Source organism: Candoia aspera, chromosome 1 (assembly GCF_035149785.1).
Source record: "Candoia aspera isolate rCanAsp1 chromosome 1, rCanAsp1.hap2, whole genome shotgun sequence".
NCBI lineage: Eukaryota > Metazoa > Chordata > Lepidosauria > Squamata > Boidae > Candoia > Candoia aspera.
The window spans coordinates 294,449,117-294,562,049 of NC_086153.1; the positions used below are offsets into that span (position 1 = coordinate 294,449,117).

General features: G+C 39.5%; 5 protein-coding genes and 2 non-coding genes across 8 annotated transcripts; 4 read left to right on the forward strand and 3 right to left on the reverse strand.

Annotated features, from left to right (window-relative positions):
- Window positions 1–4,264: 4,264 nt before the first annotated feature.
- On the reverse strand, window positions 4,265–42,053 carry SEC23A (SEC23 homolog A, COPII coat complex component). Its single transcript, XM_063290066.1, has 20 exons — window positions 41,940–42,053; window positions 30,224–30,460; window positions 28,546–28,603; window positions 27,306–27,392; window positions 25,763–25,999; window positions 22,627–22,706; window positions 20,552–20,696; window positions 20,094–20,252; window positions 19,485–19,600; window positions 18,736–18,859; window positions 17,497–17,577; window positions 14,858–14,947; window positions 13,585–13,691; window positions 12,012–12,165; window positions 10,199–10,276; window positions 9,290–9,451; window positions 8,165–8,251; window positions 7,090–7,245; window positions 6,355–6,420; window positions 4,265–5,090 (listed from the first exon to the last, which is right to left on the reverse strand). Exons 2-20 carry the CDS (start codon window positions 30,442–30,444, stop codon window positions 5,001–5,003), a joined length of 2,298 nt encoding a protein of 765 aa, XP_063146136.1. The 5' UTR covers window positions 30,445–30,460; window positions 41,940–42,053; the 3' UTR covers window positions 4,265–5,000.
- Window positions 42,054–44,784: 2,731 nt separating this feature from the next.
- Window positions 44,785–44,948, forward strand: LOC134488721 (U1 spliceosomal RNA). The gene has a single exon (XR_010067037.1). It is a non-coding gene; the product is annotated as a U1 spliceosomal RNA (small nuclear RNA).
- Window positions 44,949–45,759: 811 nt separating this feature from the next.
- LOC134488725 (U1 spliceosomal RNA) lies at window positions 45,760–45,922 on the reverse strand. The gene has a single exon (XR_010067041.1). It is a non-coding gene; the product is annotated as a U1 spliceosomal RNA (small nuclear RNA).
- A 10,036-nt stretch (window positions 45,923–55,958) lies between these two features.
- Window positions 55,959–75,767, forward strand: PROSER1 (proline and serine rich 1). Of its 2 annotated transcripts, XM_063290067.1 has the most exons (14): window positions 55,959–56,049; window positions 56,880–56,981; window positions 57,277–57,342; window positions 57,901–57,969; window positions 58,229–58,323; window positions 58,638–58,731; window positions 60,499–60,609; window positions 61,611–61,694; window positions 62,680–62,758; window positions 66,858–66,962; window positions 67,549–67,593; window positions 70,556–72,257; window positions 72,724–72,871; window positions 73,920–75,767. In XM_063290067.1, exons 2-14 carry the CDS (start codon window positions 56,937–56,939, stop codon window positions 74,049–74,051), a joined length of 2,775 nt encoding a protein of 924 aa, XP_063146137.1. In that variant the 5' UTR covers window positions 55,959–56,049; window positions 56,880–56,936; the 3' UTR covers window positions 74,052–75,767. The 2 variants fall into 2 exon arrangements, with proteins under 2 accessions (XP_063146137.1, XP_063146138.1); XM_063290068.1 differs by lacking the exon at window positions 55,959–56,049 and having other exon boundaries at window positions 56,835–56,981.
- A 1,384-nt stretch (window positions 75,768–77,151) lies between these two features.
- Window positions 77,152–88,619, forward strand: GEMIN2 (gem nuclear organelle associated protein 2). The gene is made up of 10 exons (XM_063290069.1): window positions 77,152–77,315; window positions 78,228–78,312; window positions 79,192–79,281; window positions 82,335–82,394; window positions 82,643–82,756; window positions 83,615–83,659; window positions 85,627–85,695; window positions 86,694–86,804; window positions 87,209–87,267; window positions 87,897–88,619. The coding sequence occupies exons 1-10, from the start codon at window positions 77,194–77,196 to the stop codon at window positions 87,934–87,936; spliced, it is 795 nt and encodes a 264-aa protein (XP_063146139.1). The 5' UTR covers window positions 77,152–77,193; the 3' UTR covers window positions 87,937–88,619.
- A 1,031-nt stretch (window positions 88,620–89,650) lies between these two features.
- Window positions 89,651–97,355, reverse strand: TRAPPC6B (trafficking protein particle complex subunit 6B). Its single transcript, XM_063290070.1, has 6 exons — window positions 97,106–97,355; window positions 95,989–96,056; window positions 94,522–94,639; window positions 93,208–93,291; window positions 90,853–90,946; window positions 89,651–89,936 (listed from the first exon to the last, which is right to left on the reverse strand). Exons 1-6 carry the CDS (start codon window positions 97,199–97,201, stop codon window positions 89,905–89,907), a joined length of 492 nt encoding a protein of 163 aa, XP_063146140.1. The 5' UTR covers window positions 97,202–97,355; the 3' UTR covers window positions 89,651–89,904.
- A 3,523-nt stretch (window positions 97,356–100,878) lies between these two features.
- PNN (pinin, desmosome associated protein) lies at window positions 100,879–110,083 on the forward strand. The gene is made up of 9 exons (XM_063290071.1): window positions 100,879–101,101; window positions 101,573–101,644; window positions 102,570–102,638; window positions 104,445–104,517; window positions 104,607–104,701; window positions 105,947–106,022; window positions 106,874–107,029; window positions 107,104–107,242; window positions 107,786–110,083. The coding sequence occupies exons 1-9, from the start codon at window positions 100,989–100,991 to the stop codon at window positions 109,057–109,059; spliced, it is 2,067 nt and encodes a 688-aa protein (XP_063146141.1). The 5' UTR covers window positions 100,879–100,988; the 3' UTR covers window positions 109,060–110,083.
- The last annotated feature ends 2,850 nt before the right edge of the window (window positions 110,084–112,933 follow it).

The window sequence follows — 112,933 nt, forward strand, 5'->3', positions numbered from 1 at the left end:
AAAAGTGCATGGTGGATGCCAGGATGGCTCCTTTGTTTGTTGAACAAGCCCTAATGCACGTATGACACTAAACTAGAAACCAAACAAATCGTATTAACGCCATGTGCAACATCCAGTCGTTGAACTTAAGCCTTGATTGGCTGCTGGTGATAGCAAGCAAAAGTGTTGGGCCTTGGTAACAAATTAACAAATAATAAATTTGGCTGATATCAAGTTATTTAAAAATTTGCTGATCTCCTAACAAAATAAATATATCACCCCAAAATCAGCCTCTATTCCAAAGATCTGAAGAATATCCAACAGGATAGATATGGGAAACTAGTCAGTGCACTAAATGTCAACTCTAAATAAGTTAGTGGAAAGGGTTATAAAAGGTAATTTTTCAAGTATATAGAAATTCTGCTGAAATTTGTAAAAGTAAGTCCTATTTACTATTTTTTTTAATTATTCTTTGAGCAAGAAGAAACATGTAGAATGGGTGATCTGGTAACAGACAGCATTTGCACATTATACTAAGCTACAGTTGATTTGTTGGGGCTAAGTATGTGGTGTGTAAATAATGGTATATATCGTATTGTGTTATGTGAATCTAGTGTTTGTGGATTGTTCAATAAAATGTGATTAAATAAACCAAACTGTCAAATGATATAAGACATACAAAAAATATTGACTGTCCCTCACTAATTCTTCCTGAATTAATGGGATAAGAGAACAATCTCTTTCTATAAAACTGTCATAGAATAGGAAGCAAAGAATTGGAATAAATGTGTAGTGTGGTTGTGGAAAGCATCCAGAAGATATTCCTTGAAAAAACATGTTACTGTGAGCAAAGTACTCCTCCTCAAAATATTAAAGCAGCTGCATCTTTTGGAAAGTTCATGAAGCAGCTTCAGAAGTCCTCAACTCTCTACATGTGTCTGTTAGACAGACAAAACTTTTAGTGGGCCACAAGCAGAATAAAGCACCTCTTTCAAATGTTTTGTGCAACCCTAATGGACAGAAAAAGTGACATAAGCAATAAAACAACCCACAGTTATGCATTTCATTTTCATTGATTTGGACTCAGGGAAGGAGAGTTCACCAAACTTTAATCAATTCATGAGCTGCCTCAGTCAGTGAAACAACACTAGGCAGCATACAACAATTTAACAGAAATGTATTAAAGTCCATTTAACAAACAAATCCAACAAAAACAAAAACAATCCAGTAGGAAGGAGATAATAAACAACTCAAGTGGGGGAAACCAATAAAAATTATACAGCACACAAACAACTATCACAAGTTGAGTCACAAAATCCTGCTTCAGGACTAGGTGAAAAAGCCAGGCCTTCAAGGGTCTAAAGGGCAACCAAGTCAGAGCCATGCAGACTTCAAAAGGAGGCAGGAGCAGCCATGTCTCTGGGGATCCATAAGATGGCATGGCTTTGCCCATGGGACGTGGAGCAGGCTGACCCTGCCAGATCTTATCAGATGGGCAGAAACAGAGAAAGGTGATCTCATAAGTGTGTCAGGCCCAAGCTATGAAGAGCTTTATGAATGACAACCAGCACCTTGAAGTGCATCTGGAAGCCAATCATTAGCCAGTGCGGCTTGCAAAGTAGAGATGTTACGTAGCAAAATGCAACGTTCCCATTACTCATTATGCTGCTTCACTTTAGACCAGCTGTAGCTCCCAGATGATCTTCAAGAATACATTATTATAATAGCCCAAACAAAAGATGACTGAGGCATGAGCGGGCTTCTCAAACCAGAAGGCATAATTGGGGCACCAAACGCTACTGAGCACAGCTGCTATTTGCTTAACTAAGGAAAAGCCAGAAGAGTAGAATACCAAAATTATATACAAATTCTGGCTGAGATAGTGCAATCCCATCAGTAATTAATTTTGGAAAATCCCTGGAAAGAGGTTATTAAATCTATAGACACTCAGTCTTGCAAGGTTTGAGTCCGGGCCTGTTCCTCCCCATCCAGACCACAAAAGCCTCCAGGCACTAGAATAGAGCATTGTCTGTTCAACCACAGGTTGAGATATACAACAGTGTGTCATCTGCGTATTGATGATACCTAACCCCAGTTTGCCAAATGATCTTTCCAACAGCTTCATGTAGATGTTAAATACAGTGGGGAGGATATTGAGCTCTATGGGACTCTGCATAGCATTGGGACAGCTGCAGGACTTGGACCAGAATTTAGCTTGCTGCTACCCAAGGTCAGCACACCACAGCCTCTTTTGCCAGCACTCCCAGTCCAGCTGTGACAATTCACCGTATCAATCCACAGAAGCCTTGCTGGTTTGGAGATGGCACCAAATTATTCAGTGTCTAAAATTAAAAGGGATAGTAAAGTACTAGAAAAGAGTCCTAGAACATGAGAAGTGAGCATTAAAATAGCAGATACATTAAAAGTAAAATAACACATTGGCTATATACGCACATAACATTACACCAAAAGTTATTTTAAATATGCTTTATTGAACAAACCAGAATTACCCTTCCATATCAGCAAAATGACTGTGGTTTGGCATGCTTGCTACCAATCACTCTCACCAGTGATGGAATCTCAAAGATCCTAACCAAAGAAACACAGATTTGCATGCACGTTCAGAGTATTTTCTGTTTATCACAGGAAGTCTTTTGCCTATGTTTTATGGATAGACTGTTTACTATATACCTCTGTGGATTAACAAGGGGCATGGTTAGGGATAGAAAACCAGGAACAGGAGAGGATTCTGGATTCAGACATAAGCCATGGTTAAAATGTGCCAATATTCATAACCCAACTGCAAAACTTGTAGGTTGTTTCCATAAAATAGATGGGGTGGTTTCTGACATTCAACCAAACTACATATAAAACAAAACTTAGTCTAGTTTTCACATAGTTTAAAACTATGCAAAAACTAGACTAAGAAAAAAAAAGTAACCACACATCCCAACTATACATAGTTCTAAACTGGCATAAAGTGATCAAGAAAGTATATTGGATTGTGGTGGATAACTCAGTAAAAATGTGTCTCCTTCTTGTGATATTGGAATCTGGGGTAAGATTCAGAAAAAAACTCTGTAATCAAACCACAGAAGTTGTTACTAAGAACCATGTGTTCATGCTCAAGTTCTTATGGGCTTCACATAGACAGTACTTTGGGAAACAAGATGCTGAGCTAGGCAGACTTTTTGGCTGATTTACTAAGATTCTTCTTATGCTCATTAAGGACCTGACAATACATTAACTTGGGTATGTTTTTTAATTGTATGGCATAGCAGTTCGGTGTTCATGCTGCTTTTTCTTGCTGGGAAATCCTTGTGAGGTCCAGCAGCCAGATGTGTAGACTATTTAGCCATGACAAGTCATGTTGCCCGGGGTGCACCACGAGGAGGCTAGTCTACATTGCACTGAGAGAAAGTGACTGGCCCAAGGTCACCCAGCCGGCTTTCATGCCTAAGGCGGACTAGAACTCACAGACTCCTGGTTTCTAGCCCAGAACCTTAACCACTAGACCAAACTGGCTCTCAATACTTGGGTATTGATATTCACTTACTTATCTCAACCTACATGCACGAAGCACAGCCTGCTTCATCTATTCATTTGAAAAATTTTACCCTACTCTTCAGTAGGGTAAAAAGCATAGCTCCTGCCTCAGGCTTAGAGTCTGAAAAACAAAGCTCACAGGTACCAATCTCGAACTTAAATAACAGTTCTTATAAGGACCAACTGAAATGAGGAACAGTCAAGCACTGCTGTCCTTTCACAGTCAAGCTACAAAATGCCATCTCTCTTTCTGCTAGAGTCAGAATGAAGGATGCTTGGGTCAAGGTTGCTAAGAAGATTGTTTCTTAAAATTTACTGTCAAACTCCTTCCTAGGCTCAATTTATGTTTGTTTTGGAGGCCAAGAAGCTCACACATTATAATATATAGCCTGCAAGGCCACAGGATATGTCTTGGTGTCTATATTTAAGAATACCTTATTATTTTATCAAGAATTTGGTTAACAGTAATTTACTGAGTATAGAAATAGCTACAACAAGCCAATCTGTATTCATACAGAAAAACTTTTTTTATTAAAGATATGTATATGTGTAAATATATATTTTCCCAAGAAAACAAAGCTAAATATTATCAGATTTGTAGTAATTATGGCATGTAGTATATAACACTGGTTTGAGAAGAATTGCTACCTATATAATTTAATAACAAAACAGAAGCAGAACATAGCACAAGACCACACAATGTCACAGCATCATATTGTTATAATAAAAAAAAAGTATGTCTGGGAAACAGACAACAATGTGTTTTTATTTATGATACAATTCTTTGTTTTCCCCTCCAAGACATTTGTGACAGGCATAGGGTATTAAGTTGTCTCCTTTCTTGAACCCACTCAAATTTTATAGACTTTGAACTAATTGTAGCAGTTACAAGATTGATAGAGAACACCAGAGGACTGTCAAAATATAAACTTTGGATAACTGGGCATTCTTTTTCAATCTCTACTTGCTTGGTTTCTTCACTTAGAAACAATTTATCTACCGAACAGTGAAAAAGGAAATAAAAACTACTAAAACATTCATGTATAGCTAAACAGAAAAAATAAATATTTTTAGATATCATCAAGTTGGATTTGTAGTATTTTATCATCAGTTTCTTTGTTCTGCTAGTGAAAAGAAATAAGCATGAATATGCCATATTTTTGCAGTGCAAACCAGAATGGTACTTTCCACCATTAGAATATATATTAAAAAAAAGCTAATATCAATGGACTAAGGCAAATTACAGTATAATCATGGCAACCTAAAAGACTTCTCCCAATATCCCTATTTCATTTATTTTTCAAAACTATGTTTGTACTTAGGCCTTTGATCGTGAGGCCTTCACTCTCACTTGAAAACTACATTGTTTTAAGACGTAGTTAGGCAGCTCAGGCATTCATTTTTACAATTACATACAAAGAACAATAAAGCTATAATGTTTCAACTGGTCAGCATGTTTAAAATTCCACACTTTTTCAAGCAGCACTTGATACAGCTAGTTTCTTCAAATGATCCATGAAGACTTGCAGACTGACATCATCTGTAAGAATTGGTGCTCCAGATTCCTGTAACAGAATGGAAGATGTCAGAAGCCTTCTCTGTCATGGGGCCTGCCTTATAGCACAGCCTCTGCCCAGAAGTACGGAGAGCCTCAACCCTGCTGGCCCTCAGGAAAACCGTGCAGGCCTGGCTTTTCCCCCAAGCAGTGGGGCCAGGATGTCAATGGAGCTGGCATGGGGTGGTTGGTAGATGGATGTAAGTTTTTACTGGAGCCTCAACCAGTTTGTTTTAAATTATTGTTTTTAATGTAATGTATTTTTATTTTGTTCACCTCCTGGTGTTCCTTTTGGTAGATGGGCAGCTATATACATTTGTTTAATAAATAATAAAGGCATTATGTCACATTAATTTATTATAAGGAGTCAAAAGATGCTGTGAAAAATTGGGGTCCCCAGTTGGACCGCCCATGTACAACCACTTTTCCTGCAGACATGTGGCACTGTCAGGGTTGCTGCTCCTCCTGGTCATTTTTTATAGATTTAAAAATACTGTGAGGTAAGCATAGTGTAAAACAAACAATGATCTACAGCAACACCCTTATTTCCAAGAATGTCTCTGTGCCCCAAGGGTGTTTTCTTTTAAACTTAACTAGTTTGCCATCAATGAATGGATATCTGTTTTGCTGTGAGGTAGAGACATGTGTCATTGGAGGTTCTAGTTTTATTTCTGCTTTACACTTAGTTTCTCCATCAAAATAACTGCCTTCAAACATAATCAGTTTGCCTTTTGCAAAATAGGTGTAAGAATAGAAAACTAAGTTAAAAATGGAAGCTGTGTATCTTGGAGTCAGACATATTTGCTTTGCAATTTGGTTCCTGAGCACATTATATTTTCATTTCACCAATCTGCCTTCTAGAAAAGCAGGGCAAGTTTTTGACTGTCTGTATCTACTAGAATATTTATCTTTAGTATTACTTTATTTTTTTCAGTAGATATACACAGTATTAAATACACCCAATATAGTTTTATCAAATTCTGAAAATGGAGACAAAGAAAAGTATGTATAAAAAAAATTTACACTTGCTTATTTAAGAACTTTGAAAATTTGCCTTATTTAAAAAGTCTTGAACAAGACTCTCCATCAGAAATATATTTCTGATTCTAGCAAAAAGCAATAAAATGTTTTCTTAATTTGATAATAAGTGGTTAATTTACTACTTCATTTTAGTATCTTCCTTTAGTCCTTAATTTGAAGATGGTCAGAAAGTTAACACAGAAAATAATATAATTTTAATTCTATGCAGTTTGATTAAACTTACTAAAACTTACCTGTCCCCAAGCATACATATTATTATGTGTTTGAGAAGGATTTACTTTAGAAAGTAGAAAACGGGCCTTTAAAGAAATAAACAAAAATATTATTTTACTAAATAACAGTTAAAATTGTTTCAGTCACATAAGGTACACCTGTCAGATTCCTATAACAAGGTCAGTTTTCATAGCATCTGCATTTGCATGCTGCTTTGTGACAGTCTGTGAGTCTTTATGATACACTACAGCCTCACCTATATATCTGCTTAAGCATCAAAGAACAAGATCAATGCATACTAGTACTAAAAGTTTTCTGTTACACACACACACACACACACACTACTCTTTAAGTATTAATGTGTATCAAAAGAGTAGCACAGCCCTAAACACTGATGTTGTTCTTTAACAGCCAAATACCACATCCTTGAGTAGCAATGTGCTAATTCAATACATTAGAGGTTTCAAGTCATTCATATACTGCACTGGAGAAAGCATGACAGGATTTAAGGCACTTACCGAGGTCCACAACTGGCCCCCGACTGGCAATCAGGCTGTTGTGTGTATATTTTGATTATACCAGAAAATACATTTGAGAGCTAGACTGTCCCTCCCAAGTTCAACATGCAGGATAATTCATACTGAATGATGCTCCTTTTAATTAGATGAAATAAAAGCTTACCAAAGAACTCCACCAAATAATCTGTTTTTTTATTTATCAGTGTAATCCCCCAAATAGGAATCAAAGTAACTTACTTGACTACCCCCATGTTCAGTATCAATGTATCGTGGCATCGGAAATCTTGAATGAAGAATTTCCTGCGCATCATCAACCGGAGCTTGGAGCAAATGACGAAAGTTTTCATATTCTGGCATATCCTGATAGCCTGATTTGCGCCACTGAGCTATAGTCTAGAGGCAATAATTCAACATTGTTTTAGTCAAAATTTAATATAAACCAGTTTTAATAGTAAGATTGCTAGATCAAGACAAAACAATTAAATTATTATTGTTGTTGTTATTCAATATGTATGCTGCCTCAATTACAGGGTGACTCTAAGGGGATTTGTGCAATAGGATTAAAGCAAGTAAATAACAACTAAAACAAAAACACTGAAAGAGTACATGGAAGATAATACCACAGTAGACCATCTAATGATTAGTTATACTAGTGATTAGTTATACCATTGCAATCATTTTTTTATTAAAAACAACTCATCAATTATGGCACTTCATTAAATCCTTAACAACAAATAGACAATACATTCACATTTTCAAGAAATATGTTTATGAGTATTTAATATTCAAGTATCTTAATTATATTTATGTCATATTTGACACAAAATTGCCTACTTAATTCCATGCATGCTATATGATAATTCAAATTGATCAAAACTTTAAAAAGTATATGATTTATTGGTAGTAGCAGATTCTTTAATGGCTACACTAGATAGCACTATATCAGCTGTCAGAATCTCATATTGTAACCATTTATGGGAAATATAAAGAATATTATATTGTAGAATATGCATATCAGCCTGTCTCTTCCATACTGGGCAAAGAAGAAGATACAGAAATGAACACAGATAGAAATGGATATAGCAGAGAGAAGAAAAGAAAAACATTATGAAAAAGAAAGAAGGGTTGTTATGCCCACTTCTGGCTCTGGACCTGCCCACTGCTGATTTGAGAGCTCTCTTTTCCCCAAATTAAATGATAAGCTACCTCAGAGATTGAGTGCCATTTCAAAAATAGTAAAATTTGTACATGTATTGGCTGACGTTACTACTCAAAGTCTTTTCCAAAGAAAGCAAAAGTGATTTCCTCTTACCTCTCCATGATAAATAAGAATTTGGAAAAAGGTGTCCATGAGAAGTATGCGATCAGGCAGAATACTGCTGCTGTCTAGAAGAACAGGCTAATATAAAGAGGAAATACGATTTATTAAATATACTGGAAAAAAATTGAAAAGGTTTAAAGACAGTTTTGTGCCAATTAGTTAGGAAATCAAATAACATTTAGAATGTATTACTATCTTGACTCAATTATAGCTTAAGCATGAATCTTAAAAGCAAGTTTCAAAAGTATATGATAAAAACATAATAATAATAATAATAATAAACAAAGGAGTGTATAATTTCATTATTTGACATGTCCTGATAGCTTGATTCATTAAGCAATACATTTTAGAGTAAGATACATTTAACCCTCACCCATGTTCTGTTCAGCATTAAATCATTATATAAGAGGACTGGAAGTTTCCTTACCTCTGATAGATATAAATATAGTACAAAAGGCCTTTTTTTAAAAAGGAGAGAGACTGGAAAAGTGCCTGGAAAAAGCAGTGAACCATCATCCTGTATCTTATTTATTTATGTATGTATTTTATTACATTTAGGTGCCACCCAACTCCAAGGAGACTCCGGGCAGCTTCAGTTATTGCCAAGCAATATGCCCAGCTAGCAACCTCCTGGTCCTCCCTTCAGAAAACACTGAGCAGTATTCAGATATGCTCCTCTAGGCACTTTTGGGAAGCAGCATCCAAAAGCAATGCCAAAATGCCAGGCCAGGGCAAGTATTGAATACCAATCTGATGGCATTTAGCACCATTGATTGATTAAAAAGCAGTCCTCAATAATGGATGTTCCCACTTCTGCCTTGGGCAAAATTAAATTTTGGAAGGGGAAGATAATCATTAGAAATCCCTATCCCAACAAAAAGGATTCCTCTTTCCATAGCCATCAATCAATGTTGGGTCTAGCATTTTGTGACAAATTAAGACATATTCAATTGTTTTAGTTCGTACATTTTTGATGTTATACTTATTTTATCTGCTTAACATACATTTCAAGCTAAAAAGTGATCTGAGCACTTGTAGCAAAATAGGATATGCGTAGAAAAAAACAGGACAAAGCAAAATCTGTCCCTTGGATTTTTTTTTTCCTATGTGCTATACCTCTGGAGGTCCACTGAAAGAATAGGCATAAAGAATTGGTTGAATCATTATAAGTGACTGAGTCAGATCCTGACGCATGAAATGATGGCGATAATAAGAACTTTCATCGGGACTGTTATTGAAAACTTGCAAGAAAGGAGATCTTCTTAAATGGAACATAAACTGCAAAAGAAAACAAGTCCAACGTAACTCTTTTGTAGCAAATGTAAAAGCTAATTGTGCATCAAATTCAGATCAGTGCACTAATATTATCTAAATAATATGGATCCCCTCTTGAAACAGCTACATTATAGATTAATGCGTACAATGCTGTCTCAGTATGTAGATCTTATAATCAAACTTTTAAACATAATGAATATTTTAGTGGATGATGAAATCAAGCAGTTTCTCAAAATGTCAGACCATCATTTTAATCTTGAAAAGTTGCAAGTAATATTTTCTAAGAGAAAAAATCAGCCTGGCTTTTCCAGTCTGATTATTAAGACCCTGTTTTCTACTATAACACCTGCAACTTCTCTGCAGAGGTCTAGATCCTGTCACCAATGGACCCCATGCACAAAATACGGTGCATCCAGTTTACTGAAATTCCACAAAGCAGAGGGTAACCTACTGTTTTTGCCCCTTCTCAGGCAGCCTCTCTAGAACTGCTGATGGTTGTCTCTATCACATTTTCATAGGTCCTTGCCTTCCTCATCTCTAACACTTTTACAGAGGACCGGAGACAGGCAATTCTGCTTCCATCGGCCAGGTGCTTGCCTCAAAATCTCCAAGATAGAGGTCACATTTATTTTTTTTCCTGATAAATCCACTGAATCTACTGTACTTCACTCCTAATCTTTCATAAGACACATTACTCTGCATTCACAACATGATTTTGTCAAACTTTAATCATACTTTCTTCTTACTCACCTGTGGGTAAAGGGAGAAAGTTTCTGAAAATCTGAAGGAATTTGGGTCATCCTTATGATACTCTCCAAATTTCTGGCACTAGGAGGTAAAAAAAAAAGTCAGTGTGTTCAGTATGGCATTTTTAATATATTTTGATGTTGTAAAATATTATATAATATCTTCCTCTGAAAGACTACAAACCAGGCTCCAGAAAAGTACTAATGAGAGGCTTGAGTCACTATACCAAAAACATGTCCCATAAATATTAGGGACAACAGTTCCATCAACTTTAACAGTTGGGAATGATCTATAGGTAATAGTTTCTCTATTTTGTACACTTGTCTTTTGCTCTCAACTATGCTCACAACTACGATTTCCAGACAATAAAGTTCTACTTGAATAACACAGCTACTGAGAAAAACTAGTCCAACTTACAAATGTGGAGAGAAACTCTGTTAACACAAAAACTATATGAATAGCAATCACCTACAAATAAATATTTTTGTTTCTTACATTAATACTTCATTACACAAAATACATCAGGTTAGAAACCCAATCTCCATTTTCCTAATATTTTTCATCATCCAGTGAGAAGGTGTTGCTAGTGTTTATCATTCCCACCTATGGATTTATGTATTTTTAAAGTATTGGATTTGCATCAGACCTAGAAGAGGGACATGTTCAGTCCTAAAAGAAATCAAAAAGCACGGCTTTAGGAAACAGTGTATCAGGTGGCAGCTACATGAGTGAGCATATTTCTTATAAATAAGCAACAGATGCTAACCGAAGATCCAGTTCAGGATCTACTTCACATTGGAAGGAAACTTGCACTGAGACATGTGGGAACTTTCTGCAGGCAAATAACGAACATGAGAGCTCTGGTTTGGACATTACCTAGGTTAAAGACACCTACTCCTTTACTAGGATCATAATCCACTGGGCTCACAACAGCTATTTAAAGTAATTGTAATGCAACTGCTATTTTATAAATAGCATGACACTAATTTGGATTGTTCGTATGTGCAGAACTTACTTGTTCTTAGCAAGATGTTTTACTACTTTAGTTGAGAACTATTTTATGTTTAGATACAAATGGGGATTAACAACAACAAAATACCACCCTTTTTTCCTTTCATGTCATTAAATATAGACCTATTTACTAGCATATACACTACCCGAATCTCAATAGACTGAATTCAAAGAAACCACTCTGCTCATAGCCTGAGAAAAGCTCTAGGCAGAAATTTCTGATTCAGCAGTCAGAGAAGAGGAGGGAAGTGATTTTTGTTAATTCTCCAGTAATGTTTCATAGTGTTCTAGAGGAGCTCCATGTCCTGAAATAGATAGTGGGAAGGAAGGAATAATAAAAACTACCTCCTATCCAATTATTCAGCAGCAGAAATGCTCTGTCTGAAGCCAGGCCCTGCTTATGGAAGATTTGGATCCAGCTCAGTATGTACTGTACCTCTGAGAACCCGTAACACAGGAATTGTTTAATCAACAAAAAGTGGGTTAATAATGTCTACTATACATAAATACTCAAAAAGGCTTTCCTAATTGTTACTCTGCCCAAAACAAGCTCCACCAATCCTCTGATTTCCATAGAAATTTTTGAAGGAGTTACAATAATTAATCATACAAGATCACTGTCATGGTGCATATATTTAAACATAGTATCTCAATTGTTCTTTTCTATCTATAATAATGGAAACGAACAGTTGAGGAACAAATATGGAACAAGTAAGTCTTCCTAAGTGTAAACTCAAGATAAACATCACTGAAGAAACCTCACCCTTGAAAGGAAACAGATTTTAAAACATTTTGAATGCCTTACCAATCTGATAAGCTGCCTGTCCAGCCATCTAAGCACGTCAGGTCCCTCTTCTGTCTCAGCCCTGTACACTGCTAATCTTGCCATAAGAATGGCAGCTGCTTCCTGGTCAAAAGAAGCAGCGATGTTTTGAATCTGTGTCTGAGCATCTGCCCAGCTGCAAAAAAAAAAAAAAAGCGACTATGTTATCACATATTTAGCCAAAGAACAGCAGAGACAGCAATTTATAATGTTGCCTTGAACATCAAGTTTTAACATTTTTTCATATTCACTTTCAACACCACAGCAAAACATTATTTGCAGAACAAGCAATTAATGTTTCCCTGAAAAAAGTAGTATCACTGCATACTAGCAATAAACTGATCTATTGAAAATTCTCCCAATCCCAGCAAAACTTGATGGTTGTTATCTAGAGTGACTTCATGTTAGCATAAAGTACTTCTGTTTGCACAAAGCAAGACATCGGTTTTTTCTGCTTCCTTAACCAACTTCATTTTCTACATCATACCCAGTATTTATTGTATATGTCTATCATATGATCAATAATGACTGTATTACCCTCCAAAATAAGACAAAATAAAATCCACAGTAGGAAAAAGCCTTCCTAATCCACATGGGCAGCTCTGCAGGATTCTAAATGCATATCAGATCTGCACTGCAGGCAAAATGTTTTATTTTAAATAAAATGTTTAGTGATTATCAAGACTTACAATTTGAGCAGAAATATTATTTTATGAAATAAATACAATATATTTATTTTATGAAATTTGCATTCTACTTTTACATAATTAAAAACAATACCCAAATGAATATTGGAGGAGAAAATATGGCATTAGTGTAAATAAATACATTAACACACACACCCTTCCCAAATACACTTTTCCAGGGAAGAATAAACTGTCAGCTCAACCACAAAATACTCAGAAAGCCATTTTTTCCAATAGCCTGGAAAAAGATACCAGGAGGTAAACTTAGACTTTTGGAACTAGGGACAGTTTGATAAACCCCATAACAAAACCTCTCTAGAAAGAAACTATATTTATGAAATACTCTCTCTTTATTCTCTCAAAACTACTAGTGCTTTGTCGTCCTAGCCTGATTATCTCACAGTTACACTCTATCTCATTGACCTCACTATCCAACCAAATGGTTTGCAGCTACATCCAGTCACATGTACATTCTAATTTATATATCTCCAAATATACAAATATTTGTATATATGTGCATAGAGAGGTTGTACGCCCCAGCCTCACAGGCCTGTCTTTTGCCTCCAATATCCTAACAAACCAGTTTGTACTTCAGTGGAATTGTGTATAGGTCTCTGATTTAAAATGAATATTGACAAATTATCCTACAATATGTTTGATCTTTCCCTCTTTCTTTTGATACAACAAACTCAAATTGAAACAACAACTAAAACTATAACTTTTCAAGCATATAAACTTGGTTCCATATTGCAACCCAAGATGTAAGGTTTCAACTTGCCTACCAAAACATCAGTTCCCTATTAGATACCATTAACTAATGTATATATCATATAGATGTCTAGAATGCTACATCAAAAACTGATGCTTACTTTCTAGCAATAGTGGTTACTCTAATTCGTTTTTGTCCACTTGAATGCTGATATTGAGTCACAAACTGGATTGCACCCCGTCCACCTTGAGGAATTGGAGCGTTGTGCTGTTTTGACAAGAGAAAGGTAGAAAGAATCACAACAACAATGAGATAATGACAGGGAACTTAAGGTGGTAACTGTATTACACAATCCGTTCTAAAAATAAAAATTACCTGTCTAAAGCTAGCTAAATTAACAAATCAGTAAATTTGTTCTCCATCTTTAGCTACAAATAAAACTAAAACTGGAGCAACTTTGAAATACACATAGATTTCTCAAAACAAAAATGGCTCTTAACACTGAAAACACATCCTGTTCTACATTAAATAGGGCATGCTAAAAATTCTTAACACAGAAAAATGTTCAAGTGCTACACATAACATTGTAACTATAACAGTTTTTTTTAAAGATAAACAATACTATTTTCCTCATATTATAGATGTTGGTGCTGGGATGATATTTGTGTACAGCTATCTATTGAGTTTATGGCACAGATAAGATAAACTGGAACCTTCCTGTTTCCTCTCTCTATCATAAAGCACTACTGTTTACAATATCTCATCAAATTGACACAATTCAAGTGAAGAATTCACTTCACTTTTCTTCATTCCTTAATGGTCAAACAAAGCAACTTCATCCCATATTTTCTTCACACTCTAATTTTATGTTGTGATTCTCTTCTGATTAAAATAATTTTAATCTATTACTTCAGAGGTATACTGTATAAATAGGAAACTATAATTGATGGAAGAAGTAGTGTAAGACAGAGGCAGAGAATAGAAAGTAATTGCTGCTTTCCTTCTCTGCAGTCATAATTGCCAGTTTGATCAGCCTTATTTGAAGATGCAAATATAAGGAAACTACATTTAGTTAATGATTAGCATTAATTACTCAGTTTTTCTATCAACTGGGGATATGTTGATTCTTCTTTTAAAAACAAGTTATCAATAAAGTAGGATTTTTTTTAAAAAAGCACTGAAATATGTGTGTTAGAAAACTCAACTGATAGATTATTACATGACTTCTTCTGTAGTGTTTTGCTAGTTTTAATTTCTATTAATAGCCATATTTAAATAATATTCCCTAAAGCCAGTCAAGGCATTATAACTAGCCATTAGTCTATCTTCATAAAAAATAGTAACAGAACTTTTGAAGGAACACTTAATTAATTGTAAAACTACCAAATTTTCAGTTATTCTCAATAAAGCATGTTCAGTTATTTTTCTCTTACCTGATTAACCACCTCAAAGTACAAAGCTAAAGTTGTAGTAGGATTAAGTCCACAAATCTTCCATTGACAAGTACCTCCTGTTCCTATTTCCTATAAGGATATTGCAAATGAATTTGTAGTAATAATGCAACCTGCTACATACTAATAAAACTTATTGCATTAAAAATGTATTGCATTAGAACACTTCTTCCTTGTTTATTTAGATACAGCAACCTTATGAGACTTTTTTTCATGATACCTGAGATAATACAAATCAACAACTGATAACTAGTAATTTAGAAGGAAGAAAGCAAAAAGCAATTTCAGACACATTTGCAAAATTTCCTCCCTACAGATTCCATATCCAGTGCATGCTTCCTCTGAAGTAAACTCCACATAATCATTATTCCTAAAACTCCAATATTGCCCTCTCACAAAAAGAATAAAAGACTTCAAAGACTTAACTCATTCTATATTAAAAAAAAACACTTTGAGAGACTAAAGACTACTTCATCAGATGCATCATGTAGTATCTTAAAATGGAAGCAACAAAATGCCATCTTATGGCCAAAGAGAAAACAACAGAGTATCTGTACTGATATTAAGTAACATGTTCCTTACACAGATCCAAAGAACAAACAAAACTAGGAGGTTTTTTAATAATTAAGTTACAAATACTCTGAACGGTAATACAACATCTACTTCAGTGGTAGTAACCAGAAAGACAGCACAAGGGGTAAAATAAGCTCAAACTTTTTTATCTACTTACCTCTAGCAGCTTCACAAAAGAGTTGCCAGTGTAACTGTATGATACAAAAGTCTGTGTCTGTGTGTGTGCCTTGGAGTCGGTTTTGACTCTTGGCGACTGCCTGGACTAGTCCCTGCAGTTTAATTTCTATGATGCACATGAATCCTTAATCAAAGAATAAATCTAGTGTTTCACCAAACAGCTTCTACTCAAGCAACATGAGTTTCTCTTCCTTCTTCCCACTGTTGGTTCACCAAATCTGCTCCAGAGGATTCCATAATCCTCCACAGTAGATTTGGAGGACACGTGGAGGTCTGCAGAAGAACAGAAAATTTGAACTAGACCTTTGGATACCACTTAGGCTAACCTACAAGAAAAGGCTCTAGTGGATGATGGTGATGATGATGAATGAATATGCCACCTGACTCCCAGTGACTTTGAATGTTAAGTGAGAGAAAGCAGGAGACAATTAAAAGGATATCCGTTTTGAAATTAGGAGTCATTGATGCCTAAAAATTAAGACTAGTCAAGATTTTGTTTTAAAAGTGTATATCGAAAATGACAATAGATAATAGCTGACAGAAATAACAGCAAATGGCATCCAAAGTTACATGGGCAGACCATTTGTTTTTTTCTTACTCACAGCTCACCGGATACCTCAGAATTTGCTCTAGATGGTTGGAGTTCCCCCCCATTTCTGAGCAGATTTTGAGGGTCTGGAAGCTGCAGCAGGAAAAAGGAAAGTGAAAGGAAAGTCAATAGTATTTTATATAGACGATTAAGAGACTATCCCAGAACATCTCATTGTCCTCATGTAAAATCTATACACAGGTCAGGAAGCAACAGTACTGTGCAGACAGAACATCATAAAAAGACTGAAAGAAGAACTCACAGTCTTCTGGTTCTAGGCCAGCACCTTTACCACTTCCCCAAACTGGCTGTCATATTTATCCTATATGTGGAATATAAACTGGGGGAAGCTGGATTGGAAGATGACCGTAGTTTTAAAATTGAAGGAAGAAACATCAATAGCCTGTGACACTACTCTGATAGTTGAAAATGCAATACAAGAACTAGTAATGACAGCAGCACAGTGGAAAAACCAGAATAAGATTAAAGAAGACCAAAATAATGACAACAGGTACAGCAACCAGCCCTAGAACTGACAGTGAAGATACTGAAATCCTGGATAGCTTCTACCTTTTAGGATCAACTATCAACAGTAAAGGAACCAGCAATCAAGAAATACATCACAGACTAGCACTTGGTAAAGTAGCAGTGAGGGAAAAGATATTCAGATGCCATAATCTGTCCATACCTACAAAGATCAGAATCTTGCAGGCCAATGGTTTTCCCTGTGACACTATGGAAACAAAAACTGGAGTTTGAACAAGCCAAACAGAAAGAGAATTGATGCTTTGAAACTTTGGTGTTAGAGAGGACTCCTGAGAATACCATGAATAGCCAAGAAAATGAACAAATGGATCATCAGACAAATAAGCCCAGAGTTCTCATTCAAGATACAAATGCCAGTTCAAATTATCCTAATTCAGACACATTATGCGAAGACCTAGCTCTCTGGAGAAGTCTATAATGCTGGGAAAAGTGGAAAGAAAGAGAGGAAGAGGATGACCAGGAGCAAGGTGGATGGACTCAGTTACTGTGGCAATGAGTGCATCATTGGAAGAGATGAAGGACCAGGTTGGAAACAGATGCTCCTGGAGAAAATCTATGTGATTGCTAACAGTTGACACTGACTTGATGCCACATAATCATTTAAGAAAGTAATGAAATAATTTTAGGGTATTTGACCAAGAATAAAATTTCTATTGTACTTCATATATTAAAAAGAGCAATGGTACACATTGTATAATCAAGCAATAATATCTGATTTTCATGTTAGATAACTTACATTTTCTGATACACAAGGGCTCTTAGAATTGAGAGATACACAGGGTCCAATTGCTCCAGATACCTTTATTTCTCTTGAAGTCTATATAGATTCCAGTGTAAAACAGAATAATATATAGAAGGTAGGTTAAAAATTCACTTTACTAGTAACTAGAGTAGCCTGTAAAAGTGAAACTGAGTAGCTGTTCTATCTAGAATAGATTTGGAGCAGAACCAGTCAACCTTTGAAAAACAGCATCTACAATTTTGTTGAACTAATGGTTGTCATGCTTCTTTCCCAAAACTCTATTTTTTGCATTAGAAGTACTTCTGGCATTTATGCACTACTTCGTCATATTATTTATAGCAGATCAGTTTTCTTTAAATTTAAAATATTTATTTTCTTTTACAAAAGTGATGGGTTACAGATGCTGGGTGATCTCTAGAAGGAATCTGAATTAGTATATTTCTATTGTCCTTTGAAACCTTATAATTGCCCAACTCAACAGTATATCAAATTATACTAGTGACCTATATATCACCCAGTAGGGTATAGAATTCTGACTGATACTGGCTCACCAGGGTGAGACACTTTTAAACTGAGATTCCAGAGCTTAGACTGCAGTCCTCAGCATGAAAACTGTGCATCTACCATTAAGCTATTGCCTCTTTTCAATATTATTTTGTTTCTCAAGCAGCATTTCATTACTCCAACAAGATATGGATAAACCATATATATTCTCTTGATTTCATGCACTGCTGCTCAACTGTTGAGATGGCAGAGGAAAAAAATGCACACAGCAACAAAGGTTTCTATTAAATATTCAGTGCATCATGTGAGTGGAATCTAAATATCATACTTATGAGTATACTCCCATGCACTAGAGTTTGCTGTAGCTGTACAGGAACATAAAATACATTCAGCAATCTGTTTTGTCGGTTAGTAAGAATGGAAATTAATATAGTTTAGCCAAACAATGAGTACAGAATCACAGCTGCACAGTTAAAATTTTAGTTTGCACCTTTAATCCTAGGTTCTCAGTGTTTTACTTCACTGTGAAGAGAAGCTGTTCAATTTAAACTGTTTATTTTCACAGTAAAATAAAGAACTTTGATCCTAGGATTAAAAATTTAAACCGAATGTTACTGCTGGCAATACTCCCTTTCCACAAAAGTCTGTTTAGTTCCGAGCTGCACAATAAGATATGACAGGATAAAAACACCAGAACTTTAAATATTGATAGTAAATTTCATTTCTTACCTTGATTTCTAAGGTGCCTCCAAATCCCATCTTGAATTGCCCTTGCACATCTTTTGTAAACACCCGCTGAAATGTTTGTTTGAACAAAGATGTATTGAAAGAGTCTCCCATTACCATGTAACCTCTACATGAAAACCAAAAAAAAAAGACACACAAATAGAAAGCCCTGAATAAAGTTATATTGTAATTTAAGATTGCTGTTAAATTAGCAGAACCTGGTCTCCTACCACAACTGCACACATCTGCATCTGGGAAAACTTCTGCCCTTCTATATTTCTTTACAGTTCTTCATATTTGTGAATATAATGTTTATAAGTGGCCACCAGAAATAAACAAATCTTATGGCATCTGTCGTGTTACTAGATATATTCTTTTTTTCCCTTGAATTGTTCATTCAAGAACATACATAAAGAAGAAATAAAATTCAGCAAGAGGGCTGAACCACTATTTTATATAATTTGAAGAACAGCTAGATGTTGTTCAGCAATGTGAGCTCAGGAATTCTTTAACAGTATAAGTATCCTGAAATTATGCTGGAACTTACTTCTGAGTAAATGAAAAATGGATCTTATTTATAATGTCTATTCACAAACATCAAAAATGTTGGCTTGCATACCAACTACATATGCTCATATATGCAAGTCCAGTTGGCACACAGAGTAAATGATTTTTCCTTAACAGTTTATTGAAACGTTATTTCTCCAGTAGATTATATTATTCCTACGTATATCCTCTCATATATTACATACCCTGTGTAGTTAGGACAGCACTTCATCTCCAAAAGACCAGTCTGATCTAATGCACAGGCATAGATGTCAATAACATGACCTGTTGTAGCAGCACGGTTTGCAAGAGCTTCAAAATGCTACACACAAAATATAAAGTTTTTTCCAATTACCTGAGTTTCTATGGTCATACATTAACACAAGACATTCAGGTCTATGACAAAAAGATGCAGACTAAATGCTTCACATCCTTTTAACCCTTCTCAATATATTTTTCACAGTATTGACTTAACTATATTTCTTTCCATGGTTATATAAGATGAACAAAAAATGTCAACAAAATGCTTCAAAATTGTATCTATTAAGCATGTTATACAAACACAGCTCCTGAATCATATTTTTATTATAAATTGATATACTATCCATCAGTATTAGTTCAATTTGTTTAGTATGCCATCTGAAGCCTAGAATTGTAGCTTGCTCTCCCTCAGAATGCTTTTAGGAAGACTCTAAACATTTTTAAGACTTTTTCAAAATTCTGGAAAATATGTAGTCTAAAGCCCAGGTCATTTTGAAATGTATCACACTTCTTAGATAACATAAATGAAAAGTAACATTTATCAAGCCTCTTACCTTGGTCCCTTTTTTAACGTATTTGGCATTATCTTTCTCAATGTCATGCCAAGATCTTATAGGGAGCTTAAGTTCATCTCCCACAACCATCCCAGGTCCTTGAGTAGCTGGCCCACCAATAAACATCATTATACGAGCACCAGTATTAGGGAAAGTACACTGCAAGATAATAAATACAAGTCAAGTCAAGGAACAAATGAGCCTCCTGAAATCATTCCTTTGATATTTAGGACCGTTTATTCATGTTCTAATAGAGAGTGCATTGTTAATTAGGTAAGTAAAGTCAAAAAAATAATTATTGCTCAAATTTTAATATATTTGATACTTGTGATAAAAGAATATATTTAAGAAAAATATTTATCATCTTTGCAAATAGTTATCTTAGAACTTTCTAATTTGAATCAAATTCACATTAACGTAATTCTTCTCCCAAGCCATTATCAGAGATAACTCGTTACCTCTAGCAGTCCTACAGCTATGGAAAGAGCCACTCCAGAAGACCGCAAAGGTCTTTTCCCTTGGGGAACAGGCCAAGGATCTCGTTGCAGTTCACCCAAGAGGTCTGTGAGATTCATGTCAATTTTCTGTACTGGCTGTAAGAATCTAGAAAGAATAAAAAGAGTTTACTTTCAGGGAAACTATTTAAAGATTTCTTTTTCCAAGCGGGAGGTGAAATCCAGCCTCCCACAAGCAGAAACCCATTCTATGGGCTCTTCACTTCTACCTACTCATGTCTCCCACCCAAAATCTGCTCTAAAGAACATTTTGACAATGCATAAGAGGGCCAAAGGAGGAGAAAAGAATAATGCCAATGAAAGCAGTTCTAGCAGAAAAAAGTTATGTATTGGATTTCATTTTGGAAAATACGTACAACGTTCTATAGTTTCAATTTCTCAAACATGGTTTAACATTCATTCAGCAGTTATCAAGCTTGTAAAGCTGTGATCCAAAGAATGCTTAATTGAAAGAATTTATAGCCTATGACTGGGTGAAATTCTCAATCTGTATTTATTTTGTTTTTATTTAACATGCTAATCATTTGGAAGAAGACAATGACTGAAAGTTGTTCAGTCAATATGCAGAAAACAACACAGCCAACATCTACTCAAACACACTTATAATCTTACCAACATATTCTTTTAAAAAGTTATTCTACAGTACTACGTACAGTATATACTATAAAAGAGGGAGATATGGAGAGAAGCTAAGGATGGGTCGCTTGCAGGGATGGTAGAGTCAGTGACTGAGATTTGTCCTGCTCTCCAGGTATCAGTATTCATCCCTGAGGCCACACCATCAGATCCTTGGGGTCCTGGGCTCTGGCTGCTGTTAATGAATGCCAGGTTGGTATGCAATAAGACCACACTCATCCACAATCTGATTGTGGATGAGCAGCTGACCTGGCATGTATAACCAAGACCTGGATGGGTTGGGAGGGAGGCATTCCCCTCTGAAAGATATGACCACCTGGGTTTCAAGTTTGGCAACAGCCACGAGCCCAGGCAGGGTGCCGTGGGTTGGGGTGGCAGTTGGTCATCCATGAGACCCCAAAGACCTTCAGAGGCCCTGCCCTATAGATAAACAGGTGTGAGACACTCTGGTTGAAGCTGGGCTCTAGGGAACAATTGGCTTGTTGCTGCTATACCAGCCTCCCTGCTCCACAGCAAAATCCCTATCTGAGTTGCTAAATTCCATCACCAGATTGGTAGTGAAATCTCCAAGGTTTATAGTTTTTGGGGATTTCAACCAGCTCCCAGGTGGCATGAAATCTGGGTCAGCTCAGGAGTTCATAGCCACCGTGATAATAATGGACACAACCCAAGTTACTCAAGAGACCAACACAGACCAACACAAACCAGACCAAAATAAACCAGCTTCTTTTTCTTATTGTTTTTAGTTATTTTAAATGCCACTCAGAATCACAGTCAAGCAGCCTATACATTTAACTAAATAAATACACACTGAATCTAGATAATGTTTATGAAATTTTAGCCTATGGAAAGTTAATTAATAGAAATGCATTTATCTTTAGTATGGCCCAAACATTATTAAATCTGTTGTCAGTAGCCTACCCTGATCCTTTTGGTTTCTTAGCCAAAAAAAAAGAAAAGAAAAGAAAAGAAATTGATGCTGGTTCTTAAGGCTTCAGCACTGATAAAATAGAGAGCTGGTTTGAAAGTAGTTTTGGACACATTATGTGAAGACCTAGCTTTCTGGAGAAGGTTCAAATGCTAGGAAAAGTGGAAGGAAAGAGGATGACCAGCAGCAAGGTGGATGGACTTGGTTACAGTAGCGATGAGTGCTCCATTGGAAGAGTCCACAACAATTTGATGGCACATGATCAATCAGTTGAAAGTAGTAAATAGATCAGCAATACTACAAATTACTACTATCTAGGTATCAGTAAAAGAACCAACAAACAGGACACTGATACAAGGAATAATTACAAAATTAAGCAATTATAGAGATACATAAGAAAGCACAGCTTACTGTAAAGCAATTGAGTACACTTTTTAAAAATAAAAATGAATACCTGTTAGATGGTGGTGGCTGCTGTACCTGAGGACCACGACCCACTTGTGATACATTGATTTTTGTAAGTCCTAGCATTTCCTGTGAACAGTGTGTAACAGAACAGTTACATATTTGGCAAATCACCCAGAACACCAACAACTGTCCAGATGTAATGGGCAGAAGGAATAACCTTGAGGAACAGGAGGAAGAGCAATGACAATGGTCTTTGACCATGGTCAAGACAATGGTCAGATAAAAGAAATCTGAGACCAGGACAGAAACATAATTTGAGAAAGGGGGGGAAGCACACTGAGTCTTGCAAGATTGATGTCAGCCCTCCAAGGCAGACCAAACTTGGAAACCAAAGACATGCAAGCTAATATAGTACTAGAGTTTTAGTATAGGGTTATACTTACAGAATCTTGCAAGTCTGAATGCGCTTCCCTGCTCCCTCCCTTTTTCTTCATGAGAACTAGCGATGGTCATGTCTGAGACACTTCCTCAAATTACATTTCTGCCCTGGACTCAGATTTCTTTTATCTGACCGTTGTTCTGGCTGTGGCTTTTCCTCCTATTCCTCAAGGTTATTCCTTCTGCCCATTATACCAACAGTGCTCATTAAAAAAAAAAAACCTACAAACATTGTTGACTAAGAGAGCTGCCATCCATAACCTAACTTGGAATATCTTCAATTTCCTGATTCTCAAAACAGGAAGACTTTTGGTATATCAAATCTCCCAAAGGGACCAAAACCCTGTTTTAAATCAAAAGCTCAATATACCATTCCCTTAAATTAAAAAAAAGAACTTCCGGTGGGAACATGGCGGTCTGAACAGCTGGGCTGCGGGCTCTGCGGGCAGAACTGACAACATGGCAATTTTTTCAGGCTCAGGCAGGTTTTTCCTGAAGCCCAGGAGCGTTTTTCTGGAGAAAGGAAAATACTCAGAATCATCCCACCTGTTCTTTGGAGGGCTGCTCACAGCCAGAAGACTGAAAACAGCGTTCATGTTCGACTGGTAAGAACAGCCGGAAGGCTGGGGTGTCATCATTTCCAAGTCACACTGTAGCTTTAAATGGACATTAAGACCAGCCACCCCATTTCTAAATCACCCAATTTATTTTTCTTTTAAGTATGCATACCCAAAGAGAGGCTTTCTACGGCAAGGAGAAACCAGTTATTTTTGTGATTAATTTAAAAAAAATTAAGTTTTGGACTTCGCTTTCCATCCAAATACTAAGGAGGGTTGAGAGTACATAATCATCTCCCTGCTATTATTTTTGTATTAAATTTAAAGATATTAGCATTTCCCCACATGTTGAATCTGCTGTTTTGAACTTTCAGCTTTCTGCTGCTACTTTCCCTGGGGAACTGTCTGTTATCTTATTCTCACTTGTGTAAACACATTCCAAATTTTTTCTATTCTCTTCCACTTTCACTGGTTAAGTACCTAGGGGGTGCCATAATCTACTGTGTGAGACATGGAGGATTTCGATCAGACTTTTTCTGACTTCCATTGAAACTTTAAACAGATGCTTTCTGATTCCTGCCAAGCTCTTATGCAAGGTATTCAAGATATTGTGGAAAACATGTGGTTTAAAACGTGTCATCTGGTTGGGGATGTCGTGGATGAAACTGAAGAATTTAACAGTGATAGAAATGCTTCTTCTAACAATGAGATCGGGGCTATTGTTGAAATGCTGGATGAAGATTGGACAGTCGAGTTGAAGAAATTTAAGGGAGAGATCGAGTTGCAAGCCACAAGTGAAACTAACCTTTTGATGGAATGCTATGGAAAAGAAGGGGTTATTGCGTATGGGAGGTTTTTTGAAGAGAAGTCGGAGTTTTTGAGGGGGGCAGTTGGGCTGTTTGATTTTTTTATGAAAAAAGCTCTGTGTACATTGTGGGGATATGTAAAAGCTCTGGTTTATTTTGAAGTCCGATAAGTGTTTAAGAACATTTATCTGGATTCCTTTTACAGTCTGGTTGATTTCATTTATCTTTAATGATTTGGATTAAGATTATTAAGGTATAAAAAAGAAATAATAATAAATGTTTGGTTTTGAATTTAGTATGATTAAGATTATTATAATTGTATTATTAATTATAATGGCAGACAATTCATATATATTTTTAGTTTGATCTTTATTATAGTAGGCAGGAATGTATAAATTAGTTGTAGGAAGGAAATAATTAAATAAATGTTATCCTTGGGGGGAAGTTGATTAGGAGATGTGTGTGTGTGTGTGCATGTGTGTGTGTGTAATTATATATACACACTTTTTTTTAAAATTTTTAACATCAGGGGAGGGTTTTTGTTTTTCTGTAGTTTTTATCTTTGTCTGAAATCTAATAAAATTCTTATTAAAAAAAAAGAAAAGTATATTTTACTGGCTCCCAACTGATCTTTAGTCTAAACTTGTTTAAGCAGGATGCTTAGCTCTCTGTCTAAGCAGTTCATTTCTATGCTAATATCTCTATTTATCTTGCTACCTCAAAGTTTATTATATATTAGTAGGATTACTACTACTACTTTTTGTTTTCATTTTCAAGCAGTTATCTGGTTTCCTTTTCTGTCTCCTATTATTTCCCTTAGGATTTAAGTCTGAGCATGAGTTTCTGACATACTTGTCCAAAGCTCTATTCCCATCTGCTTATACACTTCACTCACATTACTGAGCTTTCAAGTCACAAGCAAGGAAAAAGAAAAGGAACCTAAAGCTTGACCAGATGGACACCGGGGTCCAGCTAGTACTCCCCCTTACTTCAGAGTTAGACTGCATGTATGCCTGTGTGTATAAAGTGCACTCACTGTCATTTATTAATTAGATTTTTAATAAATGTACTGTATATCACAACTTTTCACTATTTTTAATAATCTTTAAGTGGAAGACTATGAGTACTAATAGCAACTTTAAAATTGAGCATGGTATATTGGCAGTACTGGACAGGTAGTTCAATCTTTATAATATTCCCATTGAGATTTAAGAATGTTATATAAACATTTTTTTAAAATTAAGAATAAATAAAATCAAAAAATGGACTTTAAATTCCTGAACTATAAAACTTTGTTCAGTACAGCAGAGATTTTCTACTCATATTTTCCAAGACACAACAATCACAGAGTAAGTGATCAAATTAAATATCTGATATCTACCTGAAGTTGTTTTGCAGATAGATCTTTTGTCCCTCTGAACACGTAACTTTTGGAAATTCCTTCACAGCCAAGCTCATGAACTTGCACCATTCTCCCAAAAGTAATAAGTCCTACCAAAGCAGTAGGAGGTAGGAGACTTAATGACATTTGCATAGATTCTTTCAAAGCTTGCAAATCTTCATCTTCCATACAAGTGTCAACAACATAAAGAAATATCAAAGGCATCTGAGGTCCACGCTTTAAATAAAATGAAAAACATTGTAATATTAGTATTACCAATTCACAAAAGAACCATGGCAAATTAGCATGTGATAACTGACCAAGTCAATAGTATTATTTGAGTAATAATGGCAAAACCAATTTTTGAGTGCTTGTATCCCTTTTACTGATGAAAACACATAAATGTTTGATATTGCACAAAGCGTATAATTCATTCTCTAAAAATTGTTATAAATATAATAATCAAGTAACATCACTTCTTTCATATTTGGTAGGAATGCTACAAAGCCCAATAATTCTAGAAAATAATTTATAACAAAATGAAACAAATTCTAAAGATTAAATTATCTTTCCAACTTGTTATTTTTCCATTAATTACCAAATGTCAGGTTCCCACAAAGTATACTAAACTGATTACCATTCTAGGATAATATATGCTTCTCAGTGGAAATTATGTATAATCCCTTCTGTAGAAGAATGGCAAATTAAATTTAGAGTGGGAATATGCATCAATGTTAAAAACAAATCTGATAGAAAATTCAGTTCAGCATGGAAACCATTCCTGGATTATAATTCCACATGGGATTGTACTGCATCCAGTGTTTGGATTTCTTCTAACATAAGATTTTAACGTGTTAGTTTTCCATGACTTGCTAAATAAGGATAGAATTTTAGACTAGACAGAAATTATCACTTTCTCATCTTGATTTAAAAATTATACCATATTGTTTATTGCCATTAATTATTGCATATTATCTTGATTTTAATAATATATGAAATTTTAAATTGACATATCTTAATATATAGAACCAGACTAAGATTACTTTGAAAATGTTATTCAGTTTTATAATATTTGTAAATCTCTTTATTGATTTTTTGCTTTTGTATTTTATGTTATTTTCATGGTTATGTTTTTTTTAAAAAAATAAAAAGATATTGCACAAAGTGTTATGCATTGAGTTCTGCAAATGTAGAATATGGGCATATTTCTGTGCAATTCAAGTTTGTATTGTTAGGCTGCCTACAGTTCAATGTACTAAGAAAAAATGTGATGGGTAACATCTATAGTGCTGAGCAACATCTTTATGCTATCATCTGAGAAATAGCCATGCTGTTCTCACAAAATAAGTTATACAATTCTATGACATATCACATCAAATTATGCCAAACAGTGAAAAGCATAATTCTGACCTACACCATTGCATTAACAAATGATAATGCATATTGTGATAATATGCTGCCATAATGGTCATCACACCTTCTCCCTCTACTATAGTTCACTAACTCAACACCCACCCCTTAATTTTTTAATCATAGTTTTTACCTGTACAACATACTCAATACTAGAAAACTGTGGTAGAAGTTCTGCAGGCTGGTTCATCTCAGATATGCCAGCATATGTTGGAGGAAACTGAAAGAAAAAATATGGAAATGTTCATATAAACCAACCACATCACACTTTGAAACGTAATTAATTTTATTACTATCTTTATTTCTATATGTGCATCTTAATATCAATACCATAACCCTACATCTGAAATCTCTCGGATTTACCATTGATCATTTTAGCCTGGGGTGCGTATCAGAATATAGAAGGTCAGTCCTCAATTCATTTTGAGACTTAATTTGATATTAATTACAAACTGCTATTTGTACTGTTTGGTTCAAATGCTATTGCTGTCTCTAAAATTCTGTATTTGTTCAAGGTCTTGGAAGTATAAAATTTTAAGTCAGTAACTTATCTTTATAAGAAACTAAAGGAAGGAAGGAAGTGAAATTACTATTAATTATTCAAATAAACTTTGGAATAACAAGCTTGAATTTCTTGTTTTTGCAAACTAGTGGCAGGTTCTTTTAAAAACTATTGAACTAGCCTCTCTGATCCTAATATGTGCTTATTACATTAGGTTTTTTTCATGTATCCTGGACATTCTCAGAAAATGTTGCTGTTGAAAATAGAATTCAGGGGTTGGACCATTAATGTACATGATTTGAGTTTCTCCTAATATTATTAATATTATTATACTACCAAAGGGCAGTGATAGTGGGGGGAGAGGCAGGTGAGAGGGAATGAAGCAGAGGAAAGTGGGACAGAGAAGAAGCCTGAGGTCCTTGCCTAACAACCGCAACTGGGACTACTGGAACTGCTGTCACTAAGCAGTGCAGTCACATGATGTTTCATCTAATGACCACTTCACTTTAGATGGAAATTCCGGTCCCAATTAGGGTCGTTAAGTGAGGACTACCCGTATACATAATCAGAAAGATAAATCTACACCTGACATACAGGCGATTACTGATAAAATGAAAATTAGTCCTTTTCAACAAAGAAAACAGGAAAAGGACACTTCTGTTTCAGGATTTTCAATTTCTTTTTCTTTAAACAATGTTTGCTCTGTTAACTGTTATTTCAGCCCATAACATTGATTCATTTCTACATAATGTCAAACTTGATTTTTGCATCTTTTTCTTTTCACCATGCTATCACTGTAATATCTGTATGTTTAATAAAGCAAAAATAAAATACCTGAAAATAGCTGGAACAAATATAAATTTTAACTCACCTGATTTCTCTGATAACAAAAATTGCAAGCCCATAGTTTTGCTCGATAATCAACCTGGCTACAAATATAAAGTTTTAAATGTTTCAGTAAATTATGAATACAACTCAGATACACTAATGAAGTTTCAAGCTCTAATCTGAACACAGATTACATACCTTTAATCACTACATTTTATTTAACAAATTAAATTTAACTTTTTGGATGCTTTATTTTAGCTCCTCTTTAATGTTTTTGCTGTGCTGGCTCAGTTCACTGGACAGTCAGTTCTCAAATAGCATATGTTTATGTAATGACAGAGTCCCGCTGATGTTACCTAGTTGGGTAATGAAACATCTGCAAGCAAACAACCAAGCTCAGAGAGCACCAAGGACTCCACAGTTATTGCTGTGTTCGTACATTATTATATAAGGTGCACATTTAAGATGTCAGTTACAGTCACTGAGAATAAAAATGCACAAACAGTTCTTGAATTTTTGAAGCAATTCAAAATAAAGAATCCAATTTGTATTAATATGGAATCCTCAACTGAGGTTAAAAAAAACCATTGGCATGGTGCTTGCTGGCCCTTCTATCTGATTTTATTCATGATTTGAAAGGCACTGATCACATAAAAGAGCTTCCCAAAATAAAAGCAAATTGCATTGCTCTCACAAAGCAGTCTGGGTTTGACAAAGTAGAGGAAGAGGGCTTCCAATCCCATGCAAAGGAATTTGCAACCAAAGAACTGCAACAACATTGATGAGGGGCAAGCAGAAAGCAATGGCCAGCAAGCCACCATAAAAAAGCTTTCTACTTCAGAGTTATCTTCAGTTTTTACTGCATTTGGCAGTCCATGGAATTCAATCTTATTTGGAGCCATATAAGCAGTTTATTTACAAGAGAAGGATGATGGCAAAACAACAGGCACTAGGTGAGTTTTTTTAAGCAAAAACCCAAGAAAAAGACAGAAGACTTGTAGCCCTGTAATTTTGGTGTAAGCACATTTCATCCAAAACCTGCATCTGCTCCACCTCCTAATCCCAATAATCTTCTCCTCCTTCTTCTTCTTCCATTGTCTCCATAATTCTGCAGCCTCAACCCCTCGTCATGTCCTATCGCTCAAGCTGTTTTCACTTATTTTCAAGGTAAGTTTGGTTTAGTGGTTAAGGCAATGGGCTAGAAACCAGGAGACCGTGAGTTCTAGTCCCGCCTTAGGCATGAAAGCCGGCTGGGTGACCTTGGGCCACTCAGTGTCTCTCAGCCCAACTCACCTCACACGGTTGTTGTTGTGGGGAAAACAGGAGGAGGAAGGAGTAATAGGTATGTTCCCCACCTTGAGTTATTTACAATAATAATAAAGGCAGGATCGAAAATAAATAAATAAAGAGTCTACATTTGCATTTCAAAATTAACATTATTCAGCTATGTAACAACTTTATTATGATTACTTGTGTCTGGTAATACTTTGGTTATGAATGTGTTGTCATTCTTGAGTGATCTGCCCCAACCCCATTTCTTCCATAAGCCCTGTTATTCATATTGCACAATTTTGCATAGCACATGGGTTTCTAAGAACACAGCTATCATGCTATACAAAGACTGTACATAATTGGTAAAATTATGAGACAAAGCAATATTTTAATCACAAGAGTAATAGTAATAATATGTCAGCAAAACCTGCAATATTTATTGGAATTACCATAACGGATTTAGAACAGCACGGCAGGTAGTTCGACTGCAGAGAACTGGCTCATATTGAATGGGAGGCAAATCAGGACGCTCTTTCAGTGGTGTGAACAGAGAGGCCACTGGAACCACCATTCTTGTGGCTTCAAGACGACTGGAAGGCCACACATTCCAGCTGAATCTAACACCATCTCTATCTTCATTTTGCTGAATGAACTCCAAGAAGGTTGTCATTATGAAGTTCTTGTATCTATAGCAAAAATATACATTGAATTTAACCTTGCAAGTTCTTGAGGATAAATTCAAAGCAATGCAACACTTTTAGGTAATTCATGTATTTGCACTACCAGCCACCTGGAAACCATGAGAATACCTGTCTGTCTATAAAACCATGGAAGGAAGAATTTTTTACCAATTAGGAGTCTCTGTTCTGTTTAGTGAGTGCTGGCATTGTATTATTTCCAAATACAGATTTGGAAATTTCCAAATGCACAAGCACATGTATCTTAAGCAACAGTTTCACTTCTAAACATTACAGCAATTCTGAAAGCTGTTACCCTGCAAAGCAGCTTTATTTTGAAGAATCTTACTTGGCAAATTATAATGGTGATCACCTGCATCCATTTCAAAACAGCTTGCCTAAGAGAACTGCTGTTTTTGAGTAAGTTTGGGCTAGTTTGCAACGCATTAGACATCACACATTCATATCTGCTAACCAAGGACAACTGTTATACTATGCAAAACTTGGAAACTATTTAGTGCAAGTAGCAGTATGCACTTCAGCAAAGGATCGTTACCTTGTTGTGGTGCTGGAGCTTGAGCACCTCAATGATGCCATGAGCTAAACCGTAAAGGGCCACCCAAGACGGGAAGGTCATGACAGAGAGGTCAGACTAAATGCTATCCCTGGGGAAGGTAATGGCAACCCACCCCAGTATTCTTGCCGTGAAAACTAAATGGATCAGTACAACCACAGATATGTTGGTATACCATCGGAAGATGAGACCCCCAGGTGGGAAGATGGTCAAAATGCTACTGGGGAGGAACAGAGGATGAGTTCAACTAGCCCCAGACGTGATGACGCAGCTAGCTCAAAGCTGAAAGGACGGCTAGCGGCCGACGGTGCTGGTGGTGAACGGCGAATCTGATGTTCTAAGATCAACACACCATTGGAACCTGGAATGTAAGATCTATGAGCCAGGGCAAATTGGATGTGGTTATTGGTGAGATGTCAAGATTAAAGATAGACATTTTGGCCGTCAGTGAACTGAAATGGACTGGAATGAGCCACTTCACATCAAATGACCACCAGATCTACTACTGTGGGCAAGAGGACCACAGAAGAAATGGAGTAGCCTTCATAATTAATCATAAAGTGGCTAAAGCAGTGCTTGGATACAATCCAAAAAACGATAGAATGATCTCAATTCGAATTCAGGGCAAGCCAGCTAACATCACAGTGATCCAAACATACGCCCCAAACACAGATGCTGAAGAAGCTGAAGTAGAGCAGTTCTATGAGGATCTGCAGCACCTACTGGACAACACGCCTAAAAGAGATGTTATTTTCATCATGGGAGACTGGAATGCTAAGGTGGGCAGTCAAATGACACCTGGAATTACAGGTAAGCAAAACGAAGCAGGACATAGGCTGATAGAATTTTGCCAAGACAACTCAATGTGCATAACAAACACTCTCTTCCAGCAACCTAAGAGATGGCTTTATACATAGACTTCCCCAGATGGACAACACTGAAATCAGATTGACTACATCCTTTGCAGCCAAAGGTGGCGCACATCTATACAGTCGGAAAAAACAAGACCTGGAGCTGACTGTAGTTCCGATCACGAACTTCTTCTTGCACAATTTAGGATCAGACTAAAGAGATTAGGGAAGACCCACAGATCAGCTAGATATGAGCTCACTAATATTCCTAAGGAATATGCAGTGGAGGTGAAGAATAGATTTAAGGGACTGGACTTAGTAGATAGGGTCCCAGAAGAACTATGGACAGAAGTCCACAACATTGCCAAGAGGCGGCAACAAAATACATCCCAAAGAAAGAGAAAACCAAGAAGGCAAAGTGGCTGTCTGCTGAGACACTAGAAGTAGCCCAAGAAAGAAGGAAAGCAAAAGGCAACAGTGATAGGGGGAGATATGCCCAATTAAATGCAAAATTCCAGAGGTTAGCCAGAAGAGATAAGGAATTATTTTTAAACAAGCAATGCGCGGAAGTGGAAGAAGACAATAGAATAGGAAGGACAAGAGACCTCTTCCAGAAAATTAGAAACATCGGAGGTAAATTCCAGGCCAAAATGGGTATGATCAAAAACAAAGATGGCAAGGACCTAACAGAAGAAGAAGAGATCAAGAAAAGGTGGCAAGAATATACAGAAGACCTGTATAGGAAGGATAACAATATCGGGGATAGCTTTGACAGTGTGGTCAGTGAGCTAGAGCCAGACATTCTGAAGAGTGAGGTTGAATGGGCCTTAAGAAGCATTGCTAATAACAAGGCAGCAGGAGACGATGGCATCCCAGCTGAACTGTTCAAAATCTTGCAAGATGATGCTGTCAAGGTAATGCATGCTATATGCCAGCAAATTTGGAAAACACAAGAATGGCCATCCGATTGGAAAAAATCAACTTATATCCCCATACCAAAAAAGCGAAACACTAAAGAATGTTCAAACCATCGAACAGTGGCACTCATTTCACATGCCAGTAAGGTAATGCTCAAGATCCTGCAAGGTAGACTTCAGCAATACATGGAGCGAAAATTGCCAGAGGTACAAGCTGAGTTTAGAAAAGGCAGAGGAACTAGGGACCAAATTGCCAATATCCGCTGGATAATGGAAAAAAGCCAGAGAGTTTCAGAAAAAGATCTATTTCTGTTTTATTGACTATTCTAAAGCCTTTGACTGTGTGGACCATAACAAATTGTGGCAAGTTCTTAGTGGTATGGGGATACCAAGTCATCTTGTCTGCCTCCTGAAGAATCCGTATAACAACCAAGTAGCAACAGTAAGAACAGACCACGGAACAACAGACTGGTTTAAGATTGGGAAAGGAGTACGGCAGGGCTGTATACTCTCACCCTACCTATTCAACTTGTACGCAGAACACATCATGCGACATGCTGGGCTTGAGGAATCCAAGGCTGGAATTAAAATCGCTGGAAGAAACATTAACAATCTCAGATATGCAGATGGCTGAAAGCGAAGAGGAACTGAAGAGCCTTATGATGAAGGTGAAAGAAGAAAGTGCAAAAGCTGGCTTGCAGCTAAACCTCAAAAAAACCAAGATTATGGCAACCAGCTTGATTGATAACTGGCAAATAGAGGGAGAAAACGTAGAAGCAGTGAAAGACTTTGTATTCCTAGGTGCAAAGATTACTGCAGATGCTGACTGCAGTCAGGAAATCAGAAGACGCTTAATCCTTGGAAGAAGAGCAATGACAAATCTCGATAAAATAGTTAAGAGCAGAGACATCACACTGACAACAAAGGCCCGCATAGTTAAAGCAATGGTGTTCCCTGTAGTAACATATGGCTGCGAGAGCTGGACCATAAGGAAGGCTGAGCGAAGGAAGATCGATGCTTTTGAACTGTGGTGTTGGAGGAAAATTCTGAGAGTGCCTTGGACTGCAAGAAGATCAAACCAGTCCATCCTCCAGGAAATAAAGCCAGACTGCTCACTTGAGGGAATGATATTAAAGGCCAAACTGAAATACTTTGGCCACATCATGAGAAGACAGGACACCCTGGAGAAGATGCTGATGCTAGGGAGAGTGAAAGGCAAAAGGAAGAGGGGCCGACCAAGGGCAAGATGGATGGATGATATTCTAGAGGTGACGGACTCGTCCCTGGGGGAGCTGGGGGTGTTGACGACCGACAGGAAGCTCTGGCGTGGGCTGGTCCATGAAGTCACGAAGAGTCGGAAGCGACTAAACGAATAAACAACAAGTATGCAACCTAGCAGTTCAAAAACATGCAAATGTGAGTAGATGAATAGGTACCGCTTTGGCGGGCAGGTAACAGCGTTCCGTTTAGTCATGCCGACCACATGACCACGGAAGTGTCTATGGACAAATGCCGGCTCTTCAGCTTTGAAACAGAGATGAGCACCGCCCCCTCAAGTCAGACACGACTGGACTTAATGTCAAGAGAAACCTTTACCTTTACCCTCTAGCAGTATGCAATGGTAGGACAAACCGCAGCCCACCTAATTTATCAGACAAAATGAATTAAATAGAAGTAACTCGCTAACTACAACAGCACTTATATGATAAATTAGAACTCCTTATTGAAAGAGCAACTTGCAGAGCAAGTAGAAAAAAGGCAGGATATAATACCAATCATATTTAAGACTCACTGGGCTTGATGACAGTTGGTTGCGTCTAAAATTCCCTAGACCGAGGTAGGCAACTATTCTGTGTCTCATGGCTACTCTTTGAGGAGCTACTTAGGGACAAATGGAACATGTACCAATGTCTGCAGTGGAGGCATGGCTGTTGTTTCATCCTCTTAATTTTTTTAGTAAAATAGCTGTGCTAAGGCGGTCAGAAGTTTATCTATTTCCTGCCTTTTAAGTAGAAAATGGTGCCATTATAATGCAGCACATTATCATCAAATTTCAGATTCTTGGATAGCTGAGCATCACATGTAATGTGCAGATTACATATTCCTACTCTAAATTTGTCCATGCACAATACAACCTGAGATTTAGTCAATACCAGTTTCACCCATCAGTTTCTAGTAATAACTGCATACTTTCTTTACATAAACACATTTCTATTTGTAATTTTAATGACAAAAGCTTATCACTAAAATGTAAAAACCAGAATTCAGAGTCCTATCTTTCTCGTGAGAATATTTATCTTGAGAATATCGACAAAGTGCAAGCCTCTGCGTTGCTTGTATAATCATTACAGATAAATTATTCCATTTAGTTTTTTCTATATTAAGCTAACCAGGTATCTAAAACTACCTTTGAATTCTATCAGATGCTTGTAAATTTATTATAAAATTGTGATTTTGTTATAAATTGTTCTGCAGTTCTTATGAGGCAAATAAAAAAGTAAAAGCAATGCACTCGGTTGCAAGAAAAGGATGACTGAAATAGGAAATCTTGCTGAATCCACTATCTACTTAAACAATAGATTTGTTTTAGTCAATATTTTATTCTAGATTACAGACTGTAAAACCATTTAATTTAGTATTTATGCATTTACATTTATACATAATATAAACCACAGACTTATGGACTTCTTCCTCCCATTTCTTCACACAGGTGAAAGAACAGAATCACAGTTTCCAGGTTAGAAAAATGGAGATGATTATTAATTTATCTCACAAAATATGCTGACTTCAAATGGTTGTCAGTGCTCCTAGCTTTCTTACCTAGGGTGTGACATGAAAAGTAACTACAGTCAATTGAAAAAAAGCAAACCAAGGCTTCCAGTTTTCTCTCAATGCTGTTCTGGAATAAGAGCAAGAAGAAAGGCACACAAGCCTGAGGCTTACTTATTTAACTCAAAACTACAATTTATTATTACATGCAAATTAAACCACTCCAGGGACACCCCATCTCCTTGCCCTGTTGTAGACAGGATGGACCAATTTTCATTGCTTCACTTAGAAAGATTATAGTTGCACTGCCACCTGGCTTTCACAGGAATGTCAGCTACTTCCAAGACAAGAAATATACATCTCCCTGTCTCAAGCAGAATCTTCCCAAGGAGAAATGCTTACAGTATTTTTAGTCCATAGCAAAAGAAGAGATCCCCCACAATCCCTCTCTGTCCAAGTATGAAATCTTTTGTTATTTTGAAAACTGCAGGCAATTCTCCAGCAAGCAAGAGAGAAGCAAGAAATTGGCATGCCAAAGTGGGGAAGGGGGGGTGGGGGTGGCAAAAGAAAGTTATAATTTGCAGGAAAAATAATTTTCCAGAAAACACATTGACATAGACATAATATCTGTTCTAGGGGTTGTCTATGCCCTTGAGGAATACGAAACAGTTAGCTAAGAACTGCACAAATTTCAACTTTGTGTCTGTGTGTGTTTTTAAATCCAATCCTTTGGTCATTATTCCTCTATACAAGTTCAGTCCTTATATGTTGTACGCAAATTGGCACTTCTTTACATCACATCTGCTCCTGATATCTGCTCTGAACCCTATATTGGAGATTGTTCTAAAGATGCTGTCTGAGATTTGATAAAAATATAGATTTTTTATCTCCTTTACCACTAAATATTCCGGATAATATTCAAAGTTAAAAAGGAATGTTTAAGCATTGTCTTTTCCTTTTAAAAAAAAAACACAACTTGTTTTCTATTTATTACTTGTGAGATTGATCTCCCCACAAAGGAGGAGAGGGAAAGGGGGCTAATTTCTGTCGCACTACTATACACCACAATGCTATAGGCCCAGGAGGTAGTGCTATGGAATATATATATATATATATATATATATTCACTCACCAGTGAGGCACACAGGCGGTAGAGCCCCTGTTTCTTACACACACTTGGATTGGATTAGGAGAAGGATGCCAGATTAGGCACTCCCTAGAAGACAGGTGATAGAAGCAAGAACTACCAAGCCACACACTAAGGCCAAAGGTGGAGCTAGGTTCTGTAAACACACATAGTTTCTGGGAGAAAAGGGTTGAAATCTCCAACCTTTCACTGTATGAGCTTAGCATACAGACATCATCAACACTCCAAGCTGCTAATGGGACCACAGTACAAGTCATTAATATCCTCACAAAAAACATCTTCCATAGATGGTGGATTTTGAAATCTGTACATCCATATCCTCCACAAAGATGGACTACAAGCTACCAGGAATACTATTCCTAATGGGGTTCCAGCAGATCTAGATATTAACCTCATCACATCAAGCTCACCCAGAAATGTTCCTCTTTTTTGGAAACTTTTATTTCCAAGTCAGTGGCACAACATGCAGCCCACCAAGCAGCCTTGTGTATCCTGGTGTTTTTTGAAAAATAATCAATCCACTGCCATGAAATATCACCACCACCAAGAAGGATCCACAGCCGCCACCTAGAGTTTCACAGCCACTTCCAGCCCAAAAGACACATTGCCAAGTGCCTGCAGGCCTCATGGACACTGCCAGTTCTATTGCTGCACTGCTAGCTGCCAAACAACTGATCAGCACGCCAGCCATTCCTTTGTGGCCAGCTATTATTTTTAAGTATTAATCTGGCCCTTTCCCTTCTACAACTAGTGCAGGCCTGCTTATGGGCATTAGTATGGCAGTACAGCATGCTAACATCTTTGCAACTGACTTAAAGCAATGCTTCCTCTGCTGTTAAACCCAGAAATCTCTTCACTATCTAGTTTCATAATGGCTTGTTTATTAACTAGAACCCCGGTCAGGAGGCTCTGACATAGTTCTATTAGGACTTCAGTCAAATTTACCTCACCGTCAAGCTGATCTAAGACCAATCCATGTAATTTTTGGAACATGAGTATGAAATTAAATAACCAGCATATAAAAACACCGACATTAATAAGAAACCAACTGACTGCTGCAGCTAATACCCAATGAAGTTATAAAACAAAACAAGGCCATACTGGTTCTCATAATAATTATAATCTATTACAAAATAGACCTGAAGAGAAAACAGAAGTTATTGCCTATAGCTGTCAGCAAAAACACTTAAAAGCATCATCTATAATCTACAATCGATTCTTGACAAAGATCCTTCCCTTTCAAATGCCATAAACTGGTAGGCTGTACAAGCCTAATCTAAAACAGCTACTAGCCAATAACAGCAGACTATATCACAATGATATAAAGAACCAAACTCCGTGGCAGACTCAGATTCCATCATTGTCTCTTTATCTATTTCAAGCCCTAATAATATTACCCACAAAACTAGGGAGCATACATTTATGCAACTTCCAAAGTGGTATACGCATCATCTATCAGCAGTTCCCAAGGCCCTTAACATTAGATAAAAGAGCTAAACTCTATGCAGAAGAATAAATGGACATAAATCTGATATCAGAAATTCCAAAAACCAGAGGAAGAACGTTCTAGGACACTCCATGACTTCAAAATACCAGTCTTTGAGAAAAAGGATTAAAAAGACTAATTCAATGCAAGAATGTATTTGTCATGTCTAAATGCTACTTTAGGTTCAATCATTTCCTTCTTTCACCTTTCTTTCCACAATTCCTCTCTTTCCTTTCTCTTCCTTCCCAAAAATGCATACTTCAAAACACTTCTCTCACAGGACTGTACTTGATGTGACTGAAGAAGTAGACTATGATCTATGAAAGCTTATGTGATAATAAATAAACTTTATAATCTTTGCATTAATATGGTATTAGAGGAGTCTATGTAATAGTATTATATGATTTGTCTTTTAGTATAATGCTGTATTCATTTGTTTTACTCTGTTATTGTTCTTTTAAATTTGCTGATCACTGAATAAATACATACTACTATTACTTTTCCTTTACCAAAAAAAAAACCACCACTGGAAACTTTTTATTTATCTTCTAATATGTAAATACACTTGAAATTTTTAAATAATGGGCTTTGTCATTCTACAAGTCAAGATTAAATGTTTATTGCTTTGGCATGATGGTTCATGAGTAATTAGCAGAGGCTTCACTACCAGATTCTTTACCACAGATAAAGCTGATCTGGAAAGAAATATGCTTTTGTAAAATGCAAATAATAATAGTATTCCCTGCCCATTCTGAGAGATGGCAAAGTTCAAAAGGCTTAAATGAAATTTAAACAGCTTTATCAAGTTCAGCAAGGTTCTTATCTTTGAATAAAGCATTTTAAACTCACTATTCACAAATAACTGGTTCCCATATTCATATGGATCCAGTTTAATCAGGATTTAAATCAATAAATCATAGCATACCTACAGTCCAGACATTTCTTAAAAGGAGAAAGGAATGTCGAAGAAATGAAAAAAATATGTATCATACCTCAGAAAATGTTCCTTGGGATAATGAGGCCAGAAACACATGTAGACTGTGGAGTTTACAAAAAGATACAAAATGCACACAAGATCCTTCATGCCACTGGGATAAGAAGTAAAGTGTCAGCTAGCAATAATTTTTAAAGTTTCTTATTAGCCAGCTGGAAAGGACCCTTGTAGACTCAAAGAGGAAAAGGTGGGGATATTTACTAAATCCTGCAAAAATGCTGCTTTACAGCTGGAGATGCAAAACTTGTTTTTATGTAGAAGGGGCCTACATACAGTCTTGGGGAAATAATTATCTCTTAGGCATAACTGTTACATCAAAATAACAGTAACCTAGCCTTGATAAGTGGAATACAAAGATAATCCTACACATCTCTACTTCAAAGATGCACAGAATCTAATTTCAGAAATCTCCATTTAGGACTCTAGTCTAAGAATTACAAACCATCTTACAAATCCACACAACTGCGTATTACATTCAAAATAACACTACTAATTTCTTTGTTCCTATTTTGTTGTTTATTCGTTTAGTCGCTTCCGACTCTTCGTGACTTCATGGACCAGCCCATGCCAGAGCTTCCTGTCAGTCGTCAACACCCCCAGGGACGAGTCCGTCACCTCTAGAATATCATCCATCCACCTTGCCCTTGGTCGGCCCCTCTTCCTTTTGCCCTCCACTCTCCCCAGCATCAGCATCTTCTCCAGGGTGTCCTGTCTTCTCATGATGTGGCCAAAGTATTTCAGTTTTGCCTTTAATATCATTCCCTCAAGTGAGCAGTCTGGCTTTATTTCCTGGAGGATGGACTGGTTTGATCTTCTTGCAGTCCAAGGCACTCTCAGAATTTTCCTCCAACACCACAGTTCAAAAGCATCTATCTTCCTTTGCTCAGCCTTCCTTATGGTCCAGCTCTCACAGCAAAACTATACAAACACTGGCTTAGTGTACTACAAAGTGTCCAAAAACAATAGGTTATAGTCCAGAATTTTAAGCTTATTTATTCAGAAGTAAATTCTAATGGATACCATGGGATTCACTTTTCAGTAAATCAGTTCACTGTAGCCTTGTATCCTTAAACAATATGTTATCTTACTACTCTGACTTTGTTGGATTCTAACCAGAGCCTTCTTGACTTACAAAATTCAAGAAATTTCAGGAAAATTAACACTCCTATAAAATTTTCTCCTCCTTCCTCCCAACTCCTTCGTGTCTATGGTAAAAGCTTTTTTTGACAGTAGTTCATGCTCTGGTTTAAAATGCAAACTGGTTTATTCTAGACAAATAATTAAGGATTTTTCAAGTCTGCATTCCTAGGAAAAAAGTTCCTTTGAATTTAGTTCAAAGTCCAGGAAACTAGCTCCTGCATATATTCATCTATCCCTTTGAAAATAATACTTAATTCTATTTCAATATGCCTAGTCAAGCTGGAAAACAGATGGCTACATATTAATCCCTTAAGATACAGCTTGTTTTTTTCTGCAAATCCCCATGGAATATGTTACACAAGTTTATGTTAATGTCTTTCAATCCCTAAAATTTAATTAAAATACATAAAATCTTAATTTAATTGCCAGATTTTCAAATCTGATAGTTACTGTGTTTTGTCAAAGAAAATATATCATTAATATAGCATAACATTGCTTCTTGACTTTTTTTCCTCCTTTAAAAATGTAAGTTCCCCTTCATTCATCTGACATCTTGGCTGTAGTCCACAAAAGCTCAGGCCATAATATATGTTATTGTCTAATTCAGAACTATATTGGTTTTTGAGCAACATATATGTATTCTCTTGTACAACTGGCAGTATTTGGCACTAACAGCAGAAGAATGTGAGTTTATAAAAAGTATTCAAGTTTACAAAAATCTACTAACCTCTCAGTTTCTTCCCATAAGAAACCTCTATATCTAGTATATTCTGGTCCTCTCTCCTCCCTTTCCCATTTAATGTTTTGATTTTAAGAACCACTTTAGACTACTCTACTCCCTTTGAAACTGACACACCTTTTTCCACAGCCACTTCCATTAATAAAAAGACACTGATCTCTCTCTGTCTTGTGACCCATAAATAGGCTTATTAATACATAATGTCATCAAGGGATGTTGTCCTGAGTTAGGTTGCTCAGACGCAACTCAATACAACCAGGAGGAGCAGACTTTAGACACACTTCCAGAGAAGGTGGGATGGTCAGAGGGAGAACAAACGAGGTCCAGCTTGGCATGACAGTTCCACATTTCCTAATGCTCTAACATTCAAACACACCCACTTCAAAAGGGAAGCAGCATTCATTGATCTGCCCAACGCACACCCACAACACCTCCCTTCCCACGTTGAGAAATCCTCTCTCGGAATGTCTGAAACCAGTTTGGGTTTTAAAACTATATTGGGGGAAGTGAATGGAAGAAGAGGAAGGGAGAAGAATGGATATTCACGGCAAGGGTGGGCAGGATAGAGGACTCTGAAGCTGAAACCCCTTCACCGCTGGCTAAAACGATTTCAAAGGGAGGGAACCCTTCCAGGCCACGAGGGCACCTCAGGTTATTGGGCAAGGGGGCGCGACGGCATCCCCCGGTAAACACCAAGAGAGCCGACGGAGTCGGAGTAAGTCGAAAGAGACCACCTACTCTCCCGCTTCCTACACCGGACCAGCGGGTCTCTCCCCGGCGGTGCGCCCCGCTCCGCTTCCCCGGCCAAGACGGCGAGGACCGACCCTCCCGGGCTGCCCACTCCAGCCTTCCTTCCGTCCGCGCGACTCACCTCAGCTCCGGGATCCTCCGCCCGCCTTGCTCACTTCGCTCTCGCGCACACTGAACCCAGCAGGCTGAGCGCCGCCGACGCAACCAACATGGATGGCTGAGGGGGGAAACCGGTGCCACGTCAAAGGGCAGAGAGCGCGCTGGAAGGGGCGGGGCCGGGAGCGACGGGCGTCTGGCCCGGGCCCTGGGCGGCGAAAAAAGAGACGCCGAAACCGGCAGAGGGGCGTGGCCGGCCGCGAAGATCCGAGCTGGACTCTGTCACTACATAAATTCGGAGGGAGGGTATTTTCGCTTCCTACCCCGGTTGGGGCTCCACCTCCTTCAGCGCCAGGCAGTCGCAGTCTAAGAGCGACCGAGAGTCTTCTTCCTCGCCTCCGCTTTAAATGCCCGGTCACTACTGGAGCTTCAACACCGGCGGCCGTTTCCTTCCCTGCATCTCCTGGCTGGGCGTTGTTACAGACTGTTGAAACTCTGCACTGTAGAAGCTAAAGACAACGTATAAGTTGCATTTAGAGCAGTGTTTTTCAATTTGGTGACTTTAAAATGTGTGGACTTCAACTCCCAGAATTTCCCAGCCAGCATGCTTGAAGTCCACGGTCTAAATGTCGCCAACTTTAAAAAGCACTGCATGAGAGAGTACAAAAAGCTGCTGTGATGATCAGGTGGATCTACACACAGTACCATGGTGTTGTGGAATCATCAGACCCAATGCTGGTGATCATTACTTATGGCAGTATCACTGCCTTCTGTAACTTGGTATCTTCTAGATGTTTTCAACAATGAGGCCTTCCCTGCTGGCACAAACTCTCAGTGCCACCATCCCAACACTTGTACTTGCCCTGCTAGGATGTTGTCTTCATTTTATAGCCCTGCCCATGAGAGAGTCAGGCTTAACATATCCTTAGTTGTACATTACATTCAAGTAGCATTTTGCCCAGTATTACAACAACACGCAGGGCAGCCAGAACGCGCAGAGAATCTCTTAAGCTGATCACTTATTATTTTGGAGGAAAGTAAGTTGACTACAGTGGCAACAGAGGCAGGATCTTGATCAGCAATGGGACAGTAAATATAACGCTCATATGGACTTAACCCTAAGTTTTCTGAAACTCAAGGACAGGGAGAGCACCAACTCAGCACCTGGAAAAGGCCTTATAATTTGCATCCTTGTCTGTCATGCAATTTTGTTGGCTGCTGCTGATGGAAATAGTAGTCTGGGAGACACCAACATGCAGAAAGCTAAGTTAGTGTATCCTCAAACCATGGCTATCTTCACAGGATGCACTGAACCACAAACTAGCCAACCACATTTTAGCGGTGTGTTGTACAATCCCACCAATGTGATAAATTTATGTCCCAGTATATCATGCAAGCCCAGAGAACTGGATTGCATTATCCCAGTACAGTTATCCTGCTAGTACAGCCAGCATTTCCGATTATCATCAGTGGGAAACCAATACTGGCAACACTGCTCACTTGTTCTGCAATGTGTGGCATTTACTCATGTTAAGTCATATACCAAAGTAATTCAGAAAATCTATGCCAACTTCCCCCAATACAGTGCTCTCAAAATGTAGAACTTCTATTGCTATCCTGGGATTGTAGTCCAATCTGTTATCCAAAGAAGCATAGGATGCACAACATAATTTTTCATGATTAGTCATATTTAGTTTTAACAGTGATTTTAACTGTTTCTGTAAGGCTTTAATTGTTTTTCATTGTTAACTAGCATGAGTCCCCAATGGGCAGTTAATTATATTACATTACATTATACTATGTGTCTGTGTGTACACAAAGAGATGCACAACACTGGCAGCTGAGAAATTAACAACTGTACTATTCTCATTCAAAATTCATTTTTTTTTAAAAAGCATAAAAATAAATGTGGCTATTGTACTAAATTACTTTAACAGGCAGAATGTAATAACTTAAATATGTTTACTAAAAATTAAATACCACTCTGGTTAGTGAATGTGCTCTCACATAAGTGCACAGGAGTCACAACCCCTTATTTTCAATGCACCTGTGTAATAGTAGAGGCAAATTATACGAAGTCTGAATCTTTAGGAAAAATAATAATAATTCTCCCAAAAGGCCAGCCAGGAGGCCAGGGGAACAGAGTATTTCCTTCTGCGAGTCCTGAATCTGTCTGCATTTAGCCTGGATACACGATCTCCAGCGTGAGATCCCCGGCGTGGAAGAGAAAAACTTCTCGGTAGCTTCCTCCTCTAGGCGATGCATAATCTTACACATTCCTCTAGCACGTCTCCGTCTCCTTTCCCTTTCCTCCTTCCTGGCCGAAGAGCCCAACCTGCTGTGGTACTTCTTGGGAAGGGAGCACCCCACATCGTGTCAGCTGCCTTTGATCTACTCCTGTAACTCCATCCGTCGAAAACGATGCTGTCCCGGAGTCCTGGGAGCAACGGATTTAGTCATCTTCAGCAGACGGGTAAGCGCCGAGCCGCAAGCGATGCACAGGCAGCCGGGAGCACCGGATGCCTTTTCCGCCCAGTAGGGGTATCGCGACGGACCGGAGCAAAACCGAGAAATCGTCAGCGGCCCCGCTCCCGCTTCGTCCACCTCGCTCCTCAGAAGGACGAGCAAGAGCCAATCGGCAAGCAGGAGGAGGAGGTTTCCGGCATATGCAAATAAGGCATCGCCGCCGAGCACTGTGGGAAGAGCACGAACCGGAGCTCAGCTCCGCTCGCGATACGGCGATGCCTCTGATCCGTGAGGAACAAGTGTTTGCAAGGGTGGGCAGGAAGAGTCCGGCGGAGCAGTGCCGGCCACTATGTCCTTGAGTGGGTGGAGCAGAGGTGGGAGTGCCTGTCGGGGAAGATGAAAGCATACTTACCTGGCAGGGGAGATACCTTGATCACGAAGGAGGTTTTCCCAGGGTGAGGCTCATCCATTGCACTCCGGGTGTGCTGACCCCTGCGATTTCCCCAAATGCGGGAAACTCGACTGCATAATTTGTGGTAGTGGGGGACTGCGTTCGCGCTTTCCCCTGATTATTTGGTTCAAAGAAAGATGTAAGAGTGGAGTGGACTGTCTATCACAGTAACGCTTCAGAAGAGAATACGTGGTGACAAATAAAGCCTCTGACTTCCCAATAGTTTTCATAAAAAATATAGTTTAGGTTCGTGGTAGGTACTGGACCGAAGTAGATGTACAAAAGCAGAGCACAACATAATTTGCAATTTTTCACCACATGAGTGGTGAACGGGGTGCATTGAACAGGAAAGGCAGAGGACATTACAAAATCTAGCCCAGGGTTTCTCAACCAGCGCTCTCTGGAACCCTAGGGTTCTGCGAGAGGTCACAAGGGGTTCCCTAGGAGAGTACAGGCTTACACACGAAACGAATATAATGGTTTTGTAACTTCTGGCCTATATTTGAGCCCGAATGTGCAGGGGTTCCCTGAGGCCTGAAAAATATTTCAAGCATTCCAAGAGTCAAGAAGTTGAAAAAGGCTGGTCTAGATGAATACCAGATGAAGATCCTTTTAATAGAGATTAGTATATGAAAAAAAGGTGCTACTAGACTCATTTTCATGCTAACCATAGCCTAACACAACTCTCCAAATACACAAGGGACAGATTTCTTTTACTAATAGTAAAGCAGTTTGGTCCTTACTTACGTAGGTTCACTTAGACTTTTTCAAGCACTAACCCATAACGCATTCAATTCACTGGCTTAACAGAACAGAAAACCTTCTAGCAAGCTTTCTACATTGTTTCCTATTGCAGTAGCTGAATTGTTCGTAACCGCAAGCAATCAGCCGCTAAGCTTTGGATGTTTATTTCACCGACCCAGAAAATCAGAGGAAAGCGTGAACAGTGTCCCCCACTTCCACGAATCATACAGGCAAGTTCTCCCCACTTGGGAACACCGCAAAAATCAGTACACCCGGAATACAATAGATAAAACTCCACATAAGAAAACCTCTTTCATAATGAAGGTACCTCCCTGCCAAGTAAATATGTTTTTATTCGTGCCGACAGGCACTCCCACCTCTGTTCCACCCACTCAAGGACATAGTGGCCGGCACTGCTCCGCCGGACTCTTCCTGCCCACCCTTGCAAACACTTGTTCCTCACGGACCAGAGGCACCGCCATATCGCGAGCGGAGCTGAGCTCCGGTTCGCGCTCTTCCCACAGTGCTCGGCGGCGATGCCTTATTTGCATATGCCGGGAAACCTCTTCCTTCTGCTTGCCGATTGGCTCTTGCTCGTCCTTCTGAGGAGCGAGGTGGACGAAGCGGGAGCGGGGCCTCTGAAGGGTAGGGCTGCAATTGGGCGGGGTGGGGCGGGGTGGGGCGGGGCGGGGCGGGGCGGGGCGGTGGGGGGCAACCGGCGCATGTGCCCTGGGCGCCGCGCTGGGGGGGGCGCCAAAATGGGCACGGAATCTACGTTTGTCCTGGGTGACACAGACCCTAGTTGCGGACCTGTCCCAGAAAGGCGGGAAGGTTTGGGTGCATGGAAGAAATAATTCTGCCTGGATGTTGATGGAGATTCTCAGTCATCCAGGTGGAATTGTCTGTAGGTTGAGTCATGGCAACCGGATTTTCTTTCTTTTTGGTAGAAACGTTTTGCTGCTTGTCCAAGCAACTTCTTCAGTCTGTGCAAAGGTTGGTGAGGGGGCCCCCATATATGTCTTCCAGGGTGGCTGCATTGTCCCTACACCTGAATGGCAGTAATTGTGCCAAGGAGATGTGGATTGTCTTTGGGATGCCTTACTCCTAGATCCTTTGTTCATCCCCAGGTGGATCATTAAGAGTGGCCTTCCTGGTGGTCTTAATCTTCCTGGGGACTGATGAAAGAGCAGCATGAAAAATGGGTGACAAGTTGTGTTTGAGGCCTCCGCCTCTGTTGAGGGAAGGATTTTCCACTTTGGCATAAATGGATTCCTTAACCCCTCTCTCAAACCACCTATCTTCTCTGTCCAAAATGTGGACATTGTTGTCCTCAGATGAGGACCCTTTTTCTTTTAGGTGAAGGTAGACTGCTGATTCTGGTCCTGTGGTGTTCCTCCTCCTGTGTTGGGCCATCCTTTTGTGTAAGGGCTGTTTGGTTTCCCAATGTAGAGCTCAGAACACTCCTCACTGCACTGGATTGCAGTATTTTCCAAAGAGTGCCTGCGTGTTTGGCAGTACAATGCCGTCTTTAGCTTTTTTGTCATAAAAATTAAAGGGAAAAGTGGCTTTTGCTGTAAGTTCAGAACCTGAATAAGGGAGCTCAGAAAGACACCCATCTTTTTATGCCAGGAGTGGACAATTTGTGGGCCTCAGGTTGTTGCTGAGCTTCCCCTCACCACCTCTCAGCACCATGGGCTGCCGAGCGTGAGACTTGACCCCACGTCCATCCTTGTAGATTTCTCTCTGAAATACTGCCAAGAGTCATTTCATTTTGCATTAATAGAACCAGAACTTTAGTATGTAGCCTTTCAAGAGCATGCATGCTTTCTCTTGAGGGCCCCAATTCCCTTTAGGGTGATGCAGGAGGTTTGAGCCAGCCTCTCCATTCTCCTTGGGGAACCCAGGCGCAACGGCTCCTCCTGGGCACCAATGGCTCCGTCCTCCCCCCTCCCCCCTCCATAGTCATCCTATAGACCATGACCATGGATGACCTGTAGGATGAACAGAGAGTGCTAAGCAGACCCCTGCTGTTCATGGGCCCCATCCTCCTGCCTCCCCCATTCCTTTATTTCCACCCACAGAAATTCAGACTCCCCCATCTGTCTGTGCACATTGGAAGAGAGGTGAAGAAAATTGTACTGTTCTGATGAAGCTTTGGGGGAAAAGCTGGACATAGCAACCGCTGAGTCTGGTTTTTCAATGAAGCCCCTGATGATGAGGGTGGCCACATTTGTGGGTGCAGTTGTGACCTCACACTGGCTCATCACCAGGGTCCTGCCCCCACTGCTATAAGAGCCACTTGTTGGGCTCCCTCATACACCTTGGCCTTTGGGAGCAGAACAAGCACTTTTCCCCACACACCGGACCCAGAGAGCTTCTGCTCAATGCTTGTGGTAGGTAAGGGAAAAAAGAAAAAGTGTGCTTGGATCTCAAGACTCCTCAGGAGTGTGAGCATCTTACAGAATGCTACATGCTGAACTGAATCAAACTCTTATTACTATAATGGTGCTGACCTTGATACCAAAGCAGCTGATCCAGTCCCTTGAGCCTATGGGCCAGAGGAACAAGGAGAGAGAGCAGAGAGAGGGGAGATGGTGAATTGAGAGGAGGCCGAGGGACCCACTGAGTCCCTCCAACCTTTGACAGGGATGGTCAAGAGATCATCATTGGCGCCCTGCCTTGTGGCAGCAGTTCCACTCCACTCCATTCCTCCCCTCGCAGTTCTTTAGCAGTTGGAGGCCATTTTCTGTGCTCAATTGTCACTGGACTGTTTGAGAGACTTCCCTGCGTCTCCCCTTCTCCTCCAATATGCATGGCCAAATCATCTGGAATGCAGGAGGTCCAGGGTTGAATCTCCTGCCAGGACTCGGATATCCACGGACCACGGACCCCTGCTCCCCCTCGGCCCTCTATTTCCACCCGCACGGACTCAGACTCCCCCATCTGCCTGTGCGCATTGGAAGAGAACTGATGAAAATTGTACTCCTTGGTGAAGCTTTGGGGGAAAAGCCGGGCATAGCAACGGCTGAGTCTGATTTTCCAATGAAGACCCTGATGATGAGGGTGGCCAAGTTTGTGGGTGCAGTTGTGACCTCACACTGCCTCGCCAGCAGGGTCCTGCCTCAACCCCTCCAAAAGCCACTTGTGGGGTCCCTCTGCACTCTGGCCTTTGGGAACAGAGCGAGCACTTTCCCCCTACGCCACATCCAGAAAACTTTTGGAAATTGCTGTGATTTCATTTTGCACCTCTTGTGGTATGTACCGTAGAGAAAAAAAGAAAAAGGTGTTTAGATATGAAGATTCCTGGGTGGTGTTAATATATTGTGTAATTTGTTTATCGTATGGCAGGACATCATACATATTACAAATGCATTATATTAAAAATTGGGAATATAAAAAGGTATATAGAAAATATGCATTGGTCATAGGGCAATTATAACTAAAAACGAACATTAAGATTACAAATATAGGCTTTTGCAGCATCCGTTGCCATCAGGAAACCTCATGTAATTTATGTAATGGGATATTTTGTAACGCTAAATGCTGAAGTGAAAATCATTGACTTGTACTTCAAGAATCAAACTCTTAAATCAATACAAGGGTTAGGGTTACCCAACGAAATCATTAAAGGATTGGTTCCCGTCATAAAGATCGCCAGCTGTTGTAATAGAAATAGCAACGTAGAAATAATTGAAATGTACAGATATATTCTAAGTGACTTTATAGAGTTTAATACGTTTTGTATTTTGATTGCCATGTTTAACAATCCAAATACGAAGTATTTTTAATTTAAAAAAAAGTTTTGAGGATTCAAGTAAAAAAAAAACCGAAGGGGCCTAATTTCGGTCTGCTCTTAATCTTTTACAGAGAGATGGGCAATTCTCATTCTGGAGAATCGGTGGAAGAACTACACAAGGAGAACTCCTTCTTCTGTAGGGAAAACCAGATGGTGAAGGAGGACCTGAGGAGGTGAGGAATGTTCAGACAGCAACCCTGATTTTCCCTTTCAGAATTCCATATAAAATTCTCTGTAGCTCCCTCCCCTGGATATACATTGTGCAATGTTCTGGGTTTAATTACATTGCTTGGAAAAAAGCTGGGAAGCTCCTTTCAGACAGTTCAAAACAATTCTGCTGCCCAACCATCTCCAGCACCCTTCATCTCCTGGAAACGTCTTTGTTAGGTCTCCCTCCCTTAAAGACTTTCAGAGATGTTGCGTTCAATTGAAGCAGCAGCCAGGGAAAAGAAGTGGGCACCAGGTCCCAGATGGGCATCGGGCATCACAGATCTCTTCACGGGGAATGCTCATAGCCAAATCATCTGGAATGCAGGAGATCCAGGGTTGTATCTCCTGCGAGTCCTTGGCTATTCATTGACCCCCAGCTCCCCACTTCCCCTTGGTCCTCTATTTCAACCCACACAAATTCAGACTCCTCCGTCTGTTCACATCAGAAGAGAGGTGACAAAATTGTACTGTTCTGGTAAAGGTTTGGGGGAAAAGCTGGGCATAGCAACGGCTAAGTTTGTTTTTTTCAAGGGGGCCCCTGATGAGGGTGGCCAAGTTTGTGGGTGCAGTTGTGACCTCAAACTGGCTCACCAGCAGGGTTCTGCCTCAACCCCTCCAAAAGCCACTTGTGGGGTCCCTCTGCACTTTGGCCTTTGGGAGCAAAGCAAGCGCTTTCCCCACACACCGCATCCAAAACGCTTCAGCTTGCTTCTGGGAATTGTTGTAGATTGGTTTTGCACCTGTTACGGTATGCAGGAGAAAAAAAGAAAAAGGGTGTTTAGATTTAAAGACTCCCCGGTGGTGTGAATATCTTACGCAATGCTACATGCTGAAGTGAATCAAACGCTTATCAATATAATGACGCTGACCCTGATATTGAAGCAGCTAATCCAGTCCCTTAAGAATAGAATGGAGGTACAGCTGAAGTCTGGGAAGACTTACTGATTGGTCAGTTTTACTCAGCATTTCTAAAGTACCCAATGAAATCATGAAAGCATCGGTTCCCACCATAAGAGACTGCTACCTGTTGTAATAGAAATAGCAACACAGAATTAATTAAAATGTACGGATATATTAAGTGAATTTATAGAGTTTAATACATTTTGTATTTTGATTGCCTTGTATAGCAATCAAAATACAAAGTATTTTTAATTTTTTTTTAATTTAAAAAAAGTTTTGATGATTCAAGTAAAAAAAACTAAGGCTGTTTTCACTCTGCTCTTGATATTTTACAGAAAGGAGATGCTGTTTTTAGAGTTGTATCAGTCAAGTCAGGAACTCCACAGGGAAAACCAAATGTGGAAAGAGAGCCTGAGGAGGTGAAAAAAATTTTAATTACATCGCCTACAAAAAAGTTGGGGGAAATTACATTTTTTTAATGTAATTAAAATTATGGGCATTGGGCATCACAAATCCCTTTTCAGGGAACGTTCATGGCCAAGTCATCACTCATTCAGAGACCCAGGGTTGGGTCTCCTCCTCAGTGAAGCGATCCACCCAGGGTCCTGCACTGAGAAGGGCTGCTGCCTCTTCTCCTCAGCCCCAGGCCAGATCACCACCTCCTCCTTGCAGCTGGATCCAGTCGCATCCAGTAGGGTTTTAGAATCCGGTGAATTCGGTAAGGATTAGCTCTGCTGTTGTTGCAATGGCGAACGGAGGTAGCAGCTTCCAGAGACAGTTCAGTTGATGGAAGTAACGTGGGGAAGCAGCAGTGTCTCCCACGTGGAAAAGCAGGCTCACCCCACTGCTCTCATCCGAAGGACCCTCATCTGCCGGAGCCGCCCCTTTGGAGAGGCCCGGCTTCCTGAGACGGACCCGCTGGGCAGAGAGAAGACGGCCGTCCCCTGCATTGCTCCCAGACAATGGAGGGCCCTCCCTCGGCGGCTGCGTTTGGCCACTGCGCTCTCTGCACAAAAATGGAAAATGCAGTTCAGGTAAGCATACAGGTAGTCCTTGACTTACAGAGGCAATGTAAGGGTGCTGGGATGGCCAGAACTCAAGGAACCACTGTTCATTCAGCACCATCGTAGATTAACTGTTTGTCTTCTTTCATATTACTACACACTCGTCAGCATCCCCAAGGGGATTATTGCACTAGGCTAAACATGAGTTCCCATCACCCAGAGCCTTAACATTCATCACTTCTGGAGGCCACATTTGAACAGACAGTTACTACTAAATGTTATTATACTATAAACATCCATAATTCTGTAAAAATGTTCCAAAAGAGCAAAAAGAATCTTAGTTTCTAAAACGATATTGTTACTATTATTGTTCCTAGACACAAAGATATAAGTATTACTAAATATAAATACCATCTTATAAATATTTAGATAAATTGCAATGGATGTTTAAGGACAGTGCAACTAATTATTATCATTAGGTGAATGCTACATATAACACTCTTCAATAATTGACCAAATATTGAAAGTAATATCCCCCCACCAAAAGGGAAAGAAACTAATGTATTATGGCTGATTGCACTTGCATTCATACATATGCAAATCTAGGAGTAAGTCTCGGAGTCAATGGGACTTTTCAATAGGGATGCATAGGATAGGTCTTTGGAACTCCCTCTGCCAAACAAACATACATTTATATGCTTTTGAGAGTTTCCTAACATCACAGCAGTTATCATTATAGTTAACTAAACGTATTTTGTTACTGTCCCTGATACATTTCTAACCTTCTGATTTTTATAGACATGAGTTGAGGAAGGACGGTTACAGGTCACAGATGGACGAAGGAGAAAAAGGCCATTTAGGATCATATATGAATAGAGAAGACGAAAGAAGCCTTGCATGTGTATGGCAAACAAGTGCAGATGCTAAAAAACCAGAAGACAAGGGAGAAGGTCTTGAGAATATGAAACCTTAGTTGCTGGTCAGTGGCCCACACAAGGGGTGCGGTAAAGCTTCTGCAGACTGTCTCAGAGCCAAAAATTCCGAAGAATCCAAACAAAACATACTGGGATGGCTTCAGGAATCTCTGAAATGCCTGAAAGAGGATTCTTCCAAAGCATCCAGACACACCCTGGCAGAATGTCTTAAAGGATCTAAGATAAATCTTCAAAGGGACGGTCTTGAAGCTTCCAGGCAGGATGTGAATGAGTGGCTGGATGTACCCATCAACCACCTCCAGGAGGAAGGGCTTGGAACATCCCATCCCATTGTGGAGGAGAGGCTGAAAGTATCTACTGAAGGCGTCCAGGAACTACAGAAGTCTGAGGCAGAGCTTCGAAATAGCCTAAGAGACGGGTGGCTTGAAGAATCCATAGATAACCTCAAGAAGCAAGGTTCTGAAGCCTCTGTGGAGAAGACATCGCAGTGGCTTCGAGGATCCCTGGAAGGCCTCTCATCTTCTAAAGCACCCAGACCAGTTCTGGGAAAATGGCTTAAAGACACCCTTAGAAAACTTGAAGAGGAGAGTCCTGAAGCATCCAACCAGGATGCCAAAGCGTGGCTTGAAATCGGTATAAAGTACCTCCAAGAGGATGGACCAGGGGCACCCCCTCTGGGGACTCAGGGATGGCTGGAGGATTCCATGACTTCAAAGACCGGCATGCTCAGCCATCCAACTCAGGCACAGGGAGGAGCAGGGAGGGAGAGACCTGCGTGGATCAAACTGCTTTTGATCTTTGGTCTTTTCACTTTAACTGATAAATAAAATGAAAATACAATAAAAGCTGGCCTTGGCATTTTTGATACAATGTGAGCTGATGTCCGGTTAGCAAGTGAAGACTCAGCTGTTGTGTGTTTCAGACATAACCTATGTGCCATAAAAAGATACGCTGAGATGGGAATTCATGTAGTGATGATGACTATGGTGATAATGTCCATGCTAGGGCACTGGAGCTTTTGAAAGGATGGAAAACGGCATAGCTGAGCATCAGAATACTGGGTTGGGGTTAGGGTTGGGTCAGCATACCTTTTTTAAGGAATCACATTTTTTTTTATCTAAGGAAAGACCCTTCTACAAAAACCCGTGCCCCCCTGCCATGCAGGAGGCTGGGCATCGGCTGGACTCGTGGTCGGAGCGCGGGTTACTCCCTGCGGTTTTCTGGGCAACGGTTTGGAAGCGGCTCCCCATCGCCCCTCCCGGGATACTTTTTCCATTTCTCAGCCTCGTCTGCGATCCTGGGACGGCCTGATCCTGCCCAGCAAAGTAAATTAAATCCAGAGTTCTGTGTATCTTCAACGTGCTTTTTGTCATTTTCTGAAAGATCTGTCTACAAACGGGGGCGCAACCGGGGCATGTGCCCCAGGCGCCGCGCTGGGGGGGGGCGCCAAAATGGGCGCGAAATCCATGTTTGCCCCGGGTGACACAGACCCTAGCTGCAGGCCTGCTGAGGAGTCCTCGGTTTTGCTCGCGATGCCCCCACTGGGCGGAAAAAGCATCCAGTGCTCCCGGCTGCCTGTGCATCGCTTGCGGCTCGGCGCTTACCCGTCTGCTGAAGATGACTAAATCCGTTGCTCCCAGGACTCCGGGACAGCATCGTTTTCGACGGATGGAGTTACAGGAGTAGATCAAAGGCAGCTGACATGATGTGGGGTGCTCCCTTCCCAAGAAGTACCACAGCAGGTTGGGCTCTTCGGCCAGGAAGGAGGAAAGGGAAAGGAGACGGAGACGTGCTAGAGGAATGTGTAAGATTATGCATCGCCTAGAGGAGGAAGCTACCGAGAAGTTTTTCTCTTCCACGCCGGGGATCTCACGCTGGAGATCGTGTATCCAGGCTAAATGCAGACAGATTCAGGACTCGCAGAAGGAAATACTTTCATATACCACATAGTGGAATTTGCTGCCCAGAAATGGTAATGGCAGCCAATCTGGACAGTCTTGAAACAAGGAATGGGGTGGTTTGTGAAGGCTCAGTCTATCGATGGCTACTAATATTGATGGCTGTTCACAATTCCTTGAATCAGAGGCACCATGCTGTAAACCTGGTTGCTGGGAAACAACAGGGTTAGAAACCAGTCCAGGTTTGTAAGTTTTTAAATGCATCCAGATGAAGAGTGTGATGGTGCTGCACTAAATGAACCTATGCCTGATCCAGCTGGGCTTTTTTATAGTCCTCAGTTGCCAATGAAGAGGAATGTCACCAAATACACGCAGTGCACAGTAAATGACTTCCACTTGTCTTCTGCTGCCTAATGCTGTCCAGATGAGTTTATTAATCCATTATTCCCAGACTTGGATCAGCATTCCAATATACTAATTTATATAAACCTGGCCAACTATCACAGTATTAAGAACATGGAAGAGAAACATACTCATAATAGATCTTCAGTAAAGCCAAATGTTAAACCAAACAAATCTCCATCTATTGTCCCAGTATATCTACACATATTACCTTTAAAACTTCAGGAGCTCCATAAGATGGTTACTGTATTTTAAAACTATTGCCTCTAGAAAAGAGGCTAATGAACGAAAACAAAGTAATCTTAGGAGAAGCCTTATGCAAAACCACCTGCTATCAAATTAAATAATTTTTTTAACATTTTCATTTTTTTTAAAGTGCAAGTGACTCAGAGCATAGAAGAAGCAAAATGTAGTTTATTTTTGTATGAATCCAGCCAACGTGGTCTGTAAATTATGGCATACAGCTTAATGTGTTGCGTGATACCAGGAATTACAACTTAACTGTTCTGTGAACCCTGCAATAAATATTGGCTAAGCTGGGTTGATGAGAGCCAGTTTGGACTAGTGGTTAAGGCATCAGGCTAGAAACCAAGAGACTGTGAGTTCTAGTCCTGCCTTAGGCATGAAGCCACCTGGGTGACCTTGGGCCAGTCATTCTCAGCCCTAGGAAGAAGGCAAGGGCAAACCACTTCCAGAATATTGCCAAGAAAACTGCAGGGACTAGCCCAGGCAGTTGCCTGAAGTCAACACTGACATGGCACCAAAAAAAAAAAGTGGGTTGATAACAAGATTCTACGCCAAGGTGTAACCGGCTAGTCTCTGGCTCGATGACCTTCTCCAACCTGGTGCCCTCCATACAGAGTTTCAACCCGTCACCTCTAGTCAATAGATGGGGGCGATGAGATCTGAAGCCGACCACTTGTAGAGAAGGGCAAACTGAGCCAGCCTGGCCTAGTTCTGAAAACGCACGGCCGCTGAATACAGCTCGTTACTCTCAAGTAACCTTACTTCCAACCGTTTGTGACCAGCGGGAGTACTAAGCCCCTCCTATATAGTCGTGGGCCTTGTTTTCTCCCCGTGGAGCCCGACTTAGCCCGGTCCGGGCCTCAGGCACCGCAGTAACCCTCCTTCTCTCTCCCTTCCCGGCATCCCCTGTGAACTGAATGACGGAGAGCGAGATCCTTATTGGAGGCGCCTGTCTGATGACATCACTGACGCGCGGCGAAAGGCGAAGTTTATTGCGAGCGGAGGGGGCCGGGGGAGTTGCGCGGGCGGTTCAGTCGCCGGCCAGTGGCTATTTTCCTCCTGCTTTCTGGTCCGCCTCTGATGGTAAGTAGAGCCGAGCGCGGGCTTGGAAGGATCGGCGACAGGAGTAACGAGGACGGAGCCTCGAGCATTCCCCCTTTTGCGTGCAGGGTTTCGGGCCGGCCTGCCTGCCTTGCTCGTTTCGAGGTTGCCGTCTTAAGCGGTGCTTTCCGAGCAATGCAAGAATTCTTGGAGACCGCTTTCCTAGCTGATGCTGTTCCTTAAAGCCACAATCCACCCAGGAGGACCTGACCTGCAAGTAAACTATTTAATCCCGGGGTCTTACTTCCGAGTAGCATGCCGAGCCTGACGCTGCAGGAATTCAATCCGGAACATGAGCGCCGCTCATTTACTATAAAAAGAAAATGTCCATGACGTTCGCATGTCGCGTTTGGCTATGGTTTCTTTATGTAGTTTACTGAATAAAAACCAAGTGACTGAGTCCATAGAGTGTGCTAAAACATGGTTTACAAGCACAGTAGTTGGGTCCATAAAACACTACCTAAGAAGATCATGTTATGGGTTAGCACAATAGCTAGTTTACCAGTTCGGTTCAGTTTTTCTAGAAGGTGAGTCCTGTTGTATTTGGAGAGATTACCCATCTAAAGTGCATTGGATTGCATTCTTAATATAAGGCATCTTTCACAAGAGAATTGTATGTGGTTTTATTTTCTTGCCTCTGCTTAAGACGATAATATACAAGATGCTCATACCAGGCTGGTTATGAATGTATGTTTATTTCTGTCTTGGGAAGTTTCTGTTATTCTAAACAGAGATAACTGTATTGTTTGACAGTTCTATGAAGTGGATCTCCCTCAAAACTTCTCCCACCAACAATTTTACTATTCCTTCAGTAGGAGACAATTCTGCAATAAGGGGTCACTGGAACAGACAAAAGGCTGGAAAACAAGATGGATAAAAAAGCATTTGAGACCGTTCTTGACGAAATTAGAAAGGTAATTAGTGTTTGTACAGTAAAGATATACAGAAGATTAGAGCTTCACTGAGTTTGGGAGACAGGCTGGAATGACTATATTGATTCTTGTGGCCTAATTATTTAAAGAATTTATACCCTTGCTTTCCACCAAATAATTGTACTCAGGGTAGCTAACAATAGAAAGAAATAAAATAATTTATGAAATGTGTAGTCTTCATATCTTACATGCTGTTTTCTGATAGCCCAACAGACTTGTCAGAAACTGCATTTTAACTTCCAGTAACACTGACAAATACTATTTCTGTGTTTTATAGGCTGTGTTGATGGAATACAAATTAAAAGCAATTGAGTATGTACATGGATACTTTTCTAGTGAACAGGTAATAGAGATGAACTATTTTATAAACCATTACAATATATGACTAAGGGAAGTTTACTGCAGCATGAAACTGGCACTTAAAGGTGCTTTGTTTTCCTTTCAGCATTTGACAGTGGATTGTGCAAAGAGCTCATGAGATTAACCTTGATTAATCCAACATTGTAAGAAATGTACTGTATGAAAGAACAACATAAGATGTTTATACCTTATACATTCTAATTTGTGCTTTGCTGCAAGTGAGAACTGATGCAGACTTAACACTGAATGCTCATCATCAATGTTATAACACCAACATTCAGATTTCAAGTTATAGAAATAAATTATTTACTCATCAACCAAATCTGGATTAAAATTTTACATTTTAATTATTCAAAATATTTGTTTTGTAGAGATAGTCAATATTCAAATCTTGATAAATTTGTTATTGCGTATTAAAGATTCAGTTAAAAGCCTCAAAAATGGGAGAAAATATTTTTATTTCAAGAGAAGGCAGTAGTTCCAAATAAATAAATTCTCTTGCATAAATACTTAGTGAATTATAGAATGGCTTCTGTTGCAGATTGTTGAGCTGCTGAGATATTTCTCCTGGGCTGAACCACAGTTAAAAGCGATGAAGGCATTACAGCATGTAAGTTTCTGTGGAAACAATGGCTTGTTATAATAATATATATAATAATAAATATTATCCAACTGGATATTCTTTTTAGTTGCCTTTCCTGCATTTATTTAGTTTATAGCTTGGTCTCTTTTCTGAAGATAGCATGCTTTAGTAGCTAATGAAGCATTAATATGTATTCTGATCTAAATTTCTGCTACCAGAAGCTGAAATGTTTGTACTTTGAGCCTAAAGCAAGAATGTAATGTAAAAACTTTGCTTTTGTTTCTAGAAAATGGTAGCTGTTTCTGCAGCAAAAGTGGTTAACATCCTCAACTGTTTCACTTTTAGCAAAGACAAGCTTATTGCACTAGAATTGTTGGCTTCGTAAGTATTTGCTGTTGATTTCCCATCATGCGTGCTCTTACTAATACCAGTTTAAGTCTTACTGATACTTAGTTGGATGAAGACTTGATTGAGACACTTTTTCTAAATAGTTGTAACTATCTGATATTATCTGTACAACCAGTTTTGTATATAAGCAATAAATATAAAAATAACCATACAGTACACTGCTCTATATTCAGATTAGCTTTTTGTTTATTAGTCCTCTTCTGAAAAATAGAATTAAGCAATATTACAATATCATGGATTGTGGATATAAGGATTATAAATGGTTTCTAAAACTGTTTATTTTATAGCAATATAATTGATGCTCAGAATTACCGTCTTATCGAAGACCTCTTCAGGGTTAGCATGTCTGAGAAGAAGAGATGCAGAAGAATTCTTGAGCAGGTATTAATGCAAGGCTCATGCATGATTTACAGTTCTTTATAAAACTGTAGTCAAAAAGATCCATGAGCTCTTCTCAGAAGAAATATAGCAGATGTATGTTGGTAGAATGTCAAAGGTATGGAAATGTTCCAATTATTTAGAGAAGGAAAATAATTTTCTGAGCTTTAGAAAATTGTTAACTTAATTTTTAAAATATATAAATCATCATGTTCACAAAGGGACTGTGGAAAAATGTTTGTAAATATGTCTTCTACAACCTGATGCCCCTCCTTCTATGTTGGAATTTCAGCCTCCTTGCTAGCTAGGAATTCTGGGAATTGCATTCTTATATCTGGAAGTTGCCAAGAAAAGAAAGAGAATGTGGCTAGAAGAAATTGGGAGATGTCTACTAGAGATTGAAGTTAAGAAAAGGCTTTTTGAAAGATTGCTGAAGGATATAGGTAGTTTGAGTTCTTAAAACATCAAAATGTGGGAGGCACATTCACTCAGTAAGTAAGAAGTATCCTATTTAAACAGAGTCAAAGGAAAAAATCAGTTGGGAACTTCCATAAAAAGAGTATAACTTAAAAAATAAATCTGTTCAAATTAAAGTTGATAGAATCCAGAAGCATCTTACTTGTAACCCAAATAGCCCAGCTGAACACACAGAGGTTTAAGCAATTGTTTCAAATGTTTGAGGGTTCTGTCAGTGCTTGTAAGATGTGAAAGCTATTTCTCACACAGTGAATGAAAAATAAATGATACCAGATGTGACTATGCAAAAACAAAGGACAAATGAAACAGGCCATTCCACTCAAATGAAGAGACCAGGCAGCCCATTACATAAGTTGGGAAAAAGAAAGATCACAAGATTTTTTAAAATCAGTTTCTATATATAGGGTTTCTATATATACAGCCCCCTTCGCTGTGGCTTCCTTACTTTTCTTCAACAGCTATTACTTAGCAGGGTTTTATTGTAAACTGCCAAGAGTCGCTCTTTGAGTGAGATTGGTGGTGACAAACTTCAAAATATAAATAAATAAATAGCCAGTTTGGTCTAGTGGTTAAGGCAAAGGGCCAGAAACCAGGAGACTGACAGTTCTAGTCCAGCCTTAGGCATGAAAGCTGGCTGGGTGACCTTGGGCCAGTCACACTCTCTCAGCCCAATCCACCTCACAGGGTTGCTGTTGTTGGGAAAATAGGAGGAGGAAGGAATATTAGGTATGTTTGCTGCCTTGAGTTATTTATAAAAATAATAAAGGGATAGAAAATTAAATTAAATTAAATAATCATGGATTTCTTCTGAACTTGCCTAATTGGTACTGGTACTGCCTTGCCCTGCCGCAAATTTCAGAACTACCTTCAGGTAGGGCAAAAAAGGGGGGGTGCTATGCTGCACCTAGGGAACACCATTCCCAGAGAGAATGTTTATGCAAAATATAAACTTCCCTAGGATCTAAAAAGGGCGATCCCAGTCTCTGGATAAAAGTAAAGAAAAGCCTTGCTGTGCTTTGTCCACTGCTGCCCTCTTTCCCTTGACTGCTGATGTCTAAGTTGAAGGCCTTTGAAAAAAGCAGTGCCGTGCAAAAGCAAGATATGCATGGCCCCACAATAGAGGCTAAGCTTGTCTTGATCCTGCTGCAGTAACCATTATATGTCTGGAGTCTGGAAATAGGGATATTATGTTAATGTTCCCTTTCATGTATCTTATAAAACAGGCTGGCTTATCTCAGTAGTGAAATACTCATTCTGAGTTTCTGTGTGGTTTTTTTTTCCTTTGTATTCCAGGCTTCCAAAGCAGGGTGCAAAGCACCTCATGCTATGATCTCTTCCTGTGGCATGATTCCTGGGAACCCTTATCCAAAAGGGAAGCCTAGCCGTATCAATGGAATTTTTCCTGTACGTACGGTCTTACTGACCTTTCAATTTGGTTGGATTTCATATTGTATTTAAATCTCTAGGGAAATAGCATTACTGCTTTTGAAAAATGCATTTTACCAAAACAATCTAATACAATTTTTTCTCTTTAATTTTGTAAAGCAATTTACTAAATAGGAAGAAGTGAATCCTATTGCAAATTATTTTCCAATTCCTACAAAAACAAAACCGTAGCATAAACCATAAAAAAATTAAATGGTGAATTTGTACTATTTGTTACCTATAGTACAGGGTGAAGTATGAGCTTCTTGATTAGTGATATTGGTATGTTGAGAGAGAACATTTTTCAGAATTATAGAACACAGCATACGCTTGACAAGGAGACCAGTTGCAATAAGGCAATTTAATTAAAACCACATATTAATACATTGAAAAGAAGGGCAACTTTGTGATCATATCAAATGCTGTAGCAGAAGTTTTCTATGTCTTTTAACATATCATGGTAGTTTGTGGAACCCTGTACCCTCTCTCTGTGAAGTTCTATCCTGCTCAAATTATCTCAGATTTGTCGTGTTACTTAACTTCTAGCTAATGCTCATAGAATTGTACCCATGCTGATCAAATGTAGGAGGAAGGTCTCTTGTCATGCTGTTCTTCATTATAAATATTTTCCTTTACCTGCTAATGGAAAATATACTATTCTCAGGTTTCGGACTTTGTATATATTAATAGTAATAATCTCCATGAATACTTCTGTACAAACTGCGATTGGGTTCACATATTGTACCAAGATTGGGTTGGGTTGGGTTGGGTTGGGTTGGGTTGGATTGTGTGGTATGAACCCAACCATTGCAGTTTGTAAACGTATTTTATGGTTGATCCATTAATGAGCTAACTTATGTCATGTGCCATGATTAAGCAAATCATGACTTAGTGTATTGCTTGAACCAGATCTGTATCTTTGCTTCTGACACATAGAGTTATATGTTATATGCTCACTAATGGATGCTCTTTATTTATAGGGTTCCCCTGTTAAGAAGGAGAATGACGACTGTACCAGTGAAGGCAAGGGAATAGCTGCTCGCATTCTTGGGCCATCAAAACCAGTAAGTCACAGTCACGCAGCTCCAAAAAGTCTCATTGACCTTGCTATTGAAAACTGAATAGGTTTAGTAGGGAAAAGAATTAACTGAGGGTGAAAATGAGACAAATACAACACTAATTTGTTACAGTTATACAACAGATAGTGGCTGATGTATAAATCTAAGATTTTGTTCTTTGAAAAACCCTGCCAGGATGTTAGAAAGAAAGAAAGAAAGAAGAAAGAAAGTTCTTCTTTCTCAATATTAGCTATTGAGAAAGAAGAACTTTCATAAAAGGAATGAGAAGAAAGTATTTCAAGTACATTTTGAATGCAAGAAAGCCGAAGTTTGATCATTAAGGACAGACTTCCCAACCTGGCATCTTCCAACTATTTAGGATTATAATTTTTGTAATTTGTGCCCAGCATTGAGCAGGCCTGAGTGGGAAGTCTGGGAATTACAGTCCGACACAGCTGCAGGTTGGGAAAGGCTGCTTAGGCAGGCAGTGGCCCCTTTTAGACATTGCTACCGCAGGATGAACCAAAGGTTCATCACCACCCTGCAGGTGTATGGCATGCTTCCTCAGGGCTTAGATGGTGCTGGGCAAGAGGTACCGCCGTGCTTCCTCTCTCCATGCAATTATTAAAGTTACTGAGCTGCAAGGAAAGGGACAGGAGTGAAAAGACAGGCAGAGTAAGCCACGATTTAGACTAGCATATCACAGAGATGGAATCAGACAGAGAAAGAAAAGGAAAGCTATAGAAAAAGGAACCAAGGAGTGAAAAGATTTAACAACAAAGGGGTTGTGAAGAGAGTCTAAGAAAGAAGAACCTTTGTCAATGCCTAATGTGACATGGTTGCACTATTGTGCCTTGGGTAGCACTATGTTCATGATAGCTTTGTGTATAATCTTTGCCCTTCTTTTTTCTTAAAGAAACTTTATTAAATTTCAAAAGACATATGATTTATAAAGACAGAAAAAGATTAAATCTTTGCCCTTCTTGTTTAGGCTCCAGCAACATACAATCCACACAAGCCCGTTCCTTACCCTATTCCTCCTTGTCGACCACACGCAACAATTGCACCAAGTAAGCATTGCTCCTGTTATTTGACATTGGTTGATGGGACCTAATTGGTGCATCTGTTAGACAGCTAGTAGCCTCATATATATTTATTTATTATGTGGATGAATTCATTTCGTCTGAGATAGCTTGCTTTCCGGATGTTTATTTTATAGTCTTCTCTAACCTTTTCTGATAAGTTAATGGCCTCTAATAATGAGTGGTGCTCATAGCTGAAAATTTTTCTCCCTGGAGTTTTATTGGCATTAAGCAAAATACCTGTTATTTGTTAGGAATTGAGGCTTCTGCATTCTCTGCTCCTTCTCCTCTCTCCAGGTCAGCAGGGGGTAGTGGATGTAGTGACCCCTGCTGACCAGTGAGAGAGGCCGGGGGGCACAGTGAGTGTGTGGGCAATAGCTGGGCTCTGACAGCAATGAGAGTGTGAGCTGGTGCACTGGGGGAGGCCACCATTGCCCTGTGGTTGATTGAGTGAGTGCAAGGTTGTACAGTACGAGTGGATGGAGGGATCCCTACTTCTAACCAGGGATTCCAGAGGTCCAGGATTGGGGGCAAATGGACTTGAAAACTCTGGAATTGTAGGACGGGTCATGTTATTGAGGTGGTAACAGGCCGGAGGGTGGGCCATCTTCAGAGAAGACACCCCTGGTGTTTGTTACCATTGGCGTGTTCCGGCCCTCCATGCTCAGACCTAGGCACTGGACAGCAGACTTGTGGGGCCCTGGTCTCTGGCTGCTGCTTCTTAACGTCAGGTCAGTCAACAACAAGGCCCCCCTCATAAGTGATTTGATCACAGAGGAGGGGGCAGACCTGGCGTGCATCACCGAGACCTGGCTGGGCCTGGAAGGAGGGGTGCCCCTTTCGGAGATGTGCCCAACCGGGTTTCAGGTATGGCACCAGCCGTGACACCAGGGCAGTGGGGGAGGGGTGGCAGTTGTCATCTGGAGTCTCTGGTGGCCTTCAGGGGCGCTGCTCCGCAAGTGGCCAGCTGTGAGACCCTGTTTTTCAAGTTGGGCTCCCGAGAACAGTTGGGAGTGTTGCTACTGTACCAGCCTCCCTGCTGTGTAGCAACTTCCCTGCCTGAGCTGCTGGAGGCCATCTTGGGGTTGGCGGTGGAGTTCCCCAGACTTATGGTTCTAGGGGACTTCAACCTGCTGTCCCTGGGGTGTGCCTCAGAGGCGGCTCAGGAGTTCATGGCCACCATGGCAGCCATGGGCCTGTCTCAGATTATTCGGGACCCGACTCGAGACAGTGGCCTCACACTGGATTTAGTTTTCTTGTTGGAGGAGTGGCAATGTGATCTGAGGGGAGAGTTACATTTGTCTTCTTTGTCATGATCAGATCATGCCCTGGTGACCTTGAGATTCTATTATGCCTCCCTTCTCTGCAGGGAGGCAGGACCCATTCGATTGGTCCACCCCCGGCGACTGATGGACCCAGTAGGGTTTCAGAGGGAGCTGGGGGTTATACCCAAGGATCTGCTGCACAGTCCAGCAGAGGCCCTGGCTGCTGCCTGGAATAGGAAGGCGGCCGGAGCCTTGGACAGGATCGCACCTGTGCGGCCTCTCTTGTCCCATCAAACCCGACACTCCCCATGGTTTACAGAGGAGCTGAGGGTTTTGGAGGTGATTAAGGGATGTCTAGAGCGCCACTGGAGGAAGACAAAGACCAAACCCAACTGAACACAAGCTACAGCCGCTGTTAAGGCCTACCTTGTGACGGTAAGAGCAGTGAAACATCAGTATTTCTCTGCTCTTATTGCATCAGCAGAATGCTGCCTGGCGGCCCTGTTTAAGATCACCCGATCCCTTTTGGGGAAAGGGGGTTCAGAAATCCACCTACAGGGCCACGCTGAGGAGTTTTCTGGGCATCTGCAGGATAAAATCACTCAGATCCATTCCAAGTTGGACTCCAAGCTTGAAGCAGGGTCTGTGGAGATGCTGAGGGAACGTTCTTGCTCTGTCATTTGGGAACAGTTTGATCCTGTTGGACCTGAGGAAGTGGACAGGATCCTCCAGACTGTAAATGCCACCACTTGCCAACTAGATCCATGTCCCTCCTGGCTGGTGAAGGCAGCTTGGGAGGTGACGTGCGGTTGGGTCCAGACAATGGTAAATACATCCTTGGGAGAGGGGGTGTTCCCGGCTGCCTTTAAGGAAGCACTGGTGCACCCCCTCCTCAAGAAACCATCGCTGGACCCTATTATACTGGACAATTTCCATCCAGTCTCCCACCTCCCCTTTTTGGGGAAGGTGGTTGAGAAAGTGGTGGCATTGCAGCTCCAGGGGGTTCTAGATGAAATGGATTATCTAGACCCCTTTCAGTCAGGTTTCAGGCCCAGATATGGGACAGAAACAGCATGGTCACACTTATGGATGATCTTTGGCAGGAGCGGGAGGGGGGCAGTACATCCATCCTTGCTCTTCTTGACCTCTCAGCGGCTTTCGATACCCTCGACCATGGTATCCTTTTGGGGCAACTCAGGGAGTGGGGGTGGGCAGCGTGGTTCTGCGCTTGTTCACCTCCTTCCTCCAGGGCCAGTCCCAACTGGTGGTGATAGGGAGTGAGAGGTCCAACCCACAGCCCCTCCTTTGTGGGGTGCCATGGGGTTCGGTACTCTCTCCACTCCTCTTCAACATCTACATGAAACCACTGGGTGAGATCATCTGTCACCACAGGATGAGGTATCATCAATATGCTTATGATATCCAATTATACATCTCCGTTCCGGGTGATGTAAGTGATGCTATGACCACCCTCTCTTGGTGCCTGGGGGCTGTGGGGCCTGGATGGGGAACAACAGATTTCAGCTGAACCCTGGTAAGACGGAGTGGCTATGGATTAATGGCTCCTCTGTATCCGGGAATTTGCCATCTTTAGTTCTGGACGGGGTTGCACTGCCCCATTCAGACCCAGTGTGGAATCTGGGGATCCTTCTGGACTCCTGCTTGAAGAGCAGGTGGCCGTCGTGGCCAGGAGGGCCTTAGCTCAACTTTATGTTGTGTGCCACTTACGCCCTTTCCTGGATCGAGAGGCCCTTCAAACGGTCACTCATGCCCTGGTCATCTCCCATATAGGCTATTGTAATGTGCTCTACGTGGGGCTACCCTTGATGAGTATCGGGAAGCTACAGCTGGTCCAGAATGCTGCTGCATGGGCAATTTTAGGTGTCTCAAGATCGGCACATGTAACACCTTTGCTGTGCGAGCTGCACTGGGTGCCAGTCTGCTTCCAGGTCCAGTTCAAGGTGTTGGTTATTACCTTTAAAGCCCTACATGGCATGGGTCCAGGCTACCTGAGGGACCGTCTCATCCCCATAACATCGACCCGCCCCACCTGGTCATGCAGAGAGGGCATGTTACAGACCCCATCTGTAAGAGAATTCCATCTGGCGGGGTCCAGGAAGTGGGCCTTCTCTGCAGCAGCTCCCGCCCTCTGGAACATTCTTCCCCCGGAGGTGAGGCAAGCCCCCTCTCTCCTAGACTTCCATAAAAAACTGAAGACCTGGTTTTGCCATCTCACCTGGGGTGGGAAGGGGAATAGTCATTCTTGGGGTTGGCTGGCACCCTAGAATGGCCCCTTACATATTCACGGACTGAAGTAGAACCTCACTGCCATCTGGATTTTATTGCACTTTATTTTTTTATTTTCTATTTATTTATATCTATATTTAATGGATTATTTATAGTTTGTACTGAATTTCAAATTTTACTTCTGTTGTAAACTGCCCAGAGTCCCTTCTTAGGAGAGAGATGGGCGGTGGTAAATTTGACAAATAAATGAATAAAATAAATAAATCTATTGGATGCCAAGTGACTGTTTCTGTTTTTCTTCCAGGCCCAGTCAGCAGCATTGTTTTATAGGTAGCATGCAGTATAATACAAATTAAGCTTTTTTTTTTCAGGTAGCACACAGGTAATGTACAATGTTGCTGAATAGCTTTATATAAATAAATAATGTTAAAATATTTTTAAAGCCTTCTGGAAGAGCCATGTCTTTCATGTGGGCAGATCACACATGCTATTTAGGATGAGACAATGAACAGAGCAACCCAATAGGAATACAGGCTTATTATTTCCTCATCCTTTGTCTTTTGTTTCCTTACCAGGTGCTTACAACAATGCAGGTCTTGTTCCACTGGCTAATGTCATAGCTCCTGGTTTGCCAGGTCCACCACCATATACTTCTAGTAATGTAGGAACAGGTAAAACAGGTATCCTTGGAAAGCCCAGGGTGACTGGTTTATGCTTCAGCCAAGCCAAGAAATGAGAAAGAACATGTAGGGGACTGAGATAGCTATCCTGCTCTTGGCTCCAGCAAGCCACTGCCAGGCTCCCTCAGCCCATCCCCACTGCAGCTGTTCTGAAAGGGGAACATAAGTGAGATGCATCTACCAAGATTTTTCTTTGTCGCTTCACCAAGAGATGCTTCTGCTGTTGATGCAGAAATGTGAGAAGAATCACAGTGGGGGGATTTAGCCCATCAGAGCATTAGTAAAAGGGAAGCTTGAGCCAGGAGGATGGCCTTTCTTAACTAGAAGGAGCCTAGACATTATTTGAGCCAATTACTCAAATTATAGCAGAAGTAAATTGTTATTCTCCCTAACATTGTTGAACCCAGATTTTACCGGCACGACATTTTACTGGACTTGAGCAAAAATGTTTTGGTTCTCCCTTCAAATCAATTATACTAATGAGTGTTAATCAAAGCAGCATAGAGAACGTCTTAGATTTTTGTTTGCATTTGATGGGTAATCTGATGGGTATTCCCTTTTCCTTAATTCGTTAAACTCTATATAGAAAATGAAGAACTTTCTAATCAAGCCAAACCTTCCCAAAGCCAAGGTAAGCTATCTATTTACAAGGGCAAGCTATTGTAATTTAATATACATAAATCTGAAAAATATGTTTGCAGATTTAAAAAATAGTAATTTTAAGATAAGGTATTAAAATGCCAAATTTACTAACTCATTAGAGTTTCTTTTTCTAATAGCTGATTCATATTGTACAATACTGGATATATATCATATTGGGAATTATTGTGACAGATTCACTATGTTTGTTCCTATATTTGATTAGATAATAAGATTTGGATGGACTCTGAAGCTACGTACTGTTAATGCTGAGTGTTATTTCTGCAAGTGAGATAACTTGATACTTTATTAGCGGAAAGCTTTTGTTTAGCACAAGTGGGTAAAAACTGTATTTGCTGTCATTAGTGAATAGCTGAACTTCTTCTTAAAGAATAAGGTTCAAGTTCCCCTCTGTCTAAATATTTTTTAAAAAGTTTATGCTTTGAAAGTAAGTCCCACTGAGCTTATATCTGAGTAAACATGCACTGGCTTGTACTTTTTTTTTTTAATAAAAAATCCTTTCTTTAACCATTTACAATAATGTAACCTTATTTTTTTATTAAAGTATCAAGGAACAATTAAAGTATCAAGTAAACAATCATTAAGCTTTTGTTTAATGATTAAGATTAAACCATTAAAATACTCACTGTGAACCAGAAATAAATTGGGAGACTGAAAATGTGTATAAAAGTTATTCTGCCTTTCATATGCTTTTGCATACTGCTCTGTGCAGGATGTCTCACATGTGAATGGTACAACATGTATGGCACTGTATTATACTGGGGTCAAGTTACAGATGAGGGTTGAATTATTTCCCACCACTTGCTGGAAAAGTGAATGGCTGTCCTTTTCTTTGAAAGGAAAAACAAGGTGCATTACACACAACTTAACTCTTTAAAGTCTCCATTGACAGACATTCCACAAGAGAATACAGTATCCAACTCTATCCAGCTATAATGGATTTCCTGGATAATTGCAATTTTGTCCCTTTGTATTCATTTACCCTTCCCAGGGTGAAAAGAACTTCTGAACAGACTTGCTATTTGAAAATTCATAACACTGTCTCACAAGAAAATTAGAAAGCAGTGGTAACAGTCATGGATCCAATTACTGTACTTAATAAGATTGCTCTAAAGTCAGAAAGGTTTCCTTTTTCTCCCTGTTTAGCAGAATTAGTCAGAGGTATGTTCTGTAATGCAGCTGCTTAATAACTACCATTTTTATTTTTATTATAAGACTTCATTAAAATTCCAAAATACAGATAAAATACAAAATATAGAAAAGATTGAAGAAAGACTAAAAGAAAAAAGATAAACTAAAAAGTGCAGAAATAATTAGGAAGAAATGCAAAAGAAGTGATTTCTGACCTTCTCCAGCACAGACAGAAATACAAAGTAATACGTTAATCTCTTACTCTAAATCAAAACCTAGTAAACATTATTTCTACAAGCTATAACAACTTAATCATCAAAACCCAAAATCAAAACTTCATTTTTCTCAGGTACAAGCAAAAAATCCAAAAACAGTTTCCACCTGGAAACAAATCCAGCCAAGTTATTTTCTCTTATCAATGCTGTCAGTTTTGCCATTTCTACCAGTTCCATTAATTTCACCATCCATTCCTCCTTGGGAATAATAACTACCATTTTTATCTAGAATTAATAGTTCACCATCTTTGCTGTACAGCTCCTTCCCATTATGTTTTCTGGTATAATACTGCTTTTCTTTATTGTTTCTAAACTATAACAACTCCAGAGTTTCTAAAGCATTACACGTTCATCAAGCCTATTTAGCACAATTGAGTTTCTTCAACTTTCAGTGGTATTTATGTATTTATGTTTGTATACCACCAAATCAGACTGACTCACAAAGGTCTACAGGCAAAACTAAAATTACTAAGAATAAACAATAACCAATAATCATAGGCATTAGCTCAGATGTATATAGCAGCCCTTTAGGAAAGTTCCATTTTGGTGAACTTCTAGAATGATGCCAACAAGGCCTCTGAGAGAAGGCTGTTCCAAAGGGTATGCGCTGCCACCGAAAAATGTTGCTGACCCCACTCATCTTGGCTCACATATACAGGCAATGCTTAGCGTCCATGTTTGGAACAAGGATACAGGATGAACTGGTTCTACGTGAAGGCAGTCCTGAAGATGCCCAGGAGATTAATTATGGTTCCATCCAGCACCAAGGATGGTCACTCCATGGGCCTAATTCTCATGAATGAGCAGATCTGAAAATTTTAATCCAGGGTGTTGGGGGAGATTGGTTTGGGTTTAAGTTAAAAGGAATTACGGAGATAAAATAGGTTCCTCAAGTACTGAAAAATCTTAAGGTATCTATTTTAGTGTAAAACCCTCTAAATCAGGCTGTTTTTTTCTGTTTTGGAAAAGTTAGGTTCAAAACAGGAGACTTAATTGCATGCAAGTAAGAAATAGGCAACCACATAAGCTCGAGCTTGTGAAGGCTGTGTGACCATTGATTGATTGATTGATTGATTGATTGATTGATTGATTGATTTGGATTTTTAAAATACCCAACTCCAAATTACTCTGGTCACCGTACATAATAAAAAACAAAACTAAACATAAAAAATAAAAAGTAAACATCTAGGGAAAAAGAACATGTAAAATAGAACCAAAACATGCCATGCAGACCTTAAATTTTTAAAACAGCCATATTACTAAAACAACAAAAGCTAGCATGGGGATATGGGACTAAAATTAGTACTGAATTGATTTTGCTTGCTTAGTAGTTCAGACAGCAGTAACCGAACCAGTGGTTTTGTCTCATTTTGCATACCATTTTGCTTTTTGGTAGTTGCAGTAGCATCTTTTATTTTGCTCCTATGCTGGTCCATTGCTATGTAAACTGTGTTAGAATGCATTCATGTTGAATACAAGCATTTCTGCTGCTTCCCAAGAATTCTTACTGGTTTTGTTTCTTTCCAGCTTTTGCCACACAAATGAGTCATCTCTTTGCACCTCATGGTCCTAATCCTGCTGCTACTCCGGCCCCAACCCCACCGTCGGCTAAGGCAATAAGCCACTCATCAGCACTTCCATCTCCAACCATCCCAGGGATAAGCATGCCCAACCCCGTCTTTCCCGTCTTCCCTGGGCAGGTTATCTCCTCTGTCCACCCACCCCAACCGTCGACTCCGGCCCCTCCTGTTGTCAAATCCCATTCGCTGCCTGCGGTTCCTGCCACGTCTGCTCATTGTGCCACCACTGCTCCCCTCCCAGGATCTTTCTCTGGGCTAGCTTCTGTGCTGCCTGCTGCTGCGGCCCCCCAGGGGCTCTCCACCCTGCGTGCCACCCCTGCCCCCAACGAAGCCTTTGCATCTGTCTCTGCACCCTTCGCCAGCCTTCCTTTTTCTGCAGCGTCTGTCACTGCCCCAGCTAATAATCCTAATTCGTTGCCATCTGCTTTTGCTGGCCTGCCTTTGTCCTTGACCCCCACTCCTCAGGGAGGAGCTAGCCCCATTTCATCTACCATTGCCGGTTCTCCTGCCACTAGCATACCCTGCCCACTTAATTTACCTAATCCACTTTTATCGGCGTTAAAGGGGTTTCTCTCAGTAAATGATAGCTCATTAATTAATTCAAGTGCTCTGCCTTCGGCTGTGACTGCTGAGCTTGCTTCTTTATCTGGTCTTCTCAGTCAGAACTCTGAAGCCTCCTCTTCATCCAGTAGCAAATGTTACACTCCAGCTGCTACCTCTTCCCTTCAGCATCCTTCCACTCCAGGACTCTCTGTTTTCTCAGGGCTCCCCTCTCAACCAGGAGGGAGCAGTAACACAACTTCTCCTGCATTGCCATCGCAGTCCCCTTTAACAACATTGTCATCATCCGCTCTGCCAGTCAGCTGTGGCTCCTCGGCAGCTCTTCCGCATTGTCCAAGCCCTGCCAATCCTGAACAGCAAGTTTCCTCCACTCCAGCTGCCCCAGCAATTCCAGCTCTAGTTAAAACAGAACCTGCGAGCCCTACCCTTTCGGGTCTCAAAGGCCCAACCCCTTCTGCTGGGCCTAGTCACAGCACTTCAGGCTTGCCAGCCTTTGGGCACGCCTATACCTCAGCTACTTCGTTGCCATGCAGCTTAACTAGTTCCCTCAATCCAGCACTTTCCTCTTTGAGTTCTCCTCTGAACAGCTCCCCATCTATTGCCTCCCATGCTTCATCTACTCCAGTATATAATGCACTTCCACCTTTCACTTCCTTGACCAACAGTTTTGCTTTTACTGGCAGTCCAGCACTTCCCCCAACAGGCTCTCTGTTGCCCATTCCCCCTACGAGTACATCGGCACCACACGTCAGCTCCTCAGCCACCGTTCTCCCACCACTCATTGCCACGGCAGCGGCTCCAGCTCCACCCTTCTCCCTTAACTTGTGCAGTGCCGTCTCTTCCCTGTTTTCTGTTCCCCAAGTGCCATTGGGCTCCTGCAACTCATCCTTCCCTCCTTTTCCTGTCTCTAACACACCCGCTGTCACGCCTGCTCTCCCTTCTTTCCCTGGGCTCCAGGCATCTTCTACAGTAGCAGCAGTTGCACCACTGCCAGCAGCTGCCACAGCCCCATCTCCAGCGCCAGTGCTGCCAGGGTTTGCCTCGGCCTTTAGCTCAAACTTCAACTCTGCACTTGTTGCCCAGGCTGGGTATGTGTATTCCAAAAAGTCAAAGTCTTTTTGGCAGATGTTTTAAAATAATGTGCAATATGAAGTGTAAGTGTGAATGCTAAAATATTGGTAATTACTATGCTTACTTTCTTAGTTCTCTTTGTTATTTTTAAATACTGACAGATCCTGTCTATGGTTTCTCTTAACTTCCTTAATCTAGCAGAGTACAATTTATCCTAGTAGAGGATATATTTTTTTTAATCGACTGGAATCTTTGAGAGATATTCTAATTAGGAATAAAATATTGGGGTATATCTACCACATATATTGAAATAACCAACTCCAAATAAACATGTTCACATTGAAAACCTTGATGAAATGCTGATTGATTGATTGCTTCCATACATTGTGTCTATGTAAACTGTATGGTCATGGCTTGGAATGTAACAATTACCAAACTGTATTGTTGCAATGTGCGGAATTGAAAATGTTCTGCATTTTTCAGCCTGACTTCTGGACTTCAGACTCCTGGAAATACAGTTTTTCCAGGACTCCTCTCTCTTCCTGGCATCCCTGGACTTGCTCAGAGTGCAACACAGTCTTCCCTGCAGGAACTTCAGCACAGTGCAGCTGCACAATCAGCATTACTACAGGTAAAACAATATATAAATAGAAAAGATAGACGTTAAGAACAGAGAAATGACAAGAAAATAATACAGAGTGTTCTGACTTCCACAGTGCAAATAAAAGTATTATATGCACATCTGTATAGAAAATTTAATTTTTATTTAATTTTGGTTATTTAAAATTTGATATGAGGAAGAAATATCAGGGATTGTACAGTGGAGGTAGAGAATTATTTCGGTAGAAAAGTATCTAAATTTTACAAAATGGTTTCATGTTAAAGGCCATTACATGGAATGCACAATTCACTTGTATGTATATAAATTGCTACATTTCCATTGCCTAGTTGGAACTAATGACCTCCACGCGGAATGGATCAGCTAAGGTGGCCTGTCACAGGTACCTTCTGGATCTTTTACATATTTCCAGCAACTGCTTGGATTCAAATAGTCAGATCATCAGCCCCCAGAGACCCTTCCTGTAATAAAGCCCTTGACATCAGAATAGTTGTTTGCCCCTGATAGAGATGCCTAATTGTGGAATCTTGTATGAAATCAGGCATCTGTTCAAGACTTTTTTGAAATGCACGTTTCTCATGCCATGATTATAAATTTTAGGATAGCTTTCCCCAAGCTAGCTTCTTCCTATATGTTGGGCTATCAGAATTCTGTCAGCATGGCCTTTAACAGGGAATTCTGGGAACTGAGATCCAACACCTCTGGAAGTCACCAGTTTACTCTTTATGTGATAACAGAGATTCTGGTCATCAAAGCGAAGTTTCATTGCCTCATTTCTTTTATAGTTGCAGCTGTATTCCTCTATAGATATGCCAGTACATATGTATCATAAATGTCCTTGTCCATTAATGCCAAATTCTTCCATTAAGAACTAAGTGTGAAATTTATGCAGATGCATGTCAGCTAAGTAACTTTCATTTTGCATCTTCTGAAATACTGAGTTAAGCTTTCTGAGAGTTGTATTTTACCTTCCTTGCTCTGGCAAATTTGGATTTTGGAAGAGCGAAGGGTCCAGCTTGTAGACATACTATTAATTTCTTGTTTGTTTGTTTGTTTGAAGATACACTCTGCCTCTGCTCTAGAAAACTACACCTCTCAATCTGATGGTTTCAATACATATCCCCCAGCAGCAGGAACACCTGGAACACCCTTTTCAGTGCAGGCAAGTCTTCCCCAGAGTGGATGGCAATAAATAACATTAATTTCGCCTATAGAAAGAAGAATGCTCTAAAAGTTGATACTTCTTTAGGAAAAAGCTGATGATGCTTCCTTAGGAAAATATGTTTTCAGCACATATCATTCAAGAGGGATTCCAAATACAGTAACTGTTTCTGAAATGGTATAAAAACTGGATTTACTTCATATCAATGACCCTAGGAAGTCTATTCCATTTTACATAGTAAACTCTGAGGATACTTTGATCCAGCTAGGATTTTTAAAATCCAAAATAACTGGGTCATTGAAAAATTGTTTTTGCTGTGATATCAGTGTTTTACAGACTGTTGAAAATCACTGCAGTGCATGAGGTATAGGTACTGATAAAAAGAAAATGTAGTTCAAAATCCCTGCCTACCCCCTCAACTTCTTTTAGGGATTAGACCTTGTGCATCTGCCTACTTTATTTAGGATGAATGGATTTGCACTCCTCAGAACTTTCTGCCTTGTCCTGTTGAATCAATTCTAGTCTTTTTTTTTCTTTTTTTTATTGCTTATCCATTGCTATTTACTCTGATACTTGTTACTGAAAGTTCTACTACTTACCAATTTGTCTCAGGCCTTTATTCCATCCTTCCAAAGCTGGTACCTTCCAGAAGTTTTGGCATTTCAGCTTCAGCATAGCCATATTTCTGAGCGGGTAATCCCAACACATCTGGAAGGTACTAAGTAAAGAAGGCTGTTTTTACTTATATTTGCAATCTACCTCCCTTCAGTATTTTTTTCAGTCTTCTAGGATACCAGAAGCCTGCTGTAGATATGTACTTTTTTAATGTGTAACTTCAGATTAAGTATACAGTTCCCTTCAATCAGTAGGAACTCCATTTTATTGATTATAGTTTATGTTCCATAATAAACAAGTGTTTGTATCCAATTCATGAACAAGGCACTGGTAACAACACTTCTAATGGGTCAGATATGGCCCATCAGATACTATCAAACATATTGAAGAGTTTGAAATCAAGAATTCACTTTATTTATGAGAAAAAACAAATGCACAGATAGTTGTCAGATTTGAATGAATTATGTGGTTAAATTCTTAATATTTTAAATTTTTAAATAGGTGGAGCTGGGTTTGCAAGCAGACTCTTTCCAGTGACACTCCAGGGGGAAAGAAGCCAAAATAATAAAAATATGTTTATTATATTGGCTTTTTAAAATTAAGACCAATTATTCTAGTTATGAATTGTGCAATACAAAATACCATTGTTGCTACTTTAATGAAGTCTTCTGTACTATTTTGTATGGAATTGGGAAAGCTATGGCCATTCAGCTGTTCGTATATCACAGCTCAGCCATGCTTTTAAAGGCAGCTGGGAGTTGTAGTTCATCAACAACTAGAAGACTACAGCTTCACCAGCTTTGATTCAGCATCTGTAGTGATAAATGTAATCCCCCCATATTATCTCTAAGATAATTTTGATCATGTTTTAGATCTACAGTAGAGATGATACTTGATGTTACAATTTTAATGTGAACTTGATGCACTTTGTTGCAGTGCATTGCTTAATGTTTTTTCTAAAGATGAGAGTCTACTGAATAGTATTACTAATGTAGAAGCTTTCCACAGGTAAGCAGGTATAGAGAACACTAATATGTATATAGCTGTATTTTTATAAGGTTTTTTAAAATAAAATGCATAGCAGTGATACATGTTTCTAAAATAGACCTTGAATAAACAGTTCTTTACAAACCTGCCTTGAGTAGTCAGTTTTTTACATAGTGAATTAATATACACAATTCTAATACAGGATTAGTATCCAGTTTAGTCGGTCTACCAGCAAAACAGTCACTTCTGTTAAATCAAATTGCCTCTTACCCCTGCTACTAGCCATGTACGTGTGTAGATATATCCGTGCCACTCACACCATTCTCTTTTAGAGTAAGCAATGTTATGCAAAACACAAAAAGAAATAGTAAGCCAGAGAATGAAAGGTATCAGATATGAAAAGGAACTATAACTAAAACTAGCTTACACCAACACCATTCACTGTGCCTCTCTATAACTTTCTATCATTGCAAACCATCTTTGCTTCCACAATATTCATACACTGCCTCTTGTTCTTTACTCTTCACCTTTCATTTTGAGGATCTCATCAACTTTATCCAAACACAGTTTTCTCAACCTTCTCTTTCCTCTCAGCCTATTCACACTTCCTTCATATATTGGTTTTCTTATCCAACTCTTTCTTTTTCTCTATATAACCAAGCCTTCTCAACGTGTTTCTTTCATACTGGTATTCATAGAAGCATGCTATGTATGCGTTGGAAAGTGGCCTTCAGGGTGCTGACAGGCATTGCTATGGGATGGAAGATCCCAGGTTCAGTATCATGCCTCACCCCAAAACAGCAACCAGTAGTTCCTGCTTTTCCTTAAACCACAGTCTTGCTCCCTAACATTTGATGGCCATTGTTTATTCTGCAGGACTCTTGGCATACAGTAACCGCCAGTAACACAGTGAGATGGGGGAGAAGTACTAAGAATATTTCACTTTAGTATGACTACTGAAAAAAGTAGTGCTTCGTTTAGTATTTTTCCTCCGTCTTTGTGAAAGACTGTATGTGGAGCTAGTTTGTGCAGATGCGGATTCGAAGGGCAAGCCACTTGCGACAGCTGGCAAGCAGCCCCGATCTGGAGCAATGCATCCTAAATCAGAGCCTTTTCTCCTGGCTGTTACCGTGATGGTGCAGCTGTCGCACTTAGCATCATGGGGCCTTGCCTTCCAGTCCACAACGTCAGAACGTGCCCCTCTGCCTCAGAAACTGCTGTAAAGTTTCCTGTATGGAAATACCCTTCACACGAGCATGTATGAATGTAATTCCTTTACACAAGCTTCTTTGAATAAATCCAACCCGTTAGATCTAGAACTGCAAAAAAATCTTCCAGAGACAAAATAAAACGCCGCACCGAGTTCTCAGTTCTGAAACGGGATGAAGTGAAAAGAAAAGCGAACAGCCCGTTCCCACATTTAGCCTCTCGGCCGTGCGAAGAACGTGCGCGTGCGCACTCGGTCGGGTTCGACTCGCCAGTCGCAAGCGTGGCGCCGCCAGGAGCGCCGATGCTTCTGCGCATGCCCATTGCCAGTGCGCGGTGAGTGCGGCGTGTTTCGAGCACCTCGATGGAGTCGGCGGTGGAGGAGTTGATGCCCCGCCTCTTACCTGTAGAGGACTGCGACCTCGCGGAAGATTTCGACCCCACGGTGCCCCCCCGAACTCCGCAAGAGTACTTAAAGCGGGTCCAGTAAGTGAGCTGTTTGGGTGGCGGCGCCCGCCGTGGAAAGAGGAGGGAGGGCGGGCTTGAGGTTGGGGATGCGCTTGGTGAATGGGCGAAGTTGGACCGGGTCGGCGCAGGACTGGCGCCGGCCGGAGGGGCCGTACTGTTTACTTCCGTGCGGTTGAAACAGATCCAGTCCGCGCGGCCCGCAAAGATAGCTAACGATTGAGGATAGTGTGAAGGCGCTCTAATTTTTTCGGCGCTACCAAGTGGACGCTAATATTTATGGTTGCCGCCGCCTTTAGCGGCTTGCTTAGGGGTAAATGCGACAAGCGTTTCTTCCATAAAGAGGAACGGTTCCGGTAGGGCCTGACAAATTATTTCAGAGGTTCTCCTGTGTATAGTCTTGATGCTGATAATGCAGTATGGCGGTTTGTTTTTGTGCGGGTGGGATTTCCTGCACGAACTTAAGGTGGGCTAATAATGAAATGTGGCTCTGAATCTATCTACTATCCTTTTCATACTGATTCCTTTAGGTTTTGACATTTTGTTTTTAAGTTTAGTAAAATTAGTTTAGAGGAGGTTCTCACCTCCTCTCCAAATGATAATTAAGGCATGCAGACCTGGATTAAATGGAATTAAAGGCACCTGATGCTTTCCTCCATTGTGCCATGAATTTAAACTAAATTCATTATGATATGAAGGAATACATTGTCTAGCCTAGTTTTGTTCAAACTGTAATCCATCAGATGAAATGTAGCCGTTAGATATGTAACAAACCCACCCACTTTTTCATATTTTGACAAACCCAGACTGATGGTCAGATAAAGCTGGAATAATTTTTAAGACTTTTCCAGGCTTAATTTGTTCATTAATCCTAAATTAGGCTTGATTAGAAATTAAAAAGCATTTGAAATTTTGAACATTTTTATTTTGTAGGATTGAAGCTGCAAAATGTCCTGATGTTGTTGTGGCCCAGATCGACCCCAAGAAACTGAAAAAGAAGCAGACTGTAAATATTTCAGTAGGTTTTTTAAAATCATCATTATAAGCATAATGAAATAAAGGGACTCTTCTCATGATTGGATGTCTTCAATACAATACAGTTAAGACATTGCCCATTTTAAAATAAAAAACTTTATACAATCCATCTGCATGGTGTCTAGTCCTGCAAAATGGAACTTGAAAAAGTGGCTGTGTTAAATTGAATAACATGACATTATTTTTATTATTATTACTGAATTTTTTTATTACAAATTTTTTAAACAGGAAAAGGATAAACATAGAAAATAATATAGTAAACAGAATTAAGAAAAAGAAAAAAGATTAAAAAGTACAGTAAATAAGAAAAAGAAAAGAAATACTTAAAGAAGTGACTTCCAATCTTCCTTACAGCAGTTACAAACATACTTATTGTCACTTCTCCCCCATCAAGGTTACATCCCATAATTCACTTCTTCCCATATATCAATCAGCAAATCCAAAAATCATCAAGTCATAGAAACCAGGAGTCTGTGAGTTCTAGTCCCACTTTAGGCATGAAAGCTGGCTGGGTGACTTTGGGCCAGTCACACACTCTCAGCCGAACCCACCTCACAGGGTTGTTGTGGGAGGAAGAGGAAGGAGTATTATGTACGTTCGCTGCCTTGAGTTACTTATAAAGTAATAGAGGCACGATAAAATATCTAGGGGGGAGAAAATCCATGAAGGGTTTCCAGTCTTTTAGAAAAGTACTTACTCTTTTGTCCCTGATCGAACAGGACAATTTTGCCATTTCTGCTAATTCTGTCGTCTTCACAGTCCAGTCCTCCATTGTGGGTAGCTTGTATTTTTCCATCTTCGTTCATATACGAATAACGTGACATTCTTCATGTTCTCATTATATTGCCTGTGTTTTCTTAAGCTTTCAGGGTGTCAACCTGCTCCTGAAGGATACTCTCCAACTCTGAAATGGCAACAGCAACAAGTGGCTCATTTTTCAGCTATTCGCCAGGTAACTGCATACAACTATACAAATTCAGTGATTTTATGTGGAATGTTTCTCATGATGGTGCCGATTCTGGTCGTTGCAGCCATAGTTCCCATTTTTAGGAAGATGGCATTTTACTACTATAACTGTTTGCTGTCAGTGAGAATTCCCAAAGCATAGGACTCACAGGGTGTCTCTCAGCCAAATCTACCTCACAAACTTGATACTATGGGAAAAGTTAGGTCTTGTACTGAATTTACATATATAAGTAGTCTTCACTTAACAATAGTAATTAAGCCCAGAATTTCCGTCACTAAGCAATGTGGTTGTAAAGCAAGATGACATTGCTTAGCGATGGCAATCCTGGCAACTCCCCTTGCCATCATTAAGTGAATTTTATCAGCTGTTAGCCTGAGAACCCACCCCAATCCAAGCCATTCTGGGCTTGGTCCCTCCCAGTCCCGAACACTGCCTTCAGCTCCCCCCACCCGCCTATCTCCCCCCCATCTCTGCCCTTTTGGAAGCCCTGCCCCCTGCCTTGTGGGATGGCAAGCAGACCTGGAACCATGCGGCTCTAGGGCTGCAGCCAGCTCCAGCCTCTTTAGCCCACCCACGCAAAGATCTAGCGGGTGGGCTTGGGAGGCTGGAGCTTGCTACGGTAGCTACCATAGCAAGCTCCAGCCTCCCAAGCCCACCCGTACAAAAATCCAGCCAAGCCCAACCACCATAGCAAGCTCCAGCCTCCCCAGCCAGCATTCGTTCATCCAGCTGCCTCCTCTCCCAGTTCCCCGCACCGACCTTTGACTTTTTCACTCAGCCGCCACGGAAGAAGCAAAAGTGCCTCATTGCCAGAGCCAGCTTCTCCGGCGAACGTTTCCGCCATGTGGCTCCCTTCCGAACGCTGTCTCCCAAAGCTTACACTACCTTCTCAGAGCCTTTAGAGAAGTTTATGCTATCTTCTCAGAGCTCCAAAGGCTCTGAGAAGATAATGTAAGCTGAGAAGACTTCTGCTTCTTCTGCAGCGGCTGAGTGAAAAAGTCAAAGGTCGGTGCGGGGAACTGGGAGAGGAGGCAGCTGGGGTGGCTGGAGCTTGCTGTGGTGGTTGGGCTTGGCTGGATTTTCATGTGGGTGGGCTTGGGAGGCTGGAGCTGGCTGCAGCCCCAGAACCACACATTCCGGGTCTGCTTGCCGCCCTGCAAGGCAGAGGCAGGGCTTCCAAAAGGGCAGAGATGGGGGGGAGATAAGCGGGTGGAGGAGTTGAATCACCCCTGCAACTATAAGTGTGGGCTGGCTGCCCAGCACCTGAATTTTGATCACAAGTTCTAGTCCCACCTTAGGCATGAAAGCCGGCTGGGTGACCTTGGGCCAGTCACTCTCTCTCTGCCCAATTCACCTCACAGGGTTGTAGGGAAAATAGGAGGAAGGAGTACTAGGTATGTTCCCCGCCTTGAGTTATTTATAAAAATAATAAAGGCGGGATAAAAAAAATATTTTTTTTAAAATTTCGGGCAGAGGTCATAAATCCCTTTTTTCAGCACCGTCATAATTTTAAACAGTCACTGAATGAATGGTTGTTAAGTGAAGACTACCTGTAAATGCATATGTAATAAAGTAGTACTAATAGTATTAGTAGTAGTAGTAATATTCCACTTCGAGGGCTTAAATATCAATTATAAGGCACACTCTGAAATGAAATAATGTTATTTATTTATACAGTTTGTACAACAGCAGTGACGCTGGATAGCGTACAGCAGGGTTCCCCAAAGTGGTCAGTATCAACCCCCAAGGGTTGATGGGACTATCCATTATTATTATTATTATTATTATTATTATTTGTAGTACTATTAGATAAAGTAGTATTAAATTATTTTCATGTAATAAATGCTTGGGGATCGATGAACTATCTGAAACTTCATGAAGGGGTTGATGAGCTGAAGAGTTTGGGGGTCCTGGTGTACAGAGTTAAAACCAACAGTTAGAATAACAATCCAAATAATACATGTTCGAGGTCGCAAACAAACTCCCAAAACCCAGTACCAATTTACAGTAAAAACATGAGCCTGCAGAACTCACTTAGCCTCCTGGCCCAAATGCCAGGGGAAACAGCCAGGTCTTTAGGGCTGTGCAGAAAGTTAACAGGGTTGGGGCCATCTGGATCTCCACAGTGCAGGTACTACAACAGAGAAGGTGCAACTTCTGGATCCAACAAAATGACTTATTTAATAGAAGGGACCTTGAGCATGCCTTCCCTGCTAAATCTGTTGGGGCAAGACTATGAGAGTCTTCAAAGGCAGCACTATGTAGAGCACATTGCAGAAGTCTAACCTTGTGGTGATAACAACATGAGTCACTGTAGCCAGGTCCTCCCACTCCAGGAAAGACTGTGGTGGGTGCACCAGCCACAGCTGGGCAAAGACCCTCCTGGCCATATTTCCAGCTGCCTCTCCAGCAGGAGCCTTGAATCCAGGACAAGCTACTCTCTCAGGGGATCCTGCCACCTCATCAAGAGACAGCACCAGAGCTAACAGAGACTGGCAAATAACTCCAACGTGCTAGGATTTACCTTCAACCTGCTTCATCTCATTCAGACACCAAAAGCCTCTAGACACCAGGACAACTTCGATAGCATCTCCAGCTGAGCCTGGATAGCAATATAAAATTGACTGTCATCTGCATATTGATGATATTGCACTGAGCTGCCAAATGAACTCTCCCATTGGCTTCATATAGGTATTAAACAGCATTGAGGAGAGAAGCTCTTTGAGATACTTTTTTATAGGAAGTGGTATAAAATGAATTTAATAATAGGATTGTAATCTGCTTTAAATTTAATTGATTGTATACATTAAGGAATTAATTAAATCTTCATAAATTTACATACAGCTGAGAATAGCCACTCTGAAGCAGAAATGAATGTTTAGCAATCCAAATGAATAGTTCAGCAAGCATAATCTTAGAAGAGCTATTTGTTATGTGAGAAGAATGCCATTTCTATGCCACCTGCAAGTATATGATAAAAGTAATCAAACATTGTCAATTAGAAGGGCCTTTTAATTGATCAAAAGTTTATCTTTCAGAGTGTAAACAAGCACAGGAATCACTGGAAAGCACAACATTTGGACAGCAATGTAACAATGGTGAGTAAAATGTAATATTTTAGCATACTATAAATTTACATATATGCTATTAATGGCCATTAATAAAGATCTTTCTTTTTCATTTTGCTCCTGAGTTACACTATGTTGCCTTAATAACTGTTTTAAATTAAAAAAAATTAAGGCTGGAGAATCTTGAATAGAGGAAAATATTTTTTTGCAAAAACAAAAACCCACAACAAATCAGTTCATTAAATAGGAAAAATAACCTGATTTTTTTAATTCTTCAGCCCAGATCAGATGATGAAGAAGGTTGGAAAAAATTCTGCTTAGGTGAAAAGTTATATTTAGAGATAAGAGATCAAGTCTCCACTGATGAAAATCCAGGAATTGATTATGTACAGGTGAGTGTTAAATCTGGCCTAAATTATTATACCACCTTTAAATAGCTGTATTATGATCCAAAGTTTGTATGCATGTCAGATGTTTAAAGTTTGTACATATGATAATCATCCATAACTTCTACAATATACCTTTGTCCAATACAACATAGAATCTGTTCTGCTCCTGCATATACCTAGAATATCGATTTTATATATTAAGTACAAAAAAGTCATCTTCAGAGACTAATATCAGATATGTCCCAGTGATGGTAGAGGCATATTTGGTGGAGTTAGACAAAAGGTCTTCTCACTGGCTACACTTAAAGCTATGCAGCCCACTACCCTGGGAACCCAAATAGGCATGGGACCCTCTTGACCTTTCAGTAATTGATCAAGGCATTCCTTTTTAGGAAAGTATTCACTCCATACTCAGTGTACAGCCTTATCAAAACATTATCTGCTTTCTCTGTCTGTTCCTTATAGAGAACTTACAAAAAAGGATAACATTATTGTATTGAAGACTGTATTCTTTGTATTTCTCTTTCAAATTAGTTTAATTATGTACTGATTTTAATTGTCGGGCACATGGTCATGCATATACATTAGAAAGGCAAGATACAATTTTTATATAAATAATTATTAGGGACTGCATTTGGAAAGTTCTTCAGCTTCAAAAGAAGCAAATGGTGATGGTTGCATGTATCACTGGATCTTAACTACATTATATTTTAACAAAGCTCTAAAAGTTAGAAGTATCTAAACAGTCTTTCCTAAGGAAATGGCAATAACGTGCTAGTCTTCAGATCTAAAATTAATTTAAGCGTTTAGATTTCCAACCATTTTTAAAAATCCAAAATATTCTGGTATCTTTTCTTTCAGATTGGCTTTCCTCCATTACTGAGCATTGTTAGCAGAATGAATCAGGTAGTTTACTTTTATTCTCTGTTTCCATTTACATTCGGTCTTGGTGGGATGAATCCAACTTCGCCTTTTTTCCTACCTGCCTCCATAGCTTGCTAGAAAATCCTGAACTTGAATAATCCCAAATAGAGATGTATTGCTTAGGAACTGAAGAACCCTAAAGGTTCTCTCTTAGCCTTAAAGTAATGATAAATTTTAAAAAACGTTAGATCTAAATTGTTTTTTAATGAGAGGAAAGCATTTTTAAAAGGCCCAGAAAAGATGGAGAGATACAAAGAATTCTCCATTTCACCTTTTTATCTGCTAGGCTGCAACTAACAAGGCATCAGGAATTTCAGACAGTTCAGTAAATAATAGAATTGCCTTGCTCATAGCTGATGGCCAACTCTTTATAGCTATACTGTCATTTGTTTAAATATTTGTTGACTGATTGTTTTAATTTATATGCCATTGAATTTTCTAAACTCATGGAAGCTAACAACAACAAATTAAAATACAATAAAGTCTTAATTAAAAATACCGCTGAGCTGCCGATCGGAAGGTCGGCGGTTCGAAACCGCGCGGTGGGGTGAGCTCCCGTTGCTCGTCCCAGCTCCTGCACACCAAGCAGTTCGAAAACATGCAAATGTGAGTAGATTAATTGGTACCGCTTCGGCGGGAAGGTAACGGCGTTCCGTGAGTCATGCCGGCCACATGACCACGGACGGGTCCTTAGGGACAACGCCGGCTCCAAGGCTTAGAAACGGAGATAAGCACCGCCCCCTAGAGTCGGACACGACTGGACTTTACGTCAAGGGAAACCTTTACCTTTACCTTACACCATAAAAACAAGCCACCAGTATAATAGCTAATAGTAAATAAATATCTGATTACAGATGGCAAATAGTCATTTCTTAAAGGCTCTCCAGATAAGTTGTGTCTTTAAAAGCTGCTGGAAAATTCTTAGTGAGGGGGCCAGTCTAACTGCTAAAAAGAGGCTATTCTATGACATAGGTTCTATGGTGGAGAAGCAATATTTTCTGGCCTCAGGCCTGCCTCATGTCATGGAAGTATCCTATCCTAATAGTGTCTCTTCTCAGAAGCAGCTAGTGGCATGCATACAGTTATTTTCATAAGTTTACATGAATCCCTTTCACTTGCAACAAAATTATTTTCCAGTTTGCTGTCAATAGGGGGAAAAAATGATTAGGAGGGCCTGTAACATAAAGAATCCAATAATGTTCACCAGAAGAGAGAGAGAGACAAAAAAAGGTAAACCAAAACAGTACATTAATAGGAGTCAAAGCGGTGAACTTTGAGAGCTCTCTGAGCGGTTTTGTATTTTTTTTTCTGTAGTCTTTTTTCTGTGGATCTTTAATTGGCTTGAATATATAAAGGTTATATTATGTATTTTCATTATATTTTTTGCATACTTTAAAAAATTCTTTTTAGGACAAGCTGTTTCAGCAACTGTTTCATTAGACTGTAAAATATTACTTTTTTGTACTAGTTATTAGTCATTAGTGGGACGCGGTGGCGCTGCGGGTTAAACTGCTGAGCTGCTGAGCCTGCCGATCGGAAGGTCGGCGGTTCGAATCTGCGTGTTGGGGTGAGCTCCCGTTGCTAGTCCCAGCTCCTGCCAACCTAGCAGTTCGAAAACATGCAAATGTGAGTAGATGAATAGGTACCGCTTCGGCGGGCAGGTAACGGCGTTCCGTTTAGTCATGCCGGCCACATGACCACGGAAGTGTCTACGGACAAACGCCAGCTCTTCGGCTTTGAAACAGAGATGAGCACCGCCCCCTAGAGTCGGACACGACTGGACTTAATGTCAAGGGAAACCTTTACCTTTACTATTAGTCATTTGTATAATGACTAATAATAATTCTTATAGCATTTGTATAAAACATCTAATTATAAATCTGTGTAATATACTAGGAAAGAAGCAACCACTGTGCAAAACTTTAACAGCTGCTTCTCTGTCCTAAAAGGCAACAGTGACCAGTGTCTTGGAATACCTGACAAACTGGCTTGTGGAGAAAGAATTTACTCCAGAATTGGTAACTTGCAGTTTTATGTTGTAAGAGGCATATCACCGTTGAAATTAAATTAAAAGAAACTAAGCTTATGTTTCTTAACAATTTCTTTTGATTTGGAAATGTCAGTATTAGTACTTGCCTTGCATTTAGTAGAGCTATAAAAAGGACACGTCCCTCTAAAATGCATGTTTTTGTACTGCTGTTTTAGTATTTCAAATTGCCTTCAGATCTTAGTGTCTACTTTCCTTTTATATAGATTCTGTGTATGCCCTAGCTGTATAAAAACCTAACTTGGTGGTTATACCATTAAAACTAAATTTTAAATCTGTTTGTTACATCACTGAAGGTGGAGTTTAATGCCTACAGTTCACATCATTGTGCACAAGATTCTATAAAAAGAATAGCAAGTCAGCACCCACTGCACACTGAAATGGTTCCCCATAACCCTTCTCATTAAATCTTTCGAACCACCAAATACGAAATTTCGGTGTTCTCATGTGAAATCTGTAAACAATTTGTCATTCTCACACAGTTTCATAAACCAAATTATCATTTAATTTTTTTTTTAAATGTGTACAGACCTTGTGCAGTGAAACCCAGATCCTGGAAAGATTGGTGGTCCCTTATAAGCTTTGTTAAATACTGTATCTGCATTAATTGATTTTGATGTAAGAAATATTGGTTTATGCCCATTTACCTATGGTCTTATCACCATGGGATCAAATACACATCGATAAACAATAAATCTGTTTTCACTTTAAGTGAAATTTAGTGGTTTCCTAAATTCTCATTTAAAAACTGTAATAACTAGACTGAACCTAATTACTACTTGAAGCAGGGACTACTAGGAATTCCCAAATCTGTAGACAAGACTAGGAGAAAAAAATCCCAGGAGGTGACAAGGCAAACCATTTCTGCACTGCTGCCAGGAAACTGACATGGACTTGGCCATGAAGGGACACAATGTAGGGAAGATTTTACCTTCGAATTCTCATTGCAATTTCTTAAAATTTCTCTAGGGCAGATGGCTTTATGCTTTGTTAGCTTGTCTGGAGAAACCATTATTACCAGAGGCTCACTCTCTAATTCGACAACTGGCTAGGCAGTGCTCTGAAGTGAGGGTACTGGAGGTAAGATGAACTAATTGAATATTGCAGGGGAATACTGAAAGATTGTGATCATGCTAATAGTTTGAAGCCTTCATTTCTCTGAAACATGTTCATTTTTGTGCATCTTGTTTCTTTGATGTTTCAGAATGATAATTCAAAACATGAGAAAAGGGCAGTTGCCGTTATTATACTGAATGTTCAAAATGTTGACATATTTTACTGTTTACAGTCTTTGATGAATTCAGTGAATATCTAAAAGAGATAGTTCAGTGTTTTCTAGATATATTTACTAGTGCTGTCCATCACAGACTACTGCCAAAATCCATTATAATTTGTTGGAAATTTGTAACAGTTGTTGACATAAAACAATTGCTCGAAATTTGGCCAAACAAACCACATTAATGCTTTTCTTCCTTCTAATGCAGGAGAACAAGAATGATGAAAAAGTGTCTGCTCTAAACTTGTTAATTTGTTTGGTTGGAAGGTATGGCAAATGATTTTAACTACTAAGTTGGCTATTTAAGGAAAATAAAATCTGAACCTCTCCACCATTGTCCTCAGGAGTCTGCATCATTGCTTATATGAGCATTGTTCTGCAATAGAACGAACTTGTAATTTTTACTCAATTTTACGTTCTGTTTCTTTCCGGAGACTTAAAAGGCAGTAATCAACTGTTACTAGGTTATACTACAGAATATTACAATATGCGCTGGCAACAACTAGTATATAGCCATATAATTTCTCTTTCTCTAATTTCACCTCTGCCCTTCTCAAGTCTTCTCATTCATTATTGATCGTACAGTCTGATCTATTTTCATGAGTGTATTGTAAAGAGGAGAGGACTTAAAATTGCATAATGACATTCATAATGATTGCAACCTTTTATAAGGTCTCTCCATGCTGTCTTAGCTTAAAGTGTCACATATTCTGTAATTCCATGCAGAAGTTAAATTCAGGGTATCCTGGATTAAAAAGATTGAAAGGCACCTGAAGTAGTTAAAATAGTATAATTCTCATACTACATCAGTGTTCAACTCAATGGAAATTTAGACAAACTATGTAGTGGAAGTACTGCCTTTCGTCATTCATGGATTTTTTTCTCCCACCTAACAGGTATTTTGATCAACATGACCTGGCTGATGAGGCATCCTAGTAAGCATTTGGAAACTGTACATGCACAAAATGTCAGTCATTCTCAGGCAGGATACCCCTGCTGTCAGTCAGCACTTTTATGACTGAAGTATGAAGAGTGGACATGCCACATGTTCCAATGTGACCTTACTGGACATGGTGTCATTGTACATTTGTTTTTAAGAAAATAGATTGATTTTAGCAAGTGAAGATGTTAATAAAATATTTTCTTATACAATTATTTGCCCATAATTCAGTTGATGTGAGATCTACATACAAACTCTGCATGTCTCCTTATTCAAAGTATTGCACAATGAAGCAATAGGCTTTTATCTTATTAGAGCCCAACAGAACTGAAGCAGACTAATAAAAAAGCTATTTACATTGAACAATAAAATTTTAAAAAAACATTAAGTGTGAACATGGCGGCTTTAAAATACTGCACTAATTCGGTCAATGCATCTTGGAAACACTATGGAAATAGTTCGCCATTGCCTTTTTTCAGGATGTTTCTTGACTTTCTCGTCTACCCTACCACTCTGGGATTTCCTAGTGGTCTCCCATTCAAGTATTAACAAGGTCCAATCCTGCTTAAATTTTCTGAGGAGCAAAATTCACCCAGGTACTCCCATCTGCTGTGACCCTTCATTAGATAAAGTAAAACCAGTCATATTTGATACCAAGCTGACCTATACTGTAGACTTTTATTTAATGTGAATTTCCTTTGAATAGTAGATTGATAAAAGGAAATAGTAATTCTATATACTGTATGGAATTGTGGCAAAGACTGATCTAAGTGGAGTCCTTGGTGCTCTCTGAGCTTGGTTGTTTGCTTGCAGACATTTCATTGCCCAACTAGGTAACAACAGAGAGCACAACAGACACCGCAGTTCCTGAGCTACATATATTCTCTTACTGATCTTTAGAAGCAATTGCATTGAACATTGTTTATACCTAGCTGTAATGATTCATCCCTCCCCTACTGTTAACCACTGCTTGTTCAGAAGCACTGCAATAACTTTGATAAAAACACATACATATGAACAATATTTCCAGTGTTGCCAACGTTTAAGCTAGATTCTGACCATTATGTCAAATACTTAGCCAAACCAGATCAATGTCTGTTTCTGAGGAATGTATTTGGCTATAAGCAAAAGATTACTTCTTGAACATAAGGGCTTTGATTATTCTACCTTCCTATAATTTTTAGTCTCCATGTACTATCAGTTTCAATTTGATGGGCAAGATTTCTAAATAGAACTTACACATGCCCACTGGGAGCTTGGGTGCTACCCTACAGCCACTTCACTTTTTAATTGCAACATGTCAAAACCAGTCCATTAATTCTAAGTCCTTATTTTAATCTTATAAGGAAAATCCAATAGATAATAGAAATATGAAAGCTAACAATTCATATGACTGAACTGTATTACGTAAATAGCAGATAACAGCTCACACATCTATACATTAAATATGATTTGGAACAATAACTGCCCAGTTCAAGTCTAATTGTTAGATCACAACTGTTTATGTAATTATTCAAACTTTCAGCCAGATAAGCAAGTGCATTCTTTTTTTTTTTTTTTACTGTATAACATCATTTTGTAACAATTTTGTTGTCTATGGAATATTCCTAAACGGTTTCTGGGACTGAAAGCAGGAATACCATTCTCATAGCTCCATGGCCCTGAACCATGTCAACATTGCAAAATTAAAATTGTGTAGAATTAACCAGATACTAGAGTTTGGCATTTATTTAGGATATTCCATCCATCCTTACAAACATGTAAAATTCATATTATATTCATGGACACACAAACTGAACATAATTAAAAATCTAGCAGCAAATCTATGAAGAATGGCAATTGATCACATCTGGAAAATTAATGTATTTGGCAAAGCTGACACATAATACAACAAAGGATAGCTTCACATGGTTATAAATAAAATACAGTTCATTCTGTCATTTTACAGAGCAAGAGAATGAATTTTATATCTTCTGTATCATCACTTGAAATTTACCTGCAAAGAAAAAAAAATTGTTAAGGGATACTTGTTTTATCAGAAACAACTTCTATGTACTTCAAAAAATTCTAGTCATGTTCCGTTGCAAGCATTTTGAAGTATATTTACAGTGTAATCTGTTCACTGTCTTGATGAGTAGAACTTGAGTAAGTAAAGTATGGGACTACAATCTGTTTCCTCTTCAATTGATTACTTTCACATCTGAAAACCCCGATTTTTTTTCTATCTAAATTTGAACATAATTCAGCGCATTTTTACTCAAAAAGCCCTCTATGTTCATACGGTTATTAAACAGGAACTGTATTAAGTGAATTGTGGGATAGAAGAGAACACCGAATTGTGGGAGAGAGTAGAAAACAAACAGCTACTCTTCCATTCCTAGTGCTGCAAGAGTATCTGGCTTTGTACAACATGTAGAGAAAAAGCATTGTGACATTTAGGAAAGATCTGTTCTGACTAAGCAAAGACCACACTGAGATGAGGAGAAAGTCTCTAGTGTTTTATTACTGCTATTGTAGACAGGTAATCCTACCAAACTGAAGAAGCGTGGGAAAACCCAGACAGATAAACTCCAAAAGTCAAGGCGGGTCTGTTCTGTGTCTCTCTGAATGGCCACTCAAATTCTCTAAACTACGCATGCGTTTTCCCCCCTGGATAGGGGCCCCCTCCTGCTCACCATCAGTACTCATAACAAGATCTGTGAATTGAAGCAGATGTCCTGTTCAGCTTAACAATTCTAGCTGGACGTTACTGCCAACTCACATTATTTCTCACCAATTTTGCATTAAGGTACAGTAAAGTTTCCTGTTCTAGTACCAGTATTTTAAAAACGTTTTGTAATTTCACTTATCTTGTGTATTAAACAGAAGAGACAGCAGATTTATCTCATTTTGCTAATACAACACATACTTACATGCAGGCATTGTTGAAACTTCAGCTGTCACAATACTCTTTATTCCCAAATTTGATAAAGCACCTCTAATTAGTCCACACGTAAATGCCAAATACTGCAATATATACCAGAACATACACAATAAAACTCTAATCTTAAAATAATTTACACAACTCATACTGAAGAAGTACAAACTTATTTCTATGGCCTGGAAAGGAAGAGGCTTGCATGAAATTTCAAACCATTAATGGCTCAATGAGGTAAAACATGGAGAGGGGCACTTTTAATGTTATTTGCACCTTTTTCAGACTTGGTTTAAAAATACTTTTATCATTCCCATTAGAAAGGAAAAAAGTACAATATTACAGGGCTAGCATCGTTTTTCTCCCATAATAGTAAGGGGGGGGAATGTAAAGAAAATGGAAATACTTGGATCCTGATCCATCTCTGAAACACACATTTTGCCCTTTCTGCCCAAGTTCCAATGGAAGCTATACAAATGAGGCTTTGCAAAAATGGGCCTTTTCCACCCAAAGTACTCCATGGCCAGAGATCTCCGAAATCTTACGGTTTGTAAGACATTTTCTAAGAATTGGAGGATGACAGAGTCAGAAGGGATTGTTTAGGCCAGTGTTTCTCAACCTTTTTTCACTCATGGCCCCCTTCCGACCTTGTTTTTCTCCTGTGGCCTCCCATCCAGGTCCCATTACCAGATACAGACAGCATACAGTAACTGGTGCATTTTCTGGCATCAACAAGACAGAATTTGCAGTATAATACACTTCACCTTTCTGTGGCCCTGTTATATTTTTTCACCTGTGGCCATCTTGAAATATCCTAGGGCCCTGGTTGAGAACCTCTGGTTTGGGCCATCAAATCCAATCCCTTATTTAATACATAAACCCAAATTAAAGCATTCCAAACAAATGGCTGTTTAGCCTTCACTGGAGCACATCCAATGAACACAAGCACTTCATCTCTTTGGGTAATGGATTTCACTGTCAAACTATTTTTACTGCTGCAAAGGGTTTTTTCTATAAAATTCAACCAGACTCTGCTTTGTGTAACTTAAATCCTTTATTCCATGCCCTCCATTCTGAGACAAATAAGAACTGCCTTCACTTTCTATGTAACAATCTTTCAGGTATTTAAAGAGTGTGATCATATTCCCCCACTCGCCCATCATCTTTTTTCAGAGTTAAACAATACCCAGCTCCTACGTATCTTTATATTAATTTGTAATCCCCTAATTATCTTTGTTGCTCTTATAATTTCTCTGAATCTTGAAATACAGTGCCCAGAACAGTATTCAAATTGACTGATGTCAAGTGGAGTGGGTTACCTCCTGTGATTTGGAAATTATACTTCTGTTGATACAATGTAAAATTACCTTCATCTTTTTTGCAGCCATATCACACCTCCAGCTCATGTTCAGTTTGCAACCAACTACTACATGCAGAAGGCTATATACTTAGCCATCTTAAATGTATATAATACTACAGTCCACCTCAAAGGTTACTTGAACAGGGAAACCAATAGCCAGGCTGTTCAGGAGATGGAGTCAGCATACCAATTATACATGTTGAAAGGATCCCATACTGCAAAGGCAATCTGGCTCTTTTTCTAATAATGAAATAAGATTAGTTCCTCTAACTGCTAATTTTATACTTAAGAGCCTTTTCAAAATAGGTTGAATGCAGTTCCAAAGAAAAAGAAGAGATAAAGGACCTATAAGCAAAAATCTCTTTTGTCTTATAACACTGGCATGAGTACTAAGATGCTTATCTAATAGCTAGAATACGCTTAACTGATTAGATACTTTATAGACACATATTTCCCATCCAATATTTATCTTCCAAATCTCACATAAGAGTCACACAAATTAAAAAACAGCATGGTGATTATACTGTTCAAAGATTCATCTGAAAGAATAACAGCTTAAACCAGGTAGAATTATTGGACTGCACATGCTAGCACCATATCCTGTGTCCTTCCCACATATATCCCCATGTCTTCTTTTAGATTTTGTAACATTCAGTAGCAAAGTGCAGACAGATTTCTAGTCACATATCTTTGAGTAAAAACAGAACTCTCCCTCAGATATGAAGAGGGAAAGACTGGCAAGCACTGCACAGTTTATCACTTTACCAGGTTTTAGCTCCTCGTATGTTCAGACAAATCAATACAGTATGCATAAAAGGACCAGCATAATATATGTAATACGCAACCTGTGCACGTAGAGAGAAAGGGAAGGAGCAGGAAACCACAATTCCATCTTGCCTCCGCACACATATATGGAGAGAGACAGGGCTTAATGGCAATCCATTAAAGAACTGACATTTTAAAGCTACTTTGAATATGATATAAAACACATACCTTAGGTGCATGTTCCAAATATTGCTTTCCTGCAGACATTTGAGTCAAAAGACGAAATTTGTTATCCTGAAGTACGTAGATACCCTGCAGAAATGAACATTTTCCATCAGTATTTTCCACTTTAAATTTTATTTGATACAGTTATATCCTGCTATTCTTTTTAATGTCTCACACATTTCTTAGAAAGCTGATCCATGTATCAATAGAATTTGTTAAGATTGCCCATGTATAACCAAATCAGAGTTCGTACATTTTTGATTAGGGATGCATTAGCAAGTTTACTACTGCAAATATAGCCCTCTTATCCTCAATCAACTTAGAATCAGTTTTCACACTTTAAAAGTTAATCAGTCAGTTCCTAGCTGTCAGAGTTTTTTTGAGTCCTCTTGGACTCACGTTCCAAAAAGTATGAGAGAATCAAGTGAATGACTAAGGAAAGAGATAACAGTTTAAAAAAACTTTTAAAAGTCTTAAGAGTAGTAGAAGATAGCTAAAGGTTAGGAATAGCCCAGTTTGGGGAAATAGGGGTAGAAAAAAAAGAAGAGATAACAAAGGGGTAGAAAGGAGACTAGTAATCAAACAAGAGCTAGGAAATTTACCAGGAAATAAAGATGCATGCAGAAAGCAGTATACATTGCACGGGTTTATACATGCAAACTGAAATCTAATCGTGCCAAATGAAGCAATAATTCGCATTTCTGAATTTACTATCATGACTAGAAAGACAAACAATCTCCATTATCACTTAAATCTTCAAAACAATATTTTATTGGGGGGGTGTTAGTGGACTCAGACATTTAGCAGAATGTCATCAAGTGATTTAATATGCATATATATGCATTTCACAGAATTGGAATACTTTCTAGGTCTTTCAGAGGAATACACAGGAAATATGGACAGAAAGAAGTCAGTGAATTATGCTGTGTAATGTATCATCAGCTTACCCTTATGATGATCAAATTGACCACAGTTAAGCGTTATATTACTCAAGTTAGGATTCATTTTAATATTCAAAGCAACTTTCATTATAAGTTTGTATTAATGTTTTTAAAACTTCAGTGAAAGTATAGGCAAAATATTATTCAAGACTAGAAAGACTAATGATACTCATCAAGGAGAAAAATAATTGCATTGTTAAATAAAACAAAAAAAATAACTTGAGCCCTGTGTACATGTTGCTCTCATTTATGACATCCATATACCTGCCAACATCTATGCATGGGATTCAAATATCTGAAAAGGAACAACATAGCAAAGTAATGGAACACAGTTTGACTGCCTGTTCTACAGAGTCAATATTCATTCTTACAATACCTGATGGTTGGTCCTGAGATTATCAATTTGTTTTTTGAATACAGTAGTCCAAAAATCTTTGCAGATAAATTTCATTATATCTAATTCATCCTTGAATCGGGCAGTATCTTTGGTGAACCTGAGAGAAAGCAACCCAAATAGCAGCAGCGCTTGATCATCTTCTCACAGCTAATACAAACACTTAGCTGTAAGTGAAACATTAAGTCAGAAAGCTAAAAGAAAAATGTGCACAACCCAATCAAACCTAAAATACACCAACTGATTTTATAACAGGAGATGGTTGAGGGGCTACAGCTGAGTGGCTGAACATATAGTTTGCATGCAGAACATAGAGGGCTCAGTGGGCTACGTTGAGAAAATGGCAGCTTCTTTGCTACTGCAGCCTCTAAGTTATAAATATAATACATGCAATATGCAGTTATTTTTTTGAATACTATTTGCCAACTTTCTCTTAAATTGCAACAATGCAAGCTATTTTTCATTTTTTATTTATTTCCTTGACATTAATTACAAAAATATAACAACTTAGGTATCCTTCATTACAGATAAAAATACTGTGTTTGAATATACAGTACAGTATAAATGAAAAAAATATGTTATATTTCTAAAAACAAAAGGAATCCAATTGGAAAAATGTAGGTAGACTTATATTAAGAGCAATGAGAGATTACCCCCAAAAAATTAAAATGAAGAAAAAGTATCAGAATAGTAATTCCCCAAATTTCTCCAATCCAAATCACTTTCTTCCTAATTAATTGGCAATATAAGATCTAGCTTTACTGTTTTACCATCTCCATCTCTCCTCTGAACCCATTTTCTTCTTCAAAAATGAATAAAAGGGTATATCGTAACATGTGTGCAATGATAATTTGACAGTTAAAAACTCACCAGTCATTGATCTCTTAGAAAATACATTGATTTATGGTTCAGTACGGCACAAAACCTCGTAAGCATTCCCTCCAGCTACTGATAGTCAATATTTCTGACCCCTAGTGTTTTCTTATACTATTTGTGTGCAGTGCAACCTTCCCAAACCTGAGACCCACTAGCAGCTGTGCTGGCTGGATGTGGAAAAGGTTGGCTAGAAAAGTTTGCTTTAGAATAAGCAACATTCTTTATATAGTAAGATGGACTGAATGTGTATTCTGTCTTAGAAGAACATTAGTAACCCTGGTGAAGTACTTTAAAATAGGGAGGGATGGCCAATGGCCATGCTTAATATTTTCAGAGGCACTGAGGACCACAAAGTGGGTGATGCCAGCAAGGGCACAGAAAGTTTATTCTTAGTGTAATACACCTATTTCAGGCATTGCACTACAGTTTCAGCTATTTTTCACCGCAAATAGATTAAAACAGTTCAATTTTTAGCAGAGATGGTCCAAGGGTGTTCTAGGGGCTGAAAAAGGAGGTTGGGGTAACTGCACCCTATTCTAAATTGTCAAAAGAGAAAGTAAACATTCCACTCACCTTTCAATTAATCCTTGTCCTACTCTAAACCCCATGTTTTCCAATTTTGTAATACAACGCCCATTTTCCTGTAATTATAAAAAGAGAACCTTGTAGCAGTTGTAAATAATCTATTTTTAAATAGCTTTTAGATGTTCTACTTTCAGTTGTCTTTTACCTCATCTATTTTAAAGTAGAATCAAAATGTAATCTACTGTGACACTTGTCATGCAAGAGCAGTAGATCTGAGACAATCAAACATGCACATATTATCCTTTTATTGTGCTAATAAGGGACAGTTTTAGTCTGTTGTAGCAAAAACACAGTCATGTAGCATATGAAAGACTGCCAACTGTTAATAAGATGGGGGGTGGGAGGTACCCAAAGCCACTTCATTGGATATAAAGGTCAATTCCACCAGGAATGGAAACAGGACCCTGTCAGCCTTCATGAGAAGCCACCTCTGTCAGGCTTTGCCTCTCCTGTAGCCAAAAGGATGTGACAAGAGTAGGGATTTACAACTCCTTCAAATGGGCAGTTTCTGTCTTCCGAGAAAGGCAAGCATGGTTCATAAATAATAGAAATGAAACTTCGGAAATAAGTAATCAGGTCGGTAAAATAAAGCCATACATTTACCATTAGAAAAGTAAGGTTTTATATTATTTTTTTTTAAAAAAACCAAAACTCTTTCTTATGCTAAAATGACAACAAATCATTTCTGTTCTCTTCAAACCCCCACTTCTACTATCATTCCGTGTTGCCCAGTCTCCACAGCCAACAACAGGAAGAGAAAGGTATGAATTCAGCACTACCCTCCACCCCCACGCCCTGGTCGGGTTTATCCAAAAAGACCTCCGGGCCCGCACCCCCAGCACGGCGTCTAAGCAATCTGTTCAGCCACCGAAGCCTATGAAACACTCCGGGCAGGGCCACCACACGATCCCCAAAGAGGCGCCACCACCCAAAGAGGCGCCACCACCCACTCACCCTGAAGAGCCGTTCCGAACCTGGAAGCGCCCACTTGGCTCTCGGAAGAATGAGTTGGAGAAGCTGTTTTCAAACCGAAGGACTCCCAAGGCTCGCTTCTTTCCCCTACACGCGAGAAGCGTCGGGCTCCTGCTTAGAAACTCGCACTCACCCCATCGCCTTGCTCGGCAGCGCGGTACAGCCCGGACACCATTTCGTTGTGTAACAAGAGGAAGAGAGCTTCGTCCGCCATCTCCGACTTGTTCATACCAAGCGGCCCCCACCTAGAAAAGAGATCAAATCCCCCCGCCCTCCCTCCGGTCCTCCCCGGTGCAACGCAAACCAACCTCCAGACCTCTTGTTAAGACCCGAGGCGGCGCACCAAGGCAACCGGAGGCAGCGGCGTCGGGGCGGAGCTCCTGGACGTTCCGGCCTCCGTTAGTCACGGAGGCCGGCGGGTGGTGCGCTCTTCTGAGGAAATAATAGGCGAGGGATAGCGTTATAGCGTTTTCTGAACACGCGCTGGGTTCCTTTCGGAATAATGAGTAATTTTCTTGCAGAAAAGAAAGAACGTAAGAGAAATATATTTATTATGGTGCAGTGGGTCAATGGTTAGTAACTATACGGGACTCTAGGCATGATTTTACTGTTGAGAAGAGTGGTAATGGAAAGGAATCAGTATAATTCCTTGAAAATTTACGCCTTAATGTTGCAATTCTGCAATCACTCGTCTGAGAATAAGCGCCATTAGTTTTTGGAGAAATATAAGATTGCACTATTTAATATAAATGATTAATAAATTGACAGTACAATTCTATACACCTGATTAGAAGTTAAAGCCTATCAAATTCCAGATATATCTCTGGAAGAAACTGAGAATTTTTTCATAAAAACTGCATTAAGCTGTATGTGGCAATTGAGACAGCACAGCTGCTCACATTTACAGACATATGTAACATACATGTTAACACAGATGTTCCAGCATACTCATGCCTAGATATCTGCACTCATGCATACATATGGATGCTGGAGGAATTCCTGACAGCCAGCCAGATTTTTGGATTTCAACTTAAAGTATATTTAATTACACATTGTGTCCTATAGAATACTTTTTAAAAATAATCCTGTACTACATAGTATTCGCATTGATTAAATCATTTCAGGGATAAGTATACTATCATTGCTGGGATATTCATTTAAAACTTTTTAAAAGATGCAAATTAAACTTATTACACAAGATAAATATCTATCTGAATAATTTTCTGAGAGTTTATATATGAACTTCCAGAATCACTGAATATCTGTAAGAAAACTAATCATTTTCCTAATATCTCCACAATCCTCCTTCACTAAGCGCTATGTAAATATGACACACATTTATACTTGCACAATACACAATCCATTCCTGGTTACCTCGATCTTACAATTTCAGTAGTATAATTAAAGATGTGAGAAGAGTCATTTTGTTGTTTCTACTGTAAAATAAGTAAGAGATCAGAGATCTTTGTGGATCAGTTGATAATTATTTAGCAGTCTACCACTAGATCTTGATCTTTATTCCCATCCCTGAATTAGACACTGGGTTCATATTTGTTGCTAGACTGTGTTTGTTTTAACCATAATTTGTTGAACAAACTGTTATGTGCCCCAAGTAAAAGGGCATTATTTCAATTAGCAAATTGTGGCATACTACAAGGCATTTAAACAACAAAGGATGTTTCAGAAGTGAAGAAGATTGTTTGCAAAATGCTTTAGAATTTTAATGTGCTGAATAGGGTATTTTGTAAGATGTGATATTCATTATTAAAGGCTAATAATACTTTCCTTTAGTAAAGAAATAGATGCATTAATCATAGAACAGAATAACGCAGCTAATGCTTTCCACAGTTCCTACAAGGGTTGTCCATGAATAATATAATGGGTAATAATGGTAGCTGTAATTATAAGCTCTGTGAAAGGGTCATCACATCAATTGCTTGTCAGATTGTTCTTTTCTTTATTGCAATTAGACTCTTACTAAGATATAAAATTTAAGAATCTCTGCAGAGATGTGAACTCATGTCAGTTTATCCCTGGAGGGAATGCTCTGTGGAATTTTTTTAGCCTAGTAGATAACTAGTAGACAATGACTAGTAGATATTGTCTTTGGACTAATTCTTACAAATGATTGGAATAATTGGATAAGGCGTTAAATGGAATTATTCCTCAACATCTTCTTATCAAATTAAAAAGACATCTGACATGCTAGTACATCCTAGTGTTGCCTAGAAACTCAGGCACCCCGAGTTTGGCATGGAGCTGATTAAAAACTTGGTCCCTGAATTTAGGAGAGGGACTAACTTTGCAAAATGGCTTTTTGCTTACCTGAAAACACGAATCACACAGTAATTCAGGCAAAAGCAAAAGTATTTATTAAGGGGCGGTCAAGTCCTTTTATACGGTACAGAGACAAATGATACATACATCTGGTATATGTGATATGTCATAAAGCAAGTAATCAAACAATAAAAGACATTGATTACATGTGAGAATTGAACAATAGAAAACATTGATTCTAGATAACATTCCACAAGTGGCAAATTTATGGGTTATGTCCCTTTCCCAGCCAGGTTTGTATCATCTTAAAACTTCCAAGTGTATTCAAGGACTTTCAGAATAGGCTCTCTATTGTTTAGTTGCTGAAAAGGCTAGTTTTTGCATGTAAAGGAAAGGGTTATAGGTAAAAGGAAAGCATGGTTTCTTTAACTTGAAAAGAAGGCATGGATGCCATGCTTAAATGCTAATATCACCTTTATTAAAAAGCTAATAAGCCTAAAATTCTGGGTAACACTAGAAGTCTACTGAAAGCCTGTCTTTGGCTGTGATAGTAGTAAAGTTTCCCAGTCACTATTTCTGCAATTTGATCAATATGTTATTTGCTATTGCCTTCTTCCAGGATACGTTTCCAGCATTTCTACAACACTAGCTATCTCCCATCTCATTGTTTCCAGTTTTGGATCCAAAGAAAGGCCAATATTGAAGACTTTTAGTCCCATTACTGACTGGTGTGCAGTCTAGGACATAAGCCCAGGATGTAAGGCACTAAATAAATGTATCGGAGTATTTATTTTGAGAGAGACACTTTGGTGTACTGGAAACCAGGAGAGGGCGAGTTCTAGTCCCTCCTTAGGCATGAAACCAGCTGGGTGACCTTGGGCCAGTCACTCTCAGCTCTAGGAAGAAGGCAAGGGCAAACCACTTCCAAAATCTTGCCAAGAAAACCATAGGAACCTGTCCAGGCAGTCGCCAGGAGTCTATAGTATTTATGTTTATTATCCATCTCTATCCTGCCACAATCAAAACGGCAGCTCACATAGAAAAAATAAAGTGCAACACAAAAATTAAAACACAATACTGCCAACTATTAGTAAAATAAAAAGATGGCAATATCAAGTCACTGACATTCTAGTTTGCCCTATTTAATTCCGTTTATCTTTTTGCATCCTAGTCTAGTCCTAAATTCTATGCAGAAATAAAAACCCTCATTTTACTGCTGTATATGCTTTGAAGTTCACAACCACGTAGATTTCACTTTCCCTTAAGCTTTACCGAAAGCCAGAGAAGCGCGCGAAAATTAGTAAGGCTTGTCCTAGAGCGGAAAAGGAAGGAGTAACCCTTCCGCCACTCACTGATTAGGTCGCCTGAGAGATACTTATCATATGATTGGTTTTAAAGATGTCACTCTACTCTGGCATATAACTATTGGCAGGGTCACAGAAGCAAAGCGATTCAGTGGCTGCAAGCAACGTTGCGGACTTAATATCAGTTCTTCATTGGTTAAGAATGTGCCCGTTGATTGGAGCAATGCAGTGCCACTCACACTCATAGGGCGGCCATTCGCTAGAGGTTACGAATAGCTCTTGGGTAAAAAAGGTATCACTCCAAATGTCGAATATTCATTGGTGGATTTCTTGGAAGAGCCACGTTACGTGAAGCTCGGCTGTCTCCTGCCCTCTTAATCTAACTGTGCTTTCCGCTGGGTCCCGGCTGTGTAGGCCGCAGTTGTGGTGGCGGGTATGGCGGTAGCTGTGCGGGCTCTACAGGAGCAGCTAGAGAAGGCCAAGGAAAGCCTCAAGCACGTCGATGAGAATATCCGCAAGCTCACGGGGCGGGACCCCAACGATGTACGGTAAGGCCGTAGCGGGGGAAGAGGGCTTGGGGATTGGAAGAGGCTCTGCTTTGCGGTTGACTTCGTACCGCGCGGCCTTGTTTGCGCCTTTTCTTCGGCAAGCGATCCGGGATGTCGGTGGCGTGCAGTTTGCACCCGCTTCGCATTTAAGCAGCTCGGGCGCCTCCTTTCACAGAAGAGGCCCGCTGTTAAGCGCCCCCACCGATTTTTCCGGCGCCCGGGTGGAGGTGAGCGGAAGGCTGAAAAGAGGTGTGCTGAGCGGCTGGAGGCAACCCGGGAGGACGTGGGAATTTTGCTTAGAGGGCGGCGTGCTGGTGCGTCCGCTAATGGTGTCGGCATGAGCTGGGAAACGCTGCAGCGTTCTGCAAACACGAGGCTCCTAGCGTTCCTCTTGAGAGGCGGATGTTCCCTTACTGTACTTCCTTCCCCCTTCTGGCGATTACGATTTCATTGTGTTTCTCTCCTTTCTAGGCCCGCTCAAGGTAGATTGTTGGCCATCACAGGCCCTGGTGGAGGTAGGGGGCGCGGAAGCATATTACTGAGGTGAGTGCCTGAGGACCAGCGAGGAGAACGAACCGTTTAGTGCTGCCAGCATCTTATTTTAAGTTAGGAAAGAAAGCTGTGATCAGCTGCACCTTGAATTAGCACACTGTGGAATCATGCAAGGCTCTTTGCAGAAGATCCAGCACAGCCCTGAGCTGAGCTGATTTGTAGGCTTCTATTATAATTCTAGAGTAGGCAAGCAAACTATTTATTTATATTCTGCCTTTATTATTATTTTTTATAATTAACTCAAGGCAGCGAACATACCTATCACTCCTTCCTCCTCCTATTTTCCCACAACAACAAGCCTGTGAGGTGGGTTGGGCAGAGAGTGACTGGCCCAAGGTCACCCAGCCAGCTTTCATGCCTAAGGCGGGACTAGAACTCACAGTCTCCTGGTTTCTAGCCCAGCACCTTAACCACTAGACCTGGATGATCAGTGAAATGCAAGTTTATCTTACTGCTACAGTCTATTACTACCGTGATGCCACAATTGGGACAGAGTCACGTGGAAGGATGTTCTAATACTGCTAATTACTGTTTGTAATATTGAAAATGATTGTGCTGTTCAGCACTTCTTGAATGTAAATTAACATTTGATAATTTAAAATTACAATGTTTACACATTAAAATACCATTTGAAAGCTGTTAAATATTTTATATGATAGCTTTAGAACCCTAATGCTTTAAATATATACCTTTGTAGTGATTACTGTCTACCAACTATAAAAGTTTTATTCATTTTACATAGGAAAATGGTTCTTGGATTGTCTTGCTAACAGTACTTACTGGATTTATGTTTCACCTTTCATGAACAAACAGATACTTGGCTATTTTTAAATACTGCATACATCTTTATAGAGCATTATATGTTCCCAAATGTATGCATTTGTTTAGAGAAAGCTAATTTGCTCTTTTATGTTAGGCGTGGATTCTCGGATAGCGGAGGAGGACCCCCAGCCAAACAGAGGGATCTAGAAGGGGCGACGAATAGGTGAGCAGAGAATACTTACACCTAGATTGAAGAATCAGATTGTTATTTTTATATCTTATCATATGCAATATATCTGTTTGCTACATTTAGGTAATTCTTTTCTGCAAGATACATAAGCTATATATTGTTTGTTAAGAAGCCGTAGTGACTAGTTTGCATACAATGCTTAGCTTCATTTGGCAGGTTCACATATACTAAACTTGTAAAAAAATGTATTTATCAAATGTGTATGCTGATTGACTCCTAGCAACTCTGGGCAATTTAAAAATATTTTTAAAAAATTAAAACAAAAAACAAAAAAGAGCAAACATGGCAAACATGACTAACCCAGATGGGAAGAAAAAAGAAGAATGGAGGCTTAAAAGAAGAAGAGGGTGCTTCAATCACAATTGCCAAAGGCCTGGGTAAAGAGCCAGGTCTTCAGGGCCCTTCGAAACACCAGTAGTGTGGGGGCTGTTTGAATCCTGGGGAGAACCTCATTCCAGAGGGCGGGCACTGCTACAGAGAATAAATGGCATTGTTTAATTGAAGGAACCTGGAGCACAGCAATCTTGCCAGATAGGATTGGCTGGGCAGATACTATGGGAGACAGGTAGTACCTCAAGTAACCAGGCCCTATGCCATATAGGGCTTTATAGATAGTGACCAGCAATTTGAATCGCACCGGGAAGTAAACTGGCAACCAGTGCAGCTCACAAAGCAGAGGTGTTACTTGGGTGTACCGAGGCATTCCCACCACTGCCCTGACTGCTGCATTCTGGACCAGTTGAAGCTTCTGGGTGGTCTTCAAGGGCAGCCCCATGGAGAGCACATTGTAATAGTCAAGCCATGAGGTGACCAGGGCATGAGTGGCTGTCTGAAAGGCCCCCCAATCTAGGAAAGGGTGCAACTGGTGCATCAGATCAAGTTGTGCAAAGGCCTTCCTGGCCACAGTTGGTACCTGCTCATCATGCAGGCGCTGTGAGTCCAGGAAGACCCCCAAATTGTGCATCGCCCTTGAACAGGGAATTGCTGAAATATCCCCAGGTCTGGGCAGTCAAAACACCCACAGCTACTTAGTCTTGGTAGGATTGTGTCAGAGATGGTTGCTCCCCATACAAACCAGCATAGCCTCCAGGCACTGGGACAGAACCTTGACGGCCTCAGTTGGCTGGCCCAGAGTCGAAAGATACAATTGGGTATCATCAGCATATTGATGATACTGAACCCCAAACCAGCAGACAACCTCACCCAGCAGTTTCATGTAGATGTTGAAAAGGGGGAGGAGAGGGAATAGAACCCCAGCCACCCCACAAAGAGGGGCCTGGGGCACACTCTCTCCCCACCAACCAACACTGACTAGAACTGGCCCCAGAGAAAGGAAGAGAACCACCAGAAAATGGTGTCCCCAACCCATGGAACTGTCTCAGGATACCAAGGTCTGTAGTATTGAAAGCCACTGAGAGAATGTGTGCTTGTGGTTTGCTTCATTAGGTGTGAACCAAACATTGTTTTGTGCAAGTATTTGCACTGTATGAGATGGTCCAGGCAAGAAAAAAAGATAAGCTTTAAAGTTCATAGTCTGTTATAATTTCCAGGAAAAAAATTTTTTTTTTAGTTTTTCTGATATTAGTGCAGCATCCCTCATTAGTAGATATCTCTCAGAATTGAGCACACAAATACTTGTTTTAAAAACATTCCTTGCACAATGCAAATATTTAGTAAGAGAAACTATCCCCTAATGCCAAGATCTGGAATTCTGCACAGAATACAAGTTTGATTATTTCAGTTATAACGGTTGCTTCTGGCGCTTTGTATTAAATTTAGATTGGCTGGTGAACGTCGGACAAGGAGAGAATCACGCCATGAAAGCGACGCAGAGGATGATGATGTTAAAAAAGTGAAGTATATCTGAAATGTTACTGGGGGCTTGAGAATAGATAAATGTAAAAAGGTTCCCATTAACCTAGCTGTAATCTATTCCTACAGCCGGCGTTGCAATCTTCTGTTGTTGCTACCTCCAAAGAGCGAACACGCCGAGACCTTATTCAAGATCAAAATATGGATGAAAAAGGGAAACAAAGGTATTGCATGCTCTTTCTTGTGGTGTCAGATTTTCCCAACAGCAAGAAACAAAAGCCGTCTACCACGCTGAAGAAGGGTAGAACAAGGTGGTGAGAAATACTGACAGCGTTCTATGCTGTGATTTATACCAAGCAATTCAGCTGAGGTCGCTGTGTGCCGCGTCACCTGTAACAGCCTTTCCATCAAGCATAGCCATAGAATACCTAGTTGTACTGTACGTAAGCCAAAATAAGATTTGAGCACAGCCAACCTTCTAAATATCAAAGATTTACCTAACTAGGAATGGATATTTTGCTACTTGTTTCATTTGAACTTGATCTGAACCAAGTATGGGGAGATACACCAAGTATCTTACAAAATGCCAGCAGAACATAAATACGCTTCCGTGTTGGGTATGGGTTTGCACTATCATGGTTTACTGCTAACTTTTCTTAAGGGCCTTTTCTACAGATCTTAATGGACAGGTTCATCGTGGAAGAAGCTGACATTCAAATTATTAGGCCTTGAGTCATTCCAGCTTCTTACATGTTATCCAATAACATTTAGCAGCTAGTGGTACCTTTTAGTATACACCTTGTGGGATCCTTGTACTTTATACAGGTTAAAAGTGTAGATGCCACATTTTAGCTGTTGTGGTTTCCAGAGAGTAATGCCATGTAATGATTGTCGGTTTATTCAGTTTATGTCGTGAACAAATACTTTAACTGAGATACTTAAAGCTGCATTTCACTTAGTGAGTTGGATCCAGAACTTTTTATTTTACAAACAAGGCTGCTACCAAATAGAACGGCCCACTGCATTCCTGCTGGCACGAAGGGGAACGGGCAATTTTATTCTTTTTGTGGCTTACAGCTACATTTTCCATATCGCTTTGGGCAGTAGGTGCTTGAGTGTGATACTCACCTGTCATCTGTCAGAAGCAGCTTTTAGGGAGAAAATAGGACACTACAGGGAGAATGGGGAATATCTATTAAACGTACGCTTTGGGATATATATTTTCCAGTTATCCTTTGATAGTGTATAAACTCAGTCTAATGGTTGTTCCTTTTTAAAAAGTGATTTTATTTGGTTAGTTACTAATAATCACATTTATAACCCGCCAAGTCAACCACAGAGCCCTGGTAGTTTATGATCAGTATTAATAGCTGCAAGTGACCTTGGAAATTTTTGAAGAATTGTTATGTACACATAAATAAAACAACATTTGTGGTATAATCATACATTTTTTCCCCCTATTCTGATAGGAATCGGCGTATATTTGGCCTGTTGATGGGTACTCTTCAGAAGTTCAAACAAGAATCAACAGTTGCTACTGAAAGGGTATTAATTTCACACTTAGTAAATTGTGGAGGAAAAAAATAATACTTCTGTATAATAGGAGAAAAAATTACACCATCTCATGGCCATATCACTTCCAGCCATGTGTATGTTTTACTTTGAAAAAGCTAACACTTTCAGAAGGACATTTTTAATTATCAGAGAAAGCAGAAAGCTTTTGGCGCATTTTCTCATATTTAAATACAGAGGTCGTCAAAATCTAATTTTAGCAGTAGGGAAACCATAGTATATTCTCTATGCTATAACAGATATGAACTGTTTTATTTCTGTGAAGCAAGAAGTGAGAAAGCCAACTCCTACTGGTCATTAGAAGTGACAGATACCAAGTCCTGTAGGTTGTATCCAATAGCATCATTTCACCAGAGGAACAAGCTTCCGCTGACAGACTGTACCTCCACCTGATAACTGAGAATATTACTTGATCTTAGCCTCCTGTGCCATGGCTCAAGGGGGATTCCTCTGTATAGTTTCTTACGAGTTGACTCTGAGGGCTGGCAAAGGAAAGACAGAGCAGGAAAATAAATTTCACAATTTCTTCCATCAGTATGATATAAGAAAAAACCTCTGAAATACATTTGATCTTAGTTTATATTTTATGAAGTTCTATTTTACTTTTGATTATGGTGATCTACTTATGTCCTGAACTTATAGAACATTGGGTGTGATCTCTGTTTTGGTATTGATCTTAAGCCAGAACCCCAACTACAAGTATGTACATTGGTGATAAGTAGTTTTATTTGACTTCAAGCAATTGAATTGGTTCAGTTTGTGTGTTATAACTTATTTAAGTAAGAATGCTGCTACTGAATTAACTTTAAGCCATTCTATCTTAGCAAAAAAGAAGACAAGAAATTGAGCAGAAACTTGAAGTACAGGCAGAAGAAGAGAGAAAGCAGGTTGAAAATGAAAGACGAGAACTCTTTGAGGAAAGACGTGCTAAACAAACAGAACTACGGCTATTGGAACAAAAAGTTGAACTTGCTCAGTTGGTGAGTGTAAATTTAGTAGCTGTTGTGTGGTGTTAGTGTTTTGGTTGTCACTAAAGAAACATATTTCTTTCCAGCAAGAAGAATGGAATGAACATAATGCCAAAATAATTAAATATATAAGAACAAAGACAAAACCTCATCTGTTCTACATACCTGGCAGAATGTGCCCTGCTACCCAGAAGATGTTTGATGATTCCCAAAAAAAGTTAAATGGTACGTTACTACCTTTTAGTTCTGTATTTCCACAGTAAAAAGCAGTAATTTTGGTAAGATTGTGCATGTCACACCAAAGCAAATAATCATTCCTTCCACGTGGGAAAAATTATAAGCAGCTATAAATACGGTTGTTCAGCTTGTGATGTGGCTTCTGAGGCTCTGGCTTGTTTCTCATGGAACAACCTGCAGTTCTTGGTCCATTCACTATGTTATCCAAATGAAAGAATGTGTAGATTGTTGGCTGCATCCACTTACATCGAGAACTGATCCCTCATGGATCAGAAAATAATTTGACTGGCTATGTCTTGCAAACTTGGCCTTAAGGTATATAGCATCTTAGCTTAAAATATGTACTTCTGTATATAGAACAGAAAAGTAGATGTGGCAAAATACCAAATGTGCTGGTCATGTTATAATGAATTAGACAGAGGTTCATCAACTTCCTACATGGATTATAATTTATCTGAAACTATTATGTGAAATAATTTATGCAAACTGTGAATCAATTCTCTGTTTATTATACAATCCCTTATTCTTCAGCACTGTTTGAAAATAGACGCATTGAATTTGCTGAGCAAATTAACAAAATGGAAGCCAGGCCCAGACGACAGTCTATGAAGGAAAAAGAACACCAGGAGGTACAGAAAGAAGAAAAGAAGGAAGACCAGAACAAGGAGCAGGAAGTGGGTAAGGTGGTACAGCAGGTGGAAGAGATGGAGACAGGTAATCAGAGCAATGATATAGAAATGGAAGAGGTAAGGGAAGAAAAGGAGGTAGGTGCTAGTCATAGTGATGGGGAGATAGAACAGGAAGAGGAAGAGCAAAAAGAGGAAGTGGAGGTTAAAGTAGAAGAGGGAGCTGAAGTTAAAGAGAATGATAGGCAGACAGATAACCAAAGTGAAGCTGTTGAGCTAGTGAAAGGAGAAGGTGAAGGTATTCAGCCAGTAGATGGTGAGCAGGATGTGATGGAAATTAATGAGACAGATTGTACAGAGCCATTAGAAAATGAAATTAGCACAGAAGTTGAGCCAGAAATGGAATGTAATGCTCAACTAGAACAGGAAGGGCTTATTGTTGCCCTGGAAAAAGGGGAGCCCAGCAAGCCAGAAGTTGAAGCTGAACCAGAGGAGGCAGAAGAGAAGGAGCCTGAATCCATTCCAGTATCAGAGGCTGAGGTCCAGCCTCAGGCAGAGCCTGTGATTTGGCCGCAGCCTTTGCCACTTTTGGAATCCACTCGAGACCAAGTGCCACAGTTAGACAAAGAATCTCTAGTGTCTGAAAAGCTGCCTGAAATACAGGCAGATCAAGTCCAGGCAGTAACCGTAGAAATTAAAAACAAAATTAGGAGCAGAAGCAGGGGTAGAGCAAGAAACAAAGCCAGTAAGAGTCGAAGTCGGAGTACTAGTAGTAGCACTAGTAGTACTAGCTCTACAAGTAGTAGCAGTGGCAGCAGTTCTAGCAGTGGTACAAGCAGTAGTCGGAGCAGTTCCAGCAGCAGCAGCAGCAGCGGAACCAGCAGCCGGGAGAGTAGTAGTAGCTCTAGTAGCAGTGAGAGCAGAAGTCGAAGCAGGGGACGAGGACACAATAGAGATAGAAAGCATAGAAGGAGTTTGGAACGGAAGCGAAGGGATAATTCAGGAGTAGACAGAAGTCACAAGTCTTCAAAAGGTAGCAGAAGAGATGCAAAAGGATCAAAGGATAAAAGTTCAAGGTCGGACAGAAAAAGGTCTATATCAGAAAGTAGTTGGTCAGGCAAAAGGACTTCACGGAATGAAAGAGACCGTAAATCAGACAGGAAAGACAAAAGGCGTTAACAGAAGAGACCAGGCTCCCTAGCCTAATTTTTGCAGCAGAAGATTACTTGAGTGAAAAGAGTCCGTGTAAGGAAGAAAAGGCTGCTTTAATTGCATGCTGTGTAAAATCTTTTGAAGACTCTTTACCAGGCAATTGTGCTTTTTACATGATTTTGTAAAAGGTTACTTCTCAAATTATGTCAAGATGCAGATGTGTAAAATAAAAAAATGAAACCCCTTCATCTTTTTAAATATCCTCTACTTCAGAGTTTCTGTATATTTTAAAAGATACATAGTTAAATTTGTGTGATTCAATTGTATCATAAGTCTCTTTTTGTAGAAATAAATGTCTTTTACAGAGGTTTGTGAGAGCCTGTTGCTGCTTCATCTTGCATAGAAAACTTTCTCCTTTTATTGGCATACTCCATGCAGAGTGTTAATATTCTGCCCATTAACCTTTCCTGTTTAATTGTAAGGAAGAATTCCCAAATCCCATGAAGAAGCACATGTCTGCTTTCACTTAAATTTGATTCAAGCTTTTACTAATGTTTCTCAAGATAACCACCAACTTAAGATAACTACCCGTGTATGAAAGCAAAATAAGTACATCAGGCTAATTCTAATTACTTTGAACACATAAAATTTTGTTTTGTGATTCCTGTAGTTACATGAACTTTGCCTTTCTCTAGGATAACAATACTTAGCATAGTTTTTTTTAAATTACATTTCCATTAATTTCTGTGTTTTGCTGTGTAGTTGAAGAATGCCATGTGTACCTTGTGAAGCTAGATTATTATTGGCCACCCACAACTTTCAAATAGCAATATAAATGGATTGCATAGTTAATTTGGGACTAACATGTTGTATTTAAAAATGCCTGTTGAGTGAGACAGCTGGACTCAAATTTGGCCTTTTTGTAATAAAGCAGATAGATGGCAGTATAGTTGGTGTGAAATGGTAATGTTCTGTTTTTAAGCTTTTTATAAAATTAGTGTATTCGTTAGCCTGTTCTGTAATAGTCCAAATAAAGATAGCTTTATATACATTGCTTGTATTCTGTGTCTACTATTTAATAAAAAGTTCTTTATCAGTCATCTCTCAGTATGGAAATTTTGGTAAGAGTTGGAACTACTAAAATCTTAGCCTTATCCATTAAAAGAGCAAAACACCTTTTTTTTTTTTCATTTTAACTATTCTGTTGGGAAGGAGCTGATTATGTCCGCTTTAGGTGTGGCAGGAGGTTTTTGGTGGGAGCTGGGAGAGAGAGAAGCCATGTATGTCCTTTCTCCAAACGTCTTATTCCTCATTCCTCTATTAATGTAGCAGTAGTTGGGAATTTTGGTGGAATTCCAAGTACTGTCCAAACTTTAAAGTCCTTCAAAAATCTTCTCCATACATGATTGCAGGTTGCAAAAGCTGACTAGCATAGATCTTGTGGAATAATAGAGCTTTCTATTATGGAACAAATTTGTCAGCCTTCCACTCTAAAAAAGAAAGATTTGGATGACAGTTTGCCAAAACACAATATGTACAAATCTAATCGGGAAAGGAGGTTGATACAGTATTAGATGCCATTCACCTTGGATTAGATGTTAAAAACTGGCCATCATTGCTTAGAATGTTTTGAAATGGTAGTATACTCAAACCAAGTCCCCTGCTCCCTCATTTTTCACAGAATATAATTGGAAGGAGCCACTGAGTCCAATCCCCTCTTCACTGCAGAATCCAAATCAAAGCATCTCTGATAGATGGCCATCTAGCCTCTACCTGAACATACTCAATGCAGGAAAACCCACCACCTCTCTGGCTAATTGATTCTGGCATTCTGCTGTTAATGTTATGAAGTTCTCTCTAACTTGGTCAGAAATCTTCCTGTAATTTAAATCCATTATTCTGTGTGCTATAATATCCCACCTCAGTCCCTTCTGTAGGGTAAACACCCAGATCCTTTAATTCTCTTCTGAATTTGCTTTATTTTGTCATGGTGCTTTTTAAACAATTGTAAACTGCCCAGAGTCCCCCAATTTGGGGGGAGATGGGCAGTGGCAAAATTTAATTAATTAACTCAGGACTGGACAGGTCTGAGCACAACAGAGTGAAACAGTTACTTCCACGATTTGGCCTATATGCTCCTGTTAATGTATCCAAGATATTATCTACCTTTTTCAGTTGTATCACATTGCTGGCTCATATTTGTAAAGAGTGAGGAAGATGATGGATAGGCAGGAACTGTTACCTAGCCAATCTCAATAAAAGTTTTAGCCTTCATATGGAGTTGATTTCCTGGTCTGGTGTGGATTTCAGTAATGCTGGTTCTCAGGAAGGGGGGAGCATAATTCCAAGGAGGAGGACAAGATAAGAGGAGATACAGTCCAGGAAGGGCATGGGAAAACTGAAGAGGTTCCAAATAGCCCTGCTCTAGAGCTTTCCCAGGTTATTTCCCCTTAGGTTAGATAGAGTTGCTTTAGTCTGGCAAGATTCTGTCTGTATGGTGTAAGCAAATAAAGAACTGAAGTTTGGCTGGATTGATTACTTGTCATTCTTGAGCTGGGCCTGACATCTGGTCTACCTAGTGTGGCTGACATAATTAACTTGGTATCCTTTTCACATGTACTACTGTGCTACCAAGCAAGGTCTCCCCATCCTATACTTGTGCCTTACATTTTTTCTACCCAGATAAAGACCTTTACATTTCTCACTTAAATACCATATTAATTTCAGCCCACTGTTCAAATCCAAATCTTTTAAAATATTCTCTCTACATTTTTTTGGATCTTTCCTCTGAACTTCATGTCACCTCCAAATTCTGTAAGTATTGTCTGAACTTCGTCATCTAAGTCATTGATAAAAATGTTCAACAGCAGAGGGACCTGGAGAGCCCTGAAGCACTTAGAACTTCCCTCCAAGCTGAAATGGAGTAATTAACTGGCACATTTTGGGTGCAGTCATTCTGCCAACTGGAAGTCCATCTAAAAGTATCATATAGTCTACATTTTACCGTTTTAAGAAGAGTATCCTGAGAGGCTCTAGTTAAAGACTGCTGAGGCCCAAATACTTGATGTCTACAAAATTACCCTGATTAATGAAGCTATTAATCTTTATCAAAGAAGGAGATCAAGGTTAGTCTAGCAAGATTTGTTTGAACCTGAAACTTCAATATAAAGTTCAGAGCTTCTTGTTTCTTTCATTGTTTGGGGGATCGGTTAGTATAATGCTGTAGGACAGCAATCTCACTTGGAATTTCTGTGTTGACCAGTGAGGGCAGATTTAAATAGGAGAAGAATGGAACCTTGCAGAAAGGTAGTTGAGAGAATAACAGACAGGAAGCAGATGAGAAGGAAGGATGAAGAAACAGGTCAGGATTTTGTTACTCAGGTAAACTTTGTAACTGACAGATTAACTTCCTTAGATTGTTCCTTGCTGTATTATCTGTAGTGCAGATTCTTTTTCTTTAATCAAAAAATAAAAGCCAAGCAAATAGGTTCTGAATCCTATTTGAATTTTGAATCTGGTACTGAATATTCCAGATGCACCTAAAAGCCTTTCAAAATTTTACAATATTGTTATGGAACAAACATCTAAACTAGTCTTAACATATCCTGGGAAAAAAGATTTGCAACAGGAGATAACCAAGATTGGAATAAAGTATGGAAATGGAAACCAGTGGCATCATCTTTGGCCCAAAGTATAGACAATATTCTTAAATTGTTTAATCAATTGTACCCTGTAAATTAGCACGCATGTAGAAACAAAGCTTCTTTTCTCTGCTGGAACAGCTGCAGAGAAAGGGATACATATTTTCATATGTAGTATTCATGCCACTATGTTGTCTTCTTTTGATCTAAGATTTTTTCAGAGATTGGTAAAACCATACATTAAAGATTTAATTTGTGTC

Excerpts from the sequence above, each read along its gene's own strand:
- TRAPPC6B (XM_063290070.1), bottom strand. The coding sequence starts at position 97,201 with ATGAACAAGTCGGAGATGGCGGACGAAGCTCTCTTCCTCTTGTTACAC. Across the intron at positions 96,057-97,105 it reads CTGCCGAGCAAGGCGATGGG|GAAAATGGGCGTTGTATTAC; the intron begins GTGAGTGCGAGT and ends TTATAATTACAG. Across the intron at positions 90,947-93,207 it reads ATTTGGAACATGCACCTAAG|TATTTGGCATTTACGTGTGG; the intron begins GTATGTGTTTTA and ends TATATATTGCAG.
- SEC23A (XM_063290066.1), bottom strand. The coding sequence starts at position 30,444 with ATGACAACCTTCTTGGAGTTCATTCAGCAAAATGAAGATAGAGATGGT. Across the intron at positions 17,578-18,735 it reads GAGGCACCTTAGAAATCAAG|ACTTCAAGAGAAATAAAGGT; the intron begins GTAAGAAATGAA and ends GAATCTATATAG. Across the intron at positions 8,252-9,289 it reads CTTTCAGTGGACCTCCAGAG|CCTGTTCTTCTAGACAGCAG; the intron begins GTATAGCACATA and ends TCTTTATATTAG.
- PROSER1 (XM_063290067.1), top strand. The coding sequence starts at position 56,937 with ATGGATAAAAAAGCATTTGAGACCGTTCTTGACGAAATTAGAAAG. Across the intron at positions 56,982-57,276 it reads TTCTTGACGAAATTAGAAAG|GCTGTGTTGATGGAATACAA; the intron begins GTAATTAGTGTT and ends TGTGTTTTATAG. Across the intron at positions 58,732-60,498 it reads GCAGAAGAATTCTTGAGCAG|GCTTCCAAAGCAGGGTGCAA; the intron begins GTATTAATGCAA and ends TTTGTATTCCAG.
- GEMIN2 (XM_063290069.1), top strand. The coding sequence starts at position 77,194 with ATGGAGTCGGCGGTGGAGGAGTTGATGCCCCGCCTCTTACCTGTAGAG. Across the intron at positions 78,313-79,191 it reads AGCAGACTGTAAATATTTCA|CTTTCAGGGTGTCAACCTGC; the intron begins GTAGGTTTTTTA and ends TGTTTTCTTAAG. Across the intron at positions 87,268-87,896 it reads TTAATTTGTTTGGTTGGAAG|GTATTTTGATCAACATGACC; the intron begins GTATGGCAAATG and ends CCCACCTAACAG.
- PNN (XM_063290071.1), top strand. The coding sequence starts at position 100,989 with ATGGCGGTAGCTGTGCGGGCTCTACAGGAGCAGCTAGAGAAGGCCAAG. Across the intron at positions 102,639-104,444 it reads CTAGAAGGGGCGACGAATAG|ATTGGCTGGTGAACGTCGGA; the intron begins GTGAGCAGAGAA and ends TATTAAATTTAG. Across the intron at positions 106,023-106,873 it reads CAACAGTTGCTACTGAAAGG|CAAAAAAGAAGACAAGAAAT; the intron begins GTATTAATTTCA and ends ATTCTATCTTAG.